Consider the following 108624-nt stretch of genomic DNA (forward strand, 5'->3'; position numbering starts at 1 on the left):
ACCTGAACTCTGTTTCCTTTATGCTTATTTGTTTTTGGACACTTCTGGGCTTCTCCTACTAGTCGTACTTTAAAAGACACAATCATATGAATTATGGAGCATGTCCTCAAGCATCTTACAGAAAGCGTGCATGATGGGCTGAGAAAGTCTGCGGGAGATCCCTCATGTCTTCTCACTGTAGATTTTATGGTGGGCTGCCCCCAGCGTTTGTGGACTTACAAGAACTATACATCAAAGTCTGCGAGAGTGTGACAGAAAGATTGGGTAAGGCAGACTTTGAAGGGGAGGAGGAAAAAGAGAGATGTGGAAATAGAGAGAGACGCATTTGAATCAACGACACATGCACACACAAACACACAATGATTGATTAATTATAACATATCCTTGATTGATTTTACTGTCCAGGGAGATATTGTTAACTAAATAAATGTAATCAGAAGCATTATTTACAGTAAAGCTCATGCACTCTGGCAGGCTAAATGGAGTTTACTACATTCAACCTTCCCAGGGGTGAATATCAACATTTAACCACATTACGTGTGTATATTATTTATGCAGTGTTCCTGTGGTGCATCAAAAGCTATGTGTTAAATGCCACATAAAATAATTTTTAAGACTCAAAAAGGGCCACAGTCTTGTACTCGTCACTGCTACTCCGGATTACTGTGAGCAAGGCAGCAGAACCTGCTCAGAATGAGAACAAAAATGTGACAAATGGATGCTGTTTAGATGAAATTGAGATTTCCGAGTATAACTCCAGTCTTGGCTCTGGAACTTTAAATAGATCAGGCGGGTCAGTGGAGATGGGAAAAAGTATTACTGTGGATTTTTAACCATTTTCAACAAAATGGTAAACATTTAGAAAGACAGCAGATCAAAAGATGTATTTTTTTTATAAGTCTGAAACAAATCAAGCATAATTTGTTTAATTATTTGGATTATGGTAATGTTGAAAATGTTGCTTTTTTTGTAATGTAGTTTACTCTTGCCTAAATATCTCTGCAACAGGTTATGAAACAGACCACAGAGGGTCTGACACACACGCAATAGACAAAGATAAATCATTTACATGACTTAATAAGAATGATCAAATGTCGTCTCTCTGATCACACAACAACGCAGTAAGGCACGCAACAACAATCGCCTCGCTGCTCAATGCCATCAAACAATGCACTTGTCTGTTGAGTTTTATCCTGAGGAATTCAAAAGGTCTGCGGCCATTTGGCACAATGTTCTACAATAAATATTACAATGCACACGCTACAGTAGCAGCGGCCAAAAAACTCAATTCAGTCCACGTCTGCAGTGGGCAATGGCTCTTCCTATCATTATGCGATCTGACCAAGGAAATGAGCTAAATTTCTCTGGGAAGGAGTCTGAGGATGGCGAAACACTTCAGGTAAAATGTGCACAGCAGACTGAGATGAGTAAATGGATGTTTTAACCTTCTGTTAATATAAAACCAGATGATTGAAGCTTCTTTTTTGCCAGCAGGCATGCTGTGAGACACAATATTCGGATGCTACAATTATCATAATGTTGTGGCAATATGACTAGTCTGACTGGGACTGGAAGCAGCTCTAACACAGCAGAACTTAATGCAGCTGAGCAAAAATATATTTTTCATGTCTTTCCCCCTCTGGACCAGTGACGAATGACTGCTGTAATGGATGAGAATAAATGTGTGTATATGTGCAAGTGTGTTCGTTCCTACCAAGAACAAGAGCACGACAAAATAAAAACAAGCATCAGTCATTTAAATGCGTTCAAATACTTTATTCTGTTTACATCGAGTGACCAGGCTGCATATGAACTAGTTAAATGTGCTGTCAGTATGCTGGTCATTACAATAATGCACCTACAATACCTGGTGGATTTAAATATTATGCAACACAAAGGAAATAAATTAGTGCATTAGCCTTTTTTTTAGAAGAAAGGAACTGCCTCATACCTCTGTTTCATATAATAATTATCTCTGTAGCGCAGCAAATTGTTTTGTGTTTTCTCTGATGTTTTCTCAAAAATGGTGAAAATAGAAGTGTAATGAGGGGTACAAAATAAAACATCTTTGCATTTCAGAGACATATGCAGATTCTCTACTTCACTGACCTAACTTCTGCTGATATGTTTATTGAGTCCCATGTTCTTTAACTCTTTGAACACTTACTGCTCATGGTTTAATTGAAAATCTGCATCAATAATATTACTACTTAGATGATTGCTTCGACTACGACTGCTGCCACTGTGGCGTCCTGAAAGGGCACAGTGGCGTCAAAGAGCTGACTGAATAACCTTGGCTGTGATCTACTTTGAAATGTTCCCATGGATGATGCAGTGAAGAAGCAACCATGACGTCTGCCTGTCCAACACCAATCAAATAACCCTTTTAAACTCTTTATGTGCCAATTAACTCAAAGTTCCTTCATTCCTTGCCATTGCATTTTCAATCTGTCCATTCATTCACTTTCACTTATCCAGGGTCATAGGACCTTATACCCACTGTCGCAGAATGAGAGGTGGACTACATCCTGGACAGGTCACCAATCTGTTACAGGACTGACACAGGGAGATAAGTCAATCATTTATATGTGCCAATTAACCTAATACATGCATGTCTTTGTTACTGGGGGAGAAAGCCAGAGTACCAGGACAAAACCCAAACAGACACAGAAAAAAGCACATGCAAACTTCACATAGAAGCACTATGATATGATTTGAACCAAGGACTTTCCTGCTGTACAGCGACAGTGCTAACCACCACACTGCTGTGCTGCCATGTATTAAAATATTAGTTGAATAAAGTCACACTTAGGGAATAATAAGGACTAAAAATTGGATCACCTAGCCTTAATTAGCAGTGATTAAAACTGCACAATGAGGAGATCTGGAAGAGTTCCAAGTTTACTATCTTAATGGCCTGTAGCAAGATAATTCAAAATGTGTCATGGTGAACCCCAACCCACTTTGTGTCTTAATTATTACTTTATCTCTAAGTCTTGTGTTGTAAATGTACTCTTTGTCAATTAAGACAAATTCAGGACTAAGATTAAGACTAAACAGACAAATTGAAATTTAAAATTAAAAGTCATATTTCTTACCGCAAATTCATAGAGTCCCCAAAGTGGGAATGAGACCACAGTGTTTGGCCTTACAGGAAGAAAGATAAATTGACAGTCTGGTGCTCTGATCACACTCTGCCTGAATATCAGCAAAACAAAAGAGATGATTGTGGATCTCCTGAGGTCAGGTCTGCGTAACCATCCCGCACTTTACATTAAGAGTAAGGAGATGGTGTGTGTCACCAGCTTGTAGTTCTTGGGGATAATGTTCACAGGAAACTATCCTGGGACTCCAACACAGCTTTGGCCATCAGTAAAGCCCAACAATGCCTCTTTTCTTTCAGGAAACAGAGGAAAGCAAAGCTACCACAGAGACTGTTGGTCAGTTTCTGCCTGTGTGCTGCGAGTGTTGCTGCCTGGCTCTTTAGCTGCACAAAAGGAAGAACAGGAAGCCATCCAGAGGATCATTAAAACTGCTGGAAAGATCATTGGGGCAGAGCTTCCATATATTACAACCATCTCCTCCCGCTGTTTGCAGCTACCTATCCTCACTGACTCTTCTCACTCTGCCCATCACCTGTTCCAGCTGCTCCCATCAGGCAACAGGTTCAGGTCCATTAAAGCAACGACTTGTGGAATGACAAACAGTTTCCATCCACAAGCAATCAGACTTCTTAATGGCTCGCATACACAACTCTTCCTGGCTTTAAATTACATAAAATTAATTTGTATTTACTATTTTAATTTTACTATTTATTTATCATTTATTAGTTATTATTAATTGTTGTTGGAGAGCCTGTACTGTCTTGTTCTTGTGACAATGACAATAAAGGCAAATGATCCTGGCGGGTGTATCGATGCATCCACTTGCAGTTAATCCATAATAAATTATTCACTTTTTTTTTAATCCACTGGCACCAAAGGAAATTCGAGCAATCATGAAGTTAAGAGGATTTACCAACTGCGAAATACGAATATCTCAAAGATTCTGTCTGACCCTTCCAGTATATATCGCTGTATTTCCGTTTCAGGGAACAACAAGCATACTGGTATTGCAATGTTATTACCACGATGCATGGTTAAAAGACGCTCTTTTGCATCTTTCTTCGATCTCCTGTTTGTGTAACACACAGACAAACTCAAATTCACGCTACTGCTTCATAACAGGATTTAGCCCAAGAAATATACACACTTAACACTGACACATTTCTCGTGTAAGGATAAAAGAGCAAAATCGATAAACTGTGCTTTATGTCTTAACCCAAACCACCCCTGAGACCTTCACGTTACGCACGACGCGCGTCAAACATTAAGTAGAGTCCAAGTGGGCTGAGAAAGGCGCTGAACTCCCCTTCTCCCCCCTTCTCCCTCCTTCCCCAGAATCCTTTGAGCCAAATACTCATCCACTCTCTCAGCGTGCCTGTCAACGTGCGATCTCCTCTCCTGCCCGGGACAAAGCCGCACACAGCTGCTTTCTTTCCACAGTGTTCGAGGGTGCACGATCCGGAGCGGACCTCGGGTGTCTTGCTGCTGGAATAAATAACCTGTGAAGGACTTCTTATACAGACTGAGAATATTCAGTTTGTTACTTCTTGTTGTGACCACTTAGGCGGTGATCACAAGTGTTATTTCGTAGAAAACAAAAACTTGAAATTCCTTAACGTCCCTACCGAAGAGAGAGAGAAAAAAACGGGTTTAATGTGTTTTATGTGCTTACGGTCAACAGTGAGGTAGACTGACTCGGGCACATTTCACAGAGTGTCGGCGTACGATTTATCCAATGGATGCGGCTGCCGGGGTCGATGTCTGAGCCCTGCAGGATCAGCCTGTCATAGGGCATCATGATTTCTTTGGTTCTTCACAAGTGGATGAGGAATATCTCTCCTAAGATGCTGCTGTTGGTGGTGGTGATGCCGGTATTGTGGTTTTTACCTCTGGCTGGAGCGGCTCCTTCTCTGAGTACCGAGCAGCTGGACATGGGGGTGGTAAGTTTTCCATCTTTTTACACGGGGATAGGAAGTTTGCTACATTAACGTTTTTAGACATGCATGGGGAGTGGAAAGTTTTCAGACCTCCCGTGGGCATACCAACTCTCGGAAATGAGCAGTTTACCCTACTTTTGCATGTAGGAATGCCGTCCTTTCCATTTGATCGAAACTGTAACACCTCGAAGCGGTCCAGTGTCCCTAGGGTAGCCTGGCGTTGCAGACTGGGTGTAATGGAGAAAAATAGGAGACTGTTGCCAAAGCAGGAATCAGAGTCCCTGTAATGGTATTCAATAAATAAATGTAAATGTATTTGCCTTGGCGGCATATCGACCTCCTCCACAGCATGCTGACAAAGTATATCCTCCACTGATGAATGGCAAGCGGGGCTCCCTTCCAGCGCGACGACAACCTCAGCCATAGGACATTATTTCCTTTCCTCAGTAATGCCTCTAAAAGACTACTTCAGTATATTTTCCTCATGCTGAGTTTGATCAGCATGAGGGAAAAAAAGTGCAAACCTATTACTGGCGTGAGCTGCTAGTTTAATAGTTTTCATTAGTTTACTGTGGCGATAAATGGAATTAAAGTGTGGAACAAGTCCATAATTGTAATGTGAATTTTACTATTTACACTCTGTTTTATGAATAAGCCATGGTACAGTCAAAAAAAAAATCACTCCATTCTTCTCAGTGAACTGTATTCAGCAAATTAAAGCTATTGTATAATATTTTCATCAGCAGCTTGGGCTCACAATACTTCCACTTTATATTTGGAGTTTAATGAGCTGCGGACTTGCAAATTAAACAAGTATCTGTTAATTAGGAACTCTTGAGACACTCTAATTAAGTGTATACATTAATGGCTATATTACAGATCAACTTAACTGTCTCATTAGGTTTTACTATTTCTTGTTATCTCCACATTGTTTTGCCTAATATAAAATCATAATCAGTCTCCCCATAGAGATTCATCCCTCCGAGCTTTGATGGATTCATATTGTATTGCTGTTCATTCAGCTTGTGTCTCCCTGCATTCGTCTCTGCCAGCTGCTTGTTTGTCTTTTTTTGTCGCTGTTGGTGGTTGTGATGGAGAAGATTGCACATTAAGTCTGTTATCAAAGAACTTTCAGGGTTGGTTTTCAAGCTCGACCAGTTCCACATATTACCTGGTGGATGTTTTGGAGACAACATTTTGTTTCCTTGGTCTTCAATACTCAGACCTACAGACTTGTTTTGACCTTCAGTTTCTCAGGTTTGAAGAATACAGTGGGTTAATTGCAAATGTTTGGTCGCCATACCTTAAAGCCATCTTGATACTCAACAAATACTTGGTCTCTTATGTAGCCAGGAGAAACAGAACAATGTGTCCTTGACTTAAGTAGTTTTTCTTACCACTAAACCATCCTGGTTTGAGTTGGGGATGACTGGTTGGGTTTAATATTTGCTACTTAAAGCACTATCCTCATCAGTCATGTGTTTACATTGGCTCTCCTCAGGTTTGTGTTAGCTGCTTCACTACGAGTGGCTTTAGATGGGTTTGACTATAATGTTTATGTAATTTTTAGCCTATAAATAGTAGTGGGGGTAATGTCTAAGCATCACTGACAGGAGTGGTTAGACACATTGTTTTCATTGCTGATTAATGGAGTAATTTCTGCAACGAAACAGTTAGTTATGTCTAAAAGTCTAGAGAAAATAATGAAGAAATACATGTCACAGTGTCTCAGAACCCAAGGTGACATCCACACATTTCTTGATTTTTCTAATCAACATTCCAGAACCTCAAAGTCTCCAATTTGTAATTTGATGAAGCAGAATAAATATACAAATTAACACACTGGAGAAGTTTTGCTTGAAAGCTGGGCCTTTATCGACGCTCTGACACCATGTCATTCCCTATCGTAACGTTAGCGCCATAGACTCAACAGTTTCAGCATATAGCATGTGTGCAATACCAGGATTTTTTTCTCAGTATGTGAAAGCAGCTTCAGGATGGTCATGGGTAGGCAGATGGACAGATGAGCACCGTTCTCCCCTGTGATTGGTTGATTAACTTTTAAATAAGACTTCTCCTGCATTGATGAAATCACAACATGAAGCGCCTTGAGGCGACTTATGTTGTGATTTGGCGCTATATAAATAAAATTGAATTGAATTGAATTGAATGAAATCACCCTGAGCTGCTGAAAAACAGGTGGATAATTAGTTGTTGAGGGTCTGAGTATAGCTTCTCCCCGGCTCAGCCCATTGGTTTTCATAAGTGCTATACATTTGGGACTCGGTCCACAAAAACAACCATCTACCCACAGAAGCGTGTCCTGATCCCCAGCTCTACTGCTCCACAGTCCCATTACACTTCAGAGCTATTTCTTGGCTTTTAGTCGTGCTGAATGTAGCGCTGAATGTATCCATCTCTCTTTGTAACCACTGTACACAGTGACCATAATTAACTGCACCACAAACTTAAGCACAGCTCTGAGGCATGCAGTTTTCAGCTTTGCTGTTATCTAGTCCAGTACATCACTGCAGAGCACCAATTTGCAATTTCAGCATAAGAGGGAACTACTACACAACAGCTATAATGGTCCCTGCACTATGTTTTCCACTCATAATGTCATTTTAATCCTGATGGCTGCTTTCTACTCCAGTACTGAATGTCTGACTTCCTCTGGGAACTGTTCATCTCTAATATTGTACTTGCTATTGCAGCTGTCTTAAGCTAGGTGTGGTGAGCGTAAAAGTTGTTGATAAAAGCACCTTAAGTACACTTTAATGCTGTAAAAGTGTGGAAAAAGTGACTTTCCTGCATTTAATCTTTTAATGCTGAAAATGTTAACTTATTTATTTTTTCATGTCTTTAAGCAATAAAACCAAATAAGTGTGTGGTATATGCCTGATGGGATAACCATTCCTTACCAGACTGCCTCTAACTCTCATTTTGCTTCATAATTCCTTTAATGAGAGCACCATCTGGTCTTCTGTCCACTGAGTAAAGAAGGGAAAAAAAGGAAACCCTGGTTGACGCCACCCTCTTTACCACTGCTCCCTTTTTTCCTCTTCACTGCTAGACCTCATAATACTGAATTCTCATGCAACCGGCGTGCCCAGCCCCAACACTCCTCATTAGCTCTTTCTTTGCCTCTCATGAGTGCGCAGTTCACCAGTATTATATTCTGTCCCCTCAGTCATTCAGTCTCCTTCCTTCAATTTTCTTCTTCCAACCCAGATATAGGATGCTTTCTTTCTACCAGCACATCATGGTTCTTCTGATTACACGTAGAGGCCCAGGGAGAGAGGCAGCTCAAAGAGAAAGCTGGATGCAGAAACAGTCAAGGGAAGGAGTGATGGAAGCATTGTGCACCGAAATGACTAATCAGCTATATATTATCAAAAATAACTAACAAAGAAGGAAAAGAAAAGACAGCAGATATCGAATGAAAAGCAGGAAAAAGTAAAATGCTACTTCATTTCTATCATGCCCGACTTTTGGATACTTTTAGCACTACCGTTCCACTTCTATCTTGACGTGTGACCCTTATGTCTGTACTACTGCGCCATGGGGATTATATCCAGGACAAGGGCATTTTTTTCTCTGATGTCAAGGGGTAGATTTCTGTGCAGCATTGTGTCATGATTAACAGAGAGCGAGAGAGAGAGCGTTCATCGTGTAATATATAACACATTCCTGGCTTCTCGGGAAGAGGGAGATACTGTGGAAATGAACCAGTCCTTCAATCTGCTCCTTTCCAATCTGTCATTGCAGCTTTGCTAAGTGTAAAAGTTCTCTTGGGACTTGCAAGTTTCTGAGGAAACTGTCAGAGTTCATAATATCCTTAGAGCCCAATTCAGCAAGGATCTTAAGGGCCCTGGTGCTCTGTTGGCTGCGCTGTAGCATGCTGGTGTGGGAGTTAAGTGTGGCAGCTGCAGCACTTCTGCATAATGTTTTCAGCCAGCAAATGAATTTGTCTGTATTATTTAAGCCATGAATGTGATAGTTGGTCTTGCCTTGTTTGTTCAAACTGCTAAATCCCTTTCTAATAATGAAGTTCTGAATTTTCCTGATCTTTGGCTGGTTTCACAAAGAGTGACTCTGACAATGGCTCAAATGTAAGTAATCAGATATCAGTGGAATAATTTGCAACACATTTTGGGAAAATTAAGACACAGCTGGTCATGCAACCACATCAAAACACTTATCTTTATTTACTCCAGCAGAAAATGGAAGCGAGTCCATAAAACCAGTGCTCATTTCTGTGTAACTCTCTGAGTTAAATTATGACTACCTAACTATACTGGCGAGTCTAAAATATCCTAGTAAAACAAGCCTCTAGTGCTCTGGGATGTGTTTTTGTGGGTTGCATGTGCATTTCAGATTTATATGCACCAAAACAAATTCACTCTTTTTCTGCCGTCTGACTTTATGTAACAGTAAAATGATTGAACTGGTTGGTGGCACAAGCACTCCAGGCTGGATCTTATCAGTTTATCTGCTTTTTATTTCAGCAGAAAAGGGTGGATATCTTAGTCTCAACACAGTAGTTCTCTCCCATCTATTTTTGTTTAGTTTTACAGTAGTGATGGATTTAATATTGTGGGCAAGTGAGTGATGTTTTCCACAACAGAGCTGCACGCGATTGGTTTGAACTGACTTCATTACTTGTGCAGGCACTCTCCAGGGCTCCCCATATAGAAAACCTCAAATCAACTCCATGTGGACAGTTCTATTTTAACTTCGGGGGCCTCGCCTTCCCTCTTGTCTTTGACCGGATCAAGGTTTTGGTTGCTGTTGCTATTCAAAGGGCCGACTACATCTTGTAATTACAGTGGTTTCTGGTGTTATGCTGGCTCACATGCTAAAACCTAAAATAATCCATAGCCATGCCAACTGAACTGCCAATAGACGGCTTTACTAGCACGATCAAGAAAACCCAAAAGGAACAACAAAGCTTCTCTGAAATTGCTTGCAGAAATTGGCAGAATTATAATAAATGTGGTTATGTCTGTATGTGAATGCCACTTTCTTCTTGTTTGTGTGTTTCTGTTTTATAAAATGTGTATAGATCGGTGTGTGTGTGTGTATGTGTTGGTCAGTGCCACACTAGTGATCTCATTATTTGTCGTTACAAAGCAGTTGTCATTTCTGAACAAGTGAAATAGATGGTTGAAATAAAGAAAAGGTGAGGGACTGGATGAGGACAAATGTTTGTCATCTTTGCAGTCAACTTCAAGACCGCTATGGGTTCATGATCCTATTCGTCTGAATGTCCAAATAAAATGAGGAGAATTACAGGAGCAGGAAGAAGACCAAGAGAGATTGAGTGGGTGGCAGAGATAAGCTGCGTCTTCATCCAAATATCACTGGCAATTAGACCTACTTTCTCTAGTCCACTGTTGATACTCAAACTCCTATCAAGTGAATATAATGAGCCAGTAACAATCTGCAGAATTTTAAGAGGCACTCGTGATCCTGTAAATTGCAGTTTATTTGACTGTTTGAATCGCATTCTGAAGTGGGCTTAATTTTGCATTTGGGTTTATGGTAAGAACAGAGCTTTGCTGTTTCGGACTCAAGTTTAAAAATAGAGTCAAACACAGCGATATGGACACACTTGCACGTGTGTGCATGCTCTGTGTGTATTTTTGAATGAGCATGCTTAATGTAGACATGCCAGTTGCCAACATTCCTCAGCTAAAGCTAAACAGACATCACTGCAAGGATCACTATAGAAACATGCGGCAGCTCTTTCATGGCTTTATGAATTGTGTACCAGGGCAGTCCATATATACATCCTTACATACATAGTCACTCCTTTATCTCTGAACTTATTAAGGCCCCCTCCTATCTTAAAGACGCCATAGTACCTTATTGTCCTAATAGAGCACTTCACTCTCAGACTGCACTTACTTGTGGTTCCTAGAGTTTGTAAAAGGCGAATGGGAGGCAGAGCCATCAGCTATCAGGCTCCTCTCCTGTGAAACCAGCTACCAGTTTGGATTCAGGAGACAGACACCCTCTCTACTTTCAAGCTTAGGCTTAAAAATTTTCCTTTTTGATAAAGCTTAAATGTAGGACTGAGTCAGGTGACTATGAACCATCCCTTTTAACTGCTACAATAGGCATAAGGCCATTACACACCAAGCAAGTTGCAGAAAAGTGACATGAAACTCGGAATTTTTCAGACACAAAATTGTTGTGAAACTTATATACATACTAACAGTTTGGTAACTGTTGGGGTGTCTTTCTAATACTGTAGAGTCTTTACTGTACACACTGCCTTGAAGCAACTGTTGTTCTGAATTAGTGTTATTTAAATAAAACTGAATTGAATTGAACTTTAAAATGGAATTACATAGATGAATTTGCATACTACCTGCTCATAGAGCAAACATATTGATGCAATGCCACTCTATTATACAGTTCCTAGCTCATGTAAAGTGGATTTGTTTGACAATTTTCCATACCATTAAAGGTCACAGAGATTAACAATGGTGTACATGTGACACTGATGGCTGATTATTTGAATGACAGGCAATTACATATCACCGTATGACCTTTCTGTTATAGTTTGAGATTTCCCAAAGTTGATGCAAGCAAAAGGAACAAAAACAAAGGCTGCTTTCAGATTTTTAACTTAACATGTTTACATCACTCGGCTGCACAGATGAGGAAGTGTTTTTCTCTAAACATCCATCAACTGGATGTGTGCAATGCATAGAGACAGATAATTGCTAAAAAGTGCCATGTGACACAGATCAAATACTCGAATTTCACCTAGCATCTGGAGCATAAACTGGAGTAAGGCCATGAGAGGACATGTTTATTGAGTGAGATTCCATTTGAAATACTCCAAAAGGCTACAGCATCACAGACGCTGTCCCGTCAATCAAAGCAGCCGCACCTTCCATCTTTAAGCTCGAACAAAATGAACACAAGTGAGTTGTTTAAAAAAAAAAAATCCAATGACCAAACAGTTTTTTAAAAGTGGGAAACTATCCAAAATCTTGTCTTGTACCAGGCTGTAAACATGCATTTTAACACTGTTGATTTGGGGCTTACTTTTACAGTCAGCCTCAGTGGGCTGCAGTTTTGGCACTTCCATGTTGGCTTCCTCGTGTAGAGTCTGCAGCAATATTAAGGTGGATATTGCATGTCAAAGTTAAATCAAGAGGAATGCCGGGATCCAAGATTTCCCAGCAGAACATTTGTTTGTAATATGATTCGTGCTGTACACTCAACCTTCCAGTGGGTTTCTAGTGTTGTGGATAATTGGTGTATAGGTTAACCCATAGAAACAAACAAGTCAAAGTCTAATTCTGTCAGGTCTGTTATGTATTTGTGTGTAACCTTCTTTTATCCCCACTATCAAGGGACACTGGCTAAGCTTTATTCAGTCCATGTGTCTGTTGGGCTTTCTCTCATTGCCATGCCACATTAGCACCCACAGAGAGAAGAACTTCAAAGAAGGTTTGGGGGCTTTTTACCCTCAATGGAGACACTTAAACTTATGCTTATTAAATTAGGCTCCAGTTGTAGGGGGGCTGTTTTAATTGGCTCCATCAGTTTGTTTATCTTTAATCTCTTGCTGACATTTTAAGTCCTCTTTCTACTTGGCATCCCCGTTTTACCATCTCCCACTACCCCATTCAGTCACAAAGGTTATCTACCCTTCTGTTACTGATGCATGTCCATATTAGGGAAAAAAAACATGAGAAGTGGACTTCTAACAGTGAAACTGTAATAGATTTGTTTTCGGAAGTGAGGAGAAAGACACATATTACACTAAATGTTTTGGGTACTGAGTAGATTTTCCTCTTTAACTCTGCTGGATTTTTCATTGACTTTGGCATCACTCAGTACATACCGTCTGTCTTCTGCCATAAAGTGAAGGTTAATTTGTACTGTAATTTTTAGGCCTGCCATTAATACCCTTTGTACTGAAATTTGCTCATTTTGGGAAAAAAGAATGCAGAGACTTGTGTTTAAACAGGTGCATCTTTCTGGCCTCTCAGAAATGAGGTACAAGTTGCACAAATTAAGCACATTTTTCTCATAGTAAACAAGATTTTGTGACAAGCCGGTGGCTGTCTCAGCAAGGAGGTTTACACACACTCTCTGACAAAAAGCATTCTTCAAAATGCAAAAAAACTGCAAGCCATTGTGGGCATCATTCCAAACAGTGTGTAGGTGTCCCTTTTATAATTTATCATATGAAACTAAAGCATTTCCCACAGAATTTGTTTCTGTTTGTTGCAGTAATGAGGGTGGATATGCATTCATGCAAGCACATGTATGGAGGCAGACCCCATACCTTCTTATAGAAATAATTAAGTAGCACCTTATATTGTGACTTTGTCAGTAAATTATAAAGCAATAATTAGCATTCTCTCCAGTGTGTACATGGACACCAACTCGATCAAATAAAACATTAAGCAATATAATCAGAGTTTCCCTGACCCTGCAGACTCACTAAACTTCACAGTCTTGGACTGCAGTTGATGACAGTAGTCGTTGTTCTGCTTTGTTGCCTCGGTGAGGTTGACATTTTGGCACGTGAACTAATATCCATGTGCTGCAGGTTCTTTTTAGAGAGGCACTCAAGCAAAAGTAGATCTCCGGAGCAAAAGTATGGTCAGTTGTAAATAGCTGCAGTGGAAGTTAGAGTCCATCTGATGCCTTACAAGTTTCTTTTTGCATAAGGAACTGAATGATATCAGGGACTGCAACCACAGGAACCTGGCCAGCAAGCCTGCCAGAAGATAAGATGCCATGATGGGAAATATGGGGAAATAAAGGCGTTATTTGCTAGGAAATAAATCACAGATCTTGATCTTTTGGGCTTAAAATAAGTCAAAAAACATGCAAGTTAATATACTGTCATAGTACTGGGTCTGTAACTCAATGTTTTGTGTATATTCGTTTTATTCTTTGATTGTTGTATGTTCTCAGTGTTTCCTGTTTTATTTTAAAATAGTCTGTTGTGTCTTTATCATTGTGTTTAGATTCACTTCTCCTGTAATGTCCTTAGGTTCATTTGTGTCAGCTGTTTCCTCATGTGTTTCCACTCCCCCTGATAGTGTGTATTTAGTCTGTGTTTCCGTTCACTCATTGTCAGGTTGTCTGTTATTCCACACCATAGGCATCATAGGTTTCACAGTTTCATAGGCGTTCATAGTCTGCTCCCAGTGTAGTTTTGTCGTTTTCTGTTTTTCCCCTTAGCATTCTTCTTGTTTGCCTTCATTTAGCCCTAATAAAGATTCGCTTTTGTTTTGCAAACCAGCTCCGTCTCCTGCAGTGTCTACTCTTGGGTCCGTTTAAAAAATACATCGACGCACCCCGCCGTGACATGTACCTAAGCACCCATCTCAAGTAAACTCTGTATAGTAAACACAGATTTTGTGTTTTCTCAACCCATTAATGCATTTTCCATTCCATGACTCCTGGGTTGACCATGTTCCATTATTAGTAGTCAGAAAAGCAAGGAAAACAGGATTTGTTTTGCTCACTCAGTCAACCCATTCATCAATCATTAACAATACATCACATTGCAGTTGTTCTTTTTTTGGCCCTGAAAAACATTGGCATTTCCAACTTCCATCTTCAAATGGAATGCTGTATATATCCCAGTTGCCATAGTGTGACAGGTTGACTACAGCCTGGACAGGTTGCCAGTCTATTGCACTGCTAACATAGATAGATGAACAGCCATTCATGCTTGCATTCAATTTAGACTCACCGGTTAGCTTAACATACACGTCTTTGGATCGTGGGAGGAAGCTGGAGTAGCTGGAAAAAACCCACGCAGACACAGAGAGAACATGCAAACTCCTCAGAGAGACCCGAGCCCACCAGTGGATTTGAACCAGACGTCAGTGCAAGACTGTGCTGCCTTTTATCTAATTCTGCTTATAATTTACACATAGATTTGTGTTTACATATGCTTGATTATTGTCTAACTAACCCAACATATTGCAGTTCATATAAATGTATCACACTAGTCTTTTGTCCATCCAATCACCTGTATTTTCTTCTTCATGAATACAGATTCAGAAGGGTGAAAATATATCACATTTTGGGTCCAATTTCGTTTAAGTCTTTTCTCATCTATACTGTCTGCTTTTTTTATGTTCTGTATTACTTTTTCTGTGACTTTGTTGACTCATTCTGTGCCTCTTAATGTCTTTCCTCTTGTGTATTCTCCACTGTTGTCTCCATACCTCTTTCTCTAGACAACTCTTGTCTCTGCACCCTTCTTGTTTCTTCCTCCGGGAACAGACAGTGGTTCAGTCTCATCTTTTTGTATAGTGAGCTGTCCTTAAGCCAGGGATTAAATGATTCATTTACAGTCACATTTTAATCCTTGTTGCCATGCTCTCACACATACAAACATGCAAATTAGGACAGATTTTCCTCCCAAGTGTCTGGGAAAATGACATTCACACCTCCAACTGAATGGAAACTTGGTGTCAGAATAAGCTCATCCATCAGAATGTACCACATTCTTTCAACTAGTCAGACTTGTATCCCATTATATGCACATTGTGTATTCACCAGAGCAAAAATACTTCCTGAAGTGAAGTGATTGAGTGTTTCAGCAGGGTAGCGGGTGTGCCATCTGCTTGCAAAATAGTGTGTAGCTGTGGAATCTTACATTGAATGCCATCCTTGCCTCCATTTTCAGTCTTTTCTGTTCACTGCATACAATTTTTGCAATCCAGTTCAATTATAAACCATTTTAACTGAAAACAAAGTGGAGCAGTATTCTTCAAATTTTTTGTGCCTTCTTGTGCTAATGTCAAGAAATATGCCAGTTAATTTTGATTTTGGACTTGGTATTTGTGTTTCTAAGAGGAAACTTGCTTTTTAAAAATAAAAATAAAATTAAATGAATGGCTTGTCTTTAGCCATTTAGTCAAGAGTCCAAATCATTCAAGCTCAAGTTTGACATTTGGCAGCAGCGTCCAGGCTATGATCAGAGCTGTAACCCTCTGACTCTGGATTCTTCTTTACTCTTTTTTCCTTGCAGGAAAGATATTCTGTAGCAAAAATGGATCTTGTTAAAAAGAGGTCAGTGCTAGAATTACAATAAATAAAAAAGGACAATTTATTCCTAAGTATTTGTACTTACTAATCTGTTTTTAATATTTGTTCTTTAGCATCCACTTACGAAAGGGTTTAAGAGCTTATATATACTGTAATCTTTTTGACGCCTACTTCCTATAGAGCTTTTGTCACATCTCTTCTTAGCAGAGGTGGTGCTATGTGCCAGATCCATTGTGGCTCCCTTGGAGAAATTACATAGTATATGGATAAATAGTGCTAAATATATCAAGTGGGCCAGATAATTTGAGGTATACAAAGAAAGTCATGGCGTGGATGTAGGTCCATTCAGTATATAAGCCTCATTGTTTTTGGTTCTTGTGATCTTCACTGAATAATGCTCAGCTTTTTAAAAGAGGCGAGTGGTCTAAGCTGGACTTTAATTTAATGCTACCACATATCTCGCTCCTTTTACTTCTGCAACAAGATATTGAATGCTTTTCATTACAGCTAAAATCATCACACATACTCTTACAGAATCAAATAAAAGTAGCTAATAATGAAATTTTCACAATAGCTTTAAAGTGTTTTACGACAGTCACAACTGTCTAATTACCTAACCACTGGTCTGTGAACATCTGTCCCAGTGTTCATAAACTACTGAAATAAAGAAAGACTTTTACTGCAGTTTCCTATGGGAAACATTTAATTAGCGAGCATATATAGGAGCGGCAAAAACCTCAAAGGCTGACGTATTTGGTTTTAAATAAGGTTTAAATCAAGCTCTTTTTTTTTTTCATTGAAAAAGTTGTTAGTAACTAATTTAAATTTCTTATTTTCAGTAATGTGACTTAAGTCTGTTCATTGGCTTTTAAAAAATTTGATTGTCTTTAGTAACAGAACTTTGTTTTTAAATTTACTATTATTGTTGTTGTTGTTATTTTATGATTTTTTTTAAAGTCCAGCTCTTCGCACAACACATAGGAAATTGGTGGAAAATTAAAGATGCAGCTGGAAAGAAGAAGAATGAAAGAAATAATCACAAACAGATTAGCAGTAACCGCGAATGACACAAAATAACAGCACACTTTGTTGCTAAACGTAGGCATTAAAGATATTCCACAAAATCTGCACCACCCCCTGGGCCTAAAATTCATAAAGATAAATATTAAATTAATATAAAAAAATGATAGGAGTCAAAAATAATTGAGAAACAAATAACCAGTATGAGTAACTAAAAATGAGTGTACTATTGTCATATCAATTGAGCTAAGATACAAATTTATACATTAACTTGTCAAGCAACATTATGATAAAAGCCTGAACATGCTGATAAATGGGACTTGACCTGTTTGAGTGTCACACGATCTAATGTGCTTCCTCTGATTAGTGGTGTTGTCGATATAGTAGCTTTGGCTGACAAAGGGAATTGAAGTTTCTGCCAGGAAAAAACAAAACATGTTTTGGAAGAGACTCAGTGGGAGATTTAGTAAGATTTGAAATGATGACATTTGTTTATCGTATACTACGCAGTGAGAGCTTTTGCTTGATAGCCTTTTCTCACTTTTGAAGGAGGTAACATTTAGAGGCTTTTACAAATGAACTGTTCATATATAGTTCTGTAAGGGCTTGTAATGGGCAGGCAGCCTGTCCAGTGTGTAACCCGTCTCTTTCCATATGACAAATGGGAAAGGCTCGTGCACTCCCACCTCCCCGCAAGAAGGCTTGCATCAGTGGTTAGGAAAATGAAGGCATGCATAGTTCTATACAAAAAATATTACAATCCAGAAAAATCTAATTCTTTGTTGAAATGTTTCTGTATTTTCTGTATTTACAATCAAATTAGCAACTTCAAGTATATTTAGTGTCTTGTGACAATGTATCTCTGGGATAACGGCACTGAGATCTACCCAATGTTTGAGAAACATTTATTTTTGACAAAGCACCAGGAGCACACTGGTAGAGGTGACCAGAGCAACACTTCAAACTGCTCGAGTCATGACTGACTCACTGATTCAGTTTAAGTAGGGCTGCCTCTTGTTTTAAGTGAAGCTTATCATACATAAAATTGGCCGTCCTTCTCTGCTGAGAGAAAGTCCTGTTTCCATGAAATTTTGCACTTGTGCTATTACCTATGTCAGATAAAAATTATCAGATAAATTTATCTCAGATAGATTAGTATTAGCACTACCAAACGACAAAGCAAGTCTTTATTGTCTAATGGTTTAGCGATGTAAAAGTCAACCAGCCATGGACTGAAATGGGAAGATTTCCAATGTTCGTGGTCAGCTGAATGGCCTGTCAGCGTTCCACGGTGAAGCAAACAACCATGTGCACACTCATTTCCACACACTAACATGATCTTAGCAAGGAAACTCTTAGTTGTGAATGAAGACAGAAAGTTTGCCAAAGTAAACCGTGGGGTGGACCACCTGCAACAAATCTCCTTCACCTAGCTTAATGTTAAAGAAGCAGACAAAGGCAAAAGCTAAAGCTATCCAACGCTCTTATGGAATCAGAACGATGCCACCTTGAAACGAAACCGAAAAAAATATTGAAACCGAAAAAAAATATTGTAACTGAAATAAATGTACTGAAAAATCTTGTATTGAAACCGAAAAAAAATTGATAGTGAAAAACAATTAATTGAAACTGTAATTTTTTTGTTTTCGCTTACAATTTTTTTTTTTCGGTTTCAATCCATTTTTTTTCGGTTTCAAACCATTTTTCAGTTTCACTCTGCTGGCACTGTTTTGGCGTACGGGGGCGCGCTGGGGGGCGGGGATTCCGACCCGCATGTATTTGCATATATTTGCATATATTATAATGCTGACCAATGACTGGAGAAAACACTGACGACGCGACTGCGGTCACGGACAAACTCGCACGTGTCTGTTCGGGAATGGCAGATGCCGAGAGGTCCAGCGTTTACATTACCGACTATTTCAAAGTGACAGCCTGAGGTGTTCTTCAGTAAATTGGACTACCGGACAGGAGGACCTGAGGCCCCACCGCATTATTTTTGGTAAGTTAAATGTGTTTGTAAGCTAATCCGTAATTTAGGTCCTTAGCTAGCTACCTGAGGACCTAGCTAGCTAAAATGAGCACTCGGCTGTCGGGGAAACATGTTTTGTAAAGTTCGTTTAGCTACCCCGTGCAGGTGAATGAATTTACCCTGACTAAAGAAATCAAGAGAAACGCACCGGGCTGCTCGGTGACTAACCACGGTTACTGTACTTTTATTATGAGTATTATACTGTAAGAGCAACGGGCTGGACTCTGCTTCTGCTCCTGTGCAGAGCTGATTATTAAATATGTGCAAACAGCAGCATGTTTTCTGTCGCTTTCCACACGTGGAAGGACATTAAAGCCAACTTTTAAATTCCCCTCATTAGTCAATAGCTACGGATTAAATAGCAAAGCCCGATACTTATGTACTGAAACCAACTACTTCCGCTTGTCAGCTTTAGTTAAAATGTTACATTTTTCACCTGGTTATTTTTTTTTAGCTTTTTTTTTTTTTTTACGGAGTTTGTTACAAATATTCAGGTTAAAAAACTGTCCAAATTATTTTTAATGAATTATGTTCACAAAGTCACATGTTCAGTACTCTGTACAGCTTGCATCCTTTAGGACAAATAATTTGAAACATTAATATTTCTTGTTCAATACTGAGCTGATAACACCTCTGTATGTTGTGACCAGGATGCAGCAGCAGACTGAACCTCGACTGAAACCTGCTCCATCATCTCATCTTTGCAGATGTCCATTTATAAAGCATCAACAACTCAAAGGTAAACATGATATTAGAAAATGTGTTAGTAAGGCCTTTAAAACAAATAAAAAAAATAAAAAGCTGTCGGCAGAACTGTAGGACTGAACAACTTCAGATCCCGAGTGTGTGAGGACGGAGAAGGATCAGCTCTATTTCAGATTTGAGAGATAAACTTTATATTTCAGTTTGTGATGATTCTGTTCTGTTTGTGATTACAGGAGCTGTCCTCAGATTTAGACCTCAGCACCACCCAGTGACAGCAGACAGATCATCCTATATCTTCAATCTTTGTAGTAACTCCAAAATTAACTGAAGAAAACAGTACAAAGGTTAAAGTACCACATGTGCTGTCAGTGAAAGCTGCAGCTGTTTTATTGATAAATTTAAAGACAAAAAGTCAAAAGGATTAATCACCCCTGTAACTGTGTCACTATACATCAGCATTAACAGTACCTCAGTTTGGTGTTTCAGAAAACTGCTGATCTCAGACCTGCACAACTTCTGTTTTAAACACTGAATGTACTCAGCTACATGAAGAGCACATGATGTTTTCTCTGACACAATTAAATAAAACCTGATTAAAGTCAATGGTTGTTACTTATATTTGAACTAAAAACTTGTGATCTGGAATTCTTTCACTGTTTTTTGACAATGGTGTGTTATTTATCATAAAGTAATTCAGAGTCATTCATACCAGAGTAACCAGTGAGCACAACATATATTTAACTTTCTACAGGACTTAAAGCTATTACTATAGCTTATAGCTATAGCTATTACTTAACTGCACTACTGTATAGTTCTGTGTAAATAATCATTCTGTACATATAATTTTTAATCCTACAACTGTTTATAACTTGCATAGTTCACATTTCTGTATAACTGTATATCTCAGATTTCTGTATAGTTTTTCATATTTATATCCTGTTCATAGCCTGTGCATAGTTTGTACTCACTACAGCCTGTACATACTTCATACCATGTACATTGTAACATACCATAATAGACCCATTTCTGTAATATACTTACAATATATATTAGCAATAATATAGATATGTAATATATCTATATCATGGCTAAAGCACTTCTGGATGGATGCAAACTGCATTTCATTGCCCTGTACCTGTGCATGTGCAATGACAACAAAGTTGAATTCTATTCTATTATATTATGTAAAAGTCCAGACCCTCTGAGGATTATCTGAGTACTTCTAACATTACACAAAGCAAAGGTCTCCATCAGTGTTCATGAAATGCTGGGTTTATCCTTCTTGTGAGGGAGCTGCTGGTGAAGATCACGAGCCCTGCTTGATCCCGGCGACGAGTTTCAGTCTTCCTGGTGTTTCTGAAATGATGCCTCTCACTGTGGGTCAACAGAACTTCTGGCACAGGACAGCTGTAATAAAAGAAATTGAAGAAGTTTTGGGAAATAAAAATCTTGGAAATGCCCTAAATGTGAGAAGCAGATTTTGTATTTACTTTTCTTTTGCCAATCAAGATAACAAAGTATAATTTTCACCATACAATTACTAACCTTGTCATCTCCTGCACTGTCTGTTTTGGGCTCTGGGCTCGTCCTTCCCAGCACTCATGAGACTGCTTTGCTGCACTGTGGTATGAGGTGCTAACCTGTTGACAGTGTTGGGAAGGTTAATTTTAAAATGTATTCCACCAAAGATTATAGAAGTACCAACTAGATTTTTAAATCTTAATATAAATGAGTAACAGTAGGTGGACATTAGGTAAGGCTGTACTTTTTGCAGCGATCTCGTGTAGAAAACTATTCAGCGCGTATATAAAACAGGTCAGCGGCTCCGAACCGTAGTAAAGGGACCTCTGGCTAATATGTCCGGTTCGTGTCGGGCTCGTAGCTGAAAACTAGCTTTACTTTGTTGTCTGGGTCAAGTTTGCTAGCGAGAGACAGAGAGAGGCGTTGAAAGGCTGCTTATTGTTTCGGAGGAAAACACGAACACGGTGTACAGTCGAGCCTTAACAGCTTACTTACAGCTGGGCTCGTCAGGCTCTCTTCTTGGCTGCAGTGGTTATTATTATATTTACATGCTTCCAGCTCCTGTTTCTGCTCCGTGACAGCTCGTACTTTTCCTTTTTCTCCCTCCTCGCTCACAGACACATAACAGGTATGGCAGTCCATTCTCCCTGCAGCACGGAATACACTGCCCATGAGGCTACATTGTTTAGGGCGTTGCCTGTAACACTCTGCTATTGCCTTCATATTAAATAATTTTTGTATAATAATTTTTAGAGGCTCTTATTGCGTGTTTTGTTTGGGTTTCCACCGGTGTGGAATTACCAAAAATAGAGACCATAGCCTAACATATGAAACAGGAAAATACCGCCATGTAATCCATTTATTTCAACAAACTAACTGTATTCTCAATATCACCTATTGAACAGTAACTGTAACAGATACATTTACTCATATTTTGTATTTTAAATACGTAACGCCGGTGCATGTATTATGTTACTGCCCAACACTGCCTGTTGAGATCCTGAGATCCGCTCCTAGAACACCGGCCTCCAACTCCTGAAGAGACACGGGTGTCCCTAAATTTAGCAAATATTAGCTTCAGGCTAGCTTGCTACGACGAATAGGCTAATACCAGCATTTTACCACAACTTCACCAGATGTAGCTAAAAAAACTAAACTAATGTCCAACCACATCATCTGCAAAAATCAGAGATGAGATTCTGAGGCCACCAAAGCGAAAGCCCTCCGCCACTTGGCTGCGCCTAGAAATCCTGTCCATAAAAATTATGAACAGAACCGGAGACAAAGGGCAGCCCTGGCGGAGCCCATCACCCACCGGGAACGAGTCCGACTTATTGCCGGCAATGCGAACCAAGCTCCTGCAACAGTTGTATAGGGATCGAATGGCCCGTAGCAATGGGCCAGACACCCCATATTCCCGCAACACCTCCCACAGGACACCCCGAGGGACACGGTCGAATGCCTTCTCCAAGTCCACAAAACACATGTAGACTGGTTGGGCAAACTCCCATGCACCCTCAAGTATCCTGGAGAGGATAAAGAGCTGGTCCAGTGTTCCGCAACCAGGACGAAAACCGCATTGTTCCTCCTGTATCCGAGGTTCGACTAACGGACGAACTCTCCTTTCCAGCACCCTGGCATAGACTTTCCCAGGGAGGCTGAGGAGTGTGATCCCCCTGTAGTTGGAACACACCCTCCGGTCCCCTTTCTTAAAGATGGGGACCACCACCCCGGTCTGCCAGTCCACAGGTACTGCCCCTGATCTCCACGCAACATTGCAGAGGCGTGTCAACCAGGACAGCCCTACAACGTCCAGAGCCTTCAGGAACTCGGGGCGGACCTCATCAACACCAGGGGCTCTGCCACCAAGGAGTTGTTTAACTGCCTCAGTGACCTCGCCCCCGGAAATTGGCGGGTCATTCCCCCTAAAATGTAATAATTTATTTTACTATTAAAAATTTGGGGGTTGGTTGGTTGGGTTTATTTTTTGTTTTGCTTTTTGGTTTGGTTGGTTTTTTATTTAACTTCTTTATATGTACAGTCAGTTATATATCTTAGAGAGGAAACTGGAATTTGCAGAAATCGTTATCAGCAGGTCAAACTTAGGGAGAAATCTGAAATTGTAATTGGCCAAGAAAACTGCAGTCGATGCGTAGTTTTAGCATGGGCCCTTAAAAATGCTGCTTCACTTCGAGGATTTTAAACAAGCTATAAACCTTGAAAACATATTCATGGAAACATGCAAAAAGATGAGAGGGGTAAGTGCTCACTGAGAGGAAAGGTGAGCTGAGGAAAAAAAATGCATTAAAATAGACGGATGATTTGCAGGCCTGGATTAATTCTCACTCCTTTACTTGCTTGGCAATCCAGCCTCAATTTTCTGTTCAATTAAATGTGTCATTCAGGCTGCATGTCATCCCCAATTTCCCTCTCTTTCTATCCCCCTATATTCTCCCTCTTTGATCTTATCTGTTTGCACAAATGAGACTAAATCTTTAATTTCATCAGTAAATTGTGTTTACACTCAGGATATGCCTTTGGAATGGTTTCAGGAGCTTCTCAGTCAAATACACTTAAGCAAGCTCTCATTCCTTGGATCCTACATCATCCCAGTGTAATACTTTAAGTAAACTATCTCTCAGTATAAGCTCCTGCTATAAAACGCTAAAGCTGTTACAACTGCTTTGAATAATGATACCATCTTAGCGCCTGCTGCAGAACCCATGGATGTTCTGATGAAATTCAGTTGAAAGAAATGTCCTCATTGGAGAGCAACATTAGAGGCAGAAGACTGTTTGATGTGAGACATTCACATCTGTGTGATACACATTTATAGTCTCATATTGCTTTTAAGTGACTTTTTTTTTTTTACAGACTGGAAAGATTAGCATCTCTGTCTAGTCAAAGCTGTTTCTTGATTATAGATCTTTTTGGGTTGTTTTTTTTTCTCAGAACTTACCTCCCAGATCCTGATTTTAACTACTGTAGATTTCTCTTCTCAAGCAAAATGTTTGTATATTCATAATAATTACACGCATCAGGAATTTTCTTTTGCTATGTGGTTTGGGACTTGTAGAAAATGTTTTGTGGCACTAAAGAAAGGGAGCACAATCTGAGAAATCAAAAATGATATTAAATACCTGTGCATGTATTTCTTTGCCAGTTATTTGAAATTGCTACCAATCAAATATCAATATGTAGCCCTTGTAGTATGCAATTACACTGCACATAATGGCCATATTTACCACATTTGATGTCCATGTCTGTGGAGATTCTCTCTGAATTGGAAGTGTGAAAATAAGCCCGGTCGGGCAATGGATGTGCATCGAGAAAGGGGTCATTTTAAAATAAAGACACTACCAGTACAACGTATTTTGTGATTATTTTTGGTTCAGTGTAGGTGCTATAACTTTTATAGCAAATCATTACTCTTTGATCACACAGTAGACAATGCAAAAGAAAATCATGATATGATTCAATTCAAGGTAACATACCTATCAAGATTAAAAGAAAGGGATACAATAAAACACATCTTTAAAAGCTGCCAGTAGCAACTAGTTCGCTTTCGAGGAGTACAGTGAATTTGATCATTTTTGGCTACTACATGACCAAAAATATTTTTGACCACATGCAACAAACTTGCGATCTTGTTGCCTTTAAATGGTTACTTTGAAGACAACAAGCAGGTCTACGATCACTTGTTATCAACGATCACTGCGATAGGATGGCAATGAAATGACAAAAAGAGGGTGCTGGAGTCTGGTATCTTGTATATTAGCAGGATTAACTGCCACAAATTGGTAAAATCCCAAATTGGCAAAAAAAAACAAACCTCTACATATAAAAATTTACATTAGCTGCTTATGTTTAGTCCAGTCTAGTAGATTCAAAACAGAAAGAAAAATTGTCCTCCACAGTTACTTTGCTGCTGCAGGATGATTTAATTGCAAAATGACATAGGTGCTAGGTAGACTTATTTTTATATAGGAATAGAACCAGTTGGCAACCAGCTGAGTCAAGCATTGCAGACAAATGAGTTGCAGACAAGTTATGATCACCAGCAATTAACACATGATTGTCTGTAATTTTCTTGCAATTAAAAGTGGTCACTCAGAGGTTGAGCACGTTGCACTCTGTTTCAGGCTTTTAGTCACATTTCTACACAGTGATCTTTCACTATTGTTTCTCTTTTTATTCTTTCTGTTACTTCATATGTGTCAAAACGCACACAGTCGAAACGTAGCTATAGATGTGACTACATGGTATGTGTTTGACTAATGTCTGAATGTTATAATATGTTGAAGTTAGGGTAAGTTTAAGTTAAATTAGTATGTGCAATATTCCCAGTTTCAACCTTTGCTTTTCAGACACTTACAAACGCAACAATACAAACCCGTTTAACATGCCAGAATGAAATTCCCCATCCACTCAGTGCTATTTGACCAGCTGTGCTACTTAATGCAACAGCACAGAATGTTTTCAGAAAGAATTAATATTAGACTACAGTAAGTTCCTAAGAAAACAATCTGGTTTGATAACAGATTTTCTTCTGCTTTCCTGCTGTTGTCTTCAGTACATTACCTATTTTTTAAAACCTACATTTGTAAATCTCCATACAGACGAGGAGGCAAGTTGTTCCACTGAGATCAGCAGCAGATATTTGTTCTTTATAAGTTAATAAATGTGTGAAAATGTCTCGGTTCTGTGATGCTCTTCACTCATCTGTGAATGATGCAGTGAATGACAGTCAGGTTAGGGTTAATCTTTTCACTCAGGAGTGTGGTTGCTCTGTTTGTCCATCACAGGAGCTGCAACATCATCACCATTTAAGCCAAAAAACCACACACGTGACATTTCTTCAGCGACCCCCTCATAGCAAGGCATTTTAACAGCTTGGGGTCTGACATCAAATGTTTTGTGTTCTTCTACACATCATACATGTCAGCTGTTACACACAGATTTTACATTAACATTTTTGCATAAATCGCTCCACATGAGTCTTGGTTCTCAGGACCACACACAGCCCCCAATAATTTGTAAAAGAGGAGTTCACTCTTATATTATAAACATATTGATTCTCTGTCAGCCTCTTCTCATCTTTCTGAACAGCCACATAGTTTTCAAAGAGAAACAAATGCTTAAAACCTGCACTTAACTTACATGTGCCCTCATTTTTAAGCTGAAAATTTGCACTGCTCTTGGTGATAAAGGAAATGAACCGCCGGTGCCTGTCTGTGTAGAAATTTAGGAATTATAAATTAGCCCGCTGTTAAGTTCTGGCCAGTCTGACTGAAACAGTCACAACTGGTGGTGAGTCCGCACTTGGCTCCAATACAAAACTACACAACTGATGTAGAGGGCAACAGGTTTGCAACAGACGGCAATAGATTTGAGATTTTTCACAGTTAATTGCAGTATTATCGTAAACAGATTGCATTTAAGTGCCAAGTTGTCCCAGTTCAATCAAAAATTGATAGCAGACTGACTCTGTTGTGTCAAGATGGCGATAAAATGGCAATAAAACAAAGCTGAAGAAACCAACTGACTGCGAGTAGTCTGAGACTTGGTCCTGTCTTTGAAATGGCCATTTAAAAGGTGAAGAGATTGCAAGTTAATTGCACACAGCTGCAATAATTTTGGGCGTGCAGCAGTCTCCAATCACTCTTTTCCCTAGTGTGACTGTAGCTTAAAGAAGATCCACATCACTATCTTCAAACATCAGTAGATACGTCCTTTTTCTGCTTTTTATGACTTTTGCATCGTGTGTATGAAACATTTTCTGTCGTGTTTTTCTGACAAACAACACTAAGTCTACTTATTTATTCAGCTGCAGAATTAGGAACCCAAGAAGATGCTTACTTTAACATTTTTAATTGGCAGTTATTAATGGACTTGCATGATCGTATCTGAAAAAAAAACCACTTTACATTTAGTGTAAATTCACGCTTTTCTCTCTAACCTTTAAAAGTCCAAGAGGTGTGCCACAGATCTGACCTCATCCTCACGCTATTAAGAAACAATGTAAACACATTAATAGACTGTGCTACTTTGTGACCCTTCGAGTGTCATAAGGTTGAAGGGTTAAATGTCTCCCAGTGACTCATTTCCTGTCAGTGAGGCTGAAGATCAAGGGACTCAGCAGCTGTTCACCATGGCTAAACAGGGAGGTATTGTGGGGCAGAGGAGATCAGATGCACTGATGCAAAACGGATTCTGCTTGGAGAGAGGTTGTTGCGATGATACCATCGTCACAGAACTCATTATGTGTGACTGCTGGCTGACAGCCTAACGATACGGGCGCAAAAAAACAGGATGTGATGTCACAGGCCAATCATAGTCCAGAAACACTTGTGTTTCCAGGATGTCGATGAAAAGATTTTTCACACAAAAAAAAAAATACATTTTTTGTTTAGCAGACATGCTGCACACTGCAGCCAACATCTGGTAAGGAGTTCAAAAGCTTGTTTACTTTGCTGAGCTTGTCCATTTCCCCCCACTTCTCTTTTTCATCATATTAGATAAAAGAAGATTGTTATTCCCTCTGTACCAATTTATATTCAGTGCTATGGCTCTGGCCTTCCACAGGTGTATATATATAGAAATTTAAAAGCAGCAAGATCCCCCAGGACAGTTCATAGATGGCATAAATGGTAGCACGTATGATAACAATTAGATGAAAAACGGTATGAAAACAAGGAGCTGAGGTAGTGGTGGGCTCCAGAGCGCCTTGGAGAGGCAGTTAATGGCCCGTTTATAGCTGCCACATTGATTGCTTTGCATGCAAACAGAGAAGTCGCCACAGTACTGTACCCTTTATACAAGCACTGAGGGTGTAAGTACTTGTTGCACTACGATAGCAGTCACACTCAAAAAAACATAATATCTCCGCTAGCACTGGAGAAGTCAAAACAAATAAGCAAATAATTTGAGTTTTTCCAAGAAAGCGTTATGTTTTTAAGCTTTTGCAACATCTCCTGCTGTACTTTCTGTCAGTCTCTGAGCTTCTGTACTGATACATCATTAAAGTCGCAGTAAAAACCAACAAGACTGTAAACTCATGTCTCCAGCCCAGCTGTGGCAACAGCAGCGCCTATGTGAGGTTACAACTTAATCAAACAACAACAAAGCGTGCCTTGCAAAAGCGTCATATTTGTCGACCAGCACCGTTCACAAGGTGGGGAATGGGAAGCAAACATGAGCCATAAAGAAGGTTAAACAGCCAGCCCCATAGGAGACTCGCCAACAGTGTACAGAATCAGCATGAGGCATGAGCTATGATCAATATTTTTCTGTGTACACAAACACAAAATCACATTTTAACAGCTATCCACCATAGTCAAACATTGGAAATGGAAATAGAAATGTTTAGTTGTGAGGTGATAAAAAGTGCTCTGTATGAAAAAGGTCCAAACTGAGGGAGGAGAAAAGTACCTTTTTATTAAGCCAGCTTATTTTGAGAATTTAGTTTTCGTCCATCCATCTAGAGGGTGAGACGAATGTCTTTCTGCTGCAAAACACATGAAAGTGAAATCACATGTAACCAGCTAAATAGCTTTCCTGTCAAAATCATTCACTTGTCCTCTCCCATCTTTCCACACAGCCTTTTTGTCTCAACCCCCTGCTGTTTCAAACACTTCACTAATAACTGACCGATCAGCAATTTGGCTGCGCTTTAATTATGTGCCCAAATTATTCCTCACGCGCATGAATCTTGACTTTTAGTGCAGCACCAACTTTTGCTTTGCTTGAACAAGCAGCACAGTTTCAGGAAGACAATGAGCAGTTGTCTCACTTTGTTTTTCTCTGTTCGCAGTCATTTAATTAGGCTACATCTAGGTTATTTTCTGTGTCAGACTGTACAGACTCCCATCTCCAACAAGCTCTAAACATAAATACTAAAAATACATCATGCTGTAATATCCTGTCAATACCACACTAGTGACATAAACTTTAATGAGATGAGAACAGATGTTGGCTATTTTGATCTCAATGCAACATTCTCTCACTACTCTCTCTCTCTCTAGCACAGACTAAGTGTGTGTCAGATCCTGTAATGGCAGAAGATAAGTGTCTGCTAAATTAATGTTTTAATGTAGTTACAAATAAGAGGCTTAAATGCATGCATGAGCCTTTAAGTAAGGAATGTGCATACATGGTTTAATGAACTGCGTCAGCTTGGAGACAGTCTATACTCCGGTAGGTAATCAACTACCTTAAATGCTTTTTAGATCCATAATTGCAACATTGGTTTTGTGGATTTATGTGTTTGTTTAATCTCAAAGCATTTTTTACTCTGCAGTTTCCTGCCATACGTCATGGGAAGATAATTTAGGTTCAAAATTAACATGTGTTCAATATGTCCAGAATCCTTTAATACATTGTACCTCATCTTGTTTTCTGTCATGGGTCTTAAACTACCAGCACATGTGCTGGAAGTTTAATGAGAGTTTGGATCTGCATCTCTATCAAAAATTTCTTTTCACATGCATACAAATATTTCTGTTTAGTTATCATTTAATTTTTAATTCCATAATATGCAAGTGTAGTTAGGAACAGCAGTACTAAATAAAGTTCTGTTTGTTATTTTGTTTATATGAAATGTATGAAAATGTACAATGTGTTAGTGCAAATATTTATATATACATAGAAACATAAGTTAATCAAAGATCATTGACTTTTAAACCATGGATAAATTAAGTATGGTTTAAAGTCTTTTAGTAATAGAATACCGTGCAAAAGTTTTGAGCCACTCCTCATTTCTAGCATGTATCAAATTTCTTATATCAACATGCAACTTCAAAATCCAGCCCAATAAAAAATGACTAGAGGCCTTTTCTCAGAAGCTACTTGCATTGATCATAATTAGTGACACATTTAAAAAATGTTTGGCAAATTGTAGTTAGAATTATGAGCCTGTGGGCTCTCACATGCTGGGTCATAAGTATTGTGTTTGCTTCAGTTAGCATTACATTTCAAAAAATCAACAGAAGAGAAAATTATCTCATGCCACAGATTTTGTGAAACAGTTTCCTGCTTACTAATTATAAACAATGCCAAGCGATATCATAGAGAAGAATCAACCCCAATAAAAACAGTAGAATTTGTGAGCCTTCTATTGTTTAACATTATATGATTGCACCAGCCACCCACTGGACTCAAGGTATCCATGATGTGAAAAAACGTAAGAAGTAAGCACAGACTAAAGAAGTCAGAGAGTCACATCACTCATTCAAGTTACAAGCTGGGAGCACTGACAGCTCTTGTAGTAGATGGTACATTAGACAAGTCTAAGCCTGGTTAATTGCACCACTGTGAAGTACATCAGTGTAGCTCCATCTCCCATGAAGTGTATAGAGGCTGATATAAGTATATGTCGTACTGACAGTGAGGAAGTGTTGCTTAGATTGATAATACTTTATGTTGATGCAGCGAAATGAGAAAACAAACTGGGTGCATGTTTTCGGATCTTTCTGCTCAGTAGTGGATGCACAAAATGGCAATTTTTTATATAAAGTTTAACCCTGAAGACCGACTCCTTTAAAGTTTTGATTATTTGTCTGCACAATTTACAGAACTACTAAACTGAAATGACTCAACAATTAAGGTTTAAAGACCCAAAAGCTCACGGTAAGGAGCTGATTAAGAAATTGTTTACAAGGACTTTAAGCAGAAAATACATGATTTTGTGTAAGCTGCATAGTATTGTTTGAATTCAGTTCAGGAAGTGCTTCCCACTCTAGCTCCATGTTACTTCATTTCAAATTTTGATGGCATATTATTCTGAATAAATTAAGAGAAATTCCACATTGATATGATAGCATCTCACATTTGTTGCTGATTTGCCAGATGCACATAAATGATGTAGCTCTCCCATCCCAAAGATGCTCTGTTGGATTCAGATCTGGTGAGTGAGGAGGCCATTTGAGTACACTGTCATGTTCAAGAAAGCAGTTTGAAATGATTTGAGTTTTTTGACATAGTGTTTTATCCTGCTCGAAGGAGCCATCAGAAAATGGGTACACTGTGGTCAGCAACAATATTCAGGTAGGCTGTATTCAATGCCCAGTTGGTACTAAACAGCCAAGAAAAGCGTGCCAAAAAAAAGAATCCCCAAAACAATTACGCCACCAACAGCCCGAACTGTTGATACAAGGCAGGATCGATCCATGCTTTTTTGTTGTCTGAGTCAAATCCTGAGCCTACCATCCAAATGTCCTGCAGAAATCAATACTCAGACTCTAGCCTCAGTTTCCTGTTATTAGCTGACAGGAGCGGCACCCAGTTGTCTTCTGCTGCTGTAGCCTATTTGCTTGAGAATTAAATATGTTGTGCATAGCTTGCCACTAACAAGTGGTTGTTTAAATTACTGTTGCTGTCCTCTCAGCTCAAGGCAGTCTGGCCATTCTCCTCTGACCTCTGGCATCAACAAGGCATTTTCACCTAGAGAACTGCTGCTCACGGAATATTTTCTCTTTTTTGGATGATTCTCTGAGATCATCTTTCTTCCTCAGTCTGATGCTCCTTTTGAATTTCAGCTGGTCTTCTTGAACATATTTACATGCCTAAATCAATTTGCTGTTGCTGCCAAATGACGGGCTGATTAGATATTTGCATTAAACTTTATGCTTGTAAAGTGGCCAAAGTGTGGGAAAAGATAGCACTTACTACAATTACTTAGCACATAATACTTTATTTTTGGAAAGGTCTGGAGAAGCAAAGTGAATAATGACACTGAGTAGGTTATTTGAGAAGCAAGGAGCCTAAGTGATATGGACCTCCTGGGCCTGAGCTGGGACATGGGGTCAAGCCCCCACGTCAGCAACCATTTGTCCAGCTGAAGGGAATGAATACCAGCTCCAGTGCTGCTGGACTGCAGCAGAGCCGGTGCTGTGACTTCACTACATGAAGAAAGCAGATAACGTTTTGTTTGTTTGTGTTTGGGTGTGGAATGTACTGTCACTGTTTTCGGTACGTGCTCTCAGATTACACATAGAAAAGAAATTGTCCCATCATTTAAGGGTGTCACTATCTTGCGTGCGACCCACTCGACTCATCACACAGCAACACTGATGATCATATTTCTTTGTCACTGAAAAGCAGCTTGTTTGTATGCAATGGAGTGTGTGTCTCTCTTGTCTTTTATTGCATCTGAAGAATGACTGAGGCAGTCGGATAGCAAAAGAACACTGTATCTTATCAACTTTGAATTTAAAATAGGAACATGCTGTGCTGTTGTGACCGTCTAGTCATTATCACGTTTACTTGATTGTGGTGTTCACTGATCTTTGTAGTGTGTTTAATTAACAGTATTGCATTACGGCTGCAAATCTTTCTTTAATTTTACATAATTCAGATCAAAACGGGATGCCTGGTGATTTTTTTGTCCCAGCTCTATTGTGCAGAGTTGACTTTCATTTTGATTGATTATCTGAGTTTGCTGATCATAGGCAGATCTGAGCAAAAGCTGAGCTTGCCTTCACTTTCAGGATGTTTTTTTTTTTTCACTAAAACCTGACTTACAAACACATTTGAAGTATAAACAGATTAAAAGGCAGACACAGATTTGCAAAACCTTTTTTTTTTTGTTCGATCTCAACCAATGTAATTGTCACTTTAAAGCCTTTATCCTACAGACATGGTGTGCATACAATAAGGCAGGTGATTCAAATAAGTGTGACTCAAGGTTAAATGGTTAATAAAGTTAAGAAATCTTTGCCAGAGAGATTAAATTCTTCTCAAGATGACTTTGAATCTCCCCAAGACAAGAACTAACAGACTTAAAAACTCCTTTGTCCCACACGCCATCAGACTGTTTAACTCCTCTCTGGAGGGGAGAGGGAGGGGAAACAGGAGGACAAAGGAGGGGGAACAACTAAGCTGTAGTGCCTCTTCACCTCACTGTACAATACCTTGTGCAATACTTTTTGTAAATAGTCAACAGTGCAATAGACTCAATACTTGAAATGTGCAATTCACTTGTATTTTTATTTTTTATTCCTATTTATTCTATTTATCCCCTTTGTATATTTTATTTATATTTGTCTTTGGAATTTATATATGTGTGTGTGTGTATATATATATATATAACAATTCTGTAACTGTAACTTCGGTCGTTGCTGTGCTTTTTTTTGGAAGTCGAATTTCCCAGAGGAACCCACCCGAGGGATTAATAAAGTTCTATCTTATCTTATCTTATCTTTGAAGCCTTTTTCTTGACAACTTTTATTTGCCTCCACTGTTTTGCTTCCACAGTCTCAAGAATACTATAATGACAGTGAAAAAATAGAAGTTTTCTAAAAGATTTTGCCCCTTGAAGCCGTTTGTTGAACTTTATGACACACAGAATATTCTTCAGATACGGTTTACAGTTCCTTTTTAAGAAAAGTAGGAGCACACACTCCTATTTTATGCAGAACACTACACAGCTATCAAAACAATGCTGCAAACATGAGGCAAACGAGTTACAGCCATAGCATCAAAGATTTTACTAATGGTCTCTTACTTGTGATGCAGCACACTGCTACAACGGTGTTAGATACAATGCTTGTGTAAGTGTATATTTACATGTGTATTGTTTATCTGTCTATGTTCTGTATTTTTTTTAAAAAAGTGGCTACAATACCCAGAATGCCTGGCTTTTCCATTATTGTTGCCGTGTAAAGTGTGTGTAGGGGGCCACTAAAGTGTCACTACCATTCTGTGTTGTTCATAAAGTAGAACTAAAGATATATTCTGCCTCCTTGCTTTAGCATGGTAAATGAAGAACTACACAATATTCTGAGCCAGTGAGTGAATGATAGCATGGAGATCTTGCAGTTGTTCTGGATCTTGTTTGGGATTTGCTGTAAGATTCGACTGGGAATCTGGGGAAAAATTGGGCTCAGTGACAGGTCTGAATCTCAAAAAGAGCTGTCCTTCTTCATTGCACTGCCAAGAAGGTGGGATATACAACACACTGGTCATTTATCATGTACGTAGATCCAGACGCTTTGTCAATATTTTGAAAGCTATTTAAGCTTTTTGTATTTCAAGGAGGAACACTGTATTTAAAAGACATTAATTCTAGCTTCATCAATTTGAGGAAGGGGCATGAATAGACAAATTTGTGACTGAACTGTGACAGAGAGCACAAAACTGAATTTAAAGAAACTGAAGCTCTAACGATGACGGACAAACCTGTGTTTAGTGTGATAAACAGGAGACTACATTACCCGCTACTGGCCACCACCTTTGTTTCGACCTGACAAAGGTCGTTGAGAAAAGGGTGTCAATGGCATTAAGAGACAAGTTGATCAAATCCATAATTCTCTTTTAGGTTTAGAGAACAGACTGTGAGAGACTGTTCCAGGGAAAAGTAATACACACGAGACAAGACAAGGACACAAGAGGCTAAGCAGGGAAGATAAGGGGAAGGAGGAGAGGAGAAAAAGTGCAACTGCCTTCGCCGAGAGCCAAACGAGAAAGCCTGCCATAGAGGAAAGTGTCAGCAAGGCAAAGCCATCAGTCCAAACACAGTCATTGTTTATAGGAAAAATTCATCAAATTGGCCTCAAACTTGCTGGTTCACAAATCTGCCCATACGAGAACAGACTGTCAACATTAAGATGGACACTGGTGCTGACGCTAATGTGCTATCACGGACTATTGCAGATAGACTGGAAGTGCAGTATGAACTACAGTAGGTTGACACAGTGCTCATAGATTTTGGAGGGGCACACAGCAGACTTAAAGGAGTCTCCAGGTAAGCTGTGCTTGCTTGTGCTACGTGTTAGGTTTCGTTTTGCCACAACGGCATCAACTGTACTGCTACTGGGTGCAGACGTGTGAAATTAGGTCTCATCAAAAGAATTAACACCATGGTACATCAGAGGCCACCACCCTCAGGAAAGAGCTGATGCAGTTGTGTTTGAGGGCCTAGGTGAGTTTTCTGGTGTGAATCAGACCTGTGCACACATAAGCATCCCAGCAGTTGTGCGCTGCCACCAGAAAATACCATTTTCACTCATGGATAGGCTGAAAGAGACATTCAGCACCTAAAAAAGAGGAGTCTGATACACAACGTTACAAAGTCAACAATGGGTTACCAGCCTGGACGTGTGTGCAAAAAGGTCCACATCAGCTGTGCTTGGACTCAAAAGACATGAACAAAGTCATGCAGAGCCAGCACTTTTGCATACATCATAATCCTCAGTAAGAAAGAGGGATACTCACAAGTAAAGCTAGAAGAAACATGCTGACATGTGTGCATTCAACACACTATAGGGAAGGTACCAGTCCACTGGGCTACTCTTTGGAATACTCTTTCACCTGCAAAACTCCTTGTGAGCAGCGTTCTGTGGTCCAGAGTTACACTTACACCAGTGGTCCCATCAAATTCAGATGAGCAGACAGGCACAGCAGAAATGGTGCTTCAATAAAACAGCTTTGGTGCTTTCTCTTCAGAGAGGTAGGTATGCATTAAAGTATTCATGGGAACAGTCAACATATGGCATTCTATTTGTGAGAGTCTGAGAGGAACCAAGATCCTATAACATCATTACACAAGCGGGAGCGTGTTGTAGAATAAAATAGTTGAGATCTGACAGAACAAAGTACAGGGATATCCCTGAGGAAACCATAGACTTTGACAGTGCCATGGAACAAGAAGAGGAATTGTCAGAACCAGAGGACACCTGAAATGGAAATGATGGTGAAAGTTTCTCAGAGGTAGAACTCACAAATGCAAGAATTCAAAGCATACTGCATTAGCTGGACAAATAATGAGACCACCCAAGACTGCAGGTCTATATTCAACGCTGGTATAGTACGGTAATACAACCTTTATCATTACTTTTTAAGTAATGATAAGAAGTTGAGGGTGAGGTGATGTTACGATTGCTTGCAAGATCAATAATTGTCATAATTGCAATTGTCAAATCTGATGCTAAATTAGGCTTAAAACTAATAGTGTTGCCAGTCTTCAGAATTGAGGGTGTAGCTAAGATGGGTTGTTACAAGGACTACAATACCAAGATTGCCTGGGCAGTGACATAGTGTGGGTAGCACCGTTGTTGGTGTTTTTACCTTGTAATGTGGCAGTTTCCACCAGTGCAAGTGCTCTTCTGTGTTGTTCATCAAAAAGATGCAAAACAAGATCACACCTCCTGTTTTCATTTGTAATCACCTTGTTTGCATCATAAATAAGGTGCAATATGTTATGTTCAACTTCATTTTAATAGGAGAGATCATTTGGAAGAATTGCAGATGATTTATTTGGGATACCAAGTTCTCTTAAACTGTCAATTAGACGACCAACCACAGCTGAACAGAATCCCAGCTGTCTTGAATCAGGGCAGGACTGCTTGGAGTCTAGACGCTGGTGGTGGTGAAGATGATGGAGGCTTGGATGGAGCTCTCAGTGACCAGGACGAGGTGGAAATGGGCAGTATGCGAGTGGAACAAATGAGAGTCAGAATGGCAGAAAAGCACTGAAATTTAAAGTCCGCAGAATGTAACGGAGAAGGCAGGCAAGAAGATAATTGGACTATTTCATTGGTGTCATCGCTAAGTTTGACAGCGTGGGAAAATGGAAGCAATGTAAAGAATAGACTAGCCGCTGAACACCCAGGAAAGCAGGCAGATGAGTGATTAGAGATCTTCCTTATTGAACTTGTGCATAAGCTTCATTAGATATTAAAGAAAAGGGTCATCTGTCCTTTTAGAGTTAATCAGAGATTTGGAGAGCATGGCAGATTCTCCCTTATTCTCCCACACTTGATTCTTTATTTTAAGGCTGAAGTAGCGTGATTGTTTTTTCAGTATATTAAATTTGAAATGTGTTTTAAATTAATTAAGCTGTTCTCTGTCTTCCTTCATTGTTTTTACAGCTGCAATTGCATCTTTTAGCTTTGAATATTTTCTTTTTCTGTATGCAAAAGTTGTTATCCAGTCCTTACACAGTTTCATTTTGTGTGTGTCTTTTTTTGTTGTCATTGTTGTTGTTTGGACAGGTAACTTGGACAGGTTAGGTGCAACCTTCAAGAGTGTATTTACAGTACACAACTATTTAGAAGATGTATATTAGTTTATTAACAGTGAGAAGAGTAAGTGTTCTGCACACTCACAGTCATTTACAGTAGAACATTTGGGTGCAAAATATGCTTGAAGCATTTGGCCAATCAAAAGAAAAAAAAGTATCCCCAAGGTTTATGCTATGAATAGATTTTTGCTGGTATGTAGTTTTGCATTGTTTGCAAAGAGATGTCCCACCACTTGCCACAATTTACATGAATTTATTCCTGTTGTGTCTAGCTTTAGAGCTGTGGAGTACTATGGATACTGCTGAATTTGAGTTTTACCCTTTTTTTGTCGCTTTAAATATGCTTATTATTCAACTTCTTGGTGTCTAGTATATAACAAAAGCGTAAAACATTTTTGTCGCTTGCACTTAAGGTCAATACCAACTATCTGAATTTTCTTTCTGAAATAAAGTTGAATTAACCTGTCAAGAGTTTTAAATCCTGTAAAACCTTTAAAACCTGTACATTGTAACATATTTATTTATTATTTACTGATTACTATTTATTCTTTTTAAAATTATTTGCCTTATTGAGACATCTGGAAGATTGCCGTAAGCCCTATCGGCTAAGGCGAGGACTAACTACATTGCAATTTTAGCAAATCATTTATTTGGTACCACTTGGGAGGATATTATCAACATAAAACAGGCTTAATGCAAGAATTACACAAGAAACTGCAAATGAGCAATTGAACTCTTTGTGTCTTTTACTTGGAATACAGCTGTCATTAAAAGCTGTAGCTCGGTGGTTCTTTTGGGGATTTTGTTTCTTTTGGTGTGAGCCTTGACAAATTAAAGAATCTGTAGCTTTTGGCAGGTTTTGTTTTGGATATATATTTCAACTGGAGGTAAGAACTGCTTGTTCACACCCCCTGATAGGACTCATGTGATGACAACAGATGTGCTACAGATAATTTGGCAGTTAAAACAGTGTGTTTATAAATCTAGCTGGTTTTAAGCACAAACTAGTCGGCTTGTGTTTAGGGAAAGGTTGTGTTGTCAGTTAACCAAACATTTATTAATTTAAATTTAATTTTAATAGTTATTTTAAGGTTATAATAGGTTACTGTCGTGGTTAAATCACAAAATGCTGACTTTTCATCTGAAACTGAAAGTGAACAGTTGTCTACTGGATCTGAGTACCTTCTTTGCCCTTCATGGTCATAAAAAAAGCCACAAACCAAAATTTGTTGGTCATGTTATAAATTTATTCTATTTATCACAAGTTTTCCTGGAGCTTTAACCCCTTTAGATTGTATCCTCCTCTCGCTGCACATGAGATGAAGGTGAAATTGTTCCAGAAACCTCTCCTCGCCTTCTGCTACTTTCTTTGCCCCATCATAATTACCGTGGCCCTTAGGGGGCTTTGTCACTTGAACATAAATACGTTTATTTTATTCTGGGGCAATTGTAGAAGTGACTCATCCTGCCTCGCACAAGGCCACTGGAAATAAAAGGTAACTATAGGCAATCATAAGCTGATTGCACTAAAGACCTATGGGGTTGATTTTTTTTTATGGGAGAAAATCACCACTGATATTGTCTCTTGAGTCACACAGTCAATTTAACTATTTTAAATTCTTTGACCTCTTCCACTTACCCATGACATTACATCCTTTCGGGAAATTGTTATTGTTTCTTATCTTCTGCACTGTTGTTGAGGGTCAGCTCAATTCCCCTGTAAACTTTTTCCAAGTCCTCTGGACAGAAAGCAAAGCCAAGGATGAGGAGGGAAGTAATCAGGGAGCAAAGTGCTTCACTAAAGCGAAGTCATTCAGTTAATGGGATTTTCCCAGTGTTGTCGGTACAGAAAAGATACCTCGCTATCGATCTCTGTCACTCACCTCTGATGAGTGCTGATCAAAAACCTATTTCAAATCTGCCATCTCTTATTGTATGTCCGGACAGAAGAATGGAGGAGGAGGCGTTAGTGGAGATAAGACAAAAGAAAGGAAAATAATAATTTAAAAAAAAATCAAGGTGCCAAGACAACAAAAGAGCTCTGGTGGGAAAGTAAGCGAAAGAGAAGGGAATAGAGGAGTACTCAAGTTGCAGCTCGGATGCTTTCATCTGTCAGATCTTAGATGTTTCAAATCTATTCAAATTGACTGGAGTGCGCTGATTGGCAGCCACTTCACTGGTCCCCAAGATAAATAGAGATGCATTAACAAGAATTAGCCAAAATGCAGAAAGTGTGTGGATAATTAAGTACACCCCAGTGTCAGTTGCTTGTAACCGTTTTATCAGCAATAACTTGAAGTAATTGTTTTCTGTTTGACTTTATTAGTCTCTCATATCATTCTGGAGGGATTCTGGTCTTTTGTTTTTGTGTTTTTTACAATGTTGTATCAGGTCATTGTGGTTTGTGGTTTTATTTATGCAAAGCTCTATAAAAGTCCCACCACAGCTTAGGTCTAGACATTGAAAGAGCCATTAAAACATATTGATTCTTTTCTTTTTCAGTCGTTCTGTTGGAGGTTTACTGCTGTTCTTGGGATTATTGTCCTGTTGTGTGACACAATTTAGGTCAAAGCTTTAGCTGTCATACAGATAGTTTCACTTTTGACTATTGAATACTATGATGCATAGAAACGCTCAAGGTCCCCCGCTCCTGTGGCAGGCTAAATCATCACCCCTCCACCAATATATCTGATAGAGTATGGAGTGTTTCTGCTGATATATTATGTTTGGTTTTTACCCAATGTGGTTCTGTGCATCATGATTAAACATCTGACTCTCATCCGTTCCAGAAGTCTTATAGTTGGGAATTTGGTTGGGGTGAATATGCTTGGATGTCCATTACTTTTTTGTTTTGTTTTCAACATTTAAATAATCTTTCTCACTTTAAAATGATGGACTCCAAATTGCTTGGAAATTCCCTCATAACATTTCCCAGATTTATAGGCACTGACAACTGCTTCTTTAGGATCGTTGCTGAGGTGTTTTTCCTGCTTGGCATTGTAATAAAACACACCTGATTGCTCCAGACCAGCAAACTGCTTTTGTAAACACTTCCTGATGATCAGTTAATCAAGTGCATTTGATTAAAGCAGCACCTGACTGTTACTTAACCTCTTAATTCATATGGAAGCAATAAGGGTGTACATAATATTTCACACACGGGCATAATTTTCTCAAATAAATAATGACACGGTGTAATATGTTGTATTATTGTATATCTCAGGTTTATTTGGCTAATTTTAAGACCTGTTATGGACCAGATGTTTTGTTTATTATGTCCTTATACATAAATTTTAGTATATATGTATATATTATATTTTGACTATAGTTGCTGATGAAACTGTTCAGCTACATCAAAATCAATATGCAGCTCACTGATACAGACTATCATAACATGTTGTGATTATGATAGTCTTACTCAGTTCCATTACTGCAAAATATAGAGGACTGCAACAAGTATGTAATAAATAATTAGAGGTATATCGTAATGACTCCATCATATTTCAACATTTTTAAAGCACAATGGTGAATGGTTGAGAAAGTGGATCAGTTTTTTGCTAATATTAGACTTTCACTGATCAGTGTTTACCAAAACATATACATGCTCATGGAGGAACAAAAAAATAACTTATGCAAAACAATTGTCCAGGTAGGATTGTATATCAAAGTGCAATATCTAAAGCAGAAAACCCAAAGAGCCTCCAACCTTCATAGCAGCTTTAGGATACTTAATATCTGTGAAGTATCTGGAGTAAACTCTGTTGACCCGATGTACCCTGTATTCAGATGTATTCTGTTTCCCTTCCAGGACTGGCTGAGTAAGTTTGGGTACCTCCCGCCACCTGATCCCGTGACTGGCCAGCTTCAGACCAAGGAGGCCCTGACCAACGCTATCAAAGCCATGCAGAAATTTGGAGGGCTAAGAGAGACTGGAGTGTTGGGTATGATGCTGTGTTTGTTTGAAGCGGCTGTGTGAAATCTGTCACATTTGCTGGATGGAGGCAGCATGCACTGAATAACTAATGACATCCTGTAATGCAATCCAATCAAGAAAACCACAGAATTTTTCATATAGTTGAATCAGCACCTCTCTGATGCAATCAAACTCCTTTCTCTCTCCCTTCTCTCTCTTTCTCTCTCTATTTGTTTTTAGACCAAGCCACCCTGGGCCTAATGAAAACACCCAGATGTTCTCTCCCAGATGTGTCTGAAGCTGAGGGCACAATGGGGCGCAGGAAACGAAGCCTGACTCCTCAGAATAAATGGAATAAGAGACATTTGTCCTGGAGGTAAGGGTCATCAAAATTATTATTATTATAGCGATACAAGGTACTATGCACACATTCATACATAGATGGGTGACCAAGTGTTTAGTATTAGGCTACATTAGGGAAAAAACATTTTCTTCCATCTGTGCATCTTTTGATAGATTACAGGACGCTTCTTGTGATCTAAAGGCTTCTACACTTTAGATTAAATTTAGTTGAAGGCACATTCATTTTGTAAAACATTCTTATTAGAGACCTTGAACCAACATCAAACAAGCCTGTCCTCTCAGAAGATGCACACATATTCCTCAGAATTTGTCATGAGATGTTTCAATTAAAGTGTTTTCTCAGTATTGCACCAAGATACCACAAGTTAATATAAAAATTGTATATACAGACACTAAACTCCACTAAGAGAACATTAAATGGTCTAACCGTGTAGTGCTGCTCTAATTAAATGAGTTTTCCATTGAAAATCTGTCTTATATCTGTCTAACTGTAGTTAGACTTAGTTATGTGGATTTAAATGTGATCAAGAGTCACTGCAAATTAATTAATTAGTTAAAACCACAGAAATTTCAGAACCAAATTGTAGGAAATCCAAACTTACCACGTTATTTGTACTCAGTTGGAACCACTTTTGCCTTCAGAATTGGCCAAATTCTTCATGGTATAGATTAAACAAGGTGCTGGAAATATTCCTAAGGATTTTAGTCCATACTGGCATGATCCATGATGGACATCTCTTGTTCCACCACATCTAAGAGGTGCTCTATTAGATCGTATTCAAAAGGCCTCCAGCGTCACCAGATCTCAAACTCATTGTCATGTTCAAGAAACTGGTATGAGATGATCTGGGCTGTGTGACAGGAAGTAGAGTGGGCGATCTACCAAACATAATGTTGGTGGGTTTTATCCCTGGCTCCTTCAGCCTGCATGTTGAAGTGTCCTTGGCCAAGATAGTGAGTTTCCACCGCTGCATACATCTGAGTGTGAGTATATAATTAGGTTAGGTCAGTGGTTCCCAAACTTTTTTTGCTGGGCCCCCTTTGTTTTACATGAAAAATGTTCGCACCCCCCACCCCCCACTCACTAACACATCCGCCAACCACACACACCCATATTCTGCTCCATTGCGGTTTATTTCACACCTCAAACATTTAGTAAACAATTATGCAAATACAAGTAATCTGCAATAACTTACAGGTAGAAAGAAAATAAACTACTAACTCTTTTACGCTACATCCACACCTACACGGGTATTTTTGAAAACGCAGCTGTTTTGTCCACACGTAAACAGCGTTTGGAATCACCGAAAACTGCGATTTTTTTTTTTAAACTCATTTTTTGCATTTACGTGTGGACGAGGAATACAGAGTTCGTCAGGCAACGTCAAAGGTATGTGCCTTTTTTCACGTCACGCTGTGCGCCATGTTTTTGTTTACATGAGATGAATTGCAGAATGGCAGATAGAGACAAAATACTGTTACTGTTAATCTGGCTGTGTTCAGGTTTTACACGCAGTTACTGTCCCTCCATTTACAAAGGCAGAGGCATCACGGTGTGATTATTTTACGTGTAGTTGTTTGTTTGTTTTCCTGTGTAATAATATTCAACATTGCTATCAATACATTTTTTTAAAAAATGCCTCTCTGTACAAAATGGGTTTAAAAACATAAACAACTGTGGGATACTGTTTGTCCGTGATTTGAAGAGCCAAGGGAAAACCAATTCTGCAGTGGAGACCTACCTCGGCACTTGTGCAGGTGAAACCAAAGGGAAGATATGCTTCACCATATTTTCTAGGCTTTGGCTAGAATGAAATTGGTTTGGAAACCTATTCAGCTATGCTTCATCTCCTGCTTTGCATTTCTGTGGGCGCCCTGTGCTAGCAGTGTCCAAGCGTTTTGTTTTTTTCCTTTTCATACGGTGCCATGGCTCTGCGGCGGGCCCCACACTTTGGGAAGGTCTGGGTTAGGTTAAGTTTAAATACAATGAGTTGCTGCAGTGTGATTTGTTAATTATGTGATAAAGTGGCTGGTCAGTGTATAATTGCTGTTCTTTTTTTTTTCAAAATAACAAGGAAACCAAAGTATATTTAGAAATGGAAATGTTAGAGCCAAAAGTGTATGCTTCAAACTACTCTGAACACTTGATTTCCTAAGTTATGTGCTTACCTCATCATGGTCATCGCTTTAGGCATACCAAACCTTTGCACTCCGACTACTCTAGAAATAAGCTCAATAAGTCTCCCTTTAACTGTTGCTAAATTCAGGCGTTCCCTGTGTTGTCATGAATTATGAGGTTTTATAAAGTATTGTATTTAGGTAAACAGGAAACTGAAAATTGTTTGAAGATGCCATCCAACAAGAGTGGATAATGCCCTAGGTGTGCTTTAAAAAAAAATTCTGTAGTTTAAATTGTGATGCTTTTTTGTGTTGAGTCCAAAAGGTATTGAAGTGGTTTCTAATAATGTTTTGAAACATAATGAACCTGATCAATGTAGCCTTTAGATTTTTTTTTAATGTTGTAAATAAGAGCAAATCTTAAGTCAAAAACCCTATGAGTGACTTTCACTGAATTACTAGCTGCAGTGGAACCTTACTTGGATGGCTATAGATGGGAGAAGTGATGAGCTATGCTGGTTTCAGTCAACAGAAATACTTCAAATGCTTTGAGGATAACAGTAACCATTGACCTGCTGTCATGGTCCTGTGTCTTTGACTCAGTGTTGAGTTTGGACTTTCAATGTCTGTTACTTAACATTTTCAGTTAGACTCTTATTTTGTTAATTAGTTTTAGTTATGTGGGTTATGTTCACAGTTTGTATTTCGTTTCTTGTTTTATTTGTTTCCCCCAAATCTTTCTTTCTGTGTTAGGTGTTTCTTTGTCTTATTACATCCTCTTTTATTTTGGTAACCGTGTGTTGTGTACACCAAATGTTTCTGTTTTGCTTCTCCCCTCTTGTTTTTTGGGATTAGTTTCAGCTGTGTATCATTACCGTGGTGTCACCCATGTGATTCCATTTGGAGCCTGATTTTGCCTTTGTTCTTTGTTATGTTGTATTGTTGTCTGGATGTGTGTGTTCTGTTGGTAGGTTTTTGCTATCTTTAGCCTCAGTAAAGGGTTGCTTTTTGTTCACTTTAAGTTAATCTTCAAGTCTGCATTGTGGGTCCCAAATCAATGCAATACAATTCATAACACCTCCCATCAGAGTCTTGCTAGGGTTCTTGCAAGCCACCCAATAAATAAAGAATAACCCTAGAATCAGAATCAGAATCAGAATACTTTATTGATCCCTGGGGGAAATTATTTTTTGTTACAGTGCTCCATTTTAAACCAACATTAAGACAAGACAGACAATACGCTAACTAAGAATAGTACAATATATACATATATATACATACATACATACATAAGTCACTTATAAATAAATATTTGGAAAAGAAACATGTGTAGTTGTAGCAGCAAACAGTGTGTTAAGTGGATGCGTTGTACAGGGAGATGGCCACAGGCAGGAATGATTTCCTGTGTCGTTCAGTGGTGCTTTTCGGTAATCTCAGTCTCTCACTGAACGAGCTCCTGTGACTGACCAACATGTCATGGAGTGGGTGGGAAGTGTTATCCAACATTGTCTTTATCTTGGACAGCATCCGCCTCTCCGACACCACCTTGAGGGAGTCCAGCTCCATCCCCACAACATTGCTGGCCTTACGGATCAGTTTATTAAGTCTGTTGGCATCTGCGACCCTCAGCCTGCTCCCCCAGCATGCAACAGCATAGAGGATCGCACTGGCCACCACAGACTCATAGAAAATCCTCAGCATTTTCTGGCAGATGTTGAAGGACCTCAGTCGCCTCAAAAAATAGAGACGACTCTGGCCCTTCCTGTAAAGTGCTGTGGTGTTTTTAGCCCAGTCCAGTTTATTGTCAATGTGTACTCCAAGGTATTTATAGTCCTCCACAATGTCAACACTGACCCCCTGGATTGAAACAGGGGTCAAGTGTTTCCTGGTCTTCCTGAAGTCCACGATCAGTTCCTTGGTCTTTGCCACGTTGAGCTGCCGATGATTCTGCTCACACCACGTGACAAAGGAGTCGACCACAGCCCGGTACTCTGTCTCATCATCCCTGCTGATGCATCCAACCACCGCAGAGTCATCAGAAAACTTCTGAAGATGGCAGGTCTCTCTGCAGTGGCTGAAGTCTGTGGTGTAGAGGGTGAAGAGGAAGGGGGAGAGGACAGTCCCCTGTGGTGCCCCTGTGTTGCTAATCACCTTGTCAGACACACACTGTGGGAGACGTACATATTGTGGTCTTCCTGTCAGGTAATCAACAATCCAGGACACCAGAGAAGCATCCACCTGCATCGCTGCTAACTTATCACCCAGGAGGGTCGGCCTGATGGTGTTGAAAGCACTGGAAAAGTCAAAAAACATGACCCTCACAGTGCTCGCCGGCTGGTCCAGATGGGTGTAGACACGATTGAGCAGGTAGATGATGGCGTCCTCTGTTCCGAGACGAGGCTGATAAGCGAACTGAAGGGGATCCAGATGTGGTCTTACTATGGGTCGCAGCTGGTCCAGGATGAGCCTTTCCAGGGTCTTCATGATGTGGGAGGTCAGTGCCACGGGCCTGTAATCCTGGGGGCCACTGGGACGAGGCGTCTTTGGTACAGGGATGAGGCATGATGTCTTCCACATCACCGGGACCCTCTGCAGACTCAGACTCAGCATAAACAGTTTATGAAAGACTCCACACAGCTGGGGGGCACAGGCCTTGAGGACAAGGGGACTCACTCCGTCTGGTCCAGCAGACTTGCCTGAGTGAAGTCTCCTCATTTGCATCTCAACCTGGTATTGAGTGAAGGTGATGGGTGGGGGAGGGGTGTCAGGAATCTCACAGGAGGCAACATGTGAAGAGAGAGGCTGGCACAGTGGTGTGGCTCTGGATTCCAGGCTGACTGCAGGTGAGGTTGTGGGGGTAGGAGCAGACACTGTAGAACTGGTAAAGAAAGCAAAGAGGAGAGTATTTCTTTAGGCTGCCTTTGAATAAAGTTGGTCTGGTCATCCGTGACCATGTGAGGAACCAGAGAATACTGTTAGACCGTGTAGGAGGAAGCAGTGAAACATATGGTTGGTCTGTGATTTACCCACACTATCAGCGTTCATTCAACATTGAGCTGCCATAATCTCTTGTGTGGGAAAGTGTGTGTGCATAATATGAAATACACACATGAAATTTGAAACACGGAAAGCCAGCACACAAGCATAGACAAAATACAAAATATGCACATACTCACAGGTGTATGTGCATGTCTCTCTCCTGGTGGGCTTTAACTGTCTTTTTCTTATTTTTGCCTCTTCTTTGCACCTCTGTCAATCAAACATCAGCTCACTCTACTCAGAAATAAGAGCCTCGACTTCAGCCCATAAAACACCTTTGTATTCACAGCAGTCAGTGCAGATCCAGAGAGATTTTAAGGTGCAGATTTTTAGTAATTTATCATAACAAAGTATTGAAATTCTGCATAAACTGCCCTCTATTGGGTGTTTTCAGTTGAAGCTGTAATGCTTGCACAGAAATATCCTGTCTGCTTGGTTTAGAAAATTGTTGGTTTTTTTTTATCACATTATTTGTTGTACCTCTGCTTTATTAGATTTCATGAGTGAATAACAGAATGTGTGGCTATCAGCTAATGGGTTGGATGTAATGTGACAGTCATATAAAATGTTTATTTGCCAAGAAGAACAGAAGAAATAAGAAAGAATAATATTTATATATCTGAAATTTACATGTTGCAGCATGCAGTGTTAATTTGAATTATTTCATCATGCAGTGAGAATGTCACTGTGTATGGGCGAAATCTTTATTGATGTTACATTAATCTGAGCAGAGCAAACAATAAAATGCTAACCACACAGATGACTAAAAATAAAGAGGATAAATATACACATTGCTCACAAGAAGTCAAAATAACCTAGAAGAAGAACATCGTGTTTTTGGCAAAGTGGTTCTTCTTACATATTCCATTTCAATAAAGCAAGAAGAAAGTAAAGGTGAAGATATCTGAAGGGAAAATATAAATAAATAAAAAACCTGATCATTAAATAAAACATACAGCTTTGGAGTCTAAGGGACTTCAAACAATGAGTTGAAACAAAACAGTACAATTATAAAATAAAAGTGATAATATTACATAATATTTTATAAAATTCCTTTGGCTTACCTCAGTAACTCAAAATGTTATGGTCCATTGTACAGCTACCTCAGGAGAAAGCTTAAATTAGCCTGTACCCACACCAGTCACGGCTATACCCCCCTCACCACTGACCCGCTGGCCTGTGCTCGCACTGCACTTAGTAATCAGCAGGATCAATTTGTCCCCGCAGCTCAGCTCCTCTCTCATACTCGCATTTTGGGGTTTATTTTATGAAGCACTGGTCCATCTCACATATTTGGCATTAACAATAGCCAGTACTGTGGTGTATGGATGAAGTGGTGTCACTTCACGGCAAGAAGGTCCTAGATTTGAATCCAGTCTGCAGCCTTTCTTTGTGGAGTTTGGAATATGGGAGGAAGTGGGGACACAGGGGAGAATATGCAAAGGCATGCAGGGGATTAAGTTTACTGTAATTGTGTGTATGGCTGTTTCTACCTGTGACAATCTATAACCTTGGCAAAGTGTACCATGACAGCTGGGATGGGCTCCAGTCGCCCCCTCAATTATATAAGTAGAATAAAATGGATGGATGGTCTTGATAAAGAGATTTTTACCCAGGCAGTTGTAGATTAGGGTTCAGTAGTGGTCAGGAAACAGTTCACTTAACACCAGGAGACAGCACCCAGCGATCACAGTACTCAAACGAACCCTCTTGACGGGTCCAAAGCTGTCACACACTGAACAGATAGGCTGGGGTGTGTACCTCCTTAAGCCACAAATAACTTTGTTGCTGATGACTGGTCGTAATTGGGCATTCCGTGATCTAGTTACCTAGGTAACCTTCTAATTTATTTACAACCAGGTTATATGTTAGTCAACAGTATCCTTCCCAGGATATGGGATCCTTATTCTTTAGTCACTCAATGCTGATTCTGTTTTTTTTTTTTCTCTCTCTCTTTTTTAAAGAGTCTCTAGTCGCCACATTGCTGTGAATTTTTTTCCTGCGTGGATATAGCTTTTTTTGTTTAATTAAATTAAAAGTGATTCACAATATAGTAAAGTTTGCCATATTTAATGCACAGTTACCGTACTTGCATTAAGACTGTAATGGTTCAGTTTTGTCTTTGTCATACAATATGCAAAAGCAAGAAATAACTGCTTGTAATAGCAACAGAACATCAATAAATAAATATTATTATTATTATTGTTATTATTGATATTGCTGATATACAAACAGTAAAAATCACCATACAGAAAGAAATGGTTTTGATAAATGGTTATAGCTTTTAAGTTCCACGACTGAGATATGTCCAGGAGTTTCATGTTCTGCAAAATCATAAGCTTGGTTAACAATGATTGTGCAGTATCTGTTTCTACTGAAGACTATATTAATATTAATCACATCCTTTCAAGTTTTAACGAAGGAATCACGGTTAATGCTTAAACAGAACTTTGGTTTTTCTACTGGTGTTCATAGACATACACGTTCATTATATGCAGCATTTCATTTGTGACTCTTTCGGGGTCCCTCATCAAGCTAAGGTCTTCACCGTTATATATGGACTCTTTAATTAAAACGTCACATTAAGTTACAGTGAGAAGCAGAGACTCGCCCACTTGCTCCTGATTTAGCTCACCTCAGCACATTGACGGCATCTGATTGACTGGCACTTCACAGTCTCCCCTGCTTGTTCACACACATCATTCACATCATTATGTTCTGGAAATGTGCTAGGAGTAGGTGATGAGAGGTGGGTGTCAGATACTTCATGCAAAGGAATAAAGATAAGGGGCTAGGCTATTTATTTTAGCCTCTTAGAATTAAAGAATGCATTTTTCCACAATAGAAATGAGTAAGTGATTTTGGCTATGTGTTTTTTTTTCCTTTGAGAGCCTCTTTGCTAAGCGTGAGCCCTTAATCCCAATTTAACTCCTGCTTACCTCTTTCCTTTTTCTGTTGCACACACGGCGACACACCACGCTTCACTCAACCCAAGTATGTTATAGACATCAACGGCCTAGTTGTGTAACAGCTCACTGTTAGCTCATTACCTCATATTGTTAGCCCATTATCACAGCAGACAGCCAGGCAGTCATTAGCAGTCCCACTGATAACTCAAACAGATAGGTGTAGCGAGCTGAGCAGAGCTAAGAAAAAAACAAAAAACTAAATGGGGAGGATGATGAGAATAACAAAGAAGAGAAGAGGCAAACATGAAGAGCAAGATTGCATTTTTTCCCCCTCTACATTCATTAAATCATGGAGCTAGATTTTATTGGATTGCAAAGTCACCAACTCCCATCCATCTCTTTAGACTTGCACTATCATCTTTCTAATCAAGTAAATGAACAGAGTACAAGAACGAGCGGCGTAGGAGCCCAAACACAGCCTTAATGACCACAAAAATGAATGTAGGTCCACAATGGCATCATTCTCTTTACGTATTGCGATGTATCATCATTATATTTATGTCCTCTTGGGGTACAGCCATACTAATTTGTTTTAGTTTTAAAATGTGTAACTTTTTATACATTTACGCCTAGCATCCAAATAAAGACTTTTAGAAACAGTGCTGATCTAGTGAAAATGCTGACACCCACATTCACTTTTCCTTAATGGGTCTCATAGCTAAAATACACTAATTATTCTCACATACTTTTACTGATTTTCCTCTTCCTTCGGGGTGATCAGTTTCCCATTCCTAGCCTTCCTCTGCCAGTAGATAATCTCACCCTATTTGCTTTGCTATGACTCCTAACCTACGTTTTCCATGATGCCAAATCAAGCAAACCAACATCTGGTCAACCAGTCATCTGCTTTCTTGCACCAGCATACCCAGTGCATGTGAATGATCTTGTGATCTTTTCAGAGACAGAGATTATTCCTGACATTGTGCTAAAACACTAGTCTGGACAGAGCTTGTTTGATTCTTAGAGCTGTGTTTTTAAAAGATAGATACAAGATAAAGATGTGGTTGGATTTCAGCTTCGAAATATTAAAGAAAAGGACAGGATTTGCTTTCACTAACATTACAAGCATTGAAAAGCTCCATATTTTTAGGACACCATGCTGTTGAATTCCTCCTCATCTAAATATAACTACCTCGGACACCCTTCACAACTCAGCCAGCAGTAAATCTTTATTTCTTTTAATAAATGGAACCAGAAGAAGAAAAAAAAAGAAATCTGCACATATAATGCTACTGTTCATCGGCAGTACTCATCATGAGAATGGAAAAAAAACAAAAGAGATTCCAAACAGTGGTGGCACTGGAGGAAAGTGACAAAGATGCGAGAAATATGTGCAAACTTAATTCCATTCTACATATTAAGACCCCAGTAGCACAGGTTTGGAGTAGGTCAGTAGGTCACCAACTAATAACCAGTGGTTGCTAGGGAAAAATGTTTATTTCCTGACTGGTTGTCAGTGGTTACTGGAGATTGCTGGCAGTCACTGTGAAATCGATTGCAGACTCGCAGACCTAGAGACTGGTCACTGACCTCCTAGAAGCGGTTGGTTGCTAGAAACTATATATAAACTAAACTATAAAAACTAAGATAAGATAAGATAAGATAGTTTTTATAGTTTAGTTTATATATATATATATATATATAACTATGTATAAATTATCAGAAAATTATTAAAACATGACATGCAATCTGTTAGGTGGGAGTTTAAGGCTCTTTAAACTTCTTAAGCAATTTTAAGCATCCTTAAAGATCTCTGAACTCATCGCATGATGATCCAAGACCGTTCTCTCTTCCCACACAGATCACCCATACCACAATTCACGGATAGTCTGTATGAGACGAGAAGACATATAAATTAAATCTCAATTTAAAACAAAGTTTTTTGGGAGGGGGGTTTGTACATGGTGTTTGCACAAACACAGGTTTACTCTGCTGGACGGAATGAATGCCATCAGTAATAAACTGTCTTCTCAGCCCAGGCAGAATGCACCTTGCATTGGTCTTATATATACATATATGAGAAATGCCTATACTGTAGAGCAAACGTGCCTCCCAGAACAAATGAATCAATAAAATTCTATTTCTATTGCACCTGTCATACGGGTTAGCACAGTTCAAAGGGCTTCACTGATGAATGGTCACAGGACACAAGACGCACAAACCAAAGAATGAAATAAAAAATAAATTGAAAAGATAAACATGGAAATGACAAAGAATAAAAACAGGATTAAAAGCATCAGTAATAATGATGATTATAGAAAAGAGCTTGATCGAATCTAGACTAAAAGCTGGTTAAAAGAGACTGAAAGAAATCACAACACTGAAAGCTATAACCTGCCATAATTCTGGCACTGCGAAGTTCTCTGAAATTGTTTCCCTCTCCTGGCATTTGAGGCCACTAACCTGTGAAATTGCTTGGTAGATCCTTAAGAATAACTATAACACCGTTATCCTATTAGGGACTGAGATTTCACATCAGCACCGACTCGGTGACTGCAACAAACAGGAAAGAAAGAGAATGAGAAAAGAGGGAGATGCAGACTGAAAGGGGGAGAGACCGATATATTTGGAAGAGGGTAGACTCACGCAGAGCCTTTTAATTTAGTGACTTTCATCTTCAGCCTAAATGACATGGTGTGTGTGTGTGTGTGTGTGTGTGTGTGTGTGTGTGTGTGTGTGTGTGTGTGTAAGAGATATATATCTAAGAATTTTTTGGTTTAATACACAGTCTGAGTCTGTCTGTGGAATATTTTCCCGTTTTTGTGAGTCTGTGTCTCAGTGTTTGAGCCACATTATACATGTGTGCATCTAAAATGCATATGAATCACCATCTGCTATATGAGCTTTCAATTTGCAGGGTAATCAGCTTATGTCTACGGAGGGTAGTGGAGCACAGGAGGTGAATATTAGGTGTGTGTGCCTGTGTGTTTGCGTGCACATGTACTTTTTAGCATCACTTTTGATGTCAGCTCATGTCTCTGTGGAGCAGCAAAACCACAGGAGGTAAAAGCCTGCTGAGAGGCTGAAGGCGGGGGACAGCAAAAGAGCGTTAGAGGTTTCTTCATGTTTTTCTCTCCCTCACTCTGCATTTTGCCATCGCGCTCCACTTTCCTCCCTGCCTGTCCTCAACTGAATCATCACTCTGTGTTTTTGCCTGCAAAGGTCTTTAAGAAATATGCGGAAATTAAAAGTCAAACAGGTGAAATGTAATAAGAGTGTGTGTGTGTGTGTGTGTGTGTGTGTGTGTGTGTGTGTGTGTGTGTGTGTGTGTGTGTTTGTGTGTGTGTGCCCGCGCGCCTGCCTGTATCAGTTTGGGTTAACACACACAGCATGGACACAGATACACACCTCCCTGCACAAAGTCTAGTTTGCGCTTACTTATTTGTCAAATGGAGGTCCAAATTATGCCATGAAATTAACCTAGTCATGAAAGTTAACTCAACTTAATCAGCCTTCTGTCCATCCAACAAATTTCAAAGCCTTAATCAGGTATTCCTAATTCGTTGCAATAAGCACAATGTGCTCCTTCTGGTCCCAATTCCTTTATCTTCTTCCACCACCTTAGAGACTTAAAAGTCCACAGTCCAGTAATCCGGAAACTTCCAATAACCTGTGGCTTATGTTGAATTATCAAAAAGGAGGAGGTGTGATCAAAAGGTTCAGGAAATCAGCCTCTAAAAATCAAAAACCTAACCTGATTTTCCATCCATTTTTGGTTTTTTAATATCTCTTTTTTTTTTTTTCGTCCACCCTTGTAAATGGCCTGTATGTGTATAGCGCTTTTACTAGTCCCTAAGGACCCCAAAGCGCTTCACACATCCAGTCATCCACGCACTGGCAATGGCAAGCTGCATTGTAGCCACAGCCACCCTAGGGCACACTGACAGAGGCAAGGCTGCCGGACACTGGCGCCACCGGGCACGTTCTCCTCTCTCTTGGGCCAGTTTGGTGGGGAAAAATTATTTTGACAATTACTTTATTTTCTTCACAATTTCAATTCTTCTAGCAGTGCAACCCCTGCATCACAGTCGATCAGATGGGTTCTACCAATGAATCAGAGATATTAAGAGGAAAACATTGTTTTAAGGTCCCAGTATGATCTGTGTAATATTGCATAACAACTTTTAATGGCATGTTTTTGGAGCATCAGTGCTGCTGATATGCCCGCACAATGCTTCTGATCCCGATAAAAAGAGGCCATGAGTAAAGGGACAGTCTTTACAGAATTAAGTCATTTCATAAGTCAGCCTAATTTTAGCCTATTAAGACAAATTACCTATATTGTGCAGCACAAATAAACTGTGAACTATTATGATAGAAACTGTTAAAAAAAATTAAATACATTTCTCTACCATGAGAAAATGACATGGGCCAGTCTTTGGCCATGAATCTCCCAGGTTACCAAGTTAAAAAGAGGCAGTACCTGGCCCCTGCTTTTGTCCACCTTATTTTTAATTTACTGCTAGTGGACAAAGTCCAAAAAAAGAAATTTAAGTTACTGTATGTGCTGATGTCCGTAAAAAAAAACTTTAAAAAAAACTCCTGCATTTTCAATGTGCTTTGTGCAGGCACGCAATGGCAGGATGGAAAGCAGTTGTAGTTGTTTCTGCTGAATGTTCTCCCTCAGACGCCTCAGGTTGCTATGTGAGAACGCGTTGACAGTCTCTCCCTGTGGCCAGCAATTCACAGTGCGCAACCGATGAGCACCTTCCTAGTCTCCACATTTGACACACTGCCTTCTGGCTTGGAAACTATGGACTCTTCAATAGAAAATTGCTGCAAACTGCTCGATTTTAGCCACAGACCAGCTGTCATCACTGAAGATGGTCCTCCACGTGAAATCTTAGCCAGTTGATACAGAAGTTGCTGTTAATGCACATACTTGTAGTGAAATTGCGGGGCGTGCAATGTGGGTGGTCAGAGCGGCGCTTGCAGAGGATACTGCATGCCTGGATGTACAAAAGTATTTTTGTAAAATAGAGATTTTCCACTTAATTTTGAAGAGCTGTCAAGCTGTCAATAGGTGGCAATATAACCTAACTGGAATTTGCCAATCAGACACAATAACAAACAATACATGGAACTAAAGAGTTGTTACATACGTACTGTCTGTGAAGGTTCTCAGTCATCCAGGTCATCGTAGTCAAAGGAGCTTGCAAAGAAAAGCGTCTGGACTTCTTTAAGTTGCTTGAAGACGTTTCACCTCTCATCCGAGAAGCTTCTTCAGTTCTAAGGTCAAATGGTGGAGAGTCCCAGATATAAACCTAGTGGGAGTGACCCCCCACAGAGGGACAAAAGGACCCCCTGATGATCCTCTAATCGCCTGAGCCAAGGTGGGAAACTGGGCGTGGGTCCCAATCAGCCAGAGTTTCGGGTGTGTTCATTGTGAAACCTGGCCCCACCTTATCATGCGAATTCCTGAGGTCAGATGGCCCAGGATGTGAGTGGGCGTTAAGGCGTCTGGGACGGGATCTCAAAACTGGATTATAGATGGCAGAGAGTTGGTGTCGTAAACCCCCGCCTCTGTTCAAAGATGGTCGCTCACAGTGGACATAGATGGCTTCTTTCACTCCTCTTTCAAACCATCTGTCCTCTCTGTCCAAAATGTGAACATACGTACTCTAATCTAACGTTGTACAAAGAAAAACAACAAATGGCGCAGCACAAACTACATCTGGAAGATGGCAGCTAGTACAGCTGATAAGAAAGCCAGAGTTGGATATGGAAGTATTTTGCATTTGAGGTGGGGGTAACTAGGGTGTGAAAATTGATTTGCAAAAGGCAATGTACAAATGATGTTACTGCGTTTCTTGGACTAACTGAGAAAAATATTCCAATTTAGTGAAGCACTTAGAAGACCACCATCCAGATGTGTTTAAAGAATTCAAGTTGACTAAGTATCCGTTCTCAGAAACAACATTCAAAATATTTTCCTTCTCACGTTATCCTCCAATGTTTGCTACAGCTGGCACTGCCGTTGTGAAATCAACATTTTAACCATTGGATAAAATGTTTCCAGTCATAATCATTAAAATTTCACTCTGTCTTTTCAACTAAATATAATGTTAACAACTATAGTAATTGTCTTGCCATCATGTCAATGAGTTTTTAATAAAGGAGTTTATGTTTGAGTACATGGGATGATCATTTTGTTTTGGTATTGAATTGGATATGAAGAACCATGTAAGTCTACTGTGTACTGTGACCAGCTACTAAATGTCTGGCAGCATGACATCTGTAGTATGAACATGCCAGGGAAGATTACCTTATTTAAATTTGGTTCATTGATTATCATCATTATTCTCTGAATGCTTTGAGGAACTAGCCAGTTCCTCAAAGGGAAATAATTTAAAAATGGGTTTAATTTTGCAGGGTGTGGGGCCAGTTGTGGAGCTTGCGTCTGCTCTGTGCAGAACTCGCATTTCACCATCAGTTCTCAGTTAATGTAAATGTCATTTTTGCAAGATTACAAAGACATTAACATGAACCATTTTTTTTCTTAAATATTTCCATTTATCAGTGACGACTTCATTATTTTGTGCTAAGTTGGTGTAACTGCCAGCTAAAGAAAAGAAACATCCTCAAACCTCTAATTTTCTACTCCTCAGTTCACACCCATGTATCGCCGGCATTAAGAGGATAGTATCTAATCTGCTTCCTCCCTTTCGCTCTCTTTCATGCACGCTCCCTCTCTCGTGCACCTCCGTGCTGCCTTGCAAGCCTGCAACAGAAGCAGCTTTTAAAAAGCTTTTGTAGTGAGGAACATTTTTTGGTGGATGAGGAAAGGAGACATCTCTGTCAGAGATGGAAATGTGTCTATGTGATCACTGATCCCTCTGAGTGTAGTAGCCCCGAGAAACGCTGAAACATAAGGAACTCGTCATTCTCATAGAGAATAGGCTGCTTGACTCTGACTAAAGTTAGAACTGTGGAAGATGAAGCCACAGGGAGTTGTCAGAAATATTTCTGTAATAGGAGAGTTGCTGTGTTTTTGCTTGTTATGCTCCCTTTTGCTCACTCTCCCTTATAGTTTGTGTCTGTTTTTTCTTATGATGATGATCATCTATCCACTCCCTCCCTTCATCCTGTTCACTATCGTATCTTTTGTTTGAAGATTGGACAGTGTGTACTTCTGAAATAAAATAGTTTGTCACTTTGTGAAATTACTAAAAACAAAATGTAGAATTGTATTTTTAAGTTGTTTAATGCTTAACAAAGTTTAGTCCACAAGCACACGTTTTACTTTTGGAGACAAGAGCAGTGTCTTTGTCCGACTCCCATTGCACATTGGCAAACACGCTGCTAGTCAGCATTGCTCAGCTGAATTACAACTTTATTTGTAGAGGGTATGTATTAACATTCAAACTTCTGTGATAAGCTGTCAGGTTTGGCAGGAATTCACACAGCAGCCTCAGTGCTCAGACAAGAGGACAAACAGTATGTGTCTTTCTAATTCACAGGGCTCAGAGCACCGCAGGCCTTTTATTTGGTGTAGCAATTACAGAATTTAAAAGCAAGGCTGAATGAGACTGAGATATACTTGAAATGGACAGTAGACAAAGCTGTTGAAATCACTAAATGTGAGAAAATGCCATATGCCAGAAGCCCATTATCACTAGAAAAGTGTGGCTACGAAGGACTTGCCAGAACAAACTGCCCCAGGAGCTCCCAGAATGTAGAGAAAAGAAAAACAAGAAAAATGAATGAACTTTTAAAAATGATCATAATGAACCACTGTTCTTCATCCGTTCTTGAATAGCAAAACAAAGGGGAAACGATTCAGTCGGAGGAATGAGTCATCATCGATCAGCAAGTCCTTAATCATAAAGAATTCAAGTATGAACTGAAACAAATGTCAAACAGAAGGTTTGCTTGACAGGAGATTTGGCTTTTAAGGTGACAAATTCAACAAAAGAAGAGATGGGAATGACAATAGAGGGGGTTTTTTTTCTTTCTTGGAATTGTTTGTAGTGACAGAAGCTCCATCTCTGAATTTATTTGTGACCTAAATGTTTACAGTGATTGTCACATTGTGAGTTTGGCAGGCCGATAACTGGATCAGCTTGTCTAAGCTGTTCATACATACCAAGGATTTTGTTGTGGAGCTAGATTTTTGCAGCATAAAGGGCAGACGAGGCCAAGAGGGGCAAGTAACACACTGAGATTCTGGAAAAGAACAGTTGTAATCCTGTAGATTTAAGCCTTTATGTGTCTTGCAGCAGTCCAGATAACTGGCACTAACAGCAAGGCTGGTCTGGACGGACATTTTCTTGAGCAACCACTTTGTCAGAAATAAATTAAAAGAAAAACTAGAGTATAAGTATATAGCTTAAACAAACTGACTAATGCTTTGATTTTAATTAAAATCTTTTTTTTCCCCTCATAATGCCAGTAAAGTAGGTTCCCTCGCTGTGCACCCTGTCACCTGCCTATCTCTTGCCTATGTGGACATTTCGTGTTGATCAAATCTATAGTATGTGATGTAGAAGCAATTTTAATTTCATGCCTCATAGGACCAGTTGAGCCTATTTTCTTAAATCTGTGGTGGAGATTTTTTTTATAAGTGGATTAAAACATCATCCAAACAGAAAAACAGTGTGGTGTCCCTTGAGTAAAGGAGAATTAATTTGTAAGCCAGTTTATCCAGGATTTAATGAAAAGCCACAGCTCCGCTGAAGTTCAGCTCACTCTAAAGGTGTTCACCTTCAACTTCCCCGGCATGGTTTATATTTACCCACATTTGCCTTTTTATGGATTCTGTTTCCTCTTTCATGTAAATTGCAGCACAAATGAATGCAATGCAGGTGGTCTGACAGATGGTCATTTTTGCTTTGGCGCAGGTACGTGTAAAAGTTGTGTTACCCAGAGCTTGTCTCACACGACGATGTGTGCCTATCTGCATTTTCAAATCGTCTTCTTTAACATGTCATTCCTGCCTCAAGGAAATTCCCAGCATGGAAAACTGGGACTTTATTATATAAAACTATTCAAGAGGTCTATCTAAAATAATACAGTTAGGTGTTTAAATATTTTTTCTAATTTTACTTTTTTTTCCCCCAATTTTAAATGAAACAACTCAGATGCAGTTGAAGTGCAGACTTTTAGCTTTAATTCAGTGGTTTGAACAAAAAGATTGCATAAAAATGTGAGGAACTAAGGCATTTTTTTCCTTTTTAAACAATCCCTTAAATTTCAGGGGCTCAAAAGTAATTCGACAAATTAAATAACTGAAAATAAAATGTTCTTTTTTAATACACAGACTGAGAGATGCGATTTAAACAGTTCTTTATTTCTCCACACCGGGTGCCCTATAAACACTGTGGTTCAAAGTCCACAGGGTCTGGGAAACACAAAGGCTTCACATTCGCTCCGCTCCTTGTCAACACCAACTCCACACCAGTAGGGATGGGTATCGTTTAGGTTTTATCCAATACCGGTGCCAAACCGGTACTTTTGAAACAGTGCCGGTGCTTAAACGGTGCTCAAACCTGTGCTTAAAGAATGGAGAACAGACAATTGGTCCAAAAACCTCTCATGTTTAGCTGTTTTTTGTAAAAAGATAACAATGTTAGCCTTTTCTGCAGCTATAGGGCAGATATGGTATCACTCTTGGCTGGAAGCAGTGCTTAAACAATGGGAAAAAAATAAATAAATAAATTAACACAAACTTTGTCCAAAAACCTCTCGTGTTTAGCTGTTTTCCACTTTTTCTTTGGTCATTTTAGCCTTTTTGGCCAGGGTGAAGGGAGCATCTGCCATCAAACAAGAGGACAGCCGCATGTAGCTATGATGATGTTTGCTAGTTCACCTTACATGCATTAATGTAATAACGTGGTTAGCCTACTCAACGTGAATTACACACGAACAATATTAAGCTACTCACGCAGAGAAGAGCGGCTTTAAGCACTTGTTGCAGGCTGCTGAGTTTGCATATTTTGCTGTGAAGTACAGCCAGACTTTTGACCGCTTTGCCTTGGGCATTTTTAATCTGTAGCTCTGCTCTACAAGAACGTACGTACCTGGCCCCGCCTACTATCCTCGGAAATCTAAAATGATTGGCGAGAATCTAAAGTGTATCACAGCTCAGGAAAAAAAAGCACCGAAATAAAGCACCAAAATGTGCGCTGCTTTTTGGTCTGGTTACTACCGTTTATGTCAGAACCGGTGCCATCATGATACCGGTACCCATCCCTACACACCAGGCAGTTCCTCTCACGCTCAGGGGTCCAGGGGTCACGGTACGAGATAGACCCGGGAAACCTATTCACAGAGACGAGGGTTACTCCTCTTGACTTTGTATACAGAGTAGCTCATGGTCGTGCAAAGTATTAAAGAGTTAAATGTAAGGCAATCTGCCTGACAGCTAAAATTTAGCTTCAACTGGGTTCCAGGGACAGCAGCAAATCTACAACAGAAAGTCCACTTATCCAATTCAGGGTCGCGGGGGGGCTAGAGCCTATCCCAGCTGTCTTAGGGCAAGAGGCAGGGTACAGCCTGGACAGGTCAACAAGTCTGTTGCAGGGTTAACACATAGAGATAGACAACCATTCGCACTCACATTCATAACTATAGGCAATTTAGAATCGCCGATTAACCTAACCCCACTAATTGCATGTCTTTGGATTGTGGGAGGAAGTCGGGGTACTCAAAGAGAAGCCACGCAAACTCTACACAGAAAGACCCTGGCCTGATAGTGGAATTGAACTCAGGACCTTCTTGCTGTACTAACCACTGCACCACCGTGCTGATTGAAATGTTGTGGCGGGACCTTAAGAGAGCTGTGCATAAGCTGTGGGCGTCGAGGATGGTAACAGGAATGTGCCATAATTTCTCCACAATGATGTAAGAGAAAATACATGCAGCAGTAACACACACACAAATAAAAATAAATAAATAAATAATGTATTGGCATGTTATTCCTTTACTTATCCATGATACTAGCCTGAAGCTAGTTGTAATGGGAGGATAAGGTGGCATTCACTCTTCTTATACTCTGTCAGTATCACACGCTGATTAAATTTCCTAGAGCAGCCTGCAATGGCAAAATGGCTTCTTGTATTTAGACAAAGTGCGCTTGTAGGGACAAAGAGGGTAAGTGCATCATGTAGAAGCAGAGATGAAGGAGGGGGCGAAGGCTGATGGATGGAAAGAAAAGAAAAGAGATCGTAGAGACAATGAGAGAATGAAGAGGAAAGGGGAAATGGGTGGAGAGGAGGTGGGCAAACTTAGTTTGACATTTGAGTGGTTTTCTGTTCATTTCTGTGCTGTTTCTACTGTAGCTATCAGAAAGGAATGACTTCAGAGATGTTATACTGATTGGTAAATGAAGAATAGAGAAATGTAAGAACAGGGTAAGGCTTGTAAGGTGTTCCCAACAGCTGATGCCAATGTCGCGAATGCACATTGTATTCTCCAGATATTGGGACGTAATAAGTGGCAGCAGCATCTAACCATGATATATATATTTATTTATTTTTTAAGTTTAAAACACACACACACGCACTCCAGTGAAATCACAGAATCAGAATTTTTTTGTGCAGGTGGCAGACATTATTTAGTCGATCTTCATGCTCTTAGGCAGTCCAGAGCTCCCTACATCTTGTGCTTCTTTTTCCTTTTTCGAATTTTCCTCGTGTGCTTAATCACCTACTCACCAGTCCTTTATTCATTTTACTTCTGAGGATACCATCTCAAACAAGATTGTTAGTTTTAATTCAAAAGGGGCCTATTATGCTAGTTTCTAGTTTTGTATTTTTATGCTGAACTCCATTAGAGTAGCTTTTTATGAGTCACAGCTCAATGCAGCATTTCAGTGGAGCCAGTGAAACAACCTCACTTTTCCCTTAAAGGCAGCTTTGTTTTGATTGGTAGCCCCTCATAAACTGAAGGTTTGAACAGCTGGTGGGCAGGTTACTGTGTGTAAAGCTAGAAATGTGTGTGAGATTACCTAATTAGGGCTCTCCCATCTATATGTCATGAACACCCAAGAGTAATAAAAGGTTGACCTTTTAGCTCACAGGCATGACTTGTACCAATGAGGATCCACCCTTGTATCAGTATATACATAGCTGTGGCTAGGTCTAGTCTTTTCCTTCTCACAGTTACCCTGTCCATTATCAACTTTTTTTGTCAGCATCCCATCCATTTTCTTCATTAGTCACCTCAACTCCTTTTTCACACAGTTCTTCTCCCTCTCCTTCATTATATTTGATATACTTCTTTTCTCCACTTTCTCTCTCTCTCTCTCTCTCTCTCAGAGTGCGGACTTTCCCTAAGGATTCTGCCTTATTGGGCAGGGACACTGTTCGAGCCCTCATGTACTACGCCTTGAAGGTCTGGAGCGACATTGCACCACTTAACTTTCACGAGGTGGCTGGAAGTAATGCAGACATTCAGATCGACTTCACCAAGGCTGACCACAATGATGGATACCCCTTTGATGGGCCGGGGGGCACAGTGGCACATGCATTTTTCCCTGGAGAGAGGTTTACGGCTGGAGATACGCACTTTGATGATGACGAAGCCTGGACCTTCAGATCTCCAGGTAAGTGAAGTTGCAGTATGCTATTTTAAATTGCGGCATCTGCTATATTTATAAACTATTTGGTGCCAGCAACACAAAATAAGACACTTTAATTTCCTTTTTTAATGTTCAAAATTAGTTTAATGTTTGAATTTAAAAAGGGGCTTTTCAGGCAAACAATTCATTACTTATAGATCTTTTTTTTTTTTAAATCTATCTATTCAGTTTGCATTGCCTGCCTGTTAAATACTTTATTGATTTTTAAAATCGTACTCTTGCTCATTACTTTAAATTGCCAAAGTACTGTACGTCAAGGGCCCCTTCAGTGCCTGGGTGTCTACTTTCATTGGTTATTCGATCTCTGCTGGTTATTACAAGATCTTGACTGCCAAACATAGGTGACCAGTGTTTGCAGGTTCCAAACTGTGGAATTACTTTGATGTCAAAAAACAGTTTTTGTACCAGGCCTAAATGTTTTTATTTCTTCTGTAAGGGGTTAACACAAAGCACTGGGTAAGTGGCAGTATGAGGTATTCTTGCCACTTTCTATTTCCTTGATTTCATGTTATCTGAGTAGTTTGAGGGATAGCGCTATGTAATCTCTACTACGTAGGTGGATCACTTCTTACTATGAACATACTGACCAATCAATTATCTGGAAAACAAGGTCACAATTCCTGGAAGACCACACGGATCTCTCTGCACAGTAGAGTTTTTAATGTCTCTTTGTTCCCCTGATAACCATCATTATTAAATATAGATTCTTACACACACCCTTACTCCAATATTTATTTATTCTGTAGGCAGAAAACAATTTTACAGATATTTTGTTGTCCTATATGCATTAATATATGATCATAAAGCAAGATACCTATATTCAAGTTGCTGTAGATTAACCCAACATTTGAAGTCTATATTTAATCATTGCTCTCACACCATTAAACACTACTGAGGCTACATCTGAAAGAGCACCAACTAAAACTCTCCTTCAAACAGGCTAAACTTTATTAACATAGTAGCCGTTTTAGCAAACATGGTGCTTAAAGTGCACCCTTTTAACGCTATATTATACAGTTGCTCTCCTGCCAATAAACTTAGCAACTGACTTAGCAAGTTGATAACCAGCTTTGTGTGACCACTTATCCTAATTGCCAATGTTAGGGTAAGTGAAGCCAAATAGCAGAAGACATCCTGTGTATACTGAAATCAAATTGTAGTACAGGGCTCTGGATGTTGCCACTTGTTTATAATTGCCAAACTGATTAGCAATTTGCTGGTTATTGTAAACCTTCTAGAAATCAACATCAAACTAATTTGCTTATTACTGGCTGTTTGAACTCTGACACTTCTGCATTCACCTCAGTTCAAAGGAAAAGAAAATGGCACTCTATTATTTACTGGCTGTATATCGTGTTTCATCATTATTTATTTGTTTGTTTGTCCTGTTTCAGTTCACTCCCTATTTAAGTCATTATCAAAATGGATTATTAACCTGAGTCACATTGATTATTAGCTGTTTTCCGATGTGTTAATACTGTCACCACCACACATTTAGCCAGTGAAACATGTTCATCCAGTGTGTTTCTTGCTCTGAATTGTGTGGTTTAATAGATTTGTTTATGCAGTGTCCTCTTGAATGATCTGGCCAAATTTCTTTCATCAAACAGTTTTCAAAGTGCTTGATTACCCGCCAAGGGAGATGTGGGAGTTTGAAATGAGGACATGTTGACAGTGGCTCCGAATGGAATTCAATCAGCTTTGCCAATCAAAAATAAATGAGCTCATATTAGAGATATCCGTCATTCTTAGACAGCTCTGGAAAATCTCGCCCAGTGTTTTGTCTCAAATTCACTTTTTCATTATTCACTCATATGTTCATTCATTCACCTTTCTTCTTGTTGCACTTTTGCTGAACCATATGTGTCTTTGTTGTGTTATGAATATGTGTAAACCTCAGACTCTATGCTGTGTGTGTGTGTGTGTGTGTGTGTGTGTGTGTGTGTGTGTGTGTGTGTGTGTGTGTCCCCTCACAAATTAAATATTTGTGTGTACTATTTTTTTCAAAATAGTCGCCACAAGGTCAAGTTCCCTAAACATGCCAGTCACTTAGCATCATCCTCATTTTACGTCCAACGTCCTTAGCTTGAAAAAAAAAGAAAAAGAAAAAAAAACAGAAAGTAGATCAGGTTGGCAAGTGGGAAAGCATTAAAGGACCTCTCATCTGGATGAAATAAGCGGATGGAGCAATCAAGTCCACTGAATGCATCATCAGGCAGGGACTGTCCCAGCACGGTCACACGAATGACAGCATAAATCATTAACTCTCCTTTTCTCTGACTTGCTTTCTTTATTCGTCCTTTCATCTGCATGACTGAACTTAAAATGACCTTCCTCTCTCCTTTACTCTATGCCTGCATCTGTCCCTTCTTTATGAAAGATGAATGGACAGTAAAAACTGATGAGAAGGGGGGGTAGAAAACATGTGATAAATATTTGGCACAATTGCTTCACACAATCCTCCAAAATGACTTGACCGTATAGAAATGTTCGCCAATCAGAAGTCTAGAAGCCTGGGAGGGAAAGAGTAAACAAAGATGGCGCATAGAAACAGAAATGAGTCCTACGTGTGGACAGACAGTGAGGTGGAATCATTCTTCAATATCAATATCTTTTCCACAATTCTGAGGAAAAAAAGTCAGAATTCTGACTTTTTTCTCAGAATTCTTTTTTCTCAGAATTCTGAGATAAAAGTCAGAATTATGAGAAAAAAAATCAGAATTCTGAGATTAAAATCAGAATTATGAGAAAAAAAATCAGAATTCTGACTTTAATCTCAGAATCTAAGATTAAAGTAAGTTTTTTCTCAGAATTCTGGAAAAGAAGAAAAAAAAGACATGCCCTTTTTTTCCCAGTGGCCCTAATCCTCTTCCATACCCAACACACAGAAAAAGTTGCCTTTCAAAAATACCTGTGTTTGTGTGGACGTAGCCTGAATCTAACTAATGCCTATCATTGTAGACTCTCTACTTTACAATATAAAGGGGCTTGAGGCAAATGTTAATGTGAGACTATATAATTAAATTGAATTGAATTAATGAAATAAGGGAAGCAAGCCTGAACATAACACACCCAAAATAAAAGATTATCAAAATAAAGCAGGAAGTAGCAAACACTGAGACATGGAATAAGACATGCAAACTCGACAGAACTAAATAAAGGCCATGGAGAGAGAACACAGAGGGACTAGACAGACACAGGGATTTGACTGGTGAAACAGGGATCTCAAAAGATGACAGCTAAATATTATATAATCTAATGAGGAACAAAAGCAAAAGTAAACTCAGAAGCACTGGGAAACAATATGACAAAGGATTAAACAGAACTTAAACACAAATCAACTCACAAAACTCAAAATACTGATTGTTGGTTCCTCTTGGTGAGCAGTTGGCAAATGTTTGCAGACAAGTCAGCATCTTCCATGAAAATTATGGGCTGCTGTGGTTATTTACCAATGGCCATTTGGCAGTTTGATGCACTACCCTCTTTGCCAGTCGTCACTGGGTGAAATTGGTTGCACTCTCCAATGGTCACTCACCACAACTGGTGTCTATTGTCTTGGGATGAGGAAAAATTCCCTAAATCTAGTAATTGTCTAGGTTTAAACAAGCTCTCAACTTCTTGACCAATACTTTCGCTACCTTGGGCATCACATGCTGGTTTTTTGTCAAATGCCACCCGTGTGTCTTCGTTACACAAGTCTGTTTTTCAGTGTAGCGTTTTAGAGACCGCTAAAGTCAGGTAGCTGAAGGTGTGGCACAGTTTTCTCAACCAGATCCATCCCATCTAGAGCTTTGCGTTTTGCACATAGTTTTGCTTTTTTCCACTTGCAGATTAATTTCTTTTCATTTACTTGTTTACTACACTTAAACCACTACTTATTGAATGTAAGGGGAAGATTATTGTTTGGGTTAAAACATGCTTTTTCAAAACAGAAACCCTTCAAGTTGAAAAATGACGAGCTGGGATTGACAGATCTATTTTACTAATGCCATAATCCATTGACTCATGCACGGCTGCCGAAGGACAAGTTGTGCGTAACTGAAACACGCAAGCAGCTTTGACAAAGCAGCATTATTTGACATCGCAGGAATGAGAACAGGCTGTTTTGACATAGAAACTATTATACAATGTCTACACAGGCGATGTAGTGACAGCAATGCATTTGTACTGCACCAGCTTTAGTGCTGTGTCTATGTATATACAGGATGCCTTCAGGGACAATGCTGAATGTAGTTCACTTAATAAAAAGTATAAATGGGAGCAACCAGTGCATACTTTCTGGTGAAGGCACAGTGTTACACGGAAGTAGCTGTGTAAAGATTGAGAAAAAAAGAAGTTAATGAGAAAATCAAATATGACCTTATTTCACACCTGCAAACTCGCACTTACTGTGTAAAGTGGTAGTGCATGTTGAATTGTCAGCTTTGTTTTGGCGTGTAGTCTCTGCAATTCTATAAGTGTTTGTGATGACATAAAGAATTATCCACCAGTCTTGTCAGTCACCTTAAATGAAATGCGGTTTCCAGGTGGTAAAAAGTTTAGTTCGTCACAGATCTATCTCCCATCAAATTGTGTTATTGAAGACTCGTGTTCCCTCACTTGTTCCAGCGAAATGTTAGGAATCAAATTAACTTTGATTTGTCTAATTATATCTGCTCCTTGTGGGTATTTGATGTCTGCATTTAGTCTTTTGTTTCTAATAAAATTGCAAATAGTTCCTCAGCAGGGGAAGAGTAATTGTTACTGCCATGCTGTGTATACCACCATCTGCTAAAACGTCCCTGAGGCCAATAGATAGAGTGCCAAAAGTTTTTTGATGTGTGAGGATGCTATTATTCCTCCTCTAATTCCAAGTGAAGCCTTTTCCCTTCCAGGAAAAACAGAATCACACAACTTGGCAGCCTCTACCTATTCTAACTTTTTATCACCTTACCCTCAGCATTCCCAAATAGAGTATCTGCTGGATGAAAGATGAATTCATGACAAACTTTGACATGAAAACCTCTTCCAAGGCTGGAAGCAAAATAGTGTAAGCAAACAGAATTTATGAAGCACCTGCCCTCACAATAGGAGCGATTTTGCCGCATAGAGATAATGATGCGATCAGTGTGCTTCTCGGGGTTATGTATACATTATCTTGTGAAATGCACTGTACAGAAAATGTTAGTTATACTATATGCACATGACAAACCAATACTTTATGTGAAGATGCTTCACTATGCGGGTAGCTCCTATGGGCTGTTGCCTGGGAACAAGCAGTCTGCAAGCACAAAAATAATCACTTTGTACTTATAATCAATAGCACTAATAAAAAGTGCTTGACTAATTTAGATAGTATTGTTTGTAATTGTTCCATAAATAACCTCTTGCTCATTTACATTGTGTTCAGGTTTTCCATTAAACATCAAAGATACACAATGCAAACATACTCCTATGTTTGGTATATTATTAAACCAAATAAGAAACTGTACTGAAGCTCCAAATGTCATGGCAGATTGTTGAGAGTCCAAAAATTCAGTGTGTGTTTAGACATCATTTATACTGAGAGTGAACTTCTAGACTGAATAATAAGTGTCAAAAATAATGAAATGTGCACCCCTGAACCCATTAGGGAGCTGAAAGCAGTTGTTGATTTAAGCACAAAAATTGGTCCACGCATTTAGGATCACATTAGCAGTGTGTACCTTCCCCTGTCAGATGACTTGTTATATAATGGTGGATAAATTGTATCTAACTTCAGATACTCATTCGTCCAAAAGTGCTCTTTTTTTTTTTTTTTGAGCATTCACAATGGAAATTTTAAACTGTTTAAAAAATTGCACTGAATTACATTACAGTACATTACATTGTGTGGTCCAAAAACCCATACTAACTGCGGTAGTTGTGAATTAAGAAATAAGGCCCTGGCCACACAGGCCTAGAAAGCAGTTGGCATCGCCCTGGCAAATACCAGTTGCTAGGGAATAATGACTCTTCCCAGATCACTTGCGACTGATGCTAAAGGCTAAAATTGTGATGTTTTGGAAGTCTGAGTAAAAGTTGTTTGGAGAACGAGGGTTATAACTGTGCTTCCATATGAAATTTATTAAGCTGTATTCATTGGCAAGACTTGCATAAAAGCACGAACTGAATCGTATACATCATAAATCTGAACTTAGATACTGGAGTGTTTTTTTATTTCACCCATAATGCTGGGTTAACATATTTTCATTCTCATAACTGTCGTCCACAAGAAAGAAGAAGAACAAAAAGATTCAGCACCCTCGGGATGCATTTTGACCTCAGCCTGGAGGCTTTAGATGGTGATTTGATTGGTGTGTGAGGCTGTCTAACCCAGCTGGTGAGTCTGTGATGGGGCCAGGACCTCTGTGGATGTCCCTCCTTTGTTTTCTGCTGTCAGGGCTGCGAACCATATGTTGCAGGACAGCAGCTCAATCTGCTCCAATTAGACCTCCCACCAGGCTGTTGCAATGGCAAGGCAAGCAGACGATGCTGGTAGTGTGGCTTGAGCGTGTGTTTGAATGTGTGTGTGGAATGATGGCAGAGGCATCAGCAGCTGCGTAGATGTAGGTTTGGTTAACAGGAGGAGAGGTCAGCAGTGGGGCCTCACCTTTATGACTCAAATTCACTCATAACCTGCCTCCAAAAAACTATCCATTTGGTTAAAAAGCATAATGGTGTTAACAGTAAAAAAAAAAAAATATATATATATATATATATATAATATGCATTACAATATATTTTACGTGCTAATGTTGGGAATGCCGTTGATTTTTGCCTGTAATAAATAATTCAGAGAGGATTATTGTGTACAGAAAATGGCCTTTTTCCTGCACTGTGATGAATTTCCTCAAGAGCAAACTTTGCATCTAGTGCATTAAGATTTTTCATCTGTAAAGCAACAAACTACTTTTTTTAAGCATCTAAAGAGGAAACTCTTCCTGAATGTCTCTAATCAGCTCCCCAAAGAAAGTCAGAGTCGATGAATTCTCTTTTCTTCTGTGGTGCTGGGTGCACAGTTCAGCTCACGTCCAGATTTTAATGTTTTGTTTAGCTGTTAAAATTGCCTTCTCTAACACATTGAAGCTGCCAGGCTGGTGTTGTGAGGCTCAGGGAAAAAAGTTAATTAAAAAGCTCTTAATTTCTTCACGTCACACTCTGCCAGTCTCCCCCTTGCTGCTATCTTGCATCCCGCTCTAGCGTCATCAGCTTGCCTAGCTTGTCTCCAAGGCATTGCTTAGCTGATGCCGGTATCACTGCTGAACTACATATCCGTCTGCTTGTAAGACAACAGGCAAAGCTATCAGAATCATAAATTGTTGCTCTTAGCAACTTTTTCAGAGGCGTGATAATCCCTTGGGAAGATCTAAGCGTGTTAGGTCAGCCCACAAGGTAAAAAATGAGTGTTGGCGCTTCAGCAGATTGTGGAGCTATGTAATTGTCTTCAGAAAAATGAACATTATCAGACAAATCCGTATCTGAGTAATTGCCTTTGCTAATTCCTTTCCCCCATCTCCCGGTGCATTGTTCTCAGCGGGACCCTAAATCTGGGTCTGCTAAGGCCAATTCCTAATGTGTATGATGCTGCTGAATAGTGGAAATTAAGCACCACATTTAACAGGCCAGTTCACCCCTGCTGTGTAGATGGATGGTTCTGGCATCCATTAGGAGTCGTGAGAGGTGGAATCTCGGTGAGATCAAATAAGCGGAGGTCTGGAAGTGCTGTTTTTGCTTTGACAGGCAGCAGATTGCTTGTATTAATTATCACTCAGCCAGCAATCTGCTTCTACAAACTGATTACCCTGACTAAAACAAAAGCATCATTAGGCAGGTGAATTTTTCATGACATTCAATTTTTTTTTCTGTGTGTGTGTGTTTGTGTGTTGGGAATACATGCACACATTCTGTGTACTGTTTATGTTTCTGTATGAGGAATGGTTGGCATATTGGGCATGTTACCCTATTTTTGTTGTGTCTTTTCCAATGATCGTTACACTTTATTTTACCCGTCCTCCTATTGTTTTGTTGGCAGCAGAGAGGAGGGGAAGTGTATACTTTACAAGCTCCAAGAGAACAGAAAACATGAAAGAATCATTGAAAATATCAAACTCTAGTCTCTCTCGGCTACATTGTGCTATTACATTCATAGAGCATTATTTGAAACTGCAATTTAAAGGTTTTTTTTTTTCTTTAAACCTGCTCTTTACATTACAGCGTGCCTTATCTGTGCCCTGGTTTTCAAACCACATTTCCAGACTGATGTATGTTAACAATAACATGTTACTGAAGTAAAATACTGAAAAGAAAATGGAAAAAACCCACCAAACAATGCTGCGGAACAATTCAGTGCCGGGAAATACAAACAGGATCAAATTCCACAGACAATAAACAAACGATAAAGTTAGAACAGGTACACGTAACAGTGGGATGGTGTGAAAGAGTTCAGCAATTATAAACTTTGTCCACTGGAGTATTGTATTGCACTATTTATTTTTTCCTTTAGAGTCAACAAAATATAACTAAAAATCTTCTCTAAAGCAGCCGCTTCACTTCATATATGTATTTGTATCAGAATTCAATGTGTCATAGAAAACATACCAATATAAAGAAGGAAAACACACGAGAAAGCGTTTCATTCTGCGTGTGGTTGTGTCTCTTATCTGAGTGTTCAGTTTGTCTGGTTACTAACAACTCGGTTTGAATAACTGGAGCAGTGGACGGGGCTTTCGGGGCTCACCGATCGTATTGGAGGTCATTAAGGGATTACAGTGTTCTGTGCTAAATGTGATGTCACTGTGTGATTACAGTGATGGATGTCAGCTTGAGGAGCAGCAGATATTTGGAAGAACGTTCTGACCTCTGCTAGAGAGATATTTTTTTCTTCTGGTGTGGCCCAAACAAGGGAAAGCGTAGCATTTTGCCTGGGTGGACTGAATTTTGGCTGTGAGCCAATACCATTACAGACAGTGTGGAAGTCCTGAGCATGAAGTGCATCCTCGCAAAACCTTTTTAGTGATTAAGTCAGTAACCTCAGAGAGGATTGTACTTCCTAGGAGCACAATATTAGAAATTTAATGATGGGAAATAAAACATACTGACAGAACACGAGGCAAAACATGGAAATGACGGAAGCGTTGAGGGGGGGAGGGGCATATACAGATATGCTACTTTGTTAGGTACACTTTGTAGAAGCAGCTTGGGCCCCTTTTCTTCATGGCACAGATTCAACAAGATTGAAACATTTCTCAGAGATTTTGGTGTATATTGACATGATATCATCACAAAGTTGCTGCAGATTTGTCAGCTGCACATCCATCATGCAAATCTCTCCTTCACATCTCTAACATGCTCTATTGGATTGAGATCTGGTAGCTGTGGAGGGCATTTTGCTCCAGCAAAGTCATTTTCATTTTCAACAAAACAGCTTTGTGACATGGTGCTTTATCACCCACAAGGAAATGGATACACTGTGGTCATAAAGGGATGAACATGGTCAGCAACAGTACTCAGGCAGGCTGTAGCATTTAATAACGCTCAACTGCTTCTATTGGCCCAAAGTGTGCCACGCTTTTACTTTGTCTACACCAAATTCTGATCCTACCATCTGAATGTGACAGCAATAATTACAACAGTTTTTAAAAAAATTTTAAAGCCTGTGAGAAATGTAACCTCAGTTTCCAGTTCTTAGCTAACAGGAGTGGCACCCAGTGGTCTTCCTCTGCTGTAGCCCATCTGCTGCAAGGTTCAGCATGTCATGCATTCAGAGATGCTCTTTGTCCTTCTTTGGTTGTAATGAGTTGTTATTTGAGTTGCCTTTCAGCTCAAAGCAACCTGGCCATTGTCCTGTCACCTCTGGCATCAACGAGGCATTTTCATCTGGAGAGCTGCAATGCACTGGATATTTTCTCTTTTTTGTGAACCTTACAATGGCTCTGTGGAAAAATCCCAGTAGATCAGCACTTTCTGAACTATTCAGACCAGCCTGTCTGGCACCAATAACCATGCCACAGTCAAAGTCACTTAAATTGCCTTTCTTCCCTAAATCACCTTGTTCACTTTGAACTTCAGCAAGTCATCTCGACTGTGTCTGCATGTCGACATGCATCGAGCTGTTGTGTGTGTGCTGATTAGATAGTTGTGATGATGTTAACAACTAGTTACAGGTAGCTAACACATGAGTTAGTTCTTTTCCAAAAATAAGTTGTTTCAGGGTATTTACCCAACTTCCAGATGTAACTAATCAGTTTGAACTCTAAAGACTGACCTGACACTTAATAAAATGGATAAGTTAAGGGGAAACATTGTCAACTGTATTTAAAGATAACATTTATTGTGATACAGAAATTAATGAATCTCTAAGATTATTCTTTTCATAGTGACAGAAGAGCACTGAGATTTAAAGCACACTTGTTGGAGGCTGATTGGCTCGCTGAAGGCGGGCAAGAGGATGATTGGGCTAGAGTAATGATGTCGGTATTGACTTTGACAGTGTGGGAAAGTGGAAGTGGTGTAAAGAACAGACTAGCAGTCGAACAACCAGGAAAGCAGGCAAGTGAGTGATTACACGTTTTCATTACTAAACTTATGCATAAGCTTCACCGTGTTTAAATTAGCAAAAGATGGGAAGAGGATCGTATCAAAGTAAACCCAGCTAGAATAGCACTGAGTATTTTATGCTAACCCTAAAACTGCATACTGTTTTGTGGCAAACACGTCTCCTATGTGCATTCATATAGTCCAGTTACAAATAGTTGTATTTATGCTATGAGTGACAATGATTGAGTTATTACAAGCTATTTTTGGTCATTAAAAGAGTAAAATTAGCTTAATTACTAAATCTTGAGTGAGGGATTTGTGACTAGTTGCAAAGACAGCAGGAAGTACTGATTATAGATATTCATGCTATTAACATAGGCTGACTTTAGGGCATCCACTAAGGAGCTGTGATGTTTTTTATGGATCTTCTTGACCAAGATCAAAGCAACAGAGTCCTGTGATCCTCATCTTTGTGGACTGGAGAACTGACAGTCAGGAGAGGGTTGAAAGGTCTACCAAATGAAGCTATTAATTTCTATTCTCAGCTCCATGCCATGAAAGCATTTGGACTGATAAAAAAGCTGCTTAATGGGTCAGTGGTGAATCTGGAAGAACAAAGATTGAATCCCTAAGAATGTAACAGTCTGAAGAGCCATACTGAATACTCTCTCTCTCTCTCTCTCTCTCTCTCTCTATGTGTCTCAGTCTCTGCTTTTCTAAAATAATTTGGTGCATTCACACAATCCTTGCCTCTCTGACTTTGTCCTCAGTCACTATGTCTATTATGTCTGCTTCACGTGGACCTTAAATGCGATGACATGGTACATACTGTGCTCCGAGTCCCTGTTCTCCCTTTCTCCCTCACTCTCTCTCCCTTTCTTTCCTTCCTATTGTTCACCTGCAACATGTGCTTCTGTAGATTAGAGTTGGCATCTGCCTCCTGACCACCCCAGGTGAATACTGTAAGCACGAGTGCGTGTCCCAGGCCGTGGCCGACCTATGGTTTACTGAATGCAGACTTGCGCACATAGCCACCAAGGAACTCTGAGCTAGCTTGGTTTGACACGGTACCTCTTCATATTTTTGGAAATCTAAATCTCTAAGCCCCAGGTTCTGTCTTGCTTCACAGAGTCAGACAAGGGGTTTGGGAGGATTTTTCTTTTTATGTTTTAGCTGAAGATGGAGGGAAGGTGCTTTAATAGCCTGCAGCCTCTTTAGGTGTCTTTCCGCACTAAGATTTTGATTGGCGGCCCAGGGACTCAGGCAGTATTACCATAGTTATCTCACTATACCACACACCTGCAACACTCAGAGCTTCCTGAGCTGTCTGTCATGCCTCTCAATTTGCACCACAAGTTGGACAAAAAAAAAAGAAAAGGGTCAATTAAGGGTGCAGACCCATAGCAGAAAGGTCACATTGGCGACCATCGCTGTGGATCTCTCCAAAGCAATTTACCAAAAAGTCTTTCATGCCACCTTCTCTGTCACTGAATGCTAATGCTAATTGAACATGTGTGACCAATCAAAACAGTCTGTTGGCCATGGAGGAAGAAGCAGATTATCCATTTACACATGATCAGTGTCTGCAGCTGAAGACCTAGAACAACTTCTTTATAGCAATCTGCAAGCTGTGACATTACACATTAATTGATTATCTCGTCATAAAATCAAATGCAAAGCAGCAGTAAATCCTTCCACAAATGTACTTGAAAAACAAATGGGAGTGGTCTATTATTATTTTAGTCAACTGTTACAAAAATTAACTAATAGTTTGAGCACGATAAAGCGAGTTCTTACATATAGAAAAATGTGGTTTGTATATTATTTAAATAATGGCTATAACCATGCACGAAATACAGGGACTATAGTCATAATAGTAGCAATTTTACAGAGCATTACTTGTGTTGTGTATAGTGACCTTTGACCTTTAGAGTGCATTTCTAAAGAGGTTTGCTTTTTCTTCTTTATGTTTCACTAAACGAGGCTTTTAACAGTGCGCTTACTTTCATTTTTTGTGTAATCTCCTTTCTGTCTCTTTCAGACTCTCACGGCATGGATCTGTTTGCAGTCGCAGTCCATGAGTTTGGTCATGCCATCGGTCTGGTCCACACCTCTGCAATGGAGTCCATCATGAGACCGTACTACCAGGGCCCTGTTGGAGACCCTCTAAAATATGATCTACCCTATGAAGACAAAGTCAGAGTTTGGCAGCTTTATGGTATGTAAAAGGCGCCTGTGTGTGTGTGTGTGTGTGTGTGTGTGTGTGTATGTGTGTGTGTGTGTGTGTGTGTGTGTGTGTGTGTGTCAGGGAGATGAGCCAGAAATTAAATTACTTTGATTCCTAACAAATTTCCATTTATTGAATCTGCCTCAGGTGTTACTGAAAAGCACAAATCCATAAACATTGAAGCAAACTGGCTGTGTAACTATGAAAAGGATCATAACAGCAAGTAAAGACAGGCATAATGATGCCAATAATGAACTAAAACACACAATTAGAAACATCAGGGTGGCAGGGTGGATAGAAATATAATTAGTGTTGGACAATAAATGATACCAACCTCTCCCGCAGGGGAATTGTAGAAAAGGGGAGAGACCAAAAAGGGGTACTGCAAATTTATAGGGTTGCACCAAAGAAGAAGAAAAGGATGAGGAGGGGCTCTCACTGACAATGAAGATAACTACAGGCTTGGGGATCCTGGAGTTTAGAACACATTTTGTGTAATTATAACAATATGTAATTTGTGACCCGGTTACACACAAGAGACAACATTTCAACAGGCATAAAATGGCATTTTTGCACCAACAAGGTGATTAGAATTAGCTGAGAACTTGACATGTGTCAGCACAGTGTGCAGCGTGTCCTTAACAACGCATTGCACATATAAAAAAGTAGAAGTAGCAGGCCTAAAAAACTATCTATAGCAAATGAATTGCACTGTCATGTCCTGAAAATAAGGAAAAAGGCAGCAAAGACCTGACACAGGACCTGCATCTGCACCTGTTGTTGGTGCATATTTGCACATTTCAGTAGGTCACTGCACCTATTTCCCATTTCCTGGCATAACATAAAGAAATGAGGGGTGACTCAAGGCCTGAAACAATATATGACCTAAATCAGAACTGCTTAATTTATTTTTCCTATTACAGTCAGCTGTTTCGTGTATTTCCATAATTATATTGAACAATTTTATGCTCCTGGCTAAGCCTCTTTACTGGAAATATAGTTTTGTTTTTTCCCATCATTAATATGAAATATGTGCTGCAGTAAATACTCACAAAATTATCTGCTTACCTGATGAATCATCATTAGTAACAAGCAGTGTCAAACATGATCAATGCTGTGAAGTCTCCGACCCTTCATAGAATCCTTCTCTGCTGGCCGTGAGTCATGATCCTTGGCTGTAATTATGTTTGTCTCGCAGTAAACTAGTGGCTGTGACAGCTCAGGAGACTGAAGATACAGCAGCCTCATCTCATGCAGGGGGCACCAATTTATGAGCTCTGCAGAGCAAGGTTATTGATTTAATGAAAACATGGATGGAGTTAATTGGACCTCATTATGCCATGTGACTTCATCAAACCTTTCCCTGATCCAGGAAGTGACAGTGAGACAAGAAAGAAAGAAAATGATGACTTTTAGAAAAACACAATCAAGTGCGGGGATAAATAATGGTGGCGTGTGATTTGAATTGCTGAATCCTGCTGAAGGGGAATATTGTGATACGTGGAAATGATCAAACTACCTCATTTTGAGATGACTTTGGATCCAAAAAAATGTTGGTGATCACAACCCCCGTGGTTATTCCTAACCAACCAATGACCAGTCCTACAAATATCTTTCTGTCCGCACTGATAGCACTGTAACCTCACATATTTATTTTAGTCATACATACTTTTGACTCCTCCATTGTTGAATGATTTGGCAACTTTTTTCTGTCATTAAAATCAAAGCTAACCCGTTTTGTTCAGACTGTGTTCTACCTATGAGTACCTGGAACAAGAAGAAAAAATCCATTGTGATCCACATTCTGTACTGCAGTAAGAGCTGCAACCATCAAGCTGATGGCATAGAGTTCAGTAGTGCAAACTGAACTCAAGGGCTCTATTCTTTTTCTACATCTTACAATTTTAAACTGTCCTCTAGAATAGTATGAGACCACATAGGTTGCCCTCAGGGCAGTTTTAATTCACTTTGAGTGATGAATCTTCTTTTGTTTCTATCTAGTTATCTAATTGTCTATCCCTGCACACACTTGCACAGGAAGTGCTTGGAAACCCATGCCACGAAGTTCCCGGTGCACAATTTTTGTGCTGATGTTAATGCCAAATTATTGGCATTAATAGGGTGACCAACCGTCCTCTTTTTTTGCACTTGCTGACTTGTAAAAGCCTATATGACATTTTTTATTTCACCATTCATTAACTGCACAGAGAAGGCATAGTTTAAATACGTTAAAGTTTTCTTTAAGTAAACAGTTTTATTAAAGTTCTTCATGACTGGTGCAAGTGTCCTCTTTTTTGGAAATCAAAATATGGTCACCATGGCATTAAGCCATTATGATCCTGTGGCAATGGGACTGAAAATGTGTCATATGAAATGTAAGACACAAATGGAGAACAAAAGAAACGAAATAAATTATCAAAAATAGTATAAGGGATTTATTGTTATTACATATGTTTGTCTTGTTTTCCCAGGTGTTAGAGACTCAGTGTCCCACACAAATCAACCAGGCAGTTCGTCTCAGACAGCCGAGCCTCCTGTCCTGCTAGATCTTCCTGAAAACAGGTCCACGGTCATGTAAGTAGAAGTATTAAAGGTATCTGTTATCTTTTAAATGCAACAGAAATAGATCTGGCACTCTAATAATAATGCAGTCCATAAAAATCACTTAATTCCTTAGTAGTTGTTTTAAGGTCTCTTTTACCTAAATTAGCTGCATTGTTTGGAAGAAGGAAAGCCAATTTCAGTATTCATTTCATCTTAATTTCATAAATTTAGTAAAGCAGGCATGATGGCCAGAGGGTCTGTGTCAATAAAACTCAAAGCACAGTTCATCTCAGGACACAACTTATTGAAATGCTTTTTGATTGAAGTGAAAACAAGCCTCAGCAGAAGCAAATAAACCATCTTCTCAATGTGCATTCTGTCTATTTATATACAGTAGTTGTGGAAAAATGGTGTTATTAAAGTCATGACAATAAATGAATTTACATCCACAGGCCTCATGCAGGTGGTATTCATTTGTTTTATTTCACTGGATTGAATCACATTACAGAGAGATTTCAGTTTTTGGGATGATTCCTTGTACATAATTGCATTGTGATTGTTTTATAATTGTATCAGGTTTTTGTTACTTCCACTGAGACGTAGTGTAATGAATCTATGCAGGCTTACATTCATTGTAAAAAAGAATTTTCTTGCGGGGAGGGGGAGACTTGATAGAACTTGTAAGGTACCAAAAAGCAAATTAGCCAAGAGTGAGCATGGGACCTTGCCCATCAAATTAAGCAATTCTCAGAAGACAGTTGGGCAGCTATCAACCTGTAGTTTCTTTAGGTTATCAAGCTTAATTAGACTGCATTTTGTCCATTTATACATTTTGAGAGTACATACACTCTCTCACACACATCACACACACAACCTAACCACTCAACCCCAGCCTGGGGTAGCCCCCAAAAACAAAGCAAACCTGAAGAAACTTTAGTCTGAAGGTCTAAAGAGTTTATTTAGTTTCAGATGGGTGGAGGTACAAATACAACTACACACAGTGAGGTATTGCTAAAACACCACAGATGAACATTTAGCAGCGTTTGCTCGCCAGTTTCAGACGTCCACTAGCTTCATTAATTGTTTCCTGCTGCCTTGGTCAGGTCATGATGTGTGGAAAAAGCTAGATTGGGCCCGACAAGGGCACCAATACTGACCACTGCACTGTGGTGTAGCGCTAATAGAGTTCTGAATAGAGACCTTTGTTGGTAATATAAGGCCTGGCAGGCTCTCACTCTCAGCCCTGTGGTGCTAATGGCTTCATCATTGGCATGCAGGCCACGTCAGTGATTTAAATCACTTAAAAACCTTGGGGATAAACACACCGAGGGATTTCACCATGTCAGCCTGATAGCTACCTCACTTCTTTTAGCATGGTTTCAGTGATTCACGCACAGGCACCTGAGAGGATATCAGGAACAGCTTGTGCAAAATTTCTCAGAAGGGGTCGACGCATGTCAGTAAAAAGCTACGCAATATAATCGGTCAAATAATTTTTTCACTTTTCACAACTGAGGAAATTTTTGCAAATGAGAGGTGAGTCATTAGAACCGAGATACAACATTTTCTGTGGTGGCTAGAGGTCTAAAGCTTTATAAATGTCCAGTTTAGAATCCAGCAGATCCTTGTTATCGCTCATTTTACGCTGTTTTTCCCTTCTTACTTTCTTCCCATCTCTCTCAGGCTGGCACGAGATACCCCAGACAGATGCACCAGTCACTTTGATGCAGTGGCCCAGATACGAGGAGAGGCCTTCTTTTTCAAAGGTACAACAGCACAAACAGTGAAAGAGATATGCAAAGCTGCAGAGCTATGAGGGGAGGGAAAATAACCCAAAACAAAAAAGAAAAGAAACGAGAAATTAGCCAAAAGAGCAGCAGTGGAGAAAGAGTCAAATGAAAGAAGTGAGAAAGGGAAAGAGAATGAGAGCGAGGTGGTAGTTGTAGATACCCGACTGAGCCAGTTGAGCCCTGCTGAGAGACTTCAGTATAAAAATTACATCACCCTTTCATGCTTGCCCTCTGGAGGAATGACCCCTAGCCTCCCACTGACAACGGAAACAAGAAACAGACTTGCATACCTTCTGCAGTAGCAGTGTTAGTAAAGTCTACTGAATTTTAACGATGTTTTTATAGAACTTTTTAATATAATTTGTTTTTGTTGTCACACTTTAAAATCAAGGACATGGAACGTTTGTAGATAATTAATAGAATATTTAGATTTATCTGTAGCTCTTAGCAGCCTTTAATAATTGTATTATGTCTTCCTGCCACAAATATCAAACCTTTCAAACTAGGGCTGCTCCTTGTCACTTGTAGGTCATTGCTTGTTGTGTTTCTTGTACACTTTACATGATTAAGTCTGGAAGGACATTTAGAGCAGAAGTAATAGTGTTGTTCCTCTTATTTTGAACCTGTTCTTCATAGGGAAATACTTCTGGCGACTAACAAGAGAGAAGCACCTGGTGTCTCTGCGTCCTGCTCAGATCCATCGCTTCTGGCGGGGCCTCCCAACCAATCTGGATAGTGTGGACGCAGTGTACGAGAGGCCTGGGGACCACAAAATTGTATTTTTTAAAGGTACAGTATCAAAAACATTGGAAGAGAGCAGGTGGGATTTTTAAGGAAATTGTGTATTTTGTAAGTCTATGTGAGTAGGAGAGGAGTTAGGCAATGACATTTAAAGTATTGAAAAGAAGGACATAAACAAGCTACAACTTTTGAGCTACCACTGTGGTTAAGACTACACAAAAAAACTACACAAAAAAACATATGTGTGCGTTTTTTGTTTTTTTTAATTTAATTATTTCCTTTCATTATTTTCTTTTCAAATGTATCCTCTCAGATGTCTTTTCTTTATAAAACATCATATTGGTAAGTAGGTTTTAACTCGTTATGTTTAACTTTCTTTAGGTTTAAAATACTGGGTATTTAAAGACAATATTGTGGAGGAAGGTTACCCTCGTCCCATCAGTGACTTTGGCCTACCGTTGGAGGGTGTGGACGCTGCCTTTGTTTGGCTACACAACGACAAAACCTACTTCTTTAAGGACAACCGCTATTGGCGATACGATGACCACCTGAGACGAATGGACCTGGGCTACCCTAAGGACAGCAACCTCTGGAAAGGGCTGCCATCACAACTTGATGATGCCATGAGGTGGTCTGATGGTAAGTAATCTTTTTTTTTTTACACAGTTTTGCCCGCCCATCTTATGTGCATAAAATGATGAAAAAGAGAGGCAAAGTTGACACTGGCACAGTTGTGTCCTTGGGCAAGATACTGAACCCCAGACCTTCCCTGATGGATGCACTGTTGTATGTGTGGGTGCATGTGAGTGCATGTCCTTGATAGATAGCGGATTGCATGTACAGAATAATGATGTGACTTTGATTAGAATTGCATAGCACAGTATGCATACCAGTTGGTTAACCATTTACTTTACTGTGAAATTTGACATGGACATCTTGTCCTTATCCAAGAGTTTCAACTAAAACAAAGTCAGCTGAGCACTTTGTTTTAGACACTGAAGTGTTGTGTGCTCTAAGACAGAGCTAGAGGTAGAAGACGCAGAACCTAAAATTTCTTTCTGCAGTGCTTTACAGTGAGTGATGATAATTTGAAATTTAAGAAAAACACTAAAGAGTTTATTTCCTTTAAGGAAATAACCATATGTTTGATAATAAATCTGCAAAGCAAATTGTTTACATCATCCTCAAAAAAAATGATCAAAACTACACCTTAATCAATCACCCAGAGTCAGAATGTCCTCAGAGTAAAGCCAGTGACATATTTTTGACCGCTTCTGTCTTGATTAAAAATTGATTATAAAGACACTCTGATCGATTAGATTCAACATATAAATGATGAATTGCCTGTCAGTTTCTTTCAGTGAAAAATGATTACATTTCTCTGAGAAAAATAGAGTCGTAACACTCCACCACAGCATCAAACCAGTAGTCTGCTGTGCTATTTTCTAAGCCTAAGGCAAGACTATGCAACACCGTTCTCAGGGGAAGTCCTTAGACCGGAATAAAGTTTGAGAAGAATATGAGACAACAGAACAATTAGGCAAGTTAGGAATGCAGCTTCAAGTCTTGGATGAAATTTTAGGCCTTGCTATTGGCATAAGGATGGCAGTGTCATTCACTGAGCCAGTCACTCCACCACTTCCATTCAGAAGTATGTCTTGAAATGTCACTGAATAGTTCGTCGTGGGATTTTTTTACGCAATGTTGTGGTTCCTAGTTGATTCCCTCTATTAGGAGCCCTTTACTTTTCTTTAACATATGCAAAAAGCAAACTCTTAACACGTTAGCATTGCCTTCAATACAACTATGTAACAAAAAAAAGTGTCATGAGCCTCAGTAAATCCTGATCTGTCAGATGGCAGGGTCAGGATTTGGTGCAAACAACATGAAAGCATGGAGCCATCCAGCTTTGTAGCAATGATTCAGACTGGTAGTGGTGTAATGGTTTTTTTTTTATGTCTTGTCACACTTAGGGACACTTAATATCAACTGAGCATATACCCTTTACACGCAGTGTAGGTATTTGTTTTATAGCTGATTCCAGCAGAATAACATGCAATGTCATAAAGCTTAAATTATGTCAGACTGGTTTCTTGAATTTGACATTGAGTTCACTTTACTCAAATGGCCTCCGTAGCCATTAATAGGACACCTTTGGGATGTGGTGGAATGGGAATTTTGCATCATGGCGCTGAAAAAATCTGGAGCAGCTGTGTGATGCTATCATGTCAATATGGACCAAAATCTCTGAGGTATGTTTCTAGCCCCGTGTTGGATTTGTACCCCAAAGAACTGTCTGAAGGCAAAAACCACATTGTTTAATTTTTAAAAAATACTGTAGAGATATTATAGATTGCTATAAAATCAAATGTACAGCTTTGTAGTTCACAGAGAGAGTATCCTTGTGATTTTGGTCCTGTCTTACCTTCTTCTTTTGCATTATAAATGTTAACATTTATCATTTTAAGTCAAATGTAGACAAATTGCTGTGACTTTTTTAATTTACCCTTCCCAAATAATGTTTCCAAGCTCACCTCATCAGCTTCAAATTCCTCATTATCTTTATATTTTACATAAATAACTACCTGCAAGTGTGCATTACCAATTCTATTCAATTTCAGTTACATTTTATTTAGATGGTTCCATCCCACGACAGAACACTTAGTATTGTTTGACAATGACCCTACAATAATAAAGAGAATACGCCAAACACTTGGTGACAGTGGGAAGAAAGAATTCCCTTTTAACAGGAAAGAACCTCGAGCAGAACCAGAGTCAGGGAGGGGCAGCCATCTGCCAACACTGTCGTTGAATTTAAGTGTCGTTTGGCAGAATATGGTTATTTTACCAAAACCTTTTGTTTTGCTTATTCTTCAGTCTTAAAATGTATGCTTCATTCTTACATGAATAATGTAAGACTGCCCTCTGGAGTACTCACAGCCAGTCATGTTGTAACATCCAGGCTGTTTTTTGTCTAGCTGACTCCTGTAACCTGCGGTGCAATTTGTGATCTATTATTTCTGTCATGGATCTTTCAGAATAAGTGAAGCATGTTCCATGGATTTAAAAATTTAAGCATGTTCTGGGGATTCAGTGTTCAGACTCCGAGACAAATCAAAAGCCTAATACGTGTCCTTTAAGAGTTTTCATTATTCACGCAATGCATTTTGTTCCACCATTTGCTCCTATTTGATTTTAGTTTATTTATATTTGGCATTCCTTGGATGCATCCATGATTGTTTTGGTGTGGCTGTAGGATACAGATTAGAAGAACATTTGCATTTGTTTATTAATTTGTTTAATTTTATTCATGTGTCAATAGAGGGTTGGGAGTTTGTTTGTTTTTTTAACCTTTATCTGTTATTGACGTTGCACACATGGTCTTGTCTGCCAACACTGCTTCATATTCGCAGTGTCAAACCTTGGAGCTTGCCCAGTGTAATCACTTTGTATAGCTCCACTGTACCAGCTGACTCAAGGTCACAACACATCACTCCTGCATCTTGGTTAAGAGTTGTAAAATCGCCTGAACACCATGTGTTCAAACAAAAGCAGCAGTTCTTTTCTGTCAGTGTATTAGGCTCTGGATGGTGCTTGAGAGTGTTTTTGGATTTTGAAAATCCATCAAAAAAGCAGACACTTATTTTTAAAATTTGAGAATGCTCAGTGGAAGCCAGGATGTCTCTAACCAACCCTGCAGCGCATGTAAATACAGCAAAGCTCTTTTTTCCCTGTCAGTGGTCTGTGTTCTGTCTTCCAAGCTTGTAGACTCGGAGGTCTCTGAGCTCTTTGATGAGTTTACCCACATGTTTGTATATTTGTGTGTGTGTGTGTGTGTGTGTGTGTGTGTGTGTGTGTGTGTGTGTGTGTGTGTGTGTGTGTGTGTGTGTGTGTGTCTGTGTACACATAAGGGTACTTGTTCTTCCTCTGCAGAATTTTCAACAAGAAACAAACCTTCTGCTCCCTGTTACACCACCCCATGCAAGTGCAGTTTACATGAAAGAACACTTGTGAATGAAAGGTGTTCACACGTGTAAACAGGTTAGTCTAGATAGAGTTTACGGGGTGGTTATGAACCTAAAACAGACCATACTCTTCGATGCTGTCTCCTTGTGAAGCATCTACAGGTTGCCACCCACCCTACTTGGCAGATTTGGCTCTCTCTGATTTCCTTTTACTAAAATTGAAACTCAAGTTGAAAGGCTGACACAGGGGAGAAGATCCAACTATCTTTGCAAAAATTGCCAAATTTAAATCCATTTTGGTTTTTGCTTTTATAGTCGCAGTAGTGTGCCTTGATCAATTTTCATAATTCTTAAATGGTGCTAAAGCACTTGCTTGGATGAAGATTGTTTTGGAGGGTTTTGTTGTTGTTGTTGTTGTTGTTGTTGTTGTTGTTGTTGTTGTTTTTATCGTTTTGAGATAAAAGCAGTCAAGTTGGAAACCCATTTGCCTAAATGCACATATACAAACCATGGGACCTTGGAATTGAAGCCACATCAAAGCCTGTTCTCGGTTTGTTTCACCATCTCAGTGTGAATAGACAGGAAATAGAGATTGAAACAGACAAAGGGAAAGAGAGTGATACGACACCAAAGAGGAAAGAGGACACGTGGTGACATCTTGCCATAAAAATTATTTAGAAATACTCGAAGAATGTGTAAGTAATAGAGAATATAAGACTTCAGGACAAAGATATTAAAGTTGTTAGAAATATAGATTCATTCACGTGATACGAATTTTAAAAAAACAGGTAATGACAGTAAAACCATAGAAAATGGTTGAAAAATGGAGGGAAAGAGGACATAAAGTCTATAAATGCTTCTGTAATTCTAAAAACAATCATAGCTGCTGACATCAGTACAGCACTCAGGAATAGTCTTGCCTTTTATGGATTTGATCTTAGACTCAAGTTCTCAGAAACCAGCTAACACTATATCTGCAGTACTGTCAAATTAGTAGAGTCAAAATATCAACTTGAGTTAAGGCCTTAGTCGCACAGGCCTAGAGACCACTGGATAAGTAAAATTGTCTTTTCCCCAGCTGTTGTTGAACAGCTCATCAAAAGCCTTGTTATGTGGTCACTATCGAATGATCTGTTTCTGCTTTGTTGTGCGCTTTTCAACTTTCAGGCTTCACAGACAGTCGGCAAGTGTTTAGGGACAAGTCGGTGTGTTGCATGCTGTCTGTGAGCCTTTTGATGGAACCCCATCTACCTCTTAACAAGCAGTTTCACCAAGTAACTAACCATTTGCCAATCAGGGGAATATGAGTATGAACTTTGGCAGGGCAGTCTTTATTTTTTCAGCCTCACCAAAACTATCATGGTACATAAATGCTGATAAGTGTGGATTATTACACAGCCAAGAATTGCAGTGACTAAAAGCAGCATTTACTCAAGAGCAGTCATTAGGGTAAATATGAGACCAATGAGACCAATTATATTTGTGTTCAGTTTTGCCAGTTCATTGCATAATGTCAGACATGCATTATTTATTTATTTTGTTGTTGTTGTTGTTAATGAAAAGGCCAAAACTAATGAAACAATAGTAGCTAAAGGTGTTAACTGTGAAGACACTCTGACATGCTTCATTCCTTTGGTCCATGGAGCTGTTTTAATTGTTTTTAATTGAGAGCCACACCATTACGTGCACTATCATTATCATGAACTTTGGCAGTGCAGTCCATCTTTAATCAACCTCACCGACACTATGAAGGTACACAAGTGCCGATTAGTGTGTTTTAATACACAGCAAAAAATGGTTGTGAATAAATATTACTATTTATTCCTGTTTCAGAAAAGATTTGCTAAGCAGCACAAAGGAAGTTAAAGTATTTTTAATTGATTAATAAAAGAAATTACATGCCTAGTGAGCATTAATGGCCTTGGGGGCGAGAGACTCACTGGGAAGCTTGAGGAATGTGTTGTGGGTTTTCATCTTTTTACACGATTTAATTACAAAAGTATAACAGCGTCATCCTTTGATTCACATATTTCAGAAGATGTCCTTCAAGATAAGTTACTGGCATAACATATCATATAAATCACCTAATTAGTTTACACCCTTTATATAGGTGAAAATTACTACGAGTCTGCATAGAGTCACAAGCTTATATAACCTATAACGGTGGATGAAACTTAAAGGGTTCACTGTCTTCATGAACTTTATTTGTTCTGCACAGCTCATGACTCATCTTCAGTCAAAGAAGCTGTATTATTAGCCAGAACTCAGTGACATGAAGTGTATTCTCCAGATTCTGACAGCTGTAGGACGCTTGATCTCTGAGGGAAAGAAAGAACAAGTTGAAAAAGACAAAGTGACATTAAGCCCTACTGTACAAGTTTGATCTTCCAATAACTGTGACAGAGGAGAAAGTAGAATGTGTACTATATTCTCTTTGTGAAGATCAAAATGATACTTAAAGTTAGAAAGTGAGGACATGTTTGAAAGGTGAAGACCCTGTGGCCTACGCTTTTTGCAAACAGAGAGCTGCTTTAGGATTGTAATTTGGCTGTGTAGGTAGGGTAAAGATTGGGAGTACTCAGAAGAATTAAACTCCATAGGTGTGTTTCCATGCACGATAGTGCATCTTGGGCTCTTTATTGTACTATGCTGCAGCTAAGTGTGAATACATCCTCATGATTATGCACAGGAAAAGGATTACTAGGTGCTGTGAGCCTTCACCCACTTAGAGGAAAACTGCTAGACCAGCACAGCTGCCACATCAACTTGCGTTGCACTTTTTAGGCATTTTAATTGTTCTCATTACCCAACACAAACACAAACTACAAAGCAAAAGCATTTATTTCAGGAGCAGCACTATTATAAGAATGAGGATTTCTTGTAAAAGCTGTGGGTCTTGCCACATTTTTCCATCTAGGTTTCGACCTGAGAAAATGTAGAAAATGGAGGCAAAGCGTCCTGGGAGTACAGACACTCATCCTTTTATTTCATTTCAGAAATTGTGTTTGACATGAAAGCTGTTTGGCATGCATTTTTAAGGACAATGCATGGATATGAACATTAGTGCAATAACCAAAAACATACAGTAAGTGACAGCAATGCAGGCAGTACATTACTTCAGATATACACTCACTGGCTACTTTTTTAGGTACACCTATTCAGCTGCTTATTAACACAAATATCTAATGAACAAATCACATGGCAACAACACAGTACATGTTCAACACGAGCTGCTGACGTTCAAAATGAGTATACGCATAAAAACAGGAGCAACAGTAATACAACCAAGTTATGCAGAAAATGCTTTCGAACCTTGAAGCAGATGGACTACAGCAGCACGACACCACACTCGTGTCGGCCAAGACAGGCTTACCAAAATTGGACATTAGGAAATTGAAAGAAGCTTGACTGGTGAATTTTAGTTTGGATTTGTTATCGACAAGATGAAAATATGGATAAATTCCTGCCTTTTTTAGGCTGCTCCTGGTGATGTAATCCTGTGAGGGATATGGTCTTGGCACACTTTAAACCCTTTAGGACCAACTGAGCATCGTTTGAATGGCACAGCCTACCTGAGTATTGTTGCTGACCATGCCCATCCCTTTGTGAGCACAGCGTACCTGTTCCCTGAGGTGATAACACACCATGTCACAAAGCTCAAATCATCTCAAATTGATTTCTCAATTATGACAATGAGTTCTCTGAAGTAAAATGGCCTCCACAGCTATCAGATCTCAATCCAGTAGAGCACCTTTGGGATGTGAAGGAACGAGAGATTACATTATGAATATGCAGCTGAAAAATCTGCAGCAACTGTGTGATGCTATCATGTCAATATGGACCCAAATCTCTGAAGAATGTTTCTGGCACTTTCTCTTTATGCCACAAATAATTAAAGCAGTTCTGAAGACAATATCAAGCATTTTCTATTATGGCTACAGGTCCTATATGCCTTAATAAGTCCTTATCTTTTGTTGTTATTGTCTTTCTTCTCATTTCCCCACTTCCTCCAACACTTCCTCACACACTGTGATAGAATAAGATGCGGTTTAGGTATATATACGTCTGAATAAGCATTCACAGACAAACACTATTCACTCCGGAGTTATGAAGCTATAGCTCTTGGAGCTCTTCTGCACTTGGCGAGCTCCAAGGCCATTAACAATGGGAAAACATTTTTCACTTTGCTCAAACTCCTTCACTTGTTTATCTCTTGCCACTTACTTATTAATGAGCCACACCATTATCACATGTTTACTTCCCTCTGCTTGTTTGTCATAGTCACTGGTTAATAAAAAAAATTCATAGGAATCAGGTGAACAGCCTTGGAGGAGGTGGGCGCCTTCACGATAACGAATTCAGTCTGTGGGAGATCAGGAAGCTTATTATGAGTTTGTAAACTACAAACGTTAAGCACATATTAATGCATTCATTCGGAGGTGTTAAGTTTTTCATTTAATTCTGTAATTCAATTTTTTTTGTCTCAAATGAACACAATTTCAATGAGTGCATTCACTATAGCCGCATCAGAAATAGAGCAAGAAAAAAGAACGTGCGAGGAAAATATTGCCCACAAACTTTGTATGTTATTATCATTCATAATACCACATCTGATAAACCCTGAAAATATTTGTCATAATGGCACTCAGCAAAGTGGCATTTACATCAGAAGCACAGTGCCAATGCCCATTTGGTATTCTGGTGACTCTAATTAACTTAAGTGCCTTGTAGTGAATAGACAGGCACAGTGGTGGGTATATCAGTAGCAATCAACTGACAGTTCAATTATTATGTCAAGAGCACCCATAAGGCATTGCTATGGTCTGAACAGCAAAGGCAAATACAAAATCCACTTTATACTACATACCCAGTGCATGTCAGTTTTACTTAATTATTTCTTCAAAAGGATCACATGTTAATATCTAATATGAAAGTATAGTACATAGTTTGCGTGCAAGGAACCAGGCATTCTTGTAATTTTTTTATAGTGATCTTGAGCAGCAGTTCTCCAGGATTTCTGAAGCTCTTTCAGAGTTTTTACTGCAGATGAACAGTAAACGAAAGTCTCCAAGAAACAGTAAATCCATCAAAGACCTGACTGAGGACCTGAGTGATTCATCTGACCCCTCTGTTGATCCATCTGACCCCTCTGTTGATCCATGTACTGTTTGCTAAAGCCTCATCAAAAATAGAAGATTGGAAGGTTGGCTGTAAAGAAGCCATTCTTAATGAAGGCAGGAAAAAACTGAGGTGTGACAAATTATACAAAAAGTGCGCTGGAAATCAGTGGCAACAGGTCATTTGGAATGATGAATCCAAATTTGTAATTACTGGTTCAAATCTTATTGATTATCTACAGAGGAGGACAGAAAGGTACAACAGTGATGATCAAATGTGTTGGAGTTATGAATCCAGAAAAGTACCATCAGATTTTGATCCACCATGCAATACCATGTAGAGAGAATCTGATTGGCACATTGACAGCTTCATTTTTCAGCATGAAAATGATCCCAAGCATACTGCTACAACAGTAAAAGCATACCTGGATAGAAAAACACACACTGTCAGTCATGGATTGGCCTCCCCACACCCCCAGATCTCTTATTGTAGCTATATAGGATCATCTTGAAAGAAAGAAAAGGCAGTCAGCATCCAGAGAAGAGCTCTGAATGAAGCTGCCTAAGATATTTCAGGGTGTGTTGAAGAGTAAAAGTGGTCATGCCAAATATACATTTTCAATATTTGACTTTCATTAGAATTATACAAACTCTGTTTTTGCCTTATATACTTTCCATGTATATTTTCATGAGTCCCATTTTTACTGGTTTGATTCATGACTCTTAAATAAAATTTGAAATGAAAGTACATTTAAAAAATTACCTGTTTCACCAGTTACTTCAGTGCTGACAAAGGTAATCGGAGCGATGGCTGGAGTATGACCACCAGAGTTTCCAGGAGACAACTTGCATAAATAAGCATGCCGTCTTTCATATCACATGGATATTTTTGTTAAAATCAAGCAAATTTGCATTTCTTTCCACAGTTTTTTGCTGTGGTCATTTAGTTTGTATATAAATGTCATTTTTTCTGAGACAGGTTTATAGTTTTTGTGCTACGGTCCATGCAAGTTTGTAAACTGCAGCGGAGTTTCCTCTCCAAGGCACACTGGTGGAAAACGCAGCTGTTATATTAAATTAAATGATATAATTTTCCATGATGGATGTAGACACCTGGTTCACACACATTCTGGTTTATCAAACAGATGTACTGTGGGGCAAGGTAATAAGTGAAAATGCTAAACATAAACATTTAGCACGCTGGGTACAAATTATAGCCCTTGGTGTTTAATGTGTTCTCTGCTTATTGAGCTTTGAGCGAAGAGCAAAGACAATTCTGAACTGCCATTAGTATAAAGTCTAGTATTGTATTCTTTTATCTGTAGTTCATGCACACACACACTAATCCCCACCTTCTAATCTGTGTCTCCGAAGGCTCGTCCTATTTCTTTAAGGGGAAGGAGTACTGGCGAGTGCCAGGCAGCGACATGGAGGTGGAGGCAGGATACCCCCGCCTCATCGCAACGGACTGGCTGTTGTGCACAGAGATGCAGTCGGACTCTCCGGACACACAGCCCAAAAGCACAGAGACGAGAGTCAACGTGCACCGCCACCCAGACCACGCAGAGAACGGATACGAGGTGTGCTCCTGCACCTCTGACACCGCCTCGCCTTTAGGCGTCCGCCCATCCCCGTCCCTCGTTTGGCTGCTGCCGCCTCTCTGGACGCTCTCGCTGGCTCTCCGCTTTGAACTGCTATGATGCTAAAGCATGGGACAGAGGGCCAGTGAACAAACCAACAACTGGAAAATATTCTTCTTATATAATTTAGTATCTTTTTGCTCTAAATTTGCTGTTATTTATTTATCATGACTTTCAAGGGGCACTGCCATCAAGCAGTCATTCTTATGGGCATCACCCAGCTTTCAGTGCTTTACAAGCTGTTTTCATACATGCACAAGAGAAGAAGTGAGGAGATTCATCCGGTGCATTGTCATAATTTTTCTTCATGCAGCAAACAGATACTTCAGATACTCTGCTTTTGGAAAGGGAGCAGGACACATAAAGCCAACTAACTGTAATCCACTGGTCAGTTACATGTACTATTCTCACATGCACCTAATCAGACATCGCATGGACTTTGTTTTAGTGAGCTGGCTGGGTACAGACTGTTTATTGTCTGATCCATGTAAAATGCTTGTGCTCAGTTCAGGGCCACAGTGCATGTGTGAAAACAGCTTCAGCAAATGATTAACGGCCAAATCTCTGCAAAGGAAAAATTGTAAGTGAATAGAAATGTTTTTTAAGTTTACAGCAGCAAATCATCACATGACAAACATACTAAGTTTATTTTGACTTGAAGGCAAGTGCAAAGGAATACACCCATTATAAAAAGGAGCACTGATCCATTATCAGCCCAAAATTTGTTTTAAATAACCTAAACCATGTTTTCTTTTTATATTCAAACTCAGATTATAACCAGCTATGTACATGGATTGATTTTGCTAACTTTATTGTCCCCAATGGGAAATTGGGGACAATGCAGCAGTCTGTCCATACACAGAGAGACAAAAACAAACATCACACACACAGATTTTAGTACCACAATACATTTTCTATGCCAAAATAATAATGGTGGTGTTGCTCTGACCACCTACAGAACTCACAGTGATTTTCTGGTGTTAAAAATTAGTTCCAGTTTGCAACAAGACCTGTAAATTATTCAGAATAAAAGGAACACTTTCTGAAAAGATACACTACTGTTGAATTTGCAAGTAAGTCATTTTTCTGCGTGTTCACAAGCACTGCTGCTTTCCATTCATCTCTATTTTACTCAAACTGGAGAGATAAAACCAAAACTACCTGCAAGGCAGCATAGCACCAGAGGTAAACATGATTTTTTTTTTATTTGTGGAACTGACCTTTTAATAAACCCCACTGCGTGCACACATACGAACATCCTGTGCTCTCGTGTGCTTGCAACGAGCATTAATGTTTGAATGCTCCTACTCCTGCTGTGAGAGGTAGACGGATGCATGGATGAGTAGGTGGACGGACCAGTTTCCATGCCTGAATCATCGGACTAAGTGAGGAACAGCTGCTCATTTTCACCTCTGGGTTATAAGCATTCCTTCCACTCAGTTTAGTTGTATCTACTATTGAAATCAGTTTATAATTCAGTATCTTTTACATTACTTTGATCAGCTCATAGAGTTCAAAGAGTGGTTTTTTTGGTGACTGACAGTTCCCTGTAGCCCCGCTGAATTTATTCTTGCTGTAAAGATATATTTACCTATAGACTGATATATTTGAGTTGAAGGGTTCTGCAGCTGTTGCATCACTAAGTGGACTGTGTATATTTTAAGCTGTGTTTTCTATTGTAAAATATTTTTATAGGAAAATAAAAAACATATCTGTGAATGACTTCTTTTTTTTTCTTGTCACACGAGTGCCCTGTGTTATTTTGAGTGCTTATTTCTGCTACTGTGTGGACCGAGTGTGTAATTATTTTTGTGTTTTTGAAGGAAAGCCCAGGCTTGAAGACAGACGATGGTAACATGACAGCTTGCAGACACCAACTGGGAGCTGCTCCCCCTCTGTCTGATGTTCTTAAATGTGTCTTCTCTTGTAATGGTCAGTGCAGGAAAACAAATTACACCTCACACTTACGCCAAATGGGTTTATAAAGAGATCTGCTGGCACAGAGGATTACGCAGTATATCCGTGTTTCTTGAGGAAAGAGTATCAGAGGAAGAAAATGTCACAAATCCGAAAATATTTACCACCTCAGATACTTCGAGCGAAGAGATCAAAGTCAACAGGATGTCAAGTCTGTCTAGTCCTGAAAGACTCACACGCATACACGTACATGCATTTCACCAGCATCCTCATCATACAGTACGCAGGCTCAAACATCCACGCCTGTGTTAGGGTTTCCATTTGTATGAATGTTTGTTTGTGTATTCCCCCCAAAGGCTACGGATGCAGTCCAACCCCAAAGAATGCAGACCCGTAACTTTTAGTCTGTTTTGAGGTAAAATGAAGTTTAAAAGTTTAAAAAGTCACTCATTCACTTTTCTGCCAACAACAGCATTTTTCCTTCCCTTCTCTTGACACACTCCAGTGGTATTAATTAACTGGTGTGGCTCACCAGCCACTAGGAGAGCACCTGCACCCACAGGCAAATGCAGCAGGGATGGGTCACTTTGTGTGTGTGTGTGTGTGTGTGTGTGTGTGTGTGTGTGTGTGTGTGTGTGTGTGTGTGTGTGTGTGTGTGTGTGTGTGTGTCCCATTTGGGCTGATAACAATGAAAGTGGCTATTCAGATGTATTTGATTTAGTATTATTGGAATATGGTCGTTTAAAAAAACTTAGGAGTTATCGTCCACGCAGCGTCTTCTACCGTTGAGATATGGCACTTTCACTGCTTAAGCTTCCAGATGGGCCCGGCAGAACCAATCAATAACCCTGTAACTAAAATATTCAAGACTGGATGAACTGCTTGCAAAGCTGAGACCTGGCAGCGGTCTGATTTACAGGAAGAGCATATACAGTAAAAAGAGAAACATGTGGAGACAGATTGCTGTAGTTGACTGATAAAGTGGTTAGAAAAGGGCAAACTGACACCCAGAAAAAACATCATAATCACCAACAAACACAGGAAAAGACAAAGAGATGTTAAGATGGGGAGAAAAATTAAAATCCAGAGGGGCAATGGCAAAGATAAGGAAGCGATTTAGCACATAATCTGCATCAGTAGTCGTTCATAGAAGCAGCACAATTCTGTTAATTACTACTTGGGCCTAATTTTTTATTTTCATTTCACAAACAAAGGAGTGATAAACCAGGTGTTCAACTATTTTATCTAAACAATGGACGATTTTTCTAAAAAGTTGAAGGTGAAACCTAAAATGAGTGCGTCTCAGACTTTATGAAAAAAAATGTATGTAGCTACTGCGATATTTGTGTACTCCTGCTTTGAAGACTTGTCTTTAGGATTTTGGCCATTGCAATCTTGCTGTCAGGAGCAAAGGGTACAGCAAATTATGGAGCACCCATGTGATATCACCATTTCAATCACATTGTAGCTAAGCCTCAAACATACCCTGCATTATAATCTGCTGTGTTTTAAAAGGAAGTGTAATTAACAATATGTGTACAGAAGAGGACTTGACACTAGTGATTCATACCACAAACACGTAGGGCAGATGTTGTTTATGTACCAAAGATGGGTCACTTTAACCTGTTGCTAAGTGGTTGCTGGGCAACATGATGTGTTGTAATATATCATCTCATAATTCAGCTTTTGTGGCGTTAGATGAAATGTTACTGTTGTGAAATTAAAACAACAGAATTCTGTGTTGTAGATACATCAATATTAAAAGCAGGTAATTTTAGCCAGTTGCTAGGTGGTTGCTGGGGATCATGATGAGGTCATAATATCTGATATAGATAAGAACCTTCAGGGGCCTAAGATGTACCTGTGTGCCAAGCTTGGTTGCCCAACTCCTGATGCTGGTGGAAGAGTTTGCAGACAAACAAACAGCCAGAAAGAGTTCCAGGAGAAGTCGTGTTGTCATCTCATAGATGAGTCGCCCCCTGCTGGCCACAGAAATTAATACAGATTTAGGGCATATTCACACTGGCTTCATTTTTCAGACGATAGACTGTATGTTTTTGACATGAGGGGCTACATTCAGCGTTTATACAGTTTATGATGCATCTACAATGCTGGCAACAATCCCTCATCAGACAGCAAAATTATGCACGCACAGCTATCGTGACTCTGTAATTTAGAACTGGAGCTGGGAACTATAATAGATGTTGACAACAGAGAGTTTGGGGATTTTAACCATCTTCCTTCTTACTGCTCATATTTCTTGTGTTTTCTTTGCTCCTTTTAGCTTCTTTTTCATGATGCTCCCATAACAAAAAGATCCAAGTACTAATCAACAAGAAACATCCTGTAAAATCACAATTTCTAAATGGCATCCTCAAAACTATAGGTGGTTGTGTTCAAAGAGATGCTGGTTGTTAGATCTATGACAAGATGCCACAAGGAGAAAAGGGCATTGTGAAGCAAGTTTTTTTGTTTTTTATGAGTTTAATTTGAGTGTGTGAGAGGAGAGTGTGTGAAATCTTATTCACTATAAATTCTCCGCCAGGCTCCTACCAGCGGCTTTTGACTAAGCCCACACAGAAATGTGCTTGTGCTTATTTCTGTGTGTGTGTGTGTGTGTGTGTGTGTGTGTGTGTGTGTGTGTGTGTGTGTGTGTGTGTGTGTGTGTGTGTGTGTGTGTGTGAAGGTTTTTAGCTTTCAGGACAGCCCTCTGTGGACTCAGAGGTGGTGGTCATGGGGGAGAGGAGCAGCAAAATGGACTGGGGCTGTCCATTTTGCATTTCGCCTGTCCTCTCTCTCACACACACGCACACACACACACACACACACATCAAAGAGCTCAGAGCAGGGCCACTGAATCAGGCACAGGTGCTGAATACACAACACAGACCTCTAAACACCTGACAGGGAACAACATCTGAGTCACTGGAGATGGTACAAGGTAATGGGATGCCTAGGCAGTTGCTTTGGAACCACAATGGAAATCTGCATGGAAGGCATTTGAACTGGTAACAGCCTTTATAAAGGATAAAACCCCTTAGACAGATTCAGCACATACAGTCTGGATTTAAATGACCATGAAAGATTCATGAATTGCAAATCCTAATATCTATCTCTGTCACGCCCTCAGCAAGCTGGACAAAATGATGAGCATTAACTGTGTATTTAAATATCTAAGATACTCTTTTGGTGGCCATGGAAGGTTATCTTTATTGGAAATGACACTAGAAGGTGTTTGCACCTGTTTACACTGACTGTGGCCCCGTAGGTTGAGCTCAGTCAGTCAGTTAGTTTGAAGTCTAAAATGAGGCTACGACCAGATTGGTGCTGGAAATGTGCTAAATGTGCGTTGTGTATCTTTGCAGAAGCTATGCTCTTGTCATTATGTGATCTATGAATTACAGCCTTTACTGTAATTGCAACACAATGAGGGAAAATAAATATAAACGTGTGTAATATTGACACTATTATTTCAAATTATTCCTAAACTAAAAGAAAAAGATCACATAAAAAATAAGGATCGCATAATTCTGCTTGTCTGTTTGTTTCCAACATTGCATCTCAGTCAAGTCTCCCTAATTTTATATATGTGTGTGTGTGTGTGTGTGTGTGTGTGTGTGTGTGTGTGTGTGTGTGTGTGTGTATTCATGTTTTAAAGCTGAATAAGCAATACAAATGCTTGTGAGAGAACTTCTATTTTTTCAGCTGTCTAAAAGAAAAGATATAGAAATTAAGTGATACCTGCTGTAGGATTTCCTGAAAATCTTCCACCTATTATTGTATTGTGCTACCCTCTGCTGGTAAAAAAGAAGAGATGTCAAAACAACTTAACCGAGAGAATAGACTAAGATTAGTTCAGGCATGAGCTTATTGCTAATTCACTTCACAAATACAAAACCATTTTCTGACTTGGGTTCCTGTCCACAACATTCCGTAAGTCCAGAGTTACATTCCACATGTCATGATCATATTATAATTTATGGGTGTCAGATTTGTTTTAGGTTGTGAGCCAAATACAGCTCAGCTTCATCCATTACAACTACAGCTAACAACCAGTGCAAAGCTCTTCAAATGTGTCCCTTTCTTTCAGTGTAAAGAAGTCTGACATTTAACCCCTTCTTGTAGGAAAACTAAGTGCAATGTGCTCATTTCTTCACAGAGTCAGCACTGTACATGTCATATGTTACGCTTAAAAGAAAAAAGAAAATAAATTGTACAGAGATGGCCTTCTACCGGATGCTGGCAAACATTGCACTGGAAAAAAAAACTTTTATTGGGAGCATGGATTCTGAAAAGCTCCTGAAAAAGGAGGACATAGTGGATACTGAGGCCTCACTTCACCTAACATTTACACCACATTAATATCATTGCATGAGTGGTAACACAGTTTCCTAATTTGAAATCACTGGAAGTACAAATACAATTTAGCAACAGTGAAAACACTGCCATCCAAACAAAAGTATGTATTGCCCTACAATATGTGGGTAACTTCAAAGGTCAGTGTTACTGCTAGTTAGGATGGAGAACAGCTTTACTTTGTGCAAATAAAGATTGAAAGCTCTTTTCCTCTTTCTCTTTCTTGTGTTTCAGGCAAAGCAGCCACGTCGTTCTACACTGACCAATCACAAAGATAAATGAATAGTATAGATAGAGCTACACCAGCACGAATGTGTGTACTTTGGATCACTGTCCTGTTGGATCCAGTTGTGTCCAGCTTTTCAAGTTCCACATTGAAGAATGGAGAGGTAGTCCTCCATCTTTATTATTCCATGTTTCCTTTTGAGAGCCTTCCAGCTTTATGATGTCAACAATGGGATTCAAATCCACACCTCCAGGGTGTGTAGACCACTCGTCCAGCCTGACATCGGACCATCCAGTTGTACAAATTTTTAACATGCTGCAGAGACGTTTCTTTACAAAATAAGTTGTCACTGAGGTAGTATTGTGACTTTATGCGAAGGCTCCACTTTTTTAAGCATGTTTTACTGCAAGCATTCACATATTGTGGTTATATCAATTCCACAGCTGTTCAGTCACGTTACTGTCACCCGAGAAACATTACTTTTGTTTTTGTCTGTGTGTGTGTGTGTGTGTGTGTGTGTGTGTGTGCGTGTGTGTGTTTTGTATATTTCCTTTGTGTTTTATCCAACTTCTGATATCTTTTATGGGGGGGGGGGGGGCATTAACTGGTGTTATTTTTTGTTTTTTGGGGGGGTTTTTTGCCTCTCATAGCAACTGTAAAAGCAGTAAAGGTATCCTATGACTTCAAGATTTTTGTTTTTGGTTGAAGACAAATCTCAGGGATCACAAACATGAAGACTACAGCAATTGCCATGCTGCAAAAATTACCACTGCTATCAAGAACACTGTCAGTAACCGAAAGAACAAAGCTGTTAAAGATAAAGTTGGAACATTTGGTGAAATCAGCAACAACTAAATTTGTCATGTTATCAGTATGAAGCAAAAATTCTGGGAACCAAGTTAAAGTGTGAGCATCATCACATTTTCATTGGAGTTTTTGTTTGCTTGTTTGTTTGTTTGTTTGTTTGTTTGTTTGTTTGATTGATTGATTGATTGATTGATTGATTGATTGATTGATTGATTGCATCGGCGGAGCGGGGCGGGTAGCTTACTGGGCTTAAGCCCGGGGTGTTGTTTCAGAAACCCGGGGTCTTTTGGAGTGTAATTTGTTTCATAGTTAGATGCCTGGCTGACAACTGTATAAAACAAAAACTACACACAATATTCGAAGCACATAGCGCACAGTCATAAATCCCCCCTAATTTTGGTATGATCCGAGCTCAGGCACGAGCCACTGAGCACAGCACTTACACATGTGAGCGAGGGGGGAGAAGCTGCTGCCTGCGAGTTTGCTGTAGGAGAAGCGGAGCCAGGCAGACAGAGGAGAGCTTAAGTTTGACCAGGTACCAAAGCAAATCATTGGTACTGTACAAATAATGTAAACATGACGGTGTATCGCAAAAGATTGATATCAAACTGATCACTTGACCCATATTACCGTTACTTGCTCTTGGAGTGAATCAACAAATGGCGAAATGAAAAGCCGAACAACAACAATGCTGTTTTTTTTTTTTAGAGAGTCTTAGCTTACATATGTGTTTATTTCATATTTTCAGTTGTTACCCTCCACGGCTAAACAAAGCACTCAACAATAGACATAAGGAGCTTCTTTCAAAGAAAAAACTCAGGTAGATGTTATTTTATATATTATGCTTTGTATGTTGTTCAGTATATTTCTATGCAAAACAAGAGGAATTTCAACACACAGCAGTATATTCACAGTTGAAACCAGATATTTACATATATCTGGTGGTGGTCAGAGGGCCTGGTGGCGCCAGTGTCCGGCAGCCTGGCCTCTGTCAGTGCGCCCCAGGGCAGCTGTGGCTACATTGTAGCTTGCCATTGCCAGTGTGTGAATGTGTGTGTGAATGGGTGGATGACTGAATGTAGTGTGAAGCGCTTTGGGGTCCTTAGGGACTGAGTAAAGCGCTATACAAATGCAGGCCATTTACCATTTACATACAGTTTAGGGAAAAAACATAAAAACATTTTTTTTACTGTTGAACATCAATGTTGAGTAAACTTTTTTGTTTTAGATAAATAAATATTGAAATATCTTTTGAATTAGTTAAATGTCAGAATAAAGAGAGACAGAGCTGTCTATTTTTATCACTTTCATCAAATTTAGGAGTACATATACACTTAGTTTATTGTTAATTAATAAGAAAACTCCAAACGATTCCATTCTGAGCTTAAGAAGCTTCTGATAGGTTAGTAGAGTCCATGTGAGTAAATTGGTGGCACAGCTGTGGATGCATATAAGGCAAAACACAGAGCCTGTTTCTTTGACATGGGAAAATCATGAGATATCAATCAAAACACCAGGAAAAGAATTGTGGAGCTCCATAAGTGTGGCTCAATTTTGAATACAATTTGGGTGCAATTTGCAATTAAGAAATACAGATAGTTTCTCTCTTTACTCTTAAATTGAACAAATATGTTTTTTATATTTATCAATCTAAAAAAATAAACATTTAGTCTGATTTGATGTTTTACAATTAAAAAAGTCTTTTTGTTTTTTTCTGAAGAGTATGTAAATATCTGGTTTCAACTGTTTATTTGATGATGTTGGTGTTTGGCTTGATTTTTAGCACAAAGAGGGAGCGAGAGGAACAGAGAGGGCGAGAGAGGGAGATGGAGGAGAATGAGGACATATATGGTACAAATTATCTATTGAAAAGGAATACTTGAATAATATTGACACTGAAAATGTCATTGATAGGTTTGCAAAACTCAAGCTTCAAAGATAGTAAGTACTCTCTTCACCCTGGCCAAAAAGGCTAAAATGACCAAAGAAAAAGTGGAAAACAGCTAAACATGAGAGGTTTTTGGACAAAATTAGTTTTTTTCCATTGTTTAAGCACTGCTTCCAGCCAAGAGTGATGCCATATATGCCCCATAGCTGCAGAAAAGGCTAACATTGTTATCTTTTTACAAAAAAACAGCCAAACATGAGAGGTTTTTGGACAAAGTTTGTGTTCTCCATTCTTTAAGCACCGGTTTGAGCACCGTTTAAGCACCGGCACCGTTTCAAAAGTACCGGTTTGGCACCGGTATCGTATAAAACCTAAACGATACCCATCCCTAGTTCTACCCTCCCCCAATCCCACATGCATACTACCTTTTAGGGCTAAGCCATGTGTGTATAAAATGTCTGGCTCCGCCTCTGATTGATTGTTTGTTTGTTATTTGAATTGGCCAGAATCTTCTGCCAGAAAGACAGCAACAATCCAAGAGTGTAACTGTATTTGATAAACACTGTTTACAACACTCTACAAGAAAAAGCTGGAATATTTTGAGACAAATGCCGTTTTTATAAGAGAAAAAGAATGGTCTGTGGGGGAACAATAAAAATCATGGTGGTTTGACTGACATATGACAGCTTCAAATTTACATGACAATAACTTAACTGGACATTTTATCGCACTGAAGTGTGTCAGGTGTGTCAGGGTAGAAGTAGTTAACAGTAGTTTTAATGCTTTATTCTGTCTTTTATTGGGTAGGTTCTATAGTATGGTTTTATGCATGTTTTTATATATTTTGCATACCTTTATTTTGGAGCGTTTTTCTTTTTACTTTCTACCCACACTTTAATCGGTGCAATTCGCCACACCTGCTTACTTACACTGTATTAAAGAAAGGAGAAGACACAGAGCATGTGCAGAAGTGGCACAGGCATGAAGACTGCAGAGCTTCAGCAGAGCAAACGGGTGGAGAAGCCAGACAGATCTCTGGGAAAGCCTTTCTCAGTGAGACACAACCGGTGAAAAGGGTGATTTCTCTGATGGTTGGTGCTAGAGCACCTCTGTCGCACCTGTGCATGTAATATTTGAGTGGGACTTCTCGCTTAGTTTTAGTTTGAATTTTTTTGAGTTGATACTCCTTGGCTACCGTGACCATTTTAATTTTTTTTCTGCTCTCAAACTGATGAAAAACGACCTCCCTCTTCCCTCTACTTTTCCCTCATTACGCCTATTTTATTTGTTTGTTTTTTGTTGTCGTTTTTTGCTTGTTTTTAGTTTTAAACAAAGCAAAGCATCACTTTTAGAAATGTCGTGTTTCCTAAAGCCGTCTCCACTAATTGAACAGCAGCGCCCTCTGCAGTTGGTAGAAAGAAGTGACAAGAAGTGACAAGACATTTTTATGTCATTTTTCAACACATCTAAGAGATTACGTTCTAATCAATCCAGTACTTTTTGTCCAAACAATTTTATCCAAAAAGCTCAAAAATATTCATTCAAAATACATTAAGGGGATAACCCTGATTTTTTTTTTTCAATCTTACATTAGACTCATATGACTTTGGGTGCTTTTTCACTCCTTTTCAGTCTAGCTCTTGTACCTGACCATTCAGTGGCATTTTTTGCTGTGGTTTGTTATTCAAATTGGCCAAAGTCTTCTGCCAGAAAGAGTGCAACAATCCAAGAGTTTCCTTAACTGTCTGTGATAAAGCCCCACAGGCGTGTTATAAGCACTGTTTACATTAAACTTCTTTCCAGCAGTAATTAAATTCTGTGCAGTCATGACAGAAATCGTGTGGGTGATAATGTGGTTTCCTAGAAAACAGAGACAAACAATTGACTTTAATTGCAATAACATCAACTTTTGCTGAGATAGTAAACCACTTATCTCAAAATGTACACAAGGGGCTCTGTAGATCACAAAATGGCACGCACAGCACACGTTTCATACAAACAGTTAGAGACCTGGACGGTCTCTTTACATGAGGCTGTCACAGAGTATGGAGTATGAAAATGTATCCATGAAGCATTTAGAACATTTGTGTCTTCACCTGACAAAAGAATTAGCAGTTACTGTAAAGATTCATGAACACACTTAATCACAACTTAATCACAAGACACTGCTTTACGACGGCTTCGCTGTGTAACACCTTCATTAGGGAGGGAAGCTGAGTGTGCCCAGCACACGTCTGCTGACGCACGGCTCTTTGGGTCCGCCTGGTTGTTACACACAGACCTTCCTAGGGACAGGTCAGAGCAGGGAATAAACAATAATCATTATGAACAGTCACTAAACAGTCAAATGAATGTTAAACATGTATTATATCAACATAAATAAAAATATTTTTTTAAATAATTAGATTCAAAATTAAAGTCTGCAGCTGGCACTTGATTTTTTTGCACTGAAAACTTCTAAGAACAAAGGCAACAAAATTAATATATACAAAATACACAATATTATTCCCTTAAAAGTAAATAGTGCCCAGAGAGTGGGCTGCCTTGGCAGAAATTGGTTCTCTAGTTATTTTAAGTTTCTGGTTGGTCTACTGTTAGTGCTGGTCATTTTGGTTTTTGCATTCTAGACTCTAGCTGTTGGTTATTTCTCCTTTTGTACTTTGCTATTATAGGAAAAATTCCTTATAGTTTATTCCATGACTTTCAATTTTTCTGCCCTCCAGTGGCGTCCACGTCTGTTAAATATGCTTCTGTAGGTGTGTTGTTGTTTCCTGCTTTATTTTGGTACTCTGTACTATCTCGTGCCTTGTATTAAGTTTAATTCCCCCTTGTCTTGATCGTTTGATTCTTGTCACCTGTCCCTTGTTTTCCCCAGCTGTGGTATTACTTCATAATTACCTCATGTGTCTATTTAAAGCTTCAGTTTGCCTTAGCACTTTGTCTTGTTGTACTGTTGTCAGCTCATGTGTTTCCTTTGCCATCTGTGATGAATGAGTTCATTTTTTTATGTACTTCGCTTTTTGTTCACCTTAACTTTGACTTTGAATTTGCATTTTGGGTCCACATTAGCCATATTCTAATGTACCGTCTGTGCATGGTTATAGCTAAGTGTGCCATGTGTAGTTTATAGTAAGTTATTTGGTGTTCTTTTTTGTTGTGTAGCCTGTAAAGGTAGCCCGGTGCATAGGACTGACTCTTGTTGTAATAATATTATTAATAACAACTTGTATTTGTATAGCGCTCTTCTGTAAAGCGCCCAAGGACGCTTCACAGAAGAGCACACTTATAAATGTAAATGTCTTGCTGTGCGCTTTAGTTTATAGCATGTTTTCTGTGGTCAGAAAGTGCATTATTGCACTGATAGTATGAATGTTCTCACTCTTTTGATTTTACTTAATTTTTTTGATATAATAGAAAATGTCCCCCTCTTAAATTTTGGTCAGTTGTCCCCTATATGCTGGTAAATATACTCTTTATATGGTGATGTGAGCAACTGCAGGATAAAATGAAAGAATATTTGAATAAATAAATCCAGTAATTTTAAAAAAATGTATTTTGAAAATAATTTTTTTTAATTTATAGAATAGCAGAAAAGATATCCACAAGTAGGCCGGATTGATATTTATACAAATATACTGAGAGCTACTCATTTGTAATTCAAAATATACTCATATTTATTCTTTTTTCTACTTTCAACCACCGATCCGATACCAAGTAATATTCAGGGTGGTATCGACGATACTGATCTGATACCGATACTTTATACAAAACCTTATTTTATTCATTGTATCTCAAATTATAGCATCATAATGATTACAGGACATCAGATTACTTGTTCTTATCACTTAATAATGCAGAGTTCATCATATAGAAATAAAAAAACTGAAGTTGTGCTATTTGAACACCTTGCCTGCCTGCAGCACTAAAGGACTCCGTGAGAGACGTCTGTCTCGCCCTAGCAGCACCTGACTCTCTCCTCTTCAGTTCACCTCAACATACACTCGTCATATTCTGTGATATGATTTCCTCTGCGGTGTTTGACAAGGTTAGTGATGTTGCCACAACCATACATGCCAACCCTCCCGATTTTTCCAGGAGAATATCAAATTTCAGTGCCCCTCCCGAAAATCTCCCGGAGCCACCATTCTCCCGAATTTCTCCCGATTTTCCACCCAGACAACAAAATTGAAAAACCATATCTCAGAATTCATAGCGTGGCCCAGCCAATTCCAGTTTCCCACAATGGCAGCAGATACTTAGTTTTAATATGACTCTTATTTCTCTTTCTGGGTCGCAAAAAACATTTAACATATTTTCAGGTGAGAATGTAGCTGTGTAAACTTCAAATATCTGAGACGATCGACACATCGTTTTCAAACCCCCGCGGTCTTTCGCTACTCGGGTTAAACATGATATAGAAGTCACTTTGATAACTTAAAAATGTTATTGTTTGGCTTTTTCAGTGTTTTATTTGCTCGTGAGTAAATCGGTTTGGCTGAGATTAAAGTTATTAGATTAAATTAAATTTAACTTTATTAATCCCTCGGGAGGGTTCCTCCGGGGTGATATGAGACAGTACATGAGATATCGGCAGCATTTGCAGGTCATGCATGACATTTATATGACCTTTCATTTGGTGTTTAAGCTTTAATGAAAAGCCGACAACACAAAACTAAGTCAAATTCCAACCAAAGAGATTTCACAGCAAACGCCACTAGCATACCCTTAGCTTCAACATGACTCTTGATTTTCTGGTAGCTTTATGTTAGCATGCTCTCTGCACAGATGCTTGCAGAAACCTGATGTCACACCGCCAGTAAATGCTGGATCTGTAAGTCCTCAGTTCACTGTGTGCCAGCTGTTTTGTGTAAATCTTATTACTTGTAATTATTATATAGTTTTACCAAAATGTCAGATGACGTAATGACTACATATATCTTTGATCAAATTCCAAAAATAAGCAAGCACGGGGCTAATGGGACCGATTGTACCTGTGAGCATGGCCCACATACTCCGGGGTACAAAGACGGGGAATCACTCACCCCGATCTGTCCTGACCATCTGTCTTGCCAGTCTGGTTCGTTTTTTTCCCTTCTTGAATCACACCAGAGACACGGGCTTCAGTTCAAATCCTTGCGTTTCCATTCAGAGACCACATGTTTTATTGCCCTCATTATTTTTGGGTTTTTTCATTTAAACAAAGGATTGATGGGATTTTTTCCCTCTCTTTTTTTGTTTTGCCAATTTCTTGTGATTTATTCATGCCTCCGAGCCGCCGAGTAGCAGGTGGGATGTGTGACTGTCATAAAACCAATGATATTATCTGACTTAGACCCAAAACGTTTGTCGTGTGGTCTGCCCCTTAATTTTCTCGTGTTCTCCCAGCTGTAAATGTGGTCGATGATGACTAATAATATTCAGCAATGGCAAAGGTTTTGCAATTGAATTTCAGAGCGCCCTCAATTGCGTTGTGATGATGACTCATGGGTGAATGTTGGATGCATGTTTCTGCATTGCTGTAGTGTTTTACTGGCTTACCTTACAGATTGTTTCATATTAATAGATTTCTCTAAAATTCGCATCAGAAGATGAGTTATGAAGACGTTTCTAAATCATGTGTCCTATCCAACAAGTCCAAATCCAACAAAACTGAAATGTCTAGCATTTAAAAAGGAACATTTCAGGGTTGCAGGGGGTCACTGTTACTTTAAATAACAATGAAATAATTTAGCTAATGTAGCATTCAAATTGTATTTTCGCTCCAAATATGATGACTACGACTCACCCTAACAATTTTACAATATCTCTTTAAAGATACACCGTTGCCTCCCCCTGCATTAAGATGTCCAAAATGACCGCTTGTCAAGTCACATCAGTCAAAGTTAATTGATCCTTGTCATCCTCTGGCCTTGTGAACCTCCAAGTTGAAATCAATGGCCATTGTGTTTGAATCATGCCCTCCATTTTAAGCATTACTTGGAATTCAGCTAATATGATTGTGTGACGCATGTCTTGAGGAAGGATGGCAGCTGTGATGTGACGCAAGTAGCATTTTTGTTAATTTTCCATTTAAGAATGGGTCTTGCAGTGCTAATAATGGGGTTGTGCTTTTATTCAGCAATTGAACTTTAGTGGGTCTGAGAGTAAAGAAGGTGAGCTAAGGTTTCCTTATGTATTATATAGCTTTTATAGAAATTTGAACCTTGCACTCACCTGTACATAATCCAACAACATGTCACAAAAAAGAGTTTTAGTTTTTTGTAGCTCGAAAATCACAAAGCGTACATGCACTTCGGCACAATATAAATGGGTTAGCAAAGGGAAAGGTAAACAGCAGTAGACACTGCTGTAGATAAAGGGTAGTAGTTTTAAAGTTTGGTTTGGAAGATGGCTAAAAGCTTCTAATCAGATAACAAACCCTGAAATACCTCACAGGATAGACATCAGTACTTCTGAGAGAGTTTTCTGTGCATGATTAATTATCGTGTAATAAATGTACATTTTATTAAACATATCTGTTTAACTATTTGTTAACACGGATATCTGATCAATCATTTGGCAACAATGGCAAAAACTCAGTGCATTTATGCAGGTAGACATGATCAAGGTGGTCTTTTGAAGTTCAAACTGAGCATCAGAATTGGGAGAAGAAGGGCAATTTAAGTGACTTTTGATGTGGCATAGTGTCAAAAAGCTCAGATCGAACCAATTTCTTAAATTTCTAGATTTCTTTAAAAAATAGAACTTGTGTAAATTTTTGGACAGTGTCTGGAGATAAAAGTAGAATAACCAAACACGGGAATAAAAAAAGGAGTTGGTATAGTTGTCCTTAGCAAGGTTAACTTTTTTCTTCCATATTTCTCCTTCAATTTCTGGCATCAGCTTTCCAACATTTTTGACCACTCCATTTCAAATGACCCAAGCTACAAAATTCTTTCTTGCATATATTGGCTATCTACAAATTTCAAAGAAATAAAAAGAAAAGATTTGAGTAAGAGGCATTCTGGGTGTCCATTGATATTTTCTCCTCGAGTCGTTTCTTGGTGGATTTGCTAGTGCGGTTAGGAACGTTATCCTTTACATTAGATCAGATCTTGCTCAGATTTTGGACAATATGATTTAAACAATTAAAGAAATCATGTGTGTGTAATATGTGCCCTTCTCTCCCTTCTTCCATTATGCAGACTGTGGTGATTTGCTTGTATGTTTTTCAAGCAGTCCCCTGTATTGTGTACATGCTTGCAGCTCTCTTAAATGTCAGTGAATTTCCCGCTTGGTTTTGCTCTGACTTTGTCACCTTCAGAGCGTTGCGGCTCATTTCTTCTTTTCACATCATCTTAACTTCATTTTTCCAGTGACTGTCTCATAATCAGATTCCGATGCTTGTCCAAGCTCACCAAAATAAAATCTAGTGGTTATCCTTTTCAATATTCCCACCAATAGACATGATGTTTGTCTAGTTTGAATCACATATGTATAATAACAGATCCTGGGCACTAACCCCATTTGGCAGTTATTGGTTCACGGTCATTCTGCGCAAACTGAAAATATAAAGAGATGCAGAATATTTTACATAGTCCCTGAAGGTTTTTGATGTAGACTTATATATGACTGGATATAAAACCTCAGGACTTATTTGGCAGCTGAAATTTAAACATAGCTGTTTCTACCGACAAAGTTCAGAAGGTCGGCTGATAATTTTATAGTATTTATGCTATTTTTCTATTTTTTCCATTGAAATATTCAATGGTACACAGATTTTCAGGCATATTGAGTGGAATAATCTGAAATGGGCATGACTGAAATGCAGACTTTCAGCTTTAATTCAAGGGGTGTAATAAAAGTGCATTGCATGAACTGCATAGGAATCATAGCCATTATTATACACAGTCCCATATAAGAATCGTGTGAAATGATAAGTATGCACCTTATGTTTCTCATGTGATATTTTGCTCATATAGATGAATTTACACAACTAATGTCAAACTCCTGACTCAGGAGAAAAGAGAAAAGATGAGCAACAACCAGTTATTCAATTAAACTTTATTCACAATGCAGCCATGTTGAGGTGTGTGTGTGTGTGTGTGTGTGTGTGGTGGTGTTTGTGTGTGTGTGGGGGGGGGGTGACAGCTGGGAGTAATCAAACATGATGAGAGCAAGGGGAAGCAAAACTGAAAACATCAACATAGGACACAGACTGTCAAAGTAAAGCAGGAAACATAACACAGAGACAGGAACTTGATGGGGGACTAGGCTTTACAAAGGTAAGATGAGTTCAAATTAAACCAATTAACAGTTAAAATCAATACCATGTTAACTTAACAAACTTTGTCAGAATTGATTTAAACCCAGATGTTATGTTATATAATCTGTAAAAGTGCAAAACAAACAAACCCGGGATAGTACATGTTTGCCTGTTACAGAATACATGTGAGATATGGCGAAATCAAAACAAGAATGTCAACTAAGAATATGGACAAATGGTGTTCTCACCCACTTTGT

The 108624-nt window shown here is 39.2% G+C and overlaps 1 protein-coding gene across 1 annotated transcript; it reads left to right on the plus strand.

Moving 5' to 3' along the window:
- The first annotated feature begins 4443 nt into the window (after positions 1–4443).
- Positions 4444–92647, plus strand: LOC146570669 (matrix metalloproteinase-17-like). The gene is made up of 10 exons (XM_085279250.1): positions 4444–5044; positions 41192–41324; positions 41537–41672; positions 62043–62329; positions 74946–75122; positions 77603–77705; positions 79359–79441; positions 80102–80254; positions 80588–80845; positions 90663–92647. The coding sequence occupies exons 1-10, from the start codon at positions 4901–4903 to the stop codon at positions 90986–90988; spliced, it is 1800 nt and encodes a 599-aa protein (XP_085135376.1). The 5' UTR covers positions 4444–4900; the 3' UTR covers positions 90989–92647.
- Positions 92648–108624: the final 15977 nt, after the last annotated feature.

Source organism: Mchenga conophoros, linkage group LG7, assembly GCF_057382185.1.
Source record: "Mchenga conophoros isolate Kocher_MC1m ecotype Shallow Benthic linkage group LG7, M_conophoros_male_GT1.1, whole genome shotgun sequence".
Classification (NCBI taxonomy): domain Eukaryota; kingdom Metazoa; phylum Chordata; class Actinopteri; order Cichliformes; family Cichlidae; genus Mchenga; species Mchenga conophoros.

What these genes read in the sequence shown, in the direction of transcription:
- LOC146570669 (XM_085279250.1), top strand. Translation starts at nt 4,901, where the DNA reads ATGATTTCTTTGGTTCTTCACAAGTGGATGAGGAATATCTCTCCTAAG. An exon ending in AAGAGAGACTGGAGTGTTGG is followed by an intron (nt 41,325 to 41,536) that starts GTATGATGCTGT and finishes ATTTGTTTTTAG; the next exon opens with ACCAAGCCACCCTGGGCCTA. An exon ending in AAGAGACATTTGTCCTGGAG is followed by an intron (nt 41,673 to 62,042) that starts GTAAGGGTCATC and finishes TCTCTCTCTCAG; the next exon opens with AGTGCGGACTTTCCCTAAGG.